Source organism: Oncorhynchus gorbuscha, linkage group LG04 (genome assembly GCF_021184085.1).
Source record: "Oncorhynchus gorbuscha isolate QuinsamMale2020 ecotype Even-year linkage group LG04, OgorEven_v1.0, whole genome shotgun sequence".
Taxonomy (NCBI): domain Eukaryota; kingdom Metazoa; phylum Chordata; class Actinopteri; order Salmoniformes; family Salmonidae; genus Oncorhynchus; species Oncorhynchus gorbuscha.
This window is the reverse complement of record NC_060176.1, coordinates 56,541,038-56,685,216: the sequence shown is the minus strand read 5'-3', so window position 1 is coordinate 56,685,216 and position 144,179 is coordinate 56,541,038. Positions and strand designations below refer to the sequence as shown.

The following is a 144,179-nucleotide window of genomic DNA, read 5'->3' as shown; positions in this document are numbered from 1 at the left end:
GGAGAACATACAGTACATTCTTATGAAATAATATGCTCAGTTAATTTCAGTCTGCATGAACTCCTGTTTCTAGGCAACAAGAAGGTAATATACAATTAATAATATGGGAATTTTCTATCCTAAATCCAATCACAGACTTAATTTGCCTGGGAATTGTCTTTGTCTCCAGATATTAAATATTGCAGATCCCAAACGTAGTGCGCATTGACACGTTTAAGCCCAGATCTAGTAAAGATGGGAGCCTGGTGAACAGTTGAGTCTTAAGTCCGGCTTCCTATAAACTGGGATTTTCAGCCCTCTGGTGACAAATGATGGGCTTCTAACAATCACTCCCTTGGCTCTGCTGTTATAATAGAACATTACATTCACCAAACCCCTTGTATCACATAGTCTAATGTGTAGTATTACCACCCCCAAGAAACTGACCATATCTCTTCCTAAACTCACAGCGAAATTGACTGTAAAGAAGGGACTTTAAAGGCAGAAAAATTGTAATAATTTTGATATTCGATTTTGATGTACAAGTAGTCCCAATGTTTACGTATTGTAGAGCCATCATATGACTAGACATTATTGGTTGCCATATACTTGTTGAAATACATGGCTTGTATTTCAAATAAAAAATAACACTCCATACAACTCCACAGTTTTATGATGTATAATGCATAGGCAGTTCAGCCATGTGATGTTGTTCTCCTAATCAGTGGTGTCTGCTCTACAGTCTCACTGGGCATGATGATCTCAGTGTCCGATAAGATCACTTAATGATGCATAATGATGGGGCACAGAAGGGAGCTAATGTGGTTGGTCAGCCTACTCAAGGCTGTTACTTGTCTTATTGTCCCCCCTTTCAACCCCCATCTTTCCCCTCAGTTTCCACATACAGTAGATGTTCACCCAGTCATTCCCTGCCATGCAGAAAGCTCAACAGTCGACACATTAGACAGTTGACATTGTGTGCTTCAAAGTCAGTATAGCCCTTGGAAAATAATTCAGACATGCCTCATCGTTCAATAATACAGCTGCACTACAGCTGCACCATTGAGAGCATCACCGCCTGGTATGGCAACTGCTCGGCATCTGACCGTGAGGCGCTACAGAGGGTAATGCGTACGGCCCTGTACATCACTGGGGCCAAGCTCCCTGACATCCAGGACCTACTGTATATACTAGGCGGTGTCAGAGGAAAGCCCAAAAAATGGTCAAAGACTACAGTCACCCTAGTCATAGACTGTTCTCTCTGCTACTGCACGGCAAACGGTACCGGAGTGCAAAGTCTAGGACCAAAAGGCTCCTTAATTAACAGCTTCTTCCCCCAAGACATAAGACTGCTGAACGACCCGGACAATTTAAATTTACCCCTCCCCCCTTTGTTTTTACACTGCTGCTACTCACTGTTTATTATCTATGCATAGCCACTTTATTATCTGCATAGTCACTTTACAAATGATTTCGACTAACCTGTACCCCCGCACGTTGACTCGGTTCCACCTGTATTTAGCCTTGTTATTGGTATGTCATTTTCTTGTGTTACTTTTTATTTTATTTTTTAACTTTAGTTTAATTAGGAAATATTTTCTTAACTCTATTTCTTGAACTGCAATGTTGCTTAAGGGGTTGTAAGTAAGCATTTCACGGTGAGGTTGTATTCCGTGCATGTGACAAATACGATTTGATTTGCCCAATTTAGTAGTTTACTTCTGTATACTGTACACCACTGGATAGACTACCACCACAATGGGGGAAATCCCGACCCGAGTTAAATGCACGTAAATGGAAAGTAATTCCCTTTTAATGTACTTTTCTCTCTATTATAATTCTGACCTTGAATTTAAGCATGAGAATAGTATGCTATTCACTCACTAATCGTTTGGGGTGGAGATGAAAGGCGTGGTGGAGGTGTGTCTACAGATACTCTGTATTCTGACCTTAATAATTCCACCACCTTTATGCGTGATGAAACAATGAAGGTCGAGCAATCTGTCGGTTTCAAGTGGAACAATATCGACTTTATTTTTTCTGATAGAAATAACATCATTCTCCATGCACTGTAATTTACAAATTGACAAGAGCTATTGATAAGAGCTAGGTAAATGAGTAATCAGTTTTGCACAAGGGGATTGTAAATTAAAATGACAATTGTTTTAGATCTATTTTACCTTATGAAAATTGGAGACAAATGTGAAACCAGTCATACGGCAGCCATCTGAAGCATTTCAACATATCACCTTTTCGACAGTAATGTTTATGAAATGCTGGCCTTATGACATGCAGAGATACAATTTGGAGACCCAAGCTACTGGTTTCTGTCAGCCTGGTCTCATAGACTAGACTTAACATAGTAATCATAAATCTGGGACATTCAAATTAGTATGCTATATTATGTTTGGTATGGTTATATAAGGCAGAAGGTTACTCAAGGCAAAAAAACGAAAGTATGGTGGTTGGAAAGTGTGGATGGGTAGGCGCATAATGCGAACGTCTAGCAACCTGAAGGTTGCGTGTTTGAATCTCATCACGGACAACTTTAGCATTTCAGCTAATTAGCAACTTTGCAACTACTTACTACTTTTTAGCTACTTTGCAACTCCTTAGCATGTTAGCTAACCCTTCCCTAATCCTAATCTTAACCCTTTAACCTAACATGAACCCTAACCCTAACCCCTTACCACAACAAATTGGAATAAGTTATGAATTGGAATTCGTAACGTATCATACTGTAAAAGACAAAAAGACTGAACGACTGGGTCGCGTCTCAAGCAACCGAACCGATAGAACGAACGACTTAAATCACCATGAAATTACTAGATATACAGTAACACATTGACAACAACTTCAAATGTCTGCCATTGATTGAACAATCTAGTAATTGAGCATCTATGATTAGTGACTGGCTATTTGATCAGCAGGCTTGGGTAGAAACCCTAGATTTATGTCGGGACTATATCTTGTGGAAGGATGAAATAGTATGAATAAATTCCTCAAAATAATGTTTTTAATTCAAATATGTCAATCATTACTTGAATATGTTGGTAACACGTTGCATAAAAGTGATTATGCACTCGAAGTCTACTTTGTCTTGGGCCTAACAACACCAGTGCCAGTATATCCTCCAAACACCGGCTTCTCAGCCATTATTACTTAATTAAACCTGGAGCTTGGAGCACGGTTCACAACGACTGGACCGTTGTCATCACAGTTCCATGATTAGTGAGGATTATTATGGTAAATGTCACCTTCCAATATTTCATGTATTGAACAATTTAATATGGCAACTTTCAGGATGAATCAAACAACTGCATTTTTATTCACCATTATATTTTGTGCATAAAGGCTCTCCAAACCAGTTTATTTTTTGTATAAATACTTTTCGAACCCTAAACAATATACATCAGAGTATTTTTTATCTAGTAATTGGTGCTGAAAAGGAGATGAATGAGTGTGTATTTACATGCTTTCTGTCATTGATCCCTAATATTTTGAACCGTTCTCTCCATAAATGCTAGTGAGTCTGTCGAGAAAATTCAAATTAAAAGGTACACCATATTTACAGGGAGGGTTTTAGATAAACGTACTGAAAACCTTATTGAATGAAAACTCCACGAGAAAATATGTTGACCAGCATTTGGGAAGGTTTTCAGAGTTTGAATTAAATGTATTCAGCGCACGCAAGGGAACCACACATGCAAAGCCCTTTACGCACCTGCACAAGGTAAGTCTGAATACCAACTACTGAGAAGTGCATAGCAAAGGCATGCATAGGAAAGGCCAGCATTTACTAAGTCTGAAAAGTCCTTTTTAAACTTGTGATTGCAGACCCTGTCTCTGTGTTCTCAATTCACTTTTACTTTATAAATTCACATCCCTAAATACAGTATGTTAGTTCAAGTGAGACTGTACCCTGTACACTCAAATGCCTTAAACGTTTTGATCACAACAACAATCAAATATTCCCCAGCAGTTACATGTTTTATCGTGATTCTCTGCAGTTTTCCTCCACTTTATGTTGTCATAGATATAATAACTAACTCCACAGATAATAGTGATCGCTTAATCAAAGCATTCTGAGCCAGTTTCCAAAGACTATTTTCATTCTGTTGCAGCCTGTGCTGCTGCGGGGTCAGACGGAGTGCCGTGGGATCCCACTGCATACCTGCATATATGGGCTTCTGCCTTCCGCCCAGTCCTCCTCCTGACCAGCTCTCTAGCTATCACCTCTCTCATTCAGAGAGGCCATGCTGAAGTGCAGCATGTCTCCCTGGCACCATGGCTGTCTCTCAGTAGGCTTCATGGGGTAAACACTGCAGTTGATACTAATACTTTCTTTTTTTAAAGGCCTTTCTGCTAAAAGAGCTTTGTTATTTGTGTAAGTTTTCAATCTATTTTGACAAAAAAGTGACTGCACTTGGAAACACCTCACAGGGGGTGTGTCCGGCTGTCTACTCCGCTCATGGGCACTCTGAGTGATTTGAGGAGAGATCGGGGTGGTTTGAGACTTCAATGAGCAGAGCTGCCAGTCTCTGCTCTGTTTGAAGTCTTGACAGCTTTGTCAGAAAACAATCCCAGCACATTAGAGTGAAGCCTGTTTGACGTTGAACCACTGCAAGAAATGTCAAAATAGATGCACTTGAGCGTTTTATTTATTTAATTCGCATTTAGGAAGGTTGAGATGAAAATATTTTATATTATCAAGGATTCACTGTCAGAAATGCTGTAGTTTAGACAAAGGAATTGTAATGAATGGTATGAATAATACCCTACTATGTAGAATATTTCAAGAAAGTTACTGCATTTTGTGTGGGATTGACTTAATAATTGTAACACTATAGTCAATAATAAGGGATAACAAAAAGGTTCATGGATAAGTGGTAACTCAAAGAGCAATGAAGCTGGAGCGCTCTATTGTTTCTGCATGTCATTTTTATGGAACATGGAGAGCACTGATTGGCTGATGTCTATGAGTTGGCCCAATGTGATCAGGGTAAGGTTTTCATTACTAGCCAGTTGTAGTAGCTGCCATTTCACATGAACACACAACATTCAGTGATCAAATTCAGTGGTGAGACTGGATCACCCGTCATTAATCCCCATATGATTCTGACTCCCTCCAAGACACTTCCTCTATGCAACACTCTGCTCTCTGTCCAAAGGAAATTAAATTAGGGAATTAATGCTCAACTGTGATATCATCAAATATGTCATCCGAAAGCACAGCACAGGAAAAACATGGAAGAAATATGAGAGATATGTGGATGCTAAGATTGCACATAATACACAGTTTGAGTATAGAACTTTGTCATAGATCGACTAGAATTGGCTGAATACTGGCAACACTATCTGCCTGTCTTTCCACTGGGATATCCTACCTGTGATGAGTATTGTAAGCCTACAATATAAACATGGCTAATGAGGATGATATTCCACACAGACAGACAGGAAAAGCAGGGAGAATCCCATCTCTCCCCTCCACCCTCGAGAATTATGTTCTCTGATGAGTGTCTGTCCTCTCTCCATGTGGTATGACACAGAGAGCATTTCTCATAGCCCATGAAATTAATTGATGTGATTTGATCATTTTACATTTCCAATGTGTTTACAATTTCATTGTAAATCTCGTTATTTTCTTTTAATCTATGACCGCCACTTGAAGTAACAAGGGACATGTACGGTAAAAGGTGAAGCAGATCTAGTCGTGAGGAACCATGGGAATCTGCTGTGCCGCCTGTGTGAAGGTTATGAAATGTGGGTCAGTGGATGGATAGAGAGCTGGTTGTTACACAAGTAGCTGAGGGGACTCTGCTCCTTGCACTGGGCACAGGAGGTGTGATACTGGGGAATCCCCATCTCTTTGGCTGCTCCTGTCTGAATGTGCCCCCGTGCCAGGGGTTTCACAAGCCGGGGCCAAGGGCAGGCGTGGGCACACAGGGCCTGCTGTCACTTTGCAGCCAGTTGGCAAAGCCTTGGTATGATACTCTTCAATGCCACTGAGTCCAGTCTGTCAGTTTAGAGGTGATACTGTAACAATGTTGTAGAGGAAACTGGAGTGGGCAATTCTGTGACAGACTATTCATTGGAATTTGAGTCCACAGTCCTTTCCACTTTCACAGAGACTTTCAACAGGAAAAGTGCTATTTTGTCCTGATTTTGTTTAACACAATGTACAGTGTAAAAAAGGATATTTTACCAACACTGCCATCAAACTGAATATGAATGGAAGAACACATTTAATTGATATAATGAATTTTGATAATGGCTTTTATCATCTTTTCTGCTCTGATGAAGGAGAGAGGCCAGCTCTAGTGGAGGAGTTCTGCAGGTAGTAACGTCACGTGGGAACAAGGGATTTTCTGGTCTTGGAGCTGCTGGATGGTGCATGATGGTCCTCATGCTGGCTCTTAGCGATCCTCTCTGTTCATACTGCCAACTCAGCACACTCCACAGTAATTGAAGCCATTTGCAACGTTGTAGTGTGCTAATGGGCAGATCTGTGTCTCCCACCCAACCACAGCCTTTGTCATTAATCAGAGTCCTACAGTCACGAGAGCCAGTTGCACCATGCCTGATCTGCGCTGGAGTCACAAATCATCACCTCTTTTCAGCTGTATTGAGCTTGAGCATGGTGGTGTCCACAGCAAGGTCCTTAACATAGCATGACATAGCATTTAGAGGCAATGCAGATGGCTCTGTGGGTAAAGAGTCGAGGCCAGTCAGAGGTGCATGTGGCTCGGGCAATGTATTGATGAGTAATCTCGTTAACAGCACAAACATCGCCTTTGATGTTCTTTATGTTAAATGTTGCACTTCCTATTCTCTGATGCAGGGTGCATCCTAGGTCATATGATTCAACACTTACTATGAGAGGTTAACAAGGTTAACACCCACACTGCTACCTCCCTCAAGCTCCCTCTGTGTGCCAGGCCAGCTCTTTGCCACCTCCCACCATCCGAATCAGCTCTGTACTTCCTGCATCACACAAACAAGAGGGCCAGAAAGAAATGGGAATGAGGGGGGACAGTGTAGTGTCGCCCACGGGTCCTATCTGTCTTTTCCAGTTGCAGGCAGATTGGGGAGGTGGAAAGATGTTGCTGCCCTGAAATGAGCAGAAACAGACACGAAACTATTTGAAGATCATATGTAAATCTGGGTGGTTAGCAGGAAGTCAACCCTGCCTGCATGACAACACAAGCTATTGTCATTTTTGTGAGTGTTTCATGTCTCTGCCCAATGAAAGACTGAGGCAGAGTAGTAGACAGGCCTGGCCTTATAAAAAGGTATGCTTCACAAGCCCTTCTTCAGAGAGAGACTGGGGTTGGTTGTTTCATAGTTTGGTTGTGACAGTGCTAATTTCCCTCGATCTAAATGGCCATGTGTAATCATTTTAAGATTCAAATGTGTGAATTCTTTGAAAGAACTCATCCACCTGATCAATTCATGTCAGCATAGCAAAATATTAAGGTGAAGGGAATTTGTGTTTTTCATAAGTGAAAGTAAAACAAATGTTTGGGTTATTTTTGTTGTAAATGTTTGAATTGTGGGGGTATCCATGAACAATTCTGTTTGTTGAAAAGAAGAAAGGGAGAGCTGTATTTCAAACCAATTTCTGAGTTCCTTGGTCAAGCCATGTGGTAACTAGCATCTTAATTAGCACACATGCATACACACACACATTTACTCAAAATGTAATAAATTATGTTATTCTCAAGGCATAACATGCTGAATTACTTTAGGAATATTGTTTGATTAAAGAAAGGCTTGGCTATTGTCTAAGACTCTGTTTGCTATATTTCTTCATTTCCTGTTATAAAAGGAATAAGTTGCTAGCAAACACTGTGATAACCAACCCCATACTGTGTGATATCTAACCCTGCCATGGGGCTGGTTGTCACAAGTGGACAGAGTGTGTTTGATGGCTTATAACTCCATTTTGCAATAAGATACAGGTATAAGGATAAAAAGGGTCCGCATTTCAACCCAAGACATCGGTCTTTCTCCTAATATTAAAAGAGTCTTGTAACATATACTGGTGCTGAGGAAAACATACAAAAGTATCCCCTACTGACAGACAGTGTTTCTCAAGTCTCACTTCAATATGATCTTAAAATAAGGAATCATTGCCTCACCACAGGGGAACATCCTCTGTTTAATTTAGAATCAAGTATGCTTTGTGCACAAAAACAAAGGCTATATTGTACTATTAGACTTTGCTAGTAAAGTGACTTTATTCACCCATCAAATCCATCATAGTTTATTAAACCAACATATATTTTTTATTGCATATTCACTTTTAAATATGTGGTTCTGTGGCTCTGCTGGCTGAGCAGCTCTGTCCGGTGTGCTGGTATGTAGTTCTGTGGGACTGGACACAGGTGAGCCAGGCCAGGGTCAGGATCTGCAGAGGCGGCACATTATCTCCGGTGGTGCTCAGGACGTAGGGGCCGCTGGGGTCATGTCATATCATAACTGCAGGTCACTAAACTCCTATTGCCCTCACTCAATTACAGAGGCCCTGTCCCCATGCAAAGAGTAGACCTGTAGAAACTCAGGGACTGGTCTCTCCAGGTCCATATTCTCCTCCAGTTATTATTCATCATCTCCACCAGCTGAGCTCAGAACCTGCCATGACCCAAAGGGCCTCAGACCCAATGTCAGGCTTTCTCACTCACTGTCCAGAGACATAAGTAAGAACCACAGCACCATACAGTAGATGGATCAAATCAAATCAAATTGTATTTGTCACATGTGCCGAACACAACAGGTGTAACCTTACAGTGAAATTACCCTTAACCAACAATGCTTTAAGAAGTGAAGAAGATAAATGTGTTAGTAAAAAATACATAAGTTAAAAAATATATATATAAATAAAAAAATAATTAAACAGTAGCAGTAAAATAACAATAGCAATAGTGAGGCTGTATACAGGGGGTACCAATACAGAGTGAATGTGCGGGGGCACCGGTTAGTTGAGGTAATTGAGGTAATATGTACATTTTGGTAGAGTTAAAGTGACCATGCGTAGATAATAAACAGTGAGTAGCAGCAGCGTAAAAGAGTGGTCTGGGTAGCCCTTTGATTAGTTGTTCAGGAGTCTTATAGCTTGGGGGTAGAAGCTGTTAGAAGCCTTTTGGACCTAGAATTGGCATTCCGGTACCGCTTGCAGTGCGGTAGCAGAGAGCACAGTCTTTGACTAGAGTGGCTGGAGTCTTTGACAATTTGTAGGGCCTTCCTCCGAATCATCAAATCAAATCAAATGTATTTATATAGCCCTTCGCACATCAGCTGATATCTCAAAATGCTGTACAGAAACCCAGCCTAAAACCCCAAACAGCAAGCAATGCAGGTGTAGAAGCACGGTGGCTAGGAAAAACTCCCTAGAAAGGACAAAACCTAGGAAGAAACCTAGAGAGGAACCAGGCTATGTGGGGTGGCCAGTCCTCTTCTGGCTGTGCCGGGTGGAGATTATAACAGAACATGGCCAAGATGTTCAAATGTTCATAAATGACCAGCATGGTCAAATAATAATAATCACAGGCAGAACGGTTGAAACTGGAGCAGCAGCACGGCCAGGTGGACTGGGGACAGCAAGGAGTCATCATGTCAGGTAGTCCTGAGGCATGGTCCCAGGGTTCAGGTCCTCCGAGAGAGAGAAAGAAAGAGAGAAAGAGAGAATTAGAGAGAGCATACTTAAATTCACACAGGACACCAGATAGGACAGGAGAAGTACCTCAGATATAACAAACTGACCCTAGCTCCCCGACACATAAACTACTGCAGCATAAATACTGGAGACTGAGACAGGAGGGGTCAGGAGACACTTTTGCCCCATCCGATGACACCCCCGGACAGGGCCAAACAGACAACCACCAAACTTCAACCACCAACTTACCATCCTGAGACAAGGCAGAGTATAGCCCACAAAGATCTCCGCCACGGCACAACCCAAGGGGGGTCGCCAACCCAGACAGGAAGATCACATCAGTGACTCAACCCACTCAAGTGATGCACCCCTCCTAGGGACGGTATGAAAGAGCCCTAGTAAGCCAGTGACTCAGCCCCTGTAATAGGGTTAGAGACAGAGAATCCCAGTGGAAAGAGGGGAACCGGCCAGGCAGAGACAGCAAGGGCGGTTCGTTGCTCCAGAGCCTTTCCGTTCACCTTCACACTCCTGGGTCAGACTACACTCAATCATATGACCCACTGAAGAGATGAGTCTTCAGTAAAGACTTAAAGGTTGAGACCGAGTTTGTGTCTCTCACATGGGTAGGCAGACCATTCCATAAAAATGGAGCTCTATAGGAGAAAGCCCTGTCTCCAGCTGTTTGCTTAGAAATTCTAGGGACAATTAGGAGGCCTGCGTCTTGTGACCGTAGCGTACGTGTAGGTATGTACGGCAGGACCAAATCAGAGAGATAGGTAGGAGCAAGCCCATGCAATGCTTTGTAGGTTAGCAGTAAAACCTTGAAATCAGCCCTTGCCTTGACAGGAAGCCAGTGTAGGGAGGCTAGCACTGGAGTAATATGATCAAATTAATTTGGTTCTAGTCAGTATTCACAGCATTCGGTACTTTAACCTGTAGACTTGATCATTGATAATAACAGTTACATGCTCCACTGGAGGTGTGTGTTGGCCTGATGGAGTAACCAGTCAGGAAGAGAGAAATTACAGTTCCAGTGTGATCCATCCAGACACAGTAAGACCCCTCAATGGGTAAAACTGCAAAAAGCTTTCTCTCAACAGATTGGGAGCATTTTAATATTTGGCTCTAATATCAAAAGAGTTATTTCCTTAGCAATATGATAGCAGCTGTTTAAGTCTTTATACCACAAAGTGAAATATCAGAACAGGGGAGAAAGTGATTCAGCTTAACGATGAGCTCAACTCCCTTTCATAGAATGAAAAGTAAGACGTTGTGGTTATTCTCAAGCTTTGTATAAACAATGCACATGCATCAAATGAAATGTTATTGATCGCATACACATATTTGGTTGCGTACGCATGCATACACACACACCGCTGCACACACACGTGCACACACACACACCGGCTCTTTCCAGGATGTGGTGAGCTATGCAACTTTGAAGCTGATGGGGTTTCCCTCCAAGTGAAAATGCAGAGTTGGCCATCTCTATTTATTTACTCACTAATTATCACATTATTTTTAGTTTCAGGCCTTATTTCTTAATGTTTCCTTCCTTTGTATCAAATATGACAGCCTACAATTATGGAGTTTGTGCTTTACCAGTGTTCATCAAGGCATTTACCCCTGCTTCAATTGCAATATACAGTACCAGTCAAAGGTTTTGACACACCTACACATTCAATGGTTTTTGATTATTTTTTACTATTTTCTACAATGTAGAAAAATAGTGAAGTAAGCAAAACTATGAAATTACACACATGGAATCATGTAGTAACCAAAAATGTATTTTATATTTGAGATTCTTCAAAGTAGCCACCCTTTGACTTAATGACAGCTTTGCACACTCTTCACGTTCTCTCAACCAGCTTCATGAGGTAGTCACCTGGAATGCCTTTCAATTAACAGGTGTGCCTTGTTAAAAGTTAATTTGTGGAATTGCTTTCCTTCTTAATGTGTTTGAGCCAATCAGTTGTGTTGTGACAAGATAGGAGTGGTATTCAGAAGATATTTGTTAAAGACCAAGTCCATATTATGGCAGGAACACCTCAAATGAGCAAAGAGAAATGACAGTCCATCATTACTTTAAGACATGAAGGTCAGTCAATACTAGAGGTCGACCGATTATAATTTTTCAACGCCGATATCAATACCTATTATTGGAGGACCAAAAAAAGCCGATACTGATTAAATTGGCCAATTTCTTTAGTCTTTTTGTAATAATGACAATTACAACAATGAATGAACACTTATTTTAACTTAATATAATAACATCACTAAAATCAATTTAGCCTCAAATAAATAATGAAATATGTTAAATTTGGTTTAAATAATGCAAAAACAAAGTGTTGAGAACATATGAAAGCTGGTGGTTCCTTTTAACATGAGTCTTCAATATTCCCAGGTAAGAAGTTTTAGGTTGTAGTTATTATAGGAATTATATGACTATTTCTCTCTATACGATTTGTATTTCATATACCTTTGACTATTGGATATTCTTAGAAGCACTTTAGTATTGCCAGTGTAACAGTGTAACTTCCGTCCCTCTCCTCGCTCCTACCTGGACTTGAACCAGGAACACATCGACAACATCCACCCTCGAAGCATCGTTACCCATCGCTCCACAAAAGCCGCAGCCCTTGCAGAGCAAGGGGAACAACTACTCTAAGTCTCAGAGCGAGTGACGTTTGAAACGCTATTAGCGCGCAACCCGCTAACTAGCTAGCCATTTCACATCGGTTACACCAGCCTAATCTCAGGAGTTGATAGGCTTGAAGTCATAAACAGCGCAATGCTTGAAGCATTGTGAAGAGCTGCTGGCAAAACGCACGAAATTGCTGTTTGAATGAATGCTTACGAGCCTGCTGGTGCCTACCATCGCTCAGTCAGACTGCTCTATCAAATCATAGACTTAATTAAAACATACTAACACACAGAAATACGAGCCTTAGGTTATTAATATGGTCGAATCCGGAAACTATCATGTCGAAAACAAAACATTTATTATTTCAGTGAAATATGGAACCATTCCGTATTTTATCTAACGGGTGGCATCCATAAGTCTAAATATTCCTGTTACATTGTACAACCTTCAATGGTATGTCATAATTACGTAAAATTTTGACAAATTAGTTCGCAATGAGCCAGGCGGCCCAAACTGTTACATATACCCTGACTCTGCGTGCAATGAACGCAAGAGAAGTGACACAATTTGTTTAATATTGTCACGAGTGGCGCTCGGCGGTCGTCGTCACCGGCCTATTAGCTGCCACTGATTGTCTTTCCTCCCCCTCCTTGTATGTTGATTGGTAGCACCTGTTTATATATGATTAGTTTGTCTTTATTAGACAGCCGGCCCGCCTGGTTGTTGTGCGGGATTATTTCAGTGTAACCTTCGGCTCTGTTGTAGAGGTACGTGTTAGTGCCTGGTCGTGATTTTTTCTGTGTTTGGGGCCGTTACTATTGTGAGCACCCTGTACAAGTTGGTGCTATTAAAGACGCACAGCATTGCACTCTCTGTCTCCTGTGTTTGACTCCACACCCACGACCCCCGCAGCATTACAAATATTGCCTGCTAACCTGGATTTCTTTTAGCTAAATATGCAGGTTTAAAAATATATACTTCTGTGTATTGATTTTAAGAAAGGCATTGATGTTTATGGTTAGGTACAGTCGTGCAACGATTGTGCTTTTGTTAAATCGTTTGGCGAAGTTGGCTGTCTTTATTAGGAAGAAATAGTCTTCACACAGTTTGCAATGAGCCAGGCGGCCCAATGTTGCAAGAGAAGTGACACCATTTTTCCTAGATAAAATAAATTCATGTTAACAGGCAATATTAACTAAATATGCAGGTTTAAAATATATACTTGTGTATTGATTTTAAGAAAGGCATTGATGTTTATGGTTAGGTACACGTTGGAGCAACATCAGTTCTTTTTCACGAATGGCACCGCATCGATTATATGCAACGCAGGACACGCTAGATAAACTAGTAATATCATCAAACATGTGTAGTTAACTAGTGTTTCTGATTGATTGATTGATTGTTTTTTTAAGATAAGTGAAATGCTAGCTAGCAACTTACATTGGCTTCTTACTGCATTCGTGTAACAGGCAGGCTCCTCGTGGAGTGCAATGTAATGAGGTGGTTAGAGCGTTGTACGAGTTAACCGTAAGGTTGCAAGATTGAATCCTCGAGCTCACAAGGTAAAAATATGTTGTTCTGCCCCTGAACAAGGCAGTTAACCCACCGTTCCTAGGCCGTCGTTGAAAATAAGAATATGTTCTTAACTGACTTGCCTAGTTAAATAAAGGTGTAAAAAAATATATATAATAATAAATCAGCCAAATCGGTGTCCAAAAATACAGATTTCCAATTGTTATGAAAGCTTGAAATCATCCCTAATTAATCGGCCATTCCGATTAATCGGTCAACCTCTAGTCAATACGGAACATTTCTAAAACTTTGAAAGTCTCTTCAAGTGCAGTCGCAAATAGCATTAAGTGCCATGATGACACTGGCTCTCAAGAGGACCACCACATGAAAGGAAGACCCAGAGTTACCTCTGCAGCAGAGGATAAGTTAATTAGAGTTACCAGCCTCAAAAATCAGCAATTAACTGCACCTCAGATTGCACCTCACAGAGTTCAAGAAACAGACAAATCTCAACATCAACTGTTCAGAGGAGACTGCGTGAATCAGGCCTTCACTGTCGAATTGCTGCAAAGAAACCACCACTAAAAGACACCAATAAGAAGAAGATAATTGCTTGGGCCAAGAAACACGAGCAATGGACATTAGACGGGTGGAAATCTGTCCTTTGGGCTGATTAGTCCAAATTTGAGATTTTTGGTTCCAACCTCCGTGTCTTTGTGAGACGTAGAGTAGGTGAACGGATGATCTCCGCATGTGTGGTTCCCACTGTGAAGCATGGACGAGGAGGTGTGATGGTGTGGGGGTGCTTTGCTGGTAACACTCTCAGTGATTTATTTAGAATTCAAGGCACACTTAACCAGCATGGCTACCACAGTATTCTGCAGCGATGCGCCATCCCAACTGGTTTGCACTTAGTGGCACTATCATTTGTTTTTCTACAGGACAATGACCCAACAGACCTCCAGGCTGTGTAAGGGCTCTATCATGGCTCAGGAGAAGACCCAGATGCAGACAGTTCGAAGTAACAAAAGTTTATTACAAAAACAGGGGACAGGAAAACAAAAGGTCAAAGGCAGGCAGAGGTCAGTATTCAAGAGCAGAGTCCAAAAGGTACAAAATGGCAGGTAGACTCAGGGAAGAGGTCAGTAATCCAGGGTAGTGTCACAAGGTACAGCACGGCAGACAGGCTCAGGGTCAGGGTTGGCAGAATGGTCAAATCTGGGAAAACTAGGAAGCAGTTAGTAGAGAAAAAACTTGAGTATGTTAAAAACGCTGGTAGGCTTGACGAGACAAGACAAACTGACAACAGACAAATAGAGAACACAGTTATAAATACACTGGGGATAATGGGGAAGATGGGTGATACCTGGAGGGGAGTGGAAACAATCACAAATACAGGTGAAACAGATCATTTGGCTATTTGACCAAGAAGTAGAGATGAATGGAGTGCTGCATCAGATGTCCTGGCCTCCACAGTCACCCAACCTCAACCCAATTGAGATTGTGTGGGATGAGTTGGACCGCAGAGTGAATGAAAAGCAGCCAACAAGTGCTCTGTGTATGTGGGAGCTCCTTCAAGACTGTTGGAAAAGCCTTCCAGGTGAAGCTGGTTGAACAAATGCCAAGGGTGTGCAAAGCTATCCATCAAGGCAAAGGGTGGCTACTCTAAAGAATCTCAAATATAAAATATATTTTGATTTGTTTAACACCTTTTTGGTTACTACATGAAACCATATGTTTTATTTTATAGTTTTGATGTCTTCACTAATATTATACAATGTAGAATATTGTAAAAATAAAGAAAAACCTTTCAATGAGTAGGTGTGTCCAAACTTTTGACTGGTACTGTACATATATTCAGTTAATTATTATACATATAGTACCCAGAGCTCTTATTACAATAGCTGTCAATACAATTCAACATTCCCCTCTCTTCGGCAAACCCCAAAGATTTGTTTGTAAGAAAGTTCACCCAAGACTGAAAGTAGAAACTGAGAGAAGTTTGTTCTCTTGGAATCCTTATTATTTCGTTTTTGTGGAGGGAGGGGCTGGTGGGAATGAGGTGGTTGTCAAAATCCATGAAGTGATATTGTCATACCAGCCGGACGGCCGTCTGGTGTTTGTTTAAAAGGGGAGAGAGAAAAACAGTCCAGGCGATTGAATCATATCTTCTTGCCAAAAAGTCCTTGCGTTCCCACCTCCAGCATTACAGCAACATGTTTTATTTTCAGCAGTGCTGTTCTCAGTGACTCACATCCCAGAGACACGTGCTGCACTGTTAGGCCTCATCTCCGCTCCAACAGGGAGAAAGTGGCCATTAAGGATACACATTCTTGGAAACTAATCAAGTCAAGCTTTCTCTCGCTCACTCAGTGAGCTAAATAAAGCTGTGTTTGGTTGAAAGTACAGTATGTTATACATAGGCTATCATTAATTACCATGTAATAACTTCACCTTAACTGCATTTACAGTGAATGCCATTGAGATTTCTTTGATGATTTGATCTTTTGTTGTGGAACACATCTGATATTAAAGTAATTCTTCTCCTATCATCTCTTGACCCAGGCAACCGGGACCATCCGGCTTTCATCTAATGATCTGGTCTGAGAAGGACTGTGTCTACTGTACAGTTCCTCACCCAAAACCACATGGACTAAAAACAACCTGACTTACATCTCCTTCAATCTCCATGATCCTGTCATGTCCTAATCTGTTTCACCTGTCCGTGTGCTTGTTTCCACCCCCCTCCAGGTGTTACCCATCTTCCCTATTATCCCTTGTGTATTTATACCTGTGTTCTCTGTCTGTTTTTTGACAGTTCGTCTTGTTCGTTCAAGCTAACTAGTGTTTTTTACTGTCAGCTCCTATTGTTTCCCAGCCTCTCTTTCCTCGTCCTCCTGGTTTTTGACCTTTGCCTGTCCTGACCCTGTACCTGCCCGCCTGACCTCTCTGCCTGAACCCTGAGCCTGCCTACCATCCTGTACCTTTGCCTTACCCTGGATTTTCGACCCCTGCCTGCCTTGACCTGTCTTTGCCTGCCCCTGTTGCCACAATAAACATTGTTACTTCGACAGTCTGCATCTGGGTCTGACCTTGATTCCTGATCCATAACGTGCATGTCGCATGAGAAGTGGACTGTGTTACTAGAATGATTTATCATGAATTGTCAGTTTTTTTGTGCCAAAATAATTGTAATTTGAAGGTACTACGCTATATACACTGACAAAATGTCATTTTATAGCATAAAGATGCCATACTCAATAAACATTGGAATAACTAAACAGTTCATTTGTCTTTTAATAGTGCAGAATATTACAGATCATTGATTCCTAGGTGCAGTAAATATAATATCAAATTGCCCTTAGTGTGTGTTGTACCACATAAGCAGATTTTGATGCAGTCTGATTTTTTGTCACTTGATGTGTGGTTGAAAATGGGGGAAATGGATGATCTGATTGGGGGTTTCATGTTAGTTTCCAAAAAACTTTTGAAAAGAGAGGGAAGACCGCCTGATATCAGGCCTGTGTGTGGAAAGAGAGATTCTGATAAAGGGGAGGAAATACGTCAGGGCGAAAAAAAGGAAGTGGGAGGTGAAACCGAGACCACAACACAGCCGGAAGCCACAATGGAACTTGAACCAAAATACTCTTCAGCACTATTGAGCCATGCTGCACTGACAGAGTGACAGGACAGTGGGAGAGGCTGCCGGGGGGGATTTCCTGTTGTTCTGTGGTTAATGGAAAATTGTGTTAGTTAATGTGTTAATCATATTTCCATTGACCACTTTTCACTGTGAAAGATGCTGAGGTAATAAACATCAATTACTGTAAGCACATTCAAAAAGAAAAGGTTCCTGGAGAATCCTTTAAGGGTTCTTCAAATTGAAATTGAAAGTGTAGGGGAATCCCTACAAGTTCTTCTTGAATTGATTGTTGAACCCCAGGAAGACTATATGAAGACCATGATGTGTTGATTTGTCCTTTAACACTGTAGAACAGTGAACCCATTTTGAACTTTGGACAGTTGCATGAGCTCCCACCTGGCATGTCTTTAGAGGATGGCATGGATAAACTTTTCAACCCTTTGACTACTGAGGTACACATTTCAGAAATCCACTGGTCTTTGTAGAGGTTGGGTCAGAGAACACCCATAAGGAATATTGGTTTCTAACCAGCACCTCTCCTCCAGGGAGGGGGTTGTTTCAATACCCCAGATGTCTGAATAAGTGTGGATTTACATGAGGGACTTTGATGTTCTGATGATCAAAGTTTCATTGGTGGTTTCATTGACCCTTTTTTAGTGTCTCATCAGTGGGCTAGGCTGGAGTAGGTAATGGAGATTTTTGTTGCTTTGGTGGTTAAGCCAGCCTTGGTAAAACTCTATGTGCCCTCTCAATGAACTCTGGGAGATCATTGATCAATTATCCTGTATTTACTTTGTTTGTATTTCAGACTTAGTAGTCAGAGCACTCCAGTCCACAAACAACAACCAAATCAATGCAAAATGCACAAACGCAGTGCAATTCATTCTAAACAATCTTGGTATACTATGATTAGTTGCAATCTCTTTTTTTTGCATTATCCATGTTCATAAATATATCTGTGTATTATCAATACAATATACACTGCTCAAAAAAATAAAGGGAACACTAAAATAACACATCCTAGATCTGAATGAATGAAATATTTTTATTAAATACTTTTTTCTTTCAATAGTTGAATGTGCTGACAACAAAATCACACAAAAAATTATCAATGGAAATCTAATTTATCAACCCATGGAAGTCTGGATTTGGAGTCACACTCAAAATTAAAGTGGAAAACCGCACTATAGGCTGATCCAACTTTGATGTAATGTCCTTAAAACAAGTCAAAATTAGGCTCAGTAGTGTATGTGGCCTCCACGTGCCTGTATGACCTCCCTATAATGTCTGGGCATGCTCCTGATGAGGTGGCGGATGGTCTCCTGAGGGATCTCCTCCCAGGCCTGGACTAAAGCATCCGCCAACTCCTGGACAGTCTGTGGTGCAGTCTGTTGGTGGAGGGAGCGATACATGATGTCCCAGATGTGCTCAATTGGATTCAGGTCTGGGGAACAGGCGGGCCAGTCCATAGCATCACTGCCTTCCTATTGCAGGAACTGCTGACACACTCCAGCCACATGAGGTCTAGCATTGTCTTGCATTCGGAGGAACCCAGGGCCAACCGCACCAGCATATGGTCTCACAAGGGGTCTGAGGATCTGATCTCGGTACCTAATGGCAGTCAGGCTACCTCTGGCGAGCACATGGAGGGCTGTGCGGCCCCCCAAAGAAATGCCACCCCACACCATGACTGACCCAGCGCCAAACCGGTCATGCTGGAGGATGTTGCAGGCAGCAGAATGTTCTCCACGGCGCCTCCAGACTGTCACATCTGTCACATGTGCTCAGTGTGAACCTGCTCTCATCTGTGAATAGCACAGGGCGACAGTGGTGAATTTGCCAATCTTGGTGTTCTCTGGCAAATGCCAAACGTCCTGCACGGTGTTGGGCTGTAAGCACAACCCCCACCTGTGGACGTCGGGGCCTCATACCACCCTCATGGAGTCTGTTTCTGACCGTTTGAGCAGACACATGCACATTTGTGGCCTGCTGGAGGTCATTTTGCAGGGCTCTGGCAGTGCTCCTCCTGCTCCTCTTTGCACAAAGGTGGAGGTAGCGGTCCTGCTGCTGAGTTGTTGCCCTCCTACGGCCTCCTCCACGTCTCCTGATGTACTGGCCTGTCTCCTGGTAGCGCCTCCATGCTCTGGACACTACGCTGACAGACACAGCAAACCTTCTTGCCACAGCTCGCATTGATGTTCCATCCTGGATGAGCTGCACTACCTGAGCCACTTGTGTGGGTTGTAGACTCCGTCTCAAGCTACAACTAGAGTAAAAGCACTGCCAGCATTCAAAAGTGACCAAAACATCAGCCAGGAAGCATAGGAACTGAGAAGTGGTCTGTAGTCACCACCTGCAGAACCACTCCTTTATTGAGGGTGTCTTGCTAATTGCCTATAATTTCCACCTGTTGTCTATTCCATTTGCACAACAGCATGTGAAATGTATTGTCAATCAGTGTTGCTTCCTAAGTGGACAGTTTGATTTCACAGAAGTGTGATTGACTTGGAGTTACATTATGTTGTTTAAGTGTTCCCTTTATTTTTTGAGCAGTGTAATTCACACAGGTCATAGGTTAAAGATTCCATGCACAGAGTTCTAACTTCTAACCATTATACTACCAGTCTAGTCCAGTGTAGTGTACAGTCTGATTACAAGGAACAGCCATTCCTTTTTTAAAGAATTGCCACAATCAGCTCACAACTAACACCTGGATTCTGACACTCAGCTTCACTGTATGCCAACAAATATGTTTATTCAACTCCAATTATCAGGAGAGTTAAGATATTATGATTAAGAAAAAGTGACAGCTGTAGTTCAGAATCAAGATGTGCAATATATTGCATTTTCAACAAAATAACAAGCTCTCAGATGCCTTGATAATATTGGAAAAGCATTTAATAACTCCTTAATTTATTCAAACTGTTAATTAAAAGGAATTTGTATAATGAATTCAATTGCCTAACCGTAGCAAGTGATCTAATATGCATAATGATTTGAATGAGTCTCACTTTCTCTCTTCTTTTGGTAGTGTGAGAACTGCAAAATATTTTTCATTTTGGATTGTACTCTAGTTCATTAGGCTACTTTATTACTTAGGAGGAGTGGTGAGATGCTGTGCCCTCGGTTTCATTCATGTCAACAGTCAACTCTACACACTGACATCTCCTCTTAGCAGGCTGGCCCAGCCCTCCAGCCCCATTGAACTATGAGAAGAGCAGCAGAGGCTTTTGTCTGTCTCTCCTCAGATGGATGGTTTGTGCTATCAACTTGGACATCTTCCGACTCATGTTCAGTCAGAAGGTGGGAGGAATTTACAGTGACACATACTGTAGCTTACATGCTGTCACCGGCCATTTCTGGGATAAGTTAAAAATATCATTATCATGTAGTCAAAAACATTAATATACTTTGTTGCTATGTGGGAAAAATATTATTTTGGACTCATCACAGAAACCCTGGGGCCATAGGTGCGTGCATTATTTGGAGTTTCCACTTTAGCGGCTAACTTGGCTCTCAAAGTCAGAGCAAGCCTGTGGATTCACGGAGAGCTTGCAATATTTACATGCGATTAACTCTGACAATTACTGTCTTTGTAAGTGAATGTTGTTGCATGAAAGGGGTTTTGAAGAGTAGAAGGACAATCAAATCCCTGTGCGTTATGTTGGGCAAACTATGTGTCATCATGCACAGTGTATGGATGAAATTTCTCTGACTTTATTTTTAAATAAAGGGGGGATAAGTTCAAGCAGGACTGCTGTACTGTATATAGGTCAATGTCAAGAAGCCAGTGTGGTGCAACATTAAGACAAGAGACACACACGTTGGGGACATTGAGCCCACTATAATCAAAAGTCTGAATTGTATTGTACGTCCCTAAAATCTTTATTTGCCTCCATACTGATATTGTAGGCTATAAAGACATTATTTAAATTTTACCATCATGTGTAATGATACAATACATGTGTATAACACCCTACATACATTTAAGATGTCAAAATAGTATTCATGACTTAAATCACGCTGAAACATTTCCAGATTTCAAGAGAAGAGCTGACATGCCGTCTCCAGACCTTTACGCACAGTTGTCTCCAGCGTCAGTATTGTGTATGGATTCAACTGGTTGGGTAGGTAAAGGCCCGAATATTTTACTTTTTTACCTCAGAAGGAATAATTGAGAGGATTTGGCAAAAGCAGCGTTATGTATGAATGATGATTCTAATGTAAATTTGACCAGCATGATTTTGACGCTTGGTCCAGTTGCGTCACCGGCCATTTATAGGGGTCAAAAATATTAATTTTTTTATCAGGTAGTCAAAAACACAAATTTGCTATGTGACACTCGCTCCTACTTTCTTGCCATGTGGAAAGAATATTATTTTTGACTCATCACAGAACCCCTGGGGCCGTAGGTGTGTGTATTTCAAGGCAAGGCATTTTCAACAGCTCTTAGACTGCATGCTGTGGTTACTGATCAAAACTATGAATAATGGAAGTTTACAATAAATGCATAGCCTTTGTCCTCATATATTATGCACTAGGAGGTTCTTGCGTCAAATCTAGCTATCCGTTTTCTTATCCTCATCATGGACTTCAAAATTAGATTAGACCCTATGATTGAAATGTTGATTCATAGTTTTGTATTGATGATACAAATGTATGAAAAACATCTTATTTTAGCAATATGAGCAATCTTAGCTAGCAAAACAATGTATAAATTCAGTTTTTAGAACCCATATGGTAAAATAAATATTGGTGTTGGGCAACTTTTATTGCTGCTTCATAACTTGTATAAATCATATTTGTCCTACTGTAAGGAATAAGTAGGCTACTGTTCATTGGATACAAGAATGAGGAACAGACATTTGAATTGGTCCCCCTAAAGATGGAAAAAAAAGTCAACTAATTTGATTATATATCCATAGTGCCTTTGTATATTTCCACACAGTATTAAAATTAACTGGGATAAGCCGGTGCTTCCACGGAATCCCTATATGCAAACCAGACAGGGAGCTCTGGTCCAGGTGATGTAACGCATTGCTACCACCATGCATGCTGCTTCCCGCACTGTGACACCTCATGTACCTGGACGTCTAGGAAATACAACAGGTAGCTATCATATTCCGGGGGGGGGGGGGGGGGGGGTCTGGTCTTCATGGTGTTCTAGTTCAAAGGGAATTCCCTCACTGGTTTGCATCCGTAAAATAACCATTGGCCATTTACTAGAGGGAGGTGCAATGACACTGCTTTGACACTGCTTTTCACCTGTGCTACTAGACACATACATCTTTGTGGGCCTCTGCTAAAGGGCTATAACCTATCAGCTGAGGGAGTCAAATAAATAACATATATTCCCATCCACATCTGGTTTAAAAACACTTTTATTTCCTTTTACATTTATTTTCAGACCAAGACTTCTTGTTCGGAGTTAAGGTCGCAGTTGTAAAGGAGAACTTGTTCTCAACTGGCCTACCTGGTTAAATAAAAGGTGAAATAAATCATGAATAAAAATAATAAAAATCAATGGAAATCCAATTGTATTTGTCACATGCACCGAATACAACAGGTGAATACTTTATCGTGAATGCTTACTTACGAGTCCTTTCCAAACAATGCAGAGTTAAAAGTAACACAAGATTGGCAAACGTGTTTTTTTAAAGGAAATTGTCACGTGTGCTCCCTCTCCGGCCTTTAGGTCACCAGGCTGCTCGTTATGGCGCACACCTGTCACCATCTTTACGCACATCAGCGCATTATGACACTCACCTGGACTCCTTCACCTCCTTGATTACCTGCCCTATATATATGTCACTCCTTTTGGTTCCTTCCCTAGGCATCATTGTTTCTGTTTCATGTCTGTGTGCTGTTCGAGTTTCTTGTTTTGTATTATGTTCCATATATTTATTAAAACACTCACTCCTTTTACTTCCTTCCCGACTTTCAGTGCACGTCGTTACAGAAATAGTAACACAATATAACAAAAATAACGAGGCTATATACCAGGAGTACCGGTACCGAGTCAATGTGCAGGGGTACAAGGTAGTTGAGGTATTTGAGGTAATATATACATGTAGGTAGGGATAAATGTGACTGGGCAATCAGGATAGATATCAAACAGATTAGCAGCAGCGTATGTGAAGAGTGTGAAAGTGTGTCTACAGTATGTGTGAGTGTGTGTGAAGAGTCCAGTGAGTGTGCATAGAGCCAGTGCATGAATGTCAGTAAAATAATAACAAATAAAACAAGGGGTCAATGCAAATTGTCCGGGTAGCCATTTAATTAAATGTTCAGCAGTCTTATGGCTTGGGGGTAATAGCTCTTAAGGAGCATTTTTGTCCCAGACTTGGCACACCTGTAGCGCTAGCCGTGTGGTAGCAGAGAGAACAGTCAATGACTTGGGTCTCTGGAGTCTTTCACAATTTGTAAGGCCTTCCCCTGATACCGCCTTGTATAGAGGTCCTGGATGGTAGGGAGCTTGGGTCCAGTGATGCACTACAGAGGGTAGTGCCTACGGCCCAGTACCTTCTGGTCAGATGCCAAACACTTTCCATATCAAGCAGGATGCAGCCAGTGAAGATGATCTTATTGGATGATATGTTGATGACCAGCTTTTCAAAAGCATTTCATGACTACCGCTGTGAGTGCTAAGGGGCGATAGTAATTTAGACAGGTTACCTTGGTCATTCTTGGGCACAGGGACTATGGTGGTCTGCTTGAAACATGTAGGTCAGGGAGTGGTTGAAAATGTCAGTGAAGACACTTGCCAGCTGGTCCACGCATGCTCTGAGTATATGTCCAGGTAATCTGTCCTGGTAATCAGCTACGGCGATCGTGATCACACAGTCGTCCTGGAACAGCTGGTGCTCTCATGCAGGGTTCAGTGTTGCTTGCTTCAATGAAACATATATATTTTTTATTTATTTAACTAGGCAAGTCAGTTAAGAACAAATTCTTATTTACAATGACGGCCGGGGAACAGTGGGTTAACTGCCTTATTCAGGAACAGAACGACAGATTTTTACCTTGTTAGCTCAGGGATTCAATCCAGCAACCTTTTGGTCACTGGCCCAACACTCTAACCACTAGGCTACCTGCCTCCCCGAGAGAAGATGTAATCCAGATAACTCAGATAACTCTTAATATCCCTGATCTGACTGTATTTATAGTGCAGTGGGGACACTAAAAATAATCCACAGATGACAATTTGTCACCCCATGGTTCACCTACTAACTGACTGTTCCACATAGCCTGTAGAGGGATGGGACACAGTTCTTCCCTGTGCATTCTGTTAGGGGCTTTTTACTAACACACTGAGCATGATTCAGACTTTCACCCACACACTCTATGTTCAGTTTATTAGGAGTGTCTGTGAGCTAATACAAGACTGTTTAATCTCTCATGCTTAAATAATCAAGCTCAGAAATGTCCACCACATTTTTTTTCAAACTAATTTGATTATATATACACACACCACTCAGCATTATTGAGTTTAGATTTATTTGAATATGAAAATAAGGATTTGAATATGTTGCCGTAGAGCAGTGGCCAGTTATGTTTGTCTGGCCATACTATTGTTATTGTTATCATTTTAGCGGCAGTAGCTTGTAGTATCTTAGTAATAGCCCAATAGTAGTCAGTGTCCTATAGAGGTGAATTCACAAGCCTACTAAGCCCACACTGTCATATGGACATTTTCAAACAGTTATATCAAGTAAAACAAACAAGGGATTGTATATTAATTAGGTAAGAAACACAACATTTCGTCTTTCAGGTTCCTCAAATTGGTGAATTATGACCCATGACGTTTTGTCGTCTGTGGTTCCTTTAATGTCTGTGGGTTCCGATCTATTTTCCACCTACCAGTGGCTTAACCGGAACTTTACTAACCAAATACAGACAAGGGGCGGTGCCGGATCAATGCCTTATTTGGAGTTTCCACTTTAGCGGCAACTTGGCTCTCAAAGTCAGAGCAAGCCTGTGGATTCACGGAGCGCTTGCAATATTTACACGCTATTAACTCGGACAATTACTGTATTTGTAAACCACTGTTGTTGCATGAAAGGGGTTTTAATGAGTAGAAGGACAATCAAACCCCTGTGCGTTATTTTGGGCAAAGTATGTGTCACCATGCACAGTATATGGATGAAATTTCTCAGATTTTTTTTTTTTAAATAAAGGGAGGACAAGTTCAAGCAGGACTGATGTACTGTATACAGATCAACATCAAGAAGCCAGTGTGGTGCAACATTAAGACAAGAGACACACACGTTGGGGACATTGAGCCCACTATAATCAAAAGTATGAATTGTATTGTACATCCCTAAAATCTTTGTCTCCATACTAATATTGTAGGCTATAAAGCGATTATTTGTATTTTACTATCATGTGTAATAATGAAATACATGTGTATAACACCCTACATACATTTAAGATGTGAAAATATTATTCATGACTTAAATCACGCTAAAACATTTCCAGGTTTCAAGTGAAGAGCTGACATGCCCTCTCCATACTTTTACGCACAGTTGTCTCTGGCACCAGTATTGTGTATGGATTCAAGTGGTTGAGTGGGTAAAGGCCGGAATATTTAACTTTTTATCTCAGAAGGAATAATTGCGATGATTCGGCAAAAGCAGCTTTACGCATGAATGATGATTCCAATGTCATTTTGACTAGCATGATTCTAACGCGTGGTCCAGTTGTGTGTTCTAATATGACAAAGGATAAAGGTGAAATATGTTCTCGAGGACAAGACGAATGCAATACCTCATATCAAACATTTTATATTAATGTGAATTCGTCAACAGGTAGCAAAGTAGCCGACTGCACAATGAAGAAATCATGATCCGCCTCATAGCAGACCCAACACAGGCTTCGCTCCACACAGCTCATCCTTCGCTTCAACACATCTTCCTGCAACGGACTATAATGCTGTGTTTTTAACCATGTGGGAAAGCGGTAATTTCCAGTTTCAAGTATAAAATACGAGTTCGATGCATTCACGTGCTTTGAACTCGTTTAGAAACGCTGATTAGCTAATGGCAAACCAGCTGAGTCAACCATAAATAGAAATAGGCTACAGCTATCATGCCCGCACACAAATTGTGTCCAAAAACCGGACTATTAGATTGCTATTTCTAAATATTTTTTTGAGGTCGCATTTAACTGCCGAAAATGCTGTTGTCGCGGTAATTTCCTTTATGGGTTATGTCAGAGTTCACCATGTGGGAAAAGTCGGAGGTCAGGGATGATAAACGAGTTCCTAATAGGCCTACTAGTTGGAGGTGTTTCAAGTGTTTTTTCATAGTCATATATGGTAAATACCACATTCCCCCTAGATTTTGAATGCAGCATAATGTTCCACTATGAGGTGCTTCCATTGGTGACGTGTTGTGTGCGGCCTGGCGTTGTGTATCCATAAATGGTCATCTACGTCACATAAATGTTCCGTCCCCCTATTTAATACCAGCAAGCGCTGGAGTTCCCTATCCGAGCTATACAGAGCAGCGCTACTCTTGTGAAACCACCACCACCGTTTCATTGATTCACAGACTTTAAACACACAACATGCAAACAAGAAGGTAATGACAGGTCTCATTGTAACTATATTAATAACAATTGCCTGTGACAGTTAAGATCTACTATATCTCAAAGGAGAGATATCAACGCTGTCTCTGAAGGGAACTTGGATACAACATCTAGGATCTTTTTTTCTCCACTCTCTAACACTTATAGATCATCATCTACTGTGTATTTTTCTATTCGGATACCTGCACGTTGCCATTTATGTCAGACTAAATAACTGCTATGACAGGGAAACTGGCGGACAAGCTCCCTCTTACCATGAGCAGTTTAATAAACACGATTCCTGACAGTCTTTACCCAGAAGAGGACATTCCGACGTCTATGAACATTTTCACCAATACGGATTCTATAAACCACTACTCGCAAATGAATACAGGTAAGCATAGTTTACTTTATTTGGGATGTGATTGGATTATGTTCTATCCAGGCTCTGTTGTAACTACAGCGCGTCTCAGCTGTGGAGATCATGCAGGCACCGCAACAGTTGTCTTGGAGCGCGCGCAACGACCATCATCCAGGCACCTGTTTGCGCTTCGTGATCGATCTCGATTGAATACTTTGTTTTTTAAAGCATTTTTCACAATGGTTGGCGACTATTATTTCGATTACATGTAAAACAAGTGCTGTAACTGTTAACCATATTATAAGAGGCAAGCTTTTATGCCAGAAATATGCGTAACAATGTCCAAGCCTATGAGTTTCCCTGGCTACTGTCACACTTTCACGACCTTAAATTTGCAAGTAAGGTCAAACAGTAATGTAAATAGGCCTAACATTAATTTATCTGCCCTGGTGAAAGCTTACCCAAAATGATTGGCATGTCTTTAAAGTGAAAGTAAAACTCACAAATTGGCGAAAATTCATAGATTAAAATGTAATCACCAAAACAAAAACATAAATTAATGTGGATAGGCCTACATATTTTTTGTTTACTTAAATTGTACCATGATAAAGCCACAGTTGTGTTGATAGTCCATAAATAAATGTGCCACTGTAACCAAAACAACATTGCACACATTGCCTGTGCATAAGACATTCATTATTTCTAGCTAACATTACATTAATTAATTCATCACTGTTTGTTTATTTATTGACAATTTAGAGATTATTTTTGGATTGGACTATGAGTGGCATGGCCATTCACTTTAAAGTGGGAGTTTGACCGACGTTTCAAACTTGCCCATGCCTATAGCCTAACGAGTAGGCTGTAGGCTTTACGACGATTAGGCTACATATAGCTACAAATCTATGAAGATAATTTATTTGTTTGCTCTCACTTGAATGCAAGTCTCCAGATGACAGCAACTTTCATTTTTAGAGATGTGTGTCATACAATTATAATTTATTATGTTTAAATTGAATGCAAGGGTTTGTCAATTTCAAAATGAAGTTTAGAAGAATCACTTTTATATAATCATTGAAACGATCCTTGATAGCAATAGCTGTACTTACATGTTTTCAGATCAATATGCTCCCGACACACCAACAGATTTTATTCAAATGTACAGCCGACAGTAGGCTATATACAGCTGTAGCACATTTCAATTGGACCTCTTGGACATCAATAGGTGAGGAATGACAATTGTATAGTAGCCTATTGAAATTAATATATTTGGCATTAAATAATTGTTGTTGGAGTTGTTAACGGCAAGATAAAGATAAAGGCCTATACAATCTTTAATAATTAAATATTGTACAGTAAAGTAGTCTAATTATTTCACTATACAGAAGTACAAAGCCAGCTGAAGTGTCATTACTCTTCAGAGGTTCATCAATGTATGGTTAAAATTGTCCTAATATGATCTATATTGATAATCGAATATCTATGGACATGTGTTATTTGTCAATATGTTAAGGCCTGTTAATTTGCAAAGTAAATGTAGATTAATAATTAGAAATTTTAAACAACCTTTCAAATGTCTGAAAACACAGCACCAACCACTTCTAATTATAATATGGATATAGCTATATTCTATCATTACACATCCCCGTGACTTAGTACAGTAGTGTTTGCCAATCCCTTAAAATTATATTTGCTCGGATATAAGTATCACCTCTCGATACTTCAGAGATAACAGCATGCTTTTTATAACTATTCAATACATTTCTAACAAAGGTCATGAAAGAGATGGAAACCCTTTACATGTCTCACAATTAGGTTAGCCAGGTGTTTACCAGGTGTTTACCAGGTGTTTACCAGTTCGTCATCAATGAATTATAATATGACATATTCATTACATATAATATCTGACTACACATTCTCATTTAAATCACATATATTGACTATGATGAGCAAAACTTTGAAGTACCTATTTGATACCTATAGAGTCAGGTGTTAGGTCCCATGTGCAAGTGATGTTCTCTCACAATATTCACCACCAAAGCAATAACACCAGCTCACTTGAGAGCAATATCTGTGACACTGCTTAAATGTTCAAGTGAAAATATTGAGGAAGATTACAGCAAGATATAATGGCTGCCTTGTATTCATATAGCCTAATGTCTAAAACACACACACCTAAGCATTTGCTATTTTTAGGCTTGTTTTCTTCAACTTCACCTCCAGAATAATTCAAACATATGCCAAAAGTTTTTTAAATTTACATCATGTGTTCAATAGATGTGTGAAACATATGTAGTTTTGGTTTTGTTTGTTTCATCATGCTTTGCCCTTAGCCAAATTCTGTTAAACAGACAGTAATTACTGGGACTGAATATATAAGCACCCCTGTGTATAATTTATTGCAACTTGAATGATGGGCTGATATAGGCTGTCTGATGATGTATGAATTCTTTCAAAATGTCTGCACAAAACCTGTTAAAATTTCTGCACGCAACTGTGCCATCTCAGAACTGCATTAATTTGGATATTTTCATTGCAGGTGTCTGGTATGACATGTAATAATTGTAATGCTGCCACATATACCTAAGATAGTGTGTTTTTTACTAGTGCTATAGTAGCCTGACAAAAGTGAAAGAAACAAGAAAGTTACTGTGAACATAACATTTAGCTAGAAGACCAAATGTGCATTTCTATGGCCGAATGTGCGTACACTGTAGCTGACCAAGTCATCTGAGTTGGAAGTACACTTTACAGTTCGATTTGCTCATTTTGTGTAGATTTCATGTTCTGCTAAAACCCATGCAGCTACAGTACAGTGGACATACATGTATCTGTGAGAGTGCTGGCAGTGGTGTCTGGCTTACGCCCTGTTGAGAATCAGATCTTGCCATTCACTGTGGCTGTCCTCCTGTGGGACATACAATGACTGGATCAAAGGGGGGTGTTTAGGTCTTGATTTATGAGAGCTTGTGGGATCTGAGAGAGAGAACATTGTCTCAGATGCACAAGTCAGTGGATAAACTTGCAGGTCTGACACCACCGCTCACTTTTTCCTAATGAACTGGATTGGACTGCTTTGTTTTAAGATTTCTTCTTGGCAGACTATTTGCAGAGATATGCAGAGAAGCTGAATTTCAGACTAATCGAGGACTCTGACTGAAATATCAAGCAGGTTCATATTTATCATAGTCTAGTAGCTTCTAGACTCAAACTTTTCTGTACAAGTAGTACTGCACACTTTCACGTATGTTTTTTTTCTAACAGGTTTCTAACATGTTATAACAACTGGGTGAACTACTCATTGACACTACTTCAATTTGTTTCCCTTTCATCCAGATAATATCATGGATCTGGGGATGGGAAGTGATAAGGGAAATGCAGAGATCCAGTACGGCTCTAGCTTCCAGTCCAGCCGCAGCGGGCAGCCGGTCACCTATTTGGGGAAGTTTGCCTTCGATACTCCTCCGTCGGGTGGAATGGGGGGCTCTGGCTGGTGTTCAGACAACAATATCATTAGTTTAGTAAGTGCTGGGATCTTGGGCGTCTCCCCGTCGCCTGGCACTATCACCACACAGACATCGTCCTCTGGAGCCAGCATGGGCGGCCAGTCCTCAGATATGGAGCAGGTCTATGGTCCGCCACTGCCTGCTTATTCCACCTGCAGCGAGCTCTACCAGGATCAGGTCTCCTTCCACCACAGTCCTGCTACCAGCACTACCCTCGGCTACCCCAGCAATGACTACCACACCACCTCCAAGCCCTCCATGGACGGGAGCCTTTTCTCTATGATCCCAGACTATAACCTCTTCCATCATCAGGGTGAGGTTGGCATGATGGAGCACAAGCCTTTCCAGTCCATGGACCCCATTCGTGTCAACCCCCCACCCATCACACCACTAGAGACCATTCGCGCATTCAAAGACAAGCAGATTCATCCAGGTTTCATGGGCGGGCAGCAGCATGCTCCTCAGCACCACCAGCCACCACAGACACTAACACTCAAACCAATCCGACCACGGAAGTACCCAAACCGGCCCAGCAAAACCCCTGTGCATGAGCGGCCACATGCCTGCCCAGCAGAAAACTGTGACAGACGCTTCTCCCGTTCAGATGAACTGACACGCCACCTCCGCATCCACACGGGTCACAAACCCTTTCAGTGCCGCATATGCATGCGCTCCTTCAGCCGAAGTGACCACCTGACTACCCACATCCGCACGCACACGGGCGAGAAGCCCTTCTCCTGTGAATTCTGTGGACGCAAGTTTGCCCGGAGTGATGAGCGCAAGAGACATGCCAAAGTTCACCTCAAGCAGAAGGACAAGAAGCCGGCCGACAAGGGGAGTGGAGCAGCTGGCAGCCACAGCTCACCCCCCAATTCTTGTGGTGGCAGTGGGGGGCCCAGCGGTGGCAACATCATGACTGTCACTACCTGTGCTTAGGATGGACCAACACCATGCCCTAACATAAGACTGGGGAGGGAGGGATCCTATCCACAATGAGACAAATAGGTGACTCTTTCTCTCTCTTTTTCTCTTACACTCCATCTCTTTAATTTTTTATTTCCATGTAATATTTCCCTCCTCTATTTGGAGATGTTATCTTGTAAGAGTATGGGAAGAAGAGGACATAGACAGGAGAGACAGCAACTGTGTGAATGTTTGCAAGCAGAGGCGCATCATGGCACCGGCTGTCCAAGAGGATATGGCATATCTTTGATAATGAAATTCAAGTTTCTGAAGTGATACTATATCATGTATTGTGTTTTCTGAGAAATTCACCAAAAATATTGGATGTGATGGGATTCCAAAAAATGATGATTTGGGTTTAGATTGAATTACAACTGGGCGTAGAATAAGGTGAGCTATGTTTGGGATGTATGCATTTATTTCATCTGGTTGTTTAAAAGTGCAATTGGTTGTATTTGTGTACTGTTGTTGATACCTTATTTGCTGCACTTTCCATTGCCTTGTCTTTTTGTTGTAAAATACTTTTTTACACATATTTTTTATTATTATTATTGTTTCTCAAAAGAATGTGCCAAACGTTTTGGGATAATACTGCTAAGTTTGTTTTCTTAATTGTGCCTGGGATTAACCAAACATTACAAATATATAAACTATGTTTCCGACATTGATTTAAGGCAGATTGTTAACATTAGCCCCAAAATACTAAAACTTGTTATTTTATTATAATTTGAGCAATTATAATTATCACAGTTACAACTCAGTTGGTCAAAATCCCTTTGCTATAAACTCAAAAACATCAGCATAAAAAAAATCCCATTAATATTGGTTTTGTCCATCCAAACCCGATCCTGTGTTCAATGGACCAGTCTTTGGTGGTAATCTATTGTCGTCTGATGCACACTAAATCAAATGGATTGCAACATTAATGTTAAATCTTCATGAACTGATGAAGAATGTAACATATTCACTACAAATTACACGAATCCATGACAGAAAGCTTATCAAGATACCCAAGATAAAACAAAAAACTATATTTTAAGTTTAGTGCTTATGTTTCTTTAAAAATATATATATTACCGTCTATCTTCCAAGGGTTCCCCTTGGTCACATTTATATGTGTATTTAAAGACACACTCGACCAAACTTGAAGTGAAATGCTAAGAGTGCAGAGAATAAGACTGAAACATTGAAATACCTGCATCTATACTACAAGTCAACATTTCTGAATAACAGCAGAGATGAAGAGGGCCTTTAATCTGTGCATTCACTGAGAGACCTGCCAGTTATATTCATGTAATTAGAGATATTGTAAAATAAAATGTTTTGCATATTGTTACAATGAGCAACATCTTTAAGAAATACTATAGAATCTACATGGTATTGCCATGTTTACACCTACTATTTTGAGAGATCCTGAATTTAAAATGGTTATTATTTTTTGTATAGTGAGAGATATACACAGGTACTTCAACTTTTATACTCAGACTGTCAAAGGCACCATATACTTCAGTATTAAATTGTGCATTTGTATGCATGTGTATGTAGAAGTACAATATATAAAAACAAATGTATACATACGCACATTTCTTATTGACTGAATGCTTGTGCAGAAGGGGTCTTAAAATGCTTATTGTAAAGTAATGATAATGCAGAAAGTTTTGTGAACACAAGTCATTGCACAAGACTTGAGCATTGACAGTGCCAAATGGGGTTCATTATCTTCCATTTCAAAACGATCTAATATTATTTGTACCTACTATAGGGTACTTAGCAGAAAGTGGTTTGAGGAAACACTAAATGTGTTCTTAAACTAAATAAACAAAAATCTGAACAAAAATCTTTGTATTTCAATTGCAAACAAGCCTGTAATGTATGGATTCCAAAGTTCAGACAAATATATTGAAAAAAAGAAGCCTAGTACACAGTATGCAACATTTTTCACTATCCACGTGGATTTTTAGATCAGTAAGGCAATATCAGTATGCAATATACAGTCTTACAAGTGGCAAGTCTGGCATTGACTGAAGGCTACGCTACTTGAATTACTTTAGATTCAGATAAATACATTTCTTACAATAATCTTGGGTCACACTGATTTAAAAAATGCACTCATATGTGTGTCAAATATATAAAATCATTAAACAAGTAGTCAAATAAGTCAAATTATATAAACTTATAATTTCATTAATGATAACAATGTATAGGTAATAATGTACTAAAATACATTTGAGGGATGTAAATCCAAACTGTTTGGGAATTTATCCACTACATTTGATTGTTCTCTTCACTGTGCTCAATGCTCTAGTCAGCTTTGGTCTTGGCGTTTCTCTGATTCCCCTGAAAGGGCAGTTATTTTACCCCTCCACTCCCATCTGGCCCTGTGTGCGATAATTAATGCACCATAGTCGAATGTGTTCTCTGTGTGTTTGATATGGATTACTTATTGTCATAGCAGCTGTGCCTGATAGCAAAAACTTTCACAAATCTTGATTGAAAATTTCAACAAAGGTCAAAAACAAGGATTTATAAATGCGTTGCTCACTAAATTACAGCATTCTCCAATGTGCTTCCAAGGCCACATTTCCTCTTTCCTGTGCAAACTGGTTTTCATTGCTAGGCTTCCTGGCAAGTGTCCACTTATTTTCCAATTAATTTGGCCCCAGAGTGTCTTTCTCCAGTTCATCTACTGTAAATGGGTAAATGAACAGACCCCTTGCATTGTCTGACAGACTTGGTGAGTTCACACATACAGTATCATCTAACTTATTATTTAAATCAATTGCTTTCTGAAGTGCATTTTAGGACAGTTGTATTCCTGGTGCCAATTATTAATATTTCCGGGACTTTGCTTGAGCTAGTTTGATGAATGGCAGGATTTTAAAAAGGATAGTTCACTGATCATGATTAGTTAGCAAGTGAATAGTAGTAAGTGAAAAAATAAACGATATAGAAGGGGAATGTAGATGATTACAGTCCATCTATAATGATACTCAAATAACACTGGTCTGTATTGATTCAAAACATGTATCATTTGAAGTGGGATTTGCCTTAAGCTAAGTGAAAGTGTATAAAACTGTATGTATGGCTTGGAATATTCAGTTATGGCCTCTAATGTTAAAAGTGTGTGCATAAGCAAGTGTATCCATCTTAACTTCTCTGGTTAATTGAAGGGATGAAATTCTCAACAGCTGAGATGGGATTGGCTCACAGGTGGAAAAGGCAAATACAATCTATACTGAACAAATATATAAATGCAATTTGCAACAATTTTACTGAGCTACAGTTCATAAAAGGAAATCAGCCAATTGAAATAAATTAATTAGGCCCGAATCTGTGGACTTTACATGACTGGGCAGGGGTGCAGCCAAGGGTGGGCCTGGGAGGACATAGGCTCACTCACTTAGGAGCCAGGCCCAGCCAATCAGAATTAGTTTTCCCCCACAAAAGGGCTTTATTACAGAAATAAATACTCCTCTGTTTCATCAGCTGTCCGGGTGGCTGGTTTCAGATGATCCCGCAAGTGAAGAAGCTGGATGTGGCAGTCCTGGGCTAGCGTGGTACACGTGGTCTGCGGTTGCGAGGCCGGTTGGACATACTGATAAATTCTCTAAAATGACATTGGAGGCGGCTTATGGTAGAGAAATGAACATGCAATTCCCTGGCAACAGCTCTAATGGACATTTCTGCAGTCAGCATGCCAATTGCATGCTCCCTCTAAACTTGAGAAATCTGTGGTATTGTGTTGTGTGACAAAACTGCACATTTTAGAGTGACCTTTTATTGTCCACAGCACAAGGTACACCTGTGTAATGATCATGCTGTTCAATCAGTTTTTTGATATACCACACCTGTCAGGTGGATGGGTTATCTTGGCAAAGGAGAAATGCTCAGTAATAGGGATGTAAACAAATTTGTGCACAAAATTGGAAAAAAAATATATTTTTGTGCTTATGGAACATTTCTGGGATCTTTTATTTCAGCTCATGAAACAAGGGACCAACATTTTACATGTTTCGTTTATATCTTTATTCAGTGGAACAAGAAATGTCTAAGGATTTGGTGTAGACATTATTTGCTGATTTGGGATATTGTTTCATCCTCTTCTGGTTTAGAATAATGATTTTGTTTTTAAGGGGACATCGATAATGAGCTAAATATCCTCAGACTTATTCTGTACCTTTTCATTCAGCAACAAAGCCTTGTAGTAAGAGTAGAATAACAAAGACAAAGAGAGTTTTCAGAGATCATATGGCAGCCCTGTGCATTTGATGCTTGTATGTGAGGGTTCAAATGTTAAGTTTATGGTGAGTGAGGTTTGGTTTTAAAGAATACTGTGTTTATCGAGCTCTCGGTGAGAAGAGTTGAAGTTTTGCTCGGAAGAGAGGAGAATACGCCAACATTATTTCCATCTGTCACCCAAAGACGTAATTACAAGGGGATGTTGTCATCTGTCATATTTCTGACTAATGCAAAGTTCACCGTGTAAAAGCATGGTCTATATTACATGTAACAACTGTACATTTTTATTTCACATTACTGTTAAATATAAAATCACTGTAACAAGGTCTGAAATCAAAAACTGTCCTCATGAATCATGATTCAATAGTGCTTTCTTTGTCCCATTTGATCTGAACACAGTACTATCAAGACTGTTTTCCTTTTTGTATTTGTCTTGAACTGGAATGATTTTAGAGGATTCATTAAGTGTGTAAGAGATTTAAATAAGAGATCTCCCTTCATATCTTCTCCTCATCATCCTGATAGTTCTCTGCTCAGTCCTGGACTCGAGCCAACCTTAACAGCCATGTTTGGGCCAAATTGGGATGCAAGGTTGGGTGATTAGGAACAATATGCGATGAGAACTCCACAAGAGTAACAAAATGTAAATGTGACCTCAGTCAGCTTACAGCTCAAGGCGTCCCTGTGCTGATGTCTGTGTTTACTCATTAATTTACTCCCTGTAAAAGCTGCCTTTGTGCAAGGTCATAAAAGACTGAAAGTAAACATTCCACACACAACCTCCATGACCACTTTTGTACCAGGATAAATGACTGGCAGCTCATCTCATAATAATAACCAAAAAAATTCAAAAAATGTAAAATTATGATAGATTTCTATCCTAAATGCTAATTTTGAGGATGGTACCAGACATTTTCAAGGTGGTCCATACTAGAGTAGGTTCATCTTTGGTAGATGGCACTGAAATGTTTTAGGGAAATGTTTCTTTGTTATCTCCTGTGTTTTCTTTTCATTATATCTTCTTGTTTGCATGTGCACGAAAATGTTCCAACCATGTTTAGAGCCACCTTCAGGTTCTAAAGGTGGTGCTAAATTATTTTATTATGCATGAAAATAATGATTACAACAAAAAAAATTAACTTAAGTAAAAGGGGACAGACAAACTTGCGGAGCTACAAATATGGACATTTTGGAAAACACTGGGATTTTTTTCTTTCTTCAGAAAACAAGAGGTCTTGTTGAAAATGTTGTGGATTGTCTTACTTCATGTTTTTCTATTACCTTATAATAAGGTCCTAATATAAATTTTGAATATTGTAATGAAATGTATTATCCTTTTGTGGTGGGGAGATGTACTCTCCTCATTGTTAACTTGGCACTTCAGTTTGTTGTAACGCAATTGTTTTTGTTATTTCTATGTAAAGTACTTGAATAAAGAAAATGAACATTTGTGTGTGTACCATTTGCACTATTATATATACCGTTGAAGTCGGAAATGTATATACACCTTAGCCAAATACATTTAAACTCAGTTTATCACAATTCCTGACATTTATTCCAAGTAAAAAATGCCCTGTCTTAGGTCAGTTAGGATCACCACTTTATTTTATGAATGTGAGACATCAGAATAATAGTAGAGAGTATGATTTATTTCAGCTTTTATTTCTTTCATCACATTCCCAGTGGGTCAGAAGTTTACAATACACTCAATTAGTATTTGGCAGCATTGCCTTTAAATTGTTTAACTTGGGTAAAGCATTTTGGGGAGCCTTCCACAAGCTTCCCACAATAAGTTGGGTGAATTTTGGCCTATTCCTCCTGACAGAGCTGGTGTAACTGAGTCAGGTTTGTAGGCCTCTTTGCTTGCACACGCTTTTTCAGTTCTGCCCACAAATGTTCTATGGGATTGAGGTCAAGGCTTGTGCTGGCCACTCCAATGCCTTGACGATGTTGTCCTTAAGCCATTTTGCCACAACTTTGGAAGTATGCTTGGGGTCATTGTCCACTTGGAAGACCCATTTGCTTCAATTTATCCACGTAATTCTCTATCCTCATGATGTCATCAAGTGCATCAGTCCCTTCTGCAGCAAAGCACCCCCACAACATGATGCTGCCACCCCCGTGCTTCACGGTTGGGATGGTGTTCTTCGGCTTGCAAGCCTCCCCCTTTTTCCTCCAAACATAACGATGGTTATTATGGCCAAACAGTTCTATTTTTGTTTCATCAGACAAGAGGATATTTCTCCAAAAAGTATGAACTTTGTCCCCATGTGCAGTTGCAAACCGTAGTCTGTCTTTTTTATGGCGGTTTTGGAGCAGTGGCTTCGTCCTTGCTGAGTGGCCTTTCAGGTTATGTCGATATTGGTCTTGTTTAACTGTGGATATAGATACTTTTGTACCCGTTTCCTCCAGCATCTTCACAAGGGCCTTTGCTGTTGTTCTGGGATTGATTTGCACTTTTCACACCAAAGTACGTTCATCTCTAGGAGACAGAACGTGTCTCCTTCCTGAGAGGTTTGACGGCTGCGTGGTCCCATGATGTTTATACTTGCGTACTATTGTTTGTACAGATGAACGTGGTACCTTCAGGCGTTGGGAAATTGCTGAACCAGATGAACCAGACTTGTGGAGGTTTACAATTGTTTTTCTGAGGTCTTGGGCTGATTTCCTTTGATTTTCCCATGATGTCAAGCAAAGAGGCACTGAGTTTGAAGGTAGGCCTTGAAATACATCCACAGGTACACCTCCAATTGACTCAAAATATGTCAATTAGCCTAGCAGAAGCTTCTAAAGCCATGACATAATTTTCTGTAATTTTCCAAACTGTTTAAAGGCACAGTCAACTTAGTTACATTTACATTTAAGTCATTTAGCAGACGCTCTTATCCAGAGAGACTTACAAATTAGTTAGCGTATGTAAACTTCTGACCCACTGGAATTGTGATATAGTGAATTATAAGTTAAGTAATCTGTGTGTAAACAATTGTTGGAAAATGACTTGTGTCATTCACAAAGTAGATGTCCTAACTGACTTGCCAAAACTATAGTTTGTTAACAAGAAATTTGTGGAGTGGTTGAACAACAAGTTTTAATGACTACTACCTAAGTGTATGTAAACTTCCGACTTCGACTGTATGTTTATACCATGGCGTTGTTGAATACTTGTTTCTGATTGGCTTAAAGGGCATTCTAGAGAATGCATCATTTCCCTTTATAAACTGGGTGGTTCGAGTCCTTAATGCTGATTGGCTGAAAAACCGTGGTATACAAAGGGTATGACAAAACATCTATTTTCACTGCTCTAATTATGTTGGTAACCAGTTTATAATAGCAATTACACAACGGGTGGGTCTAATCCTGAATGCTGATTGGTTAAAACCACATTACATGTCTATTCCACAAGTTACCACTGGCTAAATCAATGACTTTAAAATGCCCATTTCCTCTGCACAATCCACTGTCTCATCAGCCCAGCAAGACAATTTATAAACATGAGCTCTACTATAAAAAGCATCTATACATTATCTCATATTTCTTTTAAACTAACATTTAGTTGTCAACAACGGATATTTGTATAAACCTTGCTGTCTGGAACTCCGACATTTGCAGCATTGTTTCAATATTCAAATTCGATCTCCAGCTATCCCATAGTAAAAAACATGTCGGGAGTCGGGACAAGACAGACACGCAGCGTTTCTCAGCCAGTCGAAATCATTAAATCAGCTGGCATCATTTTTATGGATTGAAAAAAGGTAAAACGAAACAAAGTGCAGCTAGTTTGCAGTCTTTACAGCTTCAGTTTGAGGTGATTGCGTTAGCTGTGTAGTTGGCTAGCTCCTCTGAACACCAGTGCCCTGACGAGTAACACATTTTCCATGCCAGGCGAAATCGCACCTCATTAGTTCACTGTTATGTTATGGATATGTCTAAATAAATGTAACTAGAAAACAGCTTAAATAAATTAAAATGCATCTACTGTTGTTATTCTGGCTGCACTGTTTGACATGACTGTAAATTGGCCGTAGTTGGCTAGTTAGCAAGCAAGGGATATGAACGTTGCCAGCCAGTATGGCAATGGAAAATTTAGAACGAACAACTTGGTCTCTTCCATAGATACAGAACAAAAAGACTGAACGACTGGGTCGCGTCTCTGGCAACTGAACCGATAGAACAAACGACCAGCCAGCTTGGCTAGCAAACCTATAATTGTGTTGGGACTATATATTGTGGAAGGATGAAATAGTATGAATAAATTAAACAAAATAATGTTTTTAATGAAATATGTGAATCATTATTTGAATATGTTGGTAACCCGTTGTTTAAAAGTGATAATGCCTTCAAAGCACAACACCAGTGGCAATATATTCTCCAAACTCCGGCTTCTCGGACATTATCACTTAATTAAACCCTGGAGCCTGGCGCACAGTTCACGATGACTGGAGCGTTGTCATCACAGTTTCATGACTAGTGAGGATTATTCGGGTAGATTTATAGGACTACTGTTCAACCCCTATTGTACACTTTTCTCACCTTCCAATTTTTCATGTATTGAACAACTGAATATTGCAACTTTCAGGATGAATCAAACTGCATTTTTTATTCACCATTATATTTTGTGCATAAAGGCTCTCCAAAACCATTAAAAAAAATATCTGGCATAAATACTTTCCTAACCTGAAATAATATACAAGACCAGAGTATTTTTAAATATATTAATTGGTGCTGAAAAGGAGATGAATGAGTATTTACATACTTTCTGTCATTGAGCCTTGATATTCTGAACTGTTTTCTCCATAAATTCTAGTGAGTCTGTCAAGAAAATACAAATGAAAAAGGTACACCTTTTTGGCTTTAGATAAATGTACTGAAAACCCTATTGAATGAAATTCTCCATGAGAAAATCTGTTGAGAGGGTTTTCAGTGGTTGAATTAAATGTATTCAGCACGTGCAAGGAAACCATGCATGCAAAGCCTGTTACGCACCTGCACAAGGTAAGTCTGAATACCACCTACTGAGAAGTGCATAGCAAAGGCATGCATAGGAAAGGGATACCCAGCCATGGTATATTAGCCATATACCACAAATCCCTGAGGTGCCTTATTGAGTGATAAGCTCCTTGAAGCCGTTGTTTGGAGGTCTTAGTCTCGGGCCTAACAACACCCGTGCCAATATATCCTCCAAACATCGGCTTCTCTGGTATTATCACTTAATAAGGCACCTCGGGGGTTTGTGGTATATAGCCAATATACCACGGCTAAGGGCTGTATCCAGGCACACCGCATCGCGTCATGCTAACAACAGCCCTTAGCCGGGGTATATTGGCCATTTACAACACCCCCTCTGGCCTTATTGCTTAAATAATGCACGTTAGAATTCAATGCCTATAGTTCCTTCTAACATTTTATATTTTTGAGCTGCTTTTGAAAGGAAAAGTCGTTTTTTTTTTGTTGGCATTGTTGAATTCGATTTTCATAATGGCAAGGTAGGACTGAAGGTTTGGTTAGCTAAACTTGCAAGTCTTAGTTGTTTGGTTACCATGGCAACTACTGTAGCACTCTAGTAAACTTGCTAGCTACTTTAGTGGATTTCTACCAGCAAATCTGGTAAATTATAGCCATGGTATAAAAGGGATAATCAACTCTGAAAATAATAGTTCCACTCAGCTAGGGTGTCATGACACGCACCTTAATGTCGTTCATTATTTCCAATAGAACGAATACTGTGGCCCCTCATTGATTATCCCTTACATACTGATATATATATATACAGTATAGGTCAAGAGTTTGGACACCTACTCATTCAATTGTTTCTTTATTTTTACGATTTTCTGCATTGTAGAATAATAGTGAAGACATCAAAACTATGAAATAACATATATGGAATCATTTAGTAAGAATGTATTCATTTTTTAATCTAAATACAGTGCCTTGCGAAAGTATTCGGCCCCCTTGAACTTTGCGACCTTTTGCCACATTTCAGGCTTCAAACATAAAGATATAAAACTGTATTTTTTTGTGAAGAATCAACAACAAGTGGGACACAATCATGAAGTGGAACGACATTTATTGGATATTTGAAACTTTTTTAACAAATCAAAAACTGAAAAATTGGGCGTGCAAAATTATTCAGCCCCCTTAAGTTAATACATTGTAGCGCCACCTTTTGCTGCGATTACAGCTGTAAGTCGCTTGGGGTATGTCTCTATCAGTTTTGCACATCGAGAGACTGAAATTTTTCCCCATTCCTCCTTGCAAAACAGCTCGAGCTCAGTGAGGTTGGATGGAGAGCATTTGTGAACAGCAGTTTTCAGTTCTTTCCACAGATTCTCGATTGGATTCAGGTCTGGACTTTGACTTGGCCATTCTAACACCTGGATATGTTTATTTTGAACCATTCCATTGTAGATTTTGCTTTATGTTTTGGATCATTGTCTTGTTGGAAGACAAATCTCCATCCCAGTCTCAGGTCTTTTGCAGACTCCATCAGGTTTTCTTCCAGAATGGTCCTGTATTTGGCTCCATCCATCTTCCCATCAATTTTAACCATCTTCCCTGTCCCTGCTGAAGAAAAGCAGGCCCAAACCATGATGCTGCCACCACCATGTTTGACAGTGGGGATGGTGTGTTCAGGGTGATGAGCTGTGTTGCTTTTACGCCAAACATAACGTTTTGCATTGTTGCCAAAAAGTTCAATTTTGGTTTCATCTGACCAGAGCACTTTCTTCCACATGTTTGGTGTGTCTCCCAGGTGGCTTGTGGCAAAGTTTAAACGACACTTTTTATGGATATCTTTAAGAAATGGCTTTCTTCTTGCCACTCTTCCATAAAGGCCAGATTTATGCAATATATGACTGATTGTTGTCCTATGGACAGAGTCTCCCACCTCAGCTGTAGATCTCTGCAGTTCATCCAGAGTGATCATGGGCCTCTTGGCTGCATCTCTGATCAGTCTTCTCCTTGTATAAACTGAACGTTTAGAGGGGCGGCCAGGTCTTGGTAGATTTGCAGTGGTCTGATACTCCTTCCATTTCAATATTATCGCTTGCACAGTGCTCCTTGGGATGTTTAAAGCTTGGGAAATCTTTTTGTATCCAAATCCGTCTTTAAACTTCTTCACAACAGTATCTCGGACCTGCCTGGTGTGTTCATTGTTCTTCATGATTCTCTGCACTTTTATCGAACCTCTAAGACTATCACAGTGCAGGTGCATTTATACAGAGACTGGATTACACACAGGTGGATTGTATTTATCATCATTAGTCATTTAGGTCAACATTGGATCATTCAGAGAGCCTCACTGAACTTCTGGAGAGAGTTTGCTGCACTGAAAGTAAAGGGGCTGAATAATTTTGCACGCCCAATTTTTCAGTTTTTGATTTGTTAAAAAAGTTTTAAATATCCAATAAATGTCGTTCCACTTCATGATTGTGTCCCACTTGTTGTTGATTATTCACAAAAAAATACAGTTTTATATCTTTATGTTTGAAGCCTGAAATGTGGCAAAAGGTTGCAAAGTTCAAGGGGGCTGAATACTTTCGCAAGGCACTGTATATTTTAGATTCTTCAATGAAACCACCAATTTGCATAGATGACCGCTTTGCACACTCTTGGCATTCTCTCAACCAGTTTCACATGGAATGCTTTTCCAACAGTCTTGTTGGCTGCTTTTCCATCACTTTGCAGTCCAACTCATCCCAAACCATCTCAATTGGGCTGAGGTCAGGTGATTGTGGAGGCCAGGTCATCTGATGCAGCACTCCATCACTCTCCTTCTTGGTCAAGTAGCCCTTACACAGCCTGGAGGTGTGTTGGGTCATTGTCATGTTGAAAAACAAATGGTAGCCCCACTAAGCGCAAACCAGATGGGACAGATTTCGACTGGTCTAATGTCCATTGCTCGTGTTTTCTTGGCCCAAGCAAGTCTCTTCTTATTGGTGTCCTTGCAGCAATTCAACCATGAAGGCCTGATTCACGTAGCCTCCGATAAACAGTTGATGTTGAGATAACTGTTCCTTTAAATGCTTCACATAGTTTTTTGGGCTGCAATTTCTGAGGCTGGTAACTCTAATGTACTTATCCTCTATAGCAGAGGTAACACTGGGTCTTCCCTTCCTGTGGCGGTCCTCATGAGAGCCAGTTTCATCAAAGCTCTTGATGTTTTTTGCGAGTACATGCGAATACATTCGCAAAGTTCTTGAAATTGACTGACCTTCATGTCTTAAAGTATTGATGGACTCTCGTCTCTCTTTGCTTATTCTTGCCATAATATGGACTACCAAATAGGGCTATCTTCTGTATACCACCCCTACCTTGTCACAACACAACTGATTGGCTCAAACGCATTAAGAAAGAAAGAAATTCCACAAAATTAACATTTAACAAGGCACACCTGTTCATTGAAATGCATTCCAGGTGACTACCTCATGAAGGAAAAGCAGCCAACAAGTGCTCAGCATATGTGTGAACTCCTTCAAGACTGTTGGAAAAGCATTCCAGGTGAAGCTGGTTGAGATAATGTCAAGAGTGTGCAAAGCTGTCATCAAGTCAAAGGGTGGCCACTTTCAAGAAACTCAAATCTAAAATAAATTTAGATTTGTTTAACACTTTTTTGGTTACTACATGATTCCATATGTGTTATTTCATGTCTTCACTATTATTCTCCAGGTGCTAAGATGGTGCCGGAGAAGAAGGCTGATATTTACGTGTTCCTATCCAAATGTGTTTTTTGTTCATTTCTTTGCGCTGTTTGTAAGTTGTTGTTTAAAAAAAACTTATTTTGTACATAATGTTGCCGCTTCCACCTCTTATGACCGGAAATAACTTCTGGACATCAGAACTGAGATTACTCACCATAAACTGTCAGAATCCTTTTTTTCCAAGTCCGACGTGAATGACTTAGTGCTTTCAGGCCCAGATCCCTGTCATTTGCGTTAAGAGAAGGCGATGAAAAAGAGTACGGAGGGCGTGCTGCCTTCTGAGAATTCATAGGCGATCGAATAAACTCCCACTGCCTTCCATTCTGCTAGCAAACATACAATCTTTGGAAAATAAAATCGATAACCTACGCAGAAGATTAAACTACCAACGGGACATTCAAAACTGTAATATCTTATGCATCACGGAGTCATGGCTGAATGAAGATATTATCAACATACAGCTTGCTGGTTACACGCTGTATCGGCAAGATAGAACAGCGGCGTCTGGTAAGACAAGGGGCGGCGGACTATGTATTTTTGTAAATAACAGCTGGTGCACGATATCTAAGGAAGTCTCAAGGTTTTGCTCGCCTAAGGTAGAGTAGCTCATGATAAGCTGTACACCACACTATCTACCTATAGAGTTTTAATCTGTATTTTTCGTGGCTATCTACACACCACCACAAACTTAAGCTGGCAATAAGACTGCACTCAATGAGCTGTATTCTGCCATAAGCAAACAGGAAAACGCTCACCCAGAGGCGGCACTCCTAGTGGCTGGGGACTTTAATGCAGAGAAACTTAAATAAGTCTTACCAAATATCTATCAGCATGTTAAATGTGCAACCAGGGGTAAAAACAACTCTGGACTACATTTACTCCACACACAGAGACACATACAAAGCCCTCCCTCACCCTCCATTTGGAAAATCTGACCATAATTCTATCCTCCTGATTCCTGCTTACAAACAAAAATTAAAGCAGGAAGCACCAGTGACTCCATCATTAAAAAAGTGGTCAGATGAAGCAGATGCTAAGCTACGGGACTGTTTTGCTAGCACAGACAGGAATATGTTCTGGGATTCCTCTGAGGGCATTGAGGAGTGCACCACAACAGTCATTGGCTTCATCAATAAGTGCATCGATGACATCGTCCCCACAGTGATGGTACGTACATACCCCAACCAGAAGCCTTGGATTACAGGCAACATCTGCAATGAGCTAAAAGCTAGAGCTGCCACTATCAAGGAGCGGGACTCTTAACCTGGAAGTTTATAAGAAATCCTGCTATGCCCTCCAACGAACCATCAAACAGTAAAAGTGTCAATAGAGACTAAGATCAAATCGTACTACACCGGCTCTGATGTTCGTCGGAGGTGGCAGGGCTCGCAATCCATTACAGACTACAAAGGGAAGCACAGCCGAGAGCTGCCCAGTGACACGAGCCTACCAGATGAGCTAAACTACTTCTATGCTCGCTTTGAGGCAAAGAACACTGAAACATGCATGAGAGCACCGGCTGTTCCGGAAGACTGTGTGATCACGCTCTCCACAGCCGATGTGAGTAAGACCTTTAAACAGGTCAACATTCACAAGGCCGCAGGGCCAAACGGATTACCAGGACGTGTACTGCAAGCTTGCGCTGACCAACTGGCAAGTGACTTCACTGAAATTTTCAACCTCTCCCTATCCGAGTCTGTAATACCAATATAGTTTAAGCAAACCACCTGTGCCCAAGAATACTAAGGTAACTTGCCTAAATGACTACCAAACCGTAGCACTCACATCTGTAGCCATGAAGTGCTTTGAAAGGCTGGTCATGGCTCACATCAACACCATTATCCCAGAAACTCTAGACCCACTCCAATTTGCATACCGCCCTAACAGATCCAGAAATTATGCACTCTATTGCACTCCACACTTCCCCTTCTCACCTGTACAAAATGAACACCTATGTGAGAATGCTATTCATTGACTGCAGTTCAGTGTTCAATACCATAGTGTCCTCAAAGCTCATGAATAAGCTAAGGATCGTGGGACTAAACACCTCCCTCTGCAACTGGATCCTGGACTTCCTGACGGGCCGCCCCCAGGTGATAAGGGTAGGTAACAACACATCTGCCACGTTGATCCTCAAAACAGGGGCCCCTCAAGGGTGCGTGCTCAGTCCCCTCCTGTACTCCGTTCACTCATGACTGCACGGCCAGGCATGACTCCAACACCATCATTAAGTTTGCCCGATGACACAACAGTGGTAGGCCTGATCACCGACAACAACGAGACAGCCTATAGGGAGGAGGTCAGAGACCTGGCCGTGTGGTGCCAGGACAACAACATTTCCCTCCACGTGATCAAGACAAAGGAGATGATTGTGGACTACAGGACAGGGCTGTAGTGGAGCAGGGTAAGAGCTTCAAGTTCCTTGGTGTCCACATTTGCACGACAAAACCTATTCCCCCTCAGGAGACTGAAAAGATTTGGCATGGGTCCTCAGATCCTCAACATGTTCTACAGCTGCACCAACCTGACTGGTTGCGTCACTGCCTGGTATAGCAACTGCTCGGCCTCCGATCACAAGGCTCTACAGAGGTTAGTGCGTACGGCCCAGTACATCACTGGGGCAAAGCTTCCTGCCATCCAGGACCTCTATACCAGGCGGTGTCAGAGGAAGATGCTAAAAATTGTCAAAGACTCCAGCCACTATAGTCATAGGCTGTTTTCTCTGCTACCGCATGGCAAGTGGTACTGGAGCGCCAAGTCTAGGTCCAAGAGGCTTCTAAACAGCTTCTACCCTCAAGCCATAAGACTCCTGAACATCTAATCAAATAGCTACCCAGACTATTTACATTGCCCCCCCTTTTTACACAGCTACTACTCTCTGTTGTTATCATCTTTGCATATTCACTTTAATAACTCTACCTAAATGTACATATTACCTCGACTAACCAGTATCCCCGCACATTGACTCTGTACCGATACCCCCCTATATATAGTCCCGCTATTGTTATTTTACTGCTGCTCCTTATTTACTTGTTACTTTTATCTCTTATTCAAATGTTTTTATATATGATTTTTTTTTATTTTTAAACTGCATTGTTGGTTAGGGGCTTGCAAGTAAGAATTTCACTGTAAGGTCTACACTTGTTCTATTTGGCACGCGTGACTAATACAATTTTATTTTATTTGACAATATAGAAAATAGTACAAATAAAGAAAAACCCTTGAATGAGTATGTGTCCAAACTTTTGACTGGTACTGTATATAAGTATGTAAGGGATAATCAATGAGGGATTACAGTATATGTTCTATGGAAAAATAATGAACGACGTGGATGGTGTGTTCCCCAGCCTGATGCCTATACAGACTTCTCAAATTAGATTTGATAATTTGATGTAATAGAGGAATAGTCCTCAAACATTATGTTATGCTTATCAACAGGTGTATTATGTTATGAAATAGCATATAGTTAGACACACAGCTTTTAAAGAAGTTTGGAAAATGTGATCTGCCTACACACTTAATGGCATGGCATTCTACTCCATCCATACAATCTCCATGCTTCCACCTCTGGGCTGAAATCAAGAGATATCAGCATGAAATCCTGAATATCCAGGATCTCTTTTATTTCTGATCTTTCCTTGATGCGAGCTCATCTGTCAGTAACAATTTTCTAAGCTATAATATTACATTTCAAACTCCAAAAATGACATTGCTGAACAGACAAGCCCACATAAATAGTTGGATCTATACTTCGTCTCCCTCTCACTAATCCAGTGCGCCATGCAGGCCTTTCTGCTTTCCGTAGTTTAACCCCCCCCCCCCCAAAAAAAACCTACTACCAAATATGTTCTCATTTATCTGTGCTACTGCTGTGGCCACTTCCTGGTTACTTTATCTAGCTAGCAATTATTTTATGTGAAAGGGGATGAGGTTTTCTGAAGAGGGAAAAGCTTCCCATTGAAACTGGATGAGAAATTCAGACAAAATGAGCTGGTATGTATTTTGATAAGACAGCTAGACACATGCATCGTCTTCAACAAGCTAACGGTTTAACTCGACTAGTGAAATTGTGGGGTTAGCTAGCTAACTTAGCAGCTAGTCATTGGCTTAGCTTTCAGTAAGTTAACGGTGTCTAGAACTGGCCAAGCAGTTTAGAAATATTATACACATGTAATGTGTTAACAACTATAGCTTACAATATGGTGTCATTTGCCTTGCAAACTCGTCAACTAACTTTAAAAGGCTAGCATCCTGAGCGTAACTTGAGAGCTGTTTACATTGGCTAGATAGTTAGCACCCTAGCTAACATTAGCATAGTGACCATAAACAACAACTTATGACATGTTGGCTTGCTAGTTAACGCGTTAAAGTAGCAGCGCTAGCGAACTAACCAACTGTCTAGAAAAGAGAGCTAATAGTTACCTGGCACTAACCTTAGGATTTAACTTAAATGTTACGTTGTAGTGGAGTTAAATTCTTAGTTAGTTAGCCAGGTTGCCAATTTTAGCTAACTAACCTGCTTAGGTAGGAGTTAACCCACTCATAGAAGCTGCTGGAGTTTTGATAAGAGTCACTGGGAGGTTCAATTACTACACACCGTTATTGGGTTTGGGCCTGTTTTTTTCATCAATTACTAGGATACGGGCAGGGCTCGTATATGACTAAATTGATCAAGCATTTTGCAGCTGAGCCATTTGCTCTGCTGCGCAGTAGGCTAGCCTACAGTCTTAACCAACTAAGATCATAACATGGTGTCAGACGTGCTTCAACCATGTGAAATATACGACCAGAACATTGTCCGAGTCCACAGGACAGATTATTTCACAGAAAATAATACTGTTCCTGAGTTTAGAGTGACAACTTGTCTCGTCTTTGAGCAGCCCGAGGCGGAGCCATTGCTCTGGATACTCACACAGGCAGACTATTAACCTAACGTAGCAGTCGTTAAAGAAACACTTGAGCAGTGTCTCTTTCTGGTCCTGACGAGAGAAAAACAAACTATCAAGGAAGGTTCTCTTCTGCACTGTTCAATCACTCGAGTATATGTTGTGGCGGAGTTAAGATTGTGTGTTGCCTTGTTGACGTCCAAAAGCGGAAGTCGCATCCTGAAAACCCGACGCATCCTGTTTTTTTTACAGCCCGACTGAGGGTGACAGACTAGCAGCAGAGTGCATGCTGTGTGAGCACTGCAGGGTGGAGGACAGACAGAGACTAGCAGCTAATGGATGCTAATGATTGAAGTTATTTTTGCCTTTGGTCCGGGCCTTAAATTTGGCAGAAACAATCGGGGCATGGGTAGGGTTTGGGCTTAAAATGTATGCTCGTGCAGGGATCTACGCACAGCCAAGCACAGGGTCAAATGTGGGGTGCCTTAAATTTTGCAGAAGCAATCGGGCCTGTGTAGGGTAGGGCTTAATGATTACTGGTATGGGTAGGGCTCAGGCTTAAAATTCATGCCCGTGCAGGGCTCTACGCACAGCCAAGCACAAGGTCAAATGTGTGGTGCCTGTCCAGTGAAAGAGCCCTTTATCAACTATGCTGACCAACTCATTCCAGTCAGGCCCTCACTCTTGCTTCTGTGACGTGAGAGATTTGACTCAGGGGTCATCCGAACAATTGCACTCCTAATGTCCTCAACCAGCCCTCTGTACTCCAGGCAATAGCCCCAATTGAAGTGATATGTTATCCCCTTGCCAATGGCGCACACATTTATAGTTCCAACGTAGTCATTGGTTCTTCCTGTAGCCGCATCATTTCGGTATTTTTATCATGCAGAGCTAATGGCTATGCTGGTAAATAAGACTGTTGTTTCTCTGAGCATGCATACGTCTAGACTAGAGTAGAGTGACGTCCATAAGGAAACAGCTTATTTCTAAAGGTTTGGTCAAGGGGGAGAGCAGGGGTGTTAAAATGTTGGTTTTAACATGAGTCACTATGTTTTAGGGAATGTAAAACTGGGCACAGCAGTTTGCTGACAGCTAAAACAGTGAGCCTTAACTACATTACTTAGGCCTACACCAAGAGCCATATTGTTGTGTTGAACTCGGGGCGAATTAGGGTTTATGCCTTGCTCTCATTAGCTACATTTTTACAAGAAAAAAAAGGAGATCTGTGAACCTTACATGTAAATCGTACAGACATCTGTCAACTGTACATGTAAATCGTATAGAAATCTTGGTGTCATTATACTCCTTATAGTGTGCTCTAAAATATGGAGCAATTCTCTTGTTACTGAAATAAAACAATCTTATTGAACATTTTAATATCTTAAATTGTAAGACAGGCTTTTGTTTGGAACAATATACTCTAAGTACATTTTCCAGAATGGGCTCGTTGCTAATTACGGTGCCTTCAGAAAGTATTCACACCCCTTGACTTTTTCCACATTTTGTTGTGTGAATTTAAAATGGGCTACGTTTAGAATTTCACTGGCCTGCACACAATATCCCATAATGTCAAAAGTGGAATTATGTTTTTACAAATGTTATAAAATATTAAAGGCTGAAATGTCTTGTGACAAGTATTCAACCCTATTATGACAAGCCTAAATAATTTCAGGAGTAAATATTTGCTTAACAAGTCACATAATAAGTTGCATGGACTCACACTGTGTGCAATAATAGTGTTTGAATAGGTACCTCATCTCTGTACCCCACAAATACAATAATCTGTATGGTCCCTCAGTTAAGCAGTGAATTTCAAACAAAGATTCAACCACAAAGACCAAGAAGGTTTTCCAATGCCTCGTGAAGAAGGGCACCTATCGGTAGATGGGTAAAAATAGAAAAAGCAGACATGGAATATCCCTCTGAGTATGGTGAAGTTATTAATTACACCTTTTAATGGTGTATCAATACACCCAGTCACTAAAGATACAGGTGTCTCTCGTAACTCAGTTGCCGGAGAGGATGGAAACCTCAGGGATTTCACCATGAGGGCAATGTTGACTTTAAAACAGAGTTTAATGGCTGTGATAGGTGACAAGAGGATTGATCAACAACATTGTAATTATTCCACAATACCAACCTAATTGACAGAGTGAAAAGGAAGTCTGTACAGAATACAAATACTCCAAAAGATGAATCCAGTTTGCAACAAGGAACTAAATTCCTGCATGCTCTAGTCTTATCTTGATTTCTGTCCAGTCATATGGTCAAGTGCTGCAAAGAAAGACCTAGTTAAGCTGCAGCTGGCCGTGAACAGAGCATCACACTTTGCTCTTTATTGCAGTCAGAGTGCTAATATCAATACTATGCATGCTAGTCTCTCTTGGCTAAGAGTTGAGGAAAGACTGACGGAATCACTTCTTGTTTTTATAAGAAACATTTAATGTGTTGGAGATTCAAAATGGTTTGCATAGTCAGCTTACACACACACAGCATTGACAATCACACTTACCCCACCAGACATGCCACCAGGGGTCTTATCACATTCCCCTGGTCCAGAACAAATTCAAGGAAATGTACAGTATTTTACAAAGCCATGATTGCACAGAACTCCCATTTCATATAGGATAGCGCAAGTGAACAGCAAACCTGCATTCAAAAAACTAATAAAGCAATGCCTCTCCTATTGTTGTGTGTATGTACTAACATGTATGTGTACCTGATAGATGCACACTACAGTGCCTTGCAAAAGTATTCATCCCCCTTGGCATTTTTCCTATTTTGTTGCATTACAACCTGTAATATAAATATATTTTTATTTGGATTTCATGTAATGGACATACACAAAATAGTCCAAATTGGTCAAGTTAAATGAAAAAGCTAACTTGTTTCAAAAAATGTAATAAAAAAAATGGAAAAGTGGTTGGTTCATATGTATTCACCCCCTTTGCTATGAAGCCCCTAATAAGATCTGGTGCAACCCATTACCTTCAGAAGTCGCATAATTAGTTAAATAAAGTCTTAAGTATAACATGATCTGTCACATGATCTCAGTATATATACACCTGTTCTGAAAGGCCCCAGAGTCTGCAACACCACTAAGCAAGGGGTACCATGAAGACCAAGGAGCTCTCCAAACAGGTCAGGGACAAAGTTGTGGAGAAGTACAGATCAGGGTAGGGTTATAAAAAAATATCAGAAACTTTGAGCATCCCACAGAGCACCATTAAATCCATTATTAAAACATGGAAAGAATATGGCAACACAAACAACCTGCCAAGAGAGGGCCGCCCACCAAAACTCACAGACCAGGCAAGGAGGGCATTAATCAGAGGCAACAAAGAGACCAAAGATTACCCTGAAGGAGCTGCAAAGCTCCACAGCGGAGATTGGAGTATCTGTCCATAGGACCACTTTAAGCCGTACGCTCCACAGAGCTGGGCTTTACGGAAGAGTGTCCAGAAAAAAAGCCATTGCTTCAAGAAAAAATAAGCAAACACGTTTGGTGTCCGCCAAAAGGCATGTGGGAGACTACCCAACCATATGGAAGAAGGTACTCTGGTCAGATTAGCTTTTTGGCCATCAAGGAAAACACTGTCTGGCGCAAACCCAACGCCTCCCATTACCCCGAGAACACCATCTCCACAGTGAAGCATGGTGGTGGCAGCATCATGCTGTTGGGATGTTTTTCATCGACTGGGAAACTGGCCAGAATTGAAGGAATGATGGATGGCGCTAAGTACAGGGAAATTCTTGAGGGAAACCTGTTTGTCTTCCAGAGATTTGAGTCTGGGACAGAGGATCACCTTCCAGCAGGACAATGACCCTAAGCTTATTGCTAAAGCAACACTTGAGTGGTTTAAGGGGAAACATTTCTGGAATGGCCATGTCTTGGAATGGCCTAGTCAAAGCCCAGTCCTCAATCCAATTGAGAATCTGTGGTATGACTTAAAGATGCTGTACACCAGTGGAACCCATCCAACTTGAAGGAGCTGGAGCAGTTTTGTAAAAAATCTCAGTGGCTAGATGTGCCAAGCTTATAGAGACATATCCTAAGAGACTTGCAGCTGTAATTGCTACAAAAGGTGGCTCTACAAAGTATTGACTTTGGGGGGGTGAATACTTATGCACACTCAAGTTTTCTTGTTATTTCTTGTTTCTTTCACCCCAAAAAGTTTTTTGCTTCTTCAAAATGGTAGGCATGTTGTGTAAATGAAATGATACAACCCCCCCAAAAAATCCACTTTAATTACAGGTTGTTAGGCAGCAAAATAGTAAAAATGCCAAGGGGGTGAATACTTTCGCAAGCCACTATACATATTAATGATTTTAAAAGTATAGTACCAGTCAAAAGTTACTCATTCAAGGATTTTACTTTATTTGTACTATTTTCTATATTGTAGAATAGGAGTGAAGACATCAAACATGAAATAACACACATGGAATCATGTAGTAACAAAAAAGTGCTAAATCAAATCAACATATTTTAGATTCTTGAAACTAGCCACCCTTTGCCTTGACAGCTTTGCTGAAGACTTGTTGGCTGCTTTTCCTTCACTCTGTGGTCCATCTCGTACCAGTACATTTCAATTGGGTTGAGATTTGGTGATTGTGGAGGCCAGGTCATCTGATGCAGCACCATCACTCTCCTTACACAGCCTGGAGGTGTGTTGGGTCATTGTCCTGTTGAAAAACAAATGATAGTCCCACTAAGCACAAACTAGATGGGGTGGCGTGTTGCAGAAGAATGCTGTGGTAGCCATGCTGGTTGAGTGTGCCTTGAATTCTAAATAAATCACAGACAGGGTCACCAGCAAAGCACCCCCACACCACCTCCTCCATGCTTCACGGTGGGAACCACACATGCGGAGATCATTCGTTCACCTACTCGGCGTCTCATAAAAATATGGCGTTTGTCATACAAGTAAAAAGCATCTCGAGAGTCTTTCCTCCCAAGGAAGTTACTATGTGAGAATTGCCAGAACCATCTGAGATACCAAAAATGTTTCAGTCTACGCTGGCATGGAATTGCCCTGCCTTAAACAACAACACCATGCAATATAGCCTAATATACTATAATAATGCTTTTACTTTTAACATAATTCAGAATAGGTCCAGGATATATCAATGATATTGTCCTATAGGCTAAGTTAGGCTCTACAGTGAGACAATTTTACTCACATATGTGCTTAAATATTTTGCTGTGCGACTTGGAATTTGTATTTAGGAACATCACTGCGCCTAGAAAAATAAGGATTCCAGTGTTATTACCTAAAATATTTGGCATTGTGCTCCTAAGTTTCTTTGTGTGCGCCAACATTTTTCAACGTAGGTGCACACATGCTCCTTGTCAAAAATTGTCAGCTTTACTGTGAAATGCTTACTTACAAGCCCTTAAGCAACAATGCAGTTTAACAATTTAGCCTATGGAATTATCCATACTTATCCATACAGTCGATGAACCTGACATCTAACCTATTGTAGTTTGAGTACAATGTAGTGCTATTGTGCTTGGTTCACTGTAACCTCTGTGTAGTGTTCACTTTGACTAATAGCTTAAGTTGTAAGTCTGTCCATAGAAGAGAAGGTTGTGCTCTTTATTTACCAAATGTAATCATGCTCTGTGCACTCTGTCTTTCCTGCCCTTCTTTGAGTAGGTCATGGGATCAGGGCTTAGACTAACCAAAGTTTCTAAATGTACAGGCCTCTACTGAAATGCCACTGTGTGTGAAGAAACATAACAAACCATTCCCACAGCATAGACCATCCTCCTTCCTCTACCCCTCTAGCCTACCATTCTCTTTGGATCGCTTTGGGATTTGAGCAAATAAGGCAGTGTCCACAGGCTGTTAGCTAAGTACAGTGTATTCAAAAGTATTCAGACCCCTTGACCTTTTCCACATTTTGTTATGTTACAGCCTTATTATAAAATTGATACAATTATTTTATTTTCATCAATCTAAACCCAATACCCAATAATGACAAAGCAAAAACAGACATTTTTTGTGAATGTATTTAAAAAAAAACTGAGTCTTCTTGGATATGATGCTACAAGCTTGGCACACCTGTATTTGGGGAGTTTCTCCCATTCTTCTTTGCAGATCCTTTCAAGCTCTGTCAGGTTGGATGGGGAGAGTCGCTGGACGGCTATTTTCAGGTTTTTCCAGGGATGGCTGATCAGGTTCAAGTCCGGGCTCTGGCTGGGCCACTCAAAGATGTTCAGAGATTAGTCCCGAAGCCACTTCTCCGTTGTCTTGGCTGTGTGCTTAGGGTTGTTGTCATGTTGGAAGGTTATCCCTTGCCCCAGTCTGAGGTGCTGAGCGCTCTGGAGCAGGTTTTCATCAAGGATCTCTCCGTACTTTGCTCCGTTCATCTTTCCCTCAATCTGGACTAGTCTCCCAGTCACTACCTCTGGAAGAACATCCCCACAGCATGATGTTGCCACCACCATGCTTCACTGTAGGGTTGGTGCCGGGTTTCCTCCAGACGTGAAGCTTGGCATTCAGGCCAAATAGTTCGATCTTGTTTTCATCAGACCAGAGAATCTTGTTTCTCATGGTCTGAGAGTCCTTTTGGTGCCTTTTGGCAAACTCCAAGCGGGCTGTCATGTGCCTTTTTACTGAGGAGTGTCTTCTGTCTGGTCACTCTACCATAAAGGTCTCATTGGTGGAGTGCTGCAGAGCTGGTTGGCTTTCTGGAAGGTTCTCCCATCTCCACAGAGGAACTCTGGAGCTCTGTCAGAGTGACCATTGGGTTCTTGGTCGCCTCCCTGACCAAGGCCCTTCTCCCCGATTGCTCAGTTTGGCCAGGTGGCCAACTCAAGGAAGAGTCTTGGTGGTTCCAAACTTCTTCTTTAAGAATGATGGATGCCACTGTGTTCTTGGGGACCTTCAATGCTGCAGACATTTTTTGGTACCCTTCCCCGGATCTGTGCCTCAACACAATCCTGTCTCGGGAGCTCTATGTACAATTCCTTCAACCTCATGGCTTGTTTTTTTGCTCTGACATGCACTGTCAACTGTGGGACCTTATATAGACAGGTGTGTGCCTTTCCAAATCACGTCCAATCAATTGAATTTGCCACAGGTGGACTCCAATCAAGTTGTAGAAACATCTCAAGGATGATCAATGGAAACAGGATGCACCTGAGTTCAATTTCGAGTATCATAGCAAAGTGTCTGAATAATTATGCAAATAAGGTATTTCTCTTTTATTTTTAATACATTTGCAAAAATGTATAGTACCAGTCAAAAGTTTTGACCCACCTATTCATTCAAGGGTTTTGTTTATTGAACACATATGGAATCATGTAGTAATCAAAAAAGTGTCACTCAATATGTTTTGTATTTTAGATTCTTCGAAGTAGCCAACCTTGATGACAGCTTTGCACACCCTTGGCATTCTCTCAACCAGCTTCATCTGGAATGCTTTTCCAACAGTTTTGAAGGAGTTCCCACATATGTTGAGCACTTGTTGGCTGCTTTTCCTTCCCTCTGCGGTCCAATACATCCCAAACCATCGCAATTGGGTTGAGGTCGAGTGATTGTGGAGGCCAGGTCATCTGATGCAGCACTCCATCACTCTCCTTATTAGTCAAATAGCCCTTACACAGCCTGGAGGTGTGTTGGGTCATTGTCCTGTTGAAAAACAAATGATAGTCCTACTAAGCACAAACCAGATGGGATGGCATATCACTGCAGAATGCTGTGGCAGCCATACTGGTTCATTTTTTAAAGTAAATCACTGGCAGTGTCACCAGCATATTACCCCCACACCATCACACCACCTCCTCTGTGCTTCACAGTGGGATCCACACATGCAGAGATCATTTGTTCACCTTCTCTGCGTCTCACAAAGACACGTCGTTTGGAACCAGAAAACTCAAATTTGGACACATCGGCCCAAAGAACAGATTTCCACCGGTCTAATGTTCATTGCTTGTGTTTCGTGGCCCAAGCAAGTCTTCTTATTGGTGTCCTTTAGTAGTGGTTTCTTTGCAGCAATTCGACCATGAAGGCCTGATTCACGCAGTCTCATCTGAACAGTTGTTGAGATATGTCTGTTACTTGAACACTGTGAAGCATTTATTTGGGCTGCAATTTGAGGCTGGTAATACTATTGAACTTTTCCTCTGCACAAGAGGTAACTCTTGGTCTTCCTTTCCCGTGGCGGTCCCCATGAGAGCTAGTTTCATCATAGCGCTTGATGGTTTTTGCGACTGCACTTGAAGGAACATTCAAAGTTCTTTATAGTTTTCCGGATTGACTGACCTTCATGTCTTAAAGTAAAGATGGTCTGTCATTTCTCTACGCTTATTTGAGCTGTTCTTGCCATAATATGGACTTGATCTTTTACCAAATAGGACTATCTTCCGTATATACCACCGCAACCTTGTCACAACACAACTGATTGGCTCAAATGCATTGAGAATGAAAGAAATTCCACCTCATGATGCTGGTTGAGAGAATGCCAAGAGTGTGCAAAGCTGTCAGCAAGGCAAAGGGTGGCTGCCCTCAAGAATCTCAAATATAATTTGTTTGGTTTAACACTTTCTTAGTTACTACGTCATTCCATATGTGTTATTTCAAAGTTTGTCTTCAATATTATTCTACAATGTATGAAATAGTAAAAAGATAGAAAAACCCTTGAATGAGTAGGTGTGTCCAAACTTTGGACTGGTACTCTATACAAACCTGTTTTTGCTTTGTCATGGTGGGATAATGTGTGTAGGTTGATGAGGATTCTTTATTTAATCAATTTTAGAGGCTGTAACGTAACAAAACGTGGAAAAAGTAAAGGGGTCTGAATACCTTCTGAATGCACTGTTGACTTTGTGACTGTGGGGCTCGATTGTATGCTCTGCTGGGCCAAGATCTTTTGTATTGGGCCAAAGATATAGAGTCGTGGTGTTTTGCACGAATTCTAGCAGTCTTTGCCACCTTTATGATCTTACCTTCTTTCTTGGAAAGTTACTGCGTGTTTAACAAACCGTTGACATATCGTACAGTCCTTGCCAAGTCTTATGTGATCACTGCTCAGGTAGGTAGGCTAGGCTCAGTTACTGCCGTAGTGTTCTAGTGATGCGTTGCATGGGTAGTAAGATGATTCACCCCGTGGACCTCAGGAATTTCAGTGGGTGACGAAATGTAGTTTTCCATGATGGTGTTGGCTCACCAAAAGTATGACATGTGAAACTTTTCCTCCTGAATCAGCCATTTTGACCGTAGATCTTGATCTGATATGAGTCGAGTTGATATGATTTATGAATGGGATGCATCCATGTTGTTACAACACTGCTTATCTCTAGGAGTCAAAAGGGGAATCAAAGAACATTTTTCCCAGCGCTTCACCAGGGTTAGTTTGATAGGGACTTAATACTCCCTCCTGCCAGTGAAAGCATCCTTTCTGTTGTAATTCAGATTAAGCCCATTTTCCTGTTGCCTCTCTTGGCTGTGTTGGGTTTTCTGATTGAGTTGTTATCAAAGGGAACTGCCACACACACACATCAGTGGTGTTCCCTGGTTATACAACACGGCCCTGCCTCACACCCTAATTTTCCATCTCATTAGTTTACACACCTTTCTTTTGACGCAGCTGTTGTCTCACTGTGCCTGTCAACAGCAAACGTCCATCATGTTCCTTGGATGTTATTAGTGTCACGTCAATGTCAACCTACAGTCATGTGTAGTGGCAATAAAGTGTTTTTTTTCTCATGGATTCTCCATCACAACTTATGTAGCAAGACATGGTTTAGAAAGTTGGATTCAGGCAGATAAAAGACTGATGGCATTCAGAAAATAAGTTGTTACCTATCAAAACTATCATAAGATGTCACAAGTAGAAGCTCAAACAGGAAGTACCCTTGATGCGCTCCATTGAGAAATTGTCCTCTGTTTCCGATGCTATGCTACAAAACTGCTTTGCTTGCGCTGACTGGAATATGTCCCATGACTCTGCCAATAGCATCGACAAGCTAACCACCTCCGTCACCGGCTTCATTAGGAAATGCATCACAACGTCGTCCCTAAAGAGAAGGTTCGCTGCTTCCCCAATCAAAAGCCCAGGATTAACACAGAGGTTGGCTATAACCTAAAGAACAGGGCTCCCGCACACAGGGCTATCGCAGCCAACCCGGAGACTACGGCTGAAGACAAACAAGTGCATGAAGTCCCGCTACGACCTCCGCAGAGCCATCAAACAAGCAAAAGGGCAATATAGGAACAAGGTGGAATCCTATTACATAGGCTCCGATGCATTAAGAAGGGGCTACAGTCCATTACGAATTACAAAGGAAGACCCAGCTGTGGTCTGCCAACGATGCCTCTCTACTTGACGAACTCAATGTATTTTATGCACTATTTGACAAAAAAATAACACTGAGCCGGGAACGAGGGCCCCCGCTGACCCAGGGGACTGGTTGATGTCGCTATTCCGAGGCGTTCGTAAGGTTTTTAAAAAGGTAAACACGCTTAACGCTGCGAGGCCGGGTGGTATTCCAGGGTGTGTTCTCAGAGCATGCGGAGAACAGCTGGCAGGCATATTCACGGTCATTTTCAACCTTTCCTTGTCCCAGTCAGTAATTCCCACATCTCAAGCTGACCACCATCATTCCTGTTCCCAAGAACTTTAAGCCTACCTGCCACAATGACTAGCACACATCTGTAATCGTGCTTTGAAAGGTTATGGCACACATCAACTCCCATCATTCCAGAAACCCTAGACCCATTTCAATTTGCATACCGCTCCAACAGATCCATAGACGATGCAATCTCAATTGCACTCCACACTGCCCCCATCCACCTAGATAAGAGGAATGAACACCTATGTGAGAATGCTGTTCATTTACTACAGGTCAGCGTTCAACACCATAGTCCCCTCCAAGCTCGTCACCAAGCTTTGGACCCTAGGACTGAACACCGCCCTCTGCCGCTGGATCCTGGACTTCCTGATGGGCCAACCCCAGGTGTTGAGGGAAGGCAACATTTCCTCTGCCACGCTGACCCTCAACACGGGGGCCCTACAGGGGTGTGTGCTTAGTTCCCTCCTGTACCTCTTGTTCACCAACGACTACGTGGCCACGCAAAACTCGAACACCATTATCAAGTTTGCTGACAACATGACAGTGGTAGGCCTCATCTCGTTGACAATAAGACAGCCTACAACAGGGATCATCAACGAGATTCAACCACAGGACAATTTTTTTCTTTATTGATCGAGTGGCCTGATCATAATTACAAAAAAATTGTAGACTGCAAATTGACCACAAGAAGCCCAAACAGATACAATATTTGACTAAAACATAATAATTTCCTACCTTACATATCTATTATGTGTGGGATTACGTGGGGACATATATTTCCAAAATGTAAATCACTTGGAGCTGATTTCCTGGTTATTTAGTATTTCATGTCCAACAGTGAAATATATTTATACAGTTGAAGTCGGAAGTTTACATACACCTTACAAATAAATGTATACTATTTTTTTCCCCAATTTCCTGACATTTAATCCTAGTAAAATTCCCTGTCCTAGGTCAGTTAGGATCACCACTTTATTTTAAGAATGTGAAATGTCAGAATAATAGTAGAGTGATTTTATTTCAGCTTTTATTTCTTTCATCACATTCCCAGTTGGTCAGAAGTTTACCTAAACTCAATTAGTATTTGTTAGCATTGCCTTCAAATTGTTTAACTTGGGTCAAATATTTCGGGTAGCCTTCCACAAGCTTCCCACAATAAGTTGGGTGAATTTTGGCCCATTCCTCCTGACAGAGCTGGTGTAACGGAGTCCGGTGTGTAGGCCTCTTTGCTCACACACCCTTTTTCAGTTCTGCCCACAAATGTTCTATTGGATTGAGGTCAGGGTTTTGTGATGGCTGCTCCAATACCTTGACTTTGTTGTCCTTAAGCCATTTAAGCCAGTATGCTTGGGGTCATTGCCCATTTGGAAGACCCATTTGCGACCAAGCTTTAACTTCCTGACTGATGTCTTTAGATGTTGCTTCAATATATCCACATAATTCTTTTTCCTAATGAGACCATCTATTTTGTGAAGTGCACCAGTCCCTCCTGCAGCAAAGCACCCCTACAACATGATGCTAGCTTGGCTGGCTTGGCAACTTGGCTGGCTTGGCCACTCCAGGACCTGGATTGGCCACTCCAGGACCTTGAGATGCTTCTTACGGAGCCACTCCTTAGTTGCCCTGGCTGTGTGTTTCGGGTCGTTGTCATGCTGGAAGACTCAGCCATGACCCATCTTCAATGCTCTTACTGAGGGAAGGAGGTTGTTGGCCAAGTTCTCGCGATACATGGCCCCATCCATCCTCTCCTCAATACGGTGCAGTCGTCCTGTCCCCTTTGCAGAAAAGCATCCCCAAAGAATGATGTTTCCACCTCCATGCTTCACAATTGGGATGGTGTTCTTGGGGTTGTACATCCTTTTTTCCCCTCTAAACACGGCGAGTGGAGTTTAGACCAAAAAGCTCTATTTTTGTCTCATCAGACCACATGACCTCCTCCCATTCATTTACATTTACATTTAAGTCATTTAGCAGACGCTCTTATCCAGAGCGACTTACAAATTGGTGCATTCACCTTATGACATCCAGTGGAACAGTCACTTTACAATAGTGCATCTAAAACTTAAGGGGGGGGGGGTGAGAGGGATTACTTATCCTATCCTAGGTATTCCTTAAAGAGGTGGGGTTTCAGGTGTCTCCGGAAGGTGGTGATTGACTCCGCTGTCCTGGCGTCGTGAGGGAGTTTGTTCCACCATTGGGGGGCCAGGGCAGCGAACAGTTTTGACTGGGCTGAGCGGGAGCTGTACTTCCTCAGTGGTAGGGAGGCGAGCAGGCCAGAGGTGGATGAACGCAGTGCCCTTGTTTGGGTGTAGGGCCTGATCACAGCCTGGAGGTACTGAGGTGCCGTTCCCCTCACAGCTCCGTAGGCAAGCACCATGGTCTTGTAGCGGATGCGAGCTTCAACTGGAAGCCAGTGGAGAGAACGGAGGAGCGGGGTGACGTGAGAGAACTTGGGAAGGTTGAACACCAGACGGGCTGCGGCGTTCTGGATGAGTTGAAGGGGTTTAATGGCACAGGCAGGGAGCCCAGCCAACAGCGAGTTGCAGTAATCCAGACGGGAGATGACAAGTGCCTGGATTAGGACCTGCGCCGCTTCCTGTGTGAGGCAGGGTCGTACTCTGCGGATGTTGTAGAGCATGAACCTACAGGAACGGGCCACCGCCTTGATGTTGGTTGAGAACGACAGGGTGTTGTCCAGGATCACGCCAAGGTTCTTGGCGCTCTGGGAGGAGGACACAATGGAGTTGTCAACCGTGATGGCGAGATCATGGAACGGGCAGTCCTTCCCCGGGAGGAAGAGCAGCTCCGTCTTGCCGAGGTTCAGCTTGAGGTGGTGATCTGTCATCCACACTGATATGTCTGCCAGACATGCAGAGATGCGATTCGCCACCTGGTCATCAGAAGGGGGAAAGGAGAAGATTAATTGTGTGTCGTCTGCATAGCAATGATAAGAGAGACCATGTGAGGTTATGACAGAGCCAAGTGACTTGGTGTATAGCGAGAATAGGAGAGGGCCAAGAACAGAGCCCTGGGGGACACCAGTGGTGAGAGCGCGTGGTGAGGAGACAGATTCTCGCCACGCCACCTGGTAGGAGCGACCTGTCAGTTAGGACGCAATCCAAGCGTGGGCCGCGCCGGAGATGCCCAACTCGGAGAGGGTGGAGAGGAGGATCTGATGGTTCACAGTATCGAAGGCAGCCGATAGATCTAGAAGGATGAGAGCAGAGGAGAGAGAGTTAGCTTTAGCAGTGCGGAGCGCCTCCGTGATACAGAGGAGAGCAGTCTCAGTTGAATGACTAGTCTTGAAACCTGACTGATTTGGATCAAGAAGGTCATTCAGAGAGAGATAGCGGGAGAGCTGGCCAAGGACGGCACGTTCAAGAGTTTTGGAGAGAAAAGAAAGAAGGGATACTGGTCTGTAATTGTTGACATCGGAGGGATCGAGTGTAGGTTTTTTCAGAAGGGGTGCAACTCTCGCTCTCTTGAAGACGGAAGGGACGTAGCCAGCGGTCAGGGATGAGTTGATGAGCGAGGTGAGGTAAGGGAGAAGGTCTCCGGAAATGGTCTGGAGAAGAGAGGAGGGGATAGGGTCAAGCGGGCAGGTTGTTGGGCGGCCGGCCGTCACAAGACGCGAGATTTCATCTGGAGAGAGAGGGGCGAAAGAGGTCAGAGCACAGGGTAGGGCAGTGTGAGCAGAACCAGCGGTGTGGTTTGACTTAGCAAACGAGGATCGGATGTCGTCGACCTTCTTTTCAAAATGGTTGACGAAGTCATCTGCAGAGAGGGAGGAGGGGGGGGGGAGGGAGGATTCAGGAGGGAGGAGAAGGTGGCAAAGAGCTTCCTAGGGTTAGAGGCAGATGCTTGGAATTTAGCGTGGTAGAAAGTGGCTTTAGCAGCAGAGACAGAGGAGGAAAATGTAGAGAGGAGGGAGTGAAAGGATGCCAGGTCCGCAGGGAGGCGAGTTTTCCTCCATTTCCGCTCGGCTGCCCGGAGCTCTGTTCTGTGAGCTCGCAATGAGTCATCGAGCCACGGAGCGGGAGGGGAGGACCGAGCCGGCCTGGAGGATAGGGGACATAGAGAGTCAAGGGATGCAGAGAGGGAGGAGAGGAGGGTTGAGGAGGCAGAATCAGGAGATAGGTGGGAGAAGGTTTGAGCGGAGGGAAGAGATGATAGGATGGAAGAGGAGAGAGTAGCGGGGGAGAGAGAGCGAAGGTTGGGACGGCGCGATACCATCCGAGTAGGGGCAGTGTGGGAGGTGTTGGATGAGAGCGAGAGGGAAAAGGATACAAGGCAGTGGTCGGAGACTTGGAGGGGAGTTGCAATGAGGTTAGTGGAAGAACAGCATCTAGTAAAGATGAGGTCGAGCGTATTGCCTGCCTTGTGAGTAGGGGGGAAGGTGAGAGGGTGAGGTCAAAAGAGGAGAGGAGTGGAAAGAAGGAGGCAGAGAGGAAAGAGTCAAAGGTAGACGTGGGGAGGTTAAAGTCGCCCAGAACTGTGAGAGGTGAGCCGTCCTCAGGAAAGGAGCTTATCAAGGCATCAAGCTCATTGATGAACTCTCCGAGGGAACCTGGAGGGCGATAAATGATAAGGATGTTAAGCTTGAAAGGGCTAGTAACTGTGACAGCATGGAATTCAAAGGAGGCGATAGACAGATGGGTAAGGGGAGAAAGAGAGAATGACCACTTGGGAGAGATGAGGATCCCGGTGCCACCACCCCGCTGACCAGACGCTCTCGGGGTGTGCGAGAACACGTGGGCGGACGAAGAGAGAGCAGTAGGAGTAGCAGTGTTGTCTGTGGTGATCCATGTTTCCGTCAGTGCCAAGAAGTCGAGGGACTGGAGGGAGGCATAGGCTGAGATGAACTCTGCCTTGTTGACCGCAGATTGGCAGTTCCAGAGGCTACCGGAGACCTGGAACTCCACGTGGGTCGTGCGCGCTGGGACCACCAGAGTAGGGTGGCCGCGGCCACGCGGTGTGGAGCGTTTGTATGGTCTGTGCAGAGAGGAGAGAACAGGGATAAACAGACACATAGTTGACAGGCTACAGAAGAGGCTACGCTAATGCAAAGGAGATTGGAATGACAAGTGGACTACACATCTCGAATGTTCAGAAAGTTAAGCTACGTAGCAAGAATCTTATTGACTAAAATGATTAAAATGATACAGTACTGCTGAAGTAGGCTAGCTGGCAGTGGGTGCGTTGTTGACACTACACTAATCAAGTCGTTCCGTTGATCATGGATCATCCAGATGGTCATTGGCAAACTTCAGACAGGCCTGGACATGTGCTGGCTTGAGGAGGGGGACCTTGCATGCACTGCAGTATTTTAATCCATGACGGCGTAGTGTGTTTCCAATGGTTTTCTTTGAGACTGTGGACCCAGCTCTCTTCAGGTCATTGACCAGGTCCTGCCGTGTAGTTCTGGGCTGATCCCTCACCTTCCTCATGATCATTGATGCCCCACGAGGTGAGATCTTATTATTATTATATTATTATTAGATCTTGCATAGAGCCCCAGACCGAGGGTGATTGACCATCATCTTGAACGTCTTACATTTTCTAATAATTGCGCCAACAGTTGTTGCCTTCTCACCAAGCTGCTTGCCTATTGTCCTGTAGCCCATCCCAGCCTTGTGCAGGTCTACAATTTTATCCTTGATGTCCTTACACAGCTCTCTGGTCTTGGCCATTGTGGAGAGGTTGGAGTTTGTGGACAGGTGTATTTTATACAGGTAACGAGTTAAAACAGGTGCAGTTAATACAGGTAATAAGTGAAGAACAGGAGGGCTTCTTAAAGAAAAACTAACAGGTCTGTGAGAGATGGAATTCTTACTGGTTGGTAGGTGATCAAATACTTATGTCATGCAATAAAATGCTAATTAATTACTTAAAAATCATACAATATGATTTTCTGGATTTTTGTTTTCGATTCAGTCTCTCACAGTTGAAGTGTACCTGTGATAAAAATTATAGACCTCTACATGCTTTGTAAGTAGTAAAACCTGCAAAATTGACAGTGTATGAAATACCTATTCTCCCCACTGTGTATATATATTTATTACTTGGGTGGCCAAATAAAACCACCTACAGGCCAAATTCAGCTTACATGCCACCAGTTGGGGAACCCTTGTCTACAGGGAGGAGGTCAGTGACCTGGCAGTGTTGGTGCCAGGACAACTTCTCCCTCAACGTCAGTAAGACCAAGCAGCTGATCGTGAACTACATGAAACGGGTGGGCGAGCAAGCCCCATCCAGTGCAGCGGTTGAGAGCTTCAAGTTCCTTGGTGTCCAAATCACTAAAGACTTAAATTAGTCCACACACACTCAGTGCCTCTTTCCCCTCAGGATTTTGAAAAGATTTGGCATGGGCCCTCTTGACTGGCTAAATAACTGTTTGGTATGGCAACTGCACCGCCCTCGATTGCATGGCGCTACAGAGGGTGGTGTGGACAGCCCAGTACATCACAGCTCCCTGCCATCCAGGACCTCTTATATCACGCAGTGTGAGAATAAGGTCCGGAAAATGTGTTAAAGCCATAGACTATTCTCTCTGCTTCCGCACGGCAAGCGGTACCAGAGCAAGAAGTCTGACATCAGCAGGCACCAACACACAGTTCATTTGCTCACTCGCACATAACACACACACACATATTTATACTGACTTTACACACATACACATTTTTATATTGACTGTGTGCTTCGGGTCATTGTCCTGTTGGAAGGTGAACCTTCACCCTCAGTCTGAGGTCCTGAGTTCTCTGGAGCAGGTTTTCTTCAAGGATTTCTGTACTTTGTGCCGCTCCTCTTTCCCTTGATTCGGACTAGTCTCCCTGCTACTGAAAACATTCCCACAGCATGATGCTGCCACCACCATGCTTCATCATAGGGATGGTGCCAGGTTTCCTCCAGACATGGTGCTTGGCGTTCAGGCCAAAGAGTTCAATCTTGGTTTCATCAGACCAGAGAAACATGTTTCTCATGGTCTGAGACTCCTTTAGGTGGTTTTTTGGCAAACTCCAAGCGGGCTGTCCTGTGCCTTTTACTGAGGAATGGCTTCCGTCTGGCCACTCTACCATATAGGCCTGATTGGTGGAGTACTGCAGAGATGGTTGTCCTTCTGGAAGGTTATCCCATCTCCACAGTCGAACGTTAGAGCTCTTAGTCACCTCCCTGACTAAAGCCCTTCTCCGATTGCTCAGTTTGGCTGGGCAGCCAGCTCTAGGAAGAGTCTTGGTGGTTCCAAACTTTTTCCATTTAAGATGGAGGCCACTGTGCTCTTGGGAACCTTCAATGCTGCAGACATTTTTTGGTACCCTTCCCCGGATCTGTACCTCTCCGAGCTCTACGGACAATTCCCTCAACCTCATGGGTTAGTTTTTTGCTCTGACATGCACTGTCAACTGTGGGACCTTATATATACAGGTTTGTGCCTTTCCAAATCATGTCCAATCAATTGAATTTACCACAGGTGAACTCAAAGTTGTAGAAACATCTCAAGGATGATCAATGGAAACAGGATGCAATTTCAAGTATCATAGCAAAGGGTCTGAATACTTATGTAAATAAGGTATTTCTGTTTTTTATTTTGAATCAATGTGTAAAAATAAACTTTTCACTTTGTCATTATGGGGTTTTGTGTGTAGACTGAGGGGAAAAACAAACAATTTAATCAATTTTAGAGTAAGGCTGTAACGTAACAATGTGGAAAAAGTCACGGGCTCTGAATACTTTCCTGAATGCACTGTAGGCTTAGGGTGTAGGCAGACTGGATTCTGTAAGGGGTGCAGAGTGATGCATTGTGAACTACCATGCTGCAGTCTCCATTCACAGCAATCTGTCAGGCCATGGCCAGTACAACATGTGGGCCTGTGTTTGACTGGGGGGTTGCAGGAAAGCCACACAGTGCAGAGGGGACAGCCACTTCTAATTAGTGATATCCACCAGTAATGGAAGCCAGATGTGGTGTGTGATGACAGGAAGTCAATGCACAGGGCTCCTGAAACACACTCCAGAAGGCCAGGGGTTAACAGCATTTGGATTTGGCTAGCTGTGACTGAGCTAAAGGATTCACTTGTTCACTTGTACTCACCTCGCAACACATTATTACCTACCAGTCAGAGTACCTGTCTGCCAGCCCCTTAAAAATGCCTCATTTCAGTTAAATGCCTGTTTGGATGTGTTAGATTGTATTTGTGATGTGCGGAATGTGGTCTGTCCCACCAATTTATAATTTTGTCTACTTCTAGGATGCCCTTCAAGATTGGACAACCAAAAAACCAGATTGTTTCCAAAACGGTAAGTGTTCAGTCTTCTGTGTCAACCCCCCCAAAAAAAGACTGTGCCAACATAAGGTCTTCCATTATTTGTGTTGCAACACCTATGAAACTAGACAATACATAATTAAATGTCTAATTTCACTAGACATTCGCTACCAGGCTTTATTTAGTGTGTTGTTGTATGGTTGTTACACTACATGGCCAAAAATGTGGACAGATGCTCGTTGAACATCTCATTCCAAAATCATGGACATTAATATGGTGTTGGTCCCCCATTTGCTGCTATAACAGCCTCCACTCTTCTGTGAAGGCTTTCGACTAGATGTTGGAACATTGGTGTGGGGACATGCTTCCATTCAGCCACAAGTGCATTAGTGAGGGCGGGTACTGATGTTGGGCGATTAGGTGTTCCAATTCATCCCAAAGGTGTTTGATGGGGTTGAGGTCAGGGCTCTATGCAGGCCAGTCAAGTTTTTCCACACTAATCTCAACAAACCATTCCTGTATGAAGCTCGTTTTGTGCACGAGGACATTATCATGCTGAAACGGAAAAGGACCTTCCCCAAACTGTTTCCACAAAGTTGGAAGCAGAGAATTGTCTAGAATGTCATTGTATGTTGTAGCGCTAAGATTTCCCTTCACTGAAACTGAGGCCTAGCCCGAACCATGAAAAACAGCCCCAGACCATTATTCCTCCTCCACCAAACTTTACAGTTTGCACTATGCATTGGGGCAGGTAGCGTTCTCCTGGCATCGGCCAAATCGAGGTTTGTCTGTCGGACTGCCAGCTGGTGAAGCGTGATTCATCACTCCAGAGAACGCGTTTCTACTGCTCCAATGGCGGCAACTTTTACACAACTCCAGCCGACGCTTAGCATTGCACATGGTGATCTTAGTGTTGTGTGCGGCTGCTTGGCCATAGAAGCCCATTTCGTGAAGCTCCCAACGAACAGTTATTGTGCTGACATTGCTTCCAGAGGCAGATTGAAACTCGGTAGTGAGTGTTGCAAATGTGGAGAGAGAATTGTCACGCGCTAAGGCTTCAGCACTCGGTGGTCTACCACTTCGTGGCTGAGCCATTGTTGCTCCTAGACGTTTCCACTTCACAATAACAGCAATTAAAGTTGACCGGGGCAACTCTAGCAGGGCAGAAATTTGAGGAACTGACTTGTTGGAAAGGTGGCATCCTATTACTGTGCCATGTTGAAAGTCACTGAGCTCTTCAGTAAGGCCATTCTACTGCCAATGTTTGTCTATGGAGATTGCATGGCTGTGTGCTCGTTGTTATACACCGGTCAGCAACGGGTGTGGCTGAAATAGCCAATCCCACTAATTTGAAGAGGTGGCCAAACACTTTCGGTCATGTAGTGTATATGGAAGCATACTGGGATCTTACGACTCCTCACTTTGTTACAGATGAGTAAGAGACTTTCAGACTGCAGAAATGCAAGCAAGATATTTTTACCTCTTTTATAGGGGAAGGCTAGGCTAAGTCTGGCCCAACTAATAAAAATATTTGGTTGCATTTTGTTGTTCAAATTGTATGCTAAAAGATCAAAGCCCTGTGGTGGCTATGGAAGAGGACATTTGTCCTAACCTGTCAATATTTTCTCGGAAACCTTGGATTTAGACTTGGGGAGAGCAGAGCACCTCTGTCCACACACTGGACAGTGAAGGAGTTAATGCATGTCTGTTTGGCCTGTGGAGAGAATCACACATAAACCTCAATGTTCCAGGTCTCACAGCATGGTTGTTTTCAGAACTGAATGGACAGGAGTTATACAGCTTTTACATCCAATCATTGACCTCCAAATGAGCCTGTAATCAGAAATTCAGTTTAAAGATGAGAAGGAAACCCAAATGAGAAGTCCCTCATCCTAACCAACTGCATCTTTAACTTGTTTCTTTGGTTTTCTGAAATATCTTTATTGTATAAGACATACTAGTCTATTCACAAAATGAACATAGTGTACTAGAGGTAACCAACAGCAAATCGTCAGACAAGTGACTGCACTCTCATCAATGAGCATGGGCCTGTGGGGTGCCAATTTGTCCAAACCATGTGAGGGGGCAGAGGTGGCTGCCTTGAAGTGCCGGTGAGTGGGTGCCTTCCTTTGGGGAAAACCACTTCCACAGTAATCTGTCTGTCTCTGTGGTCCGGCAGTGGCAGACAGTCAGAACCGGCTCCCAGGCAACTTCCTGTGACATCCCAGGCCAGACCCAGGGATTGGGCTACAGTACAGGGAGCCCAGTGGACAACCCTGCCTCCACTGACAGACAGGCAGCTGCCTCCCTCACTGTTTATTTGTTTATCCAGAAGCCCACAGAACCACAAGACAGGAACCCCTGCTACCTCCATAACCAGTGCTGGCCTGTTCAATCAGTCCAGTCTGATCTGAGGAGGAGCAGGGAGGGGGTGGGTGGGGGCTGTCAACCAGACCTTTAGAACTAACAACATGAAGCAAATTAGGGGGAGCCAGGCTGTGCTCAGGATATGGCTTTATTGGCTCTCCAATAGTAGGGATATTCAGTATTCATCAAGCACATGTTAGGACCATAATCGAAGGTAACATCATTGAATGAACAAACTTGAACACAAAGATGATAATGTTGTATCTAACAATGAGTTTCAATGTGTTTTTACAGGTTGAAAGAGACGTTGAACGAGAATATAACAAGCTCCAAAAGTAGGTTTGTTGCCACTAATGTTAAAGGGTAACTCCTCTTTTCAAACTCATATTCATTATCTCCAGCACCAAACCAGTGTCTACATATGTGAAAACGCCACATTTCTACATTTTGTAGAAAAAAAACAACGTTAAGTTCTACCCGATGAACTGATCTTCAAATACTATGAGATTTGTGGGCAGCAAGAAAATACCCTTAAAAATAGCTATCTTTTAATCCTTCTATGTGTTTTTAAGACCTTTTTCTCACTTTTTAACCACATATCATAGAAATGTGCCATTTTTACATATGTAGACACTGTTATTGTGCTGGAGATGACTTTCATTTGTCATTTGTACTCCGTATGTATTGACTCTGCATCATTAGTGCAGCAAAAACCCTCATTGCAGATGAACCCGGAGTTGACAGACTAGAAAACATAACGAGTGCTATTTTAAGTTGAAGTTTTCCATTGATTTTTAGAGGTGAACACACATGCCTGTTCTCTCAACATTTAACCTTGAAATAATTATTTTCATGGGAAATACCATGTTAGAATCTTTCACCTCTCTCTTTTGACCCAATGCTGAAGTGAGTTAGGTTACACAATATACACTGAACTAAAATATAAACGCAACATGTGAGGTCCCTTGTTTCTATACACACAAAAAGCTTATTTCTCTCAAATGTTGTGCACAAATTTGTTTGCATCCCTGTTAGTGAGCATTTCAGCTTTGCCCAAATAATCTATCCACCTGACAGATGTAGCATATCAAGAAGTGGATTAAACACCGTGATCATTACACAGGTGCACCTTGTGCTGGGGACAAAAGGACACAATTACATGTGCAGTTTTGTCACAACGCAATGCCACAGATGTCTCAAGTTTCGAGGGAGCATGCAATTGGCATGCTGACTACAGGAATGTTTACCTGAGCTGTTGCCAGATAATTGATTAATTCTCTACCATAAGCTGCCAATGCTGTTTTACAGAATTTGTCAGTACGTTAAACTGGCTTCACAACCGCAGACCACGTGTAGCTACGCCAGCCCAGAATCTCCACATCGGGCTTATTCACCTGCGGGATCATCTGAGACCAGCCACCCAGACAGCTGATGAAACTGGGTTTGCCCACCCCCTAAAAACTTCTGCACAAACTGTCAGGGAAGCTCATCTGCGTGCTCGTCATCCTCGCCAGAGTCTTGACCTAACTGCAGTTCGTCGTCGTGACCGACTTCAGTGGAGGTGTGCTATTTACGGATTAATCCCGGTTTCAAATGTATTGTGCGGATGTCAATGTTGTGAACAGAGTGCCCCATGGTGGCGGTGGGGTTATGGTATGGGCAGGCATAAGCTACAGACAATGAACACAATTGCATTTTATCGATGGAAATGTGAATGCACAGAGATACAGAGACCAGATCCAGAAACCAATTGTGGTGGAATTCATCCGCTGCCATCACCTTCTGTTTCAGCATGATAATGCACGGCCCGATGTCGCAAGGATCAGTACACAACTTCTGGAAGCTGAAAATGTCCCAGTTCTTCCACGGCCTGCATACTCACCAGATATGTCACCCATTAAGCATGTTTGGGAGACTCTGGATCTACGTGTATGACAGCCTGTTCCAGTTCCCGCTAATATCCAGCAACTTCGCTCAGCCATTGAAGAGGAGTGGGACAACATTCCACAATCAACAGCCTAATTAACTCTATGTGAAGGAGAAATGTCATGCTACATGAGGCAAATAGTGGTCATATCAGATACTGACGGGCTTTCTGATCCATGCCCCTAGTTTTTATTTATTTTTTATTTTTAAAGTTGTGACCAACAGATGCATATCTGTATTCCCAGTCATGTGAAATCCATAGATTAGGGCCTAATGAATTTATTTAAATTAACTGATTTCCTTATATGAACTGTAGCTCAGTAAAATCTTTGACATTGTTGCATGTTGCATTTATCTTTTTCTTCAGTGTATATGGTTTGTGTGAGAAGCATTCTCTTGCCCAAGACCTTCTGTGAGCTAGCACATAGGAGGCCCTCCCCTGTTGTGTGTCAGAGGTTAAAGAGACTCCCCGAGGGGCCTGCAGACTGAGTGAGAGCACTTCACATTTAGGTTTTGTTGAGTAGGAGACATGGCACCACAATACACATTTCTTACACATGAGTAAGAGGAGCAGGCATGTACAGACGTCTTAGCACTCTCCTCTGTTACATATTGTTAACTCTTAGTGAACATAAATCTGCCATCTAGCTCTTTGAACTGTTGTTGAATTCAATAATCTATTAATTTGTGTGGAAATATACCTAGTGTCATTTGAAAGACAGGTCGGGTCAAATTTAGCAAATTATTGCATCATCCAATGCCTTCCACAGTAAGTTTAGCATCTATAATCCCATAGCAGTATTTGTCTACCTGAGATCAGCTTCTAAATCCATACTCCTACGACATTACCCGCAGCATCTGGGAGTGTAGAGAGGCTGGCTGTTGGCGGCAGTAAAGGGCAAACTGTTGGGGCACACAGGAGTGAGGAGTAGCAGCTGCTCCAGCAGGCCTCCATTAACACCTTGTAGAAACGGACTTCTGGCCCACATCCAGAAGAGCCCTCCTCAGCCCTCGCATTCTCCTGCTTCCCGTCAGTTCACACAGATTGGAGAATGAAGATGGAAATAGGAAAACTGTTGTTTTTTCAGTCCCCTTCTCCTCCCCCCCTCTTCTCCCCCCTCCCTTAATGAAACCCTGAAAACTGATGTGACAGCATTCTCCTGGGAGTTGCTAAACAGCCCCTCGTTTCCCTTAATTGATATAATGAACGGCACACGATTCAGCCTCCGTAGTCTCGTAATTGCCATTTTAACACCCATCATTTAAATGAATGCAGAGGGATGATTGAAGACATAAATGCTTTTATGCCAGAATTTAGTTGACGGTAACAAAAAGCAATCCTAGTATTTTTAATTAGCAAAAGGGGAAGTCATAATAATGTGTTTTATATTAAATCAATGCGTTTTTGTAATCCTATTGAATGTCCCAGTCCATAGTGACTTGTAGGTGTTTATTTGTAACATGCTGGCTGGACTGAGATATCCCATTAAGACTGTGTCAGTGAATGCTTTATAGAGATTAGAGGGGTTTGATCAGGATGGACACAGTCCACCCTTTTTCAGTACTCTCCCTCTCTCCCTACTCTAGCTGCTAAATGTAAAAACATGATCCTACTGTCAATTTGCTCTGTTGATGCCCAACTGTACTTGGACAGATGCTTACCAAATGTCATATGTTGTATTATTGTGATATCCAAGGTACACATGGAAAAAAAAAATCCCTTCCTTTACAGGTTGGAAGATCAGACAAAGAAGCTCCACAAAGACATGAAGAAAAGCTGATATAGGTTTGTTGTTGACCCAGTGTTGTATATTTTGGCCAAAAAATTGATTTCCCACTGATCATCTTTTCTTTTATGTCCAAATCTCCTTTGTCACTTGCTCTCATTCATCTAATCTCTTTCACACGCTAGGCATACATTTACTGACACCTTAATTGTTGTCCCTGTCAGGTTTTTCAGGGGCATGTCTGTTATGCAATTTTGGAAAAATTAATTTTTTGAATGTGAGGTTTTATTCAGTAGCCCTTAAAGATTAGCAACATTTCTCACATGCTTCCTACTCATAACTTGTGTATTTCTGCGCAGAAGAAATCTATATTTTTGGTTGGCTCTTTTGGAGATGGAAATGGGTATCTTTGGGAGGAGCAGTAGCAGAATGTGCCCCTGGTAGATAGCTACTCTGAGGGTGGAGAGGGGAAGGATGGGGGAGTGTGGGGCTTCATTTCCTCTGCTTTGTGCTCTGGAATATGGGATGATGCCTCATCAAAGTATCAGAGCTGTCAATGTCTCATTAGAATTAATGGATTCCATCTGTTGCACAGGTCCTTTATCCACCAACCGCAACCAAACAAAAAGTAGACCTGCCTGCACAATATGTTAGCACACAGTGTGCTCCACACGGCTTTTCATAACACAATCATTTGTCTAGTCTATTTAAAGTAAGACGATGAAATTGTGGGCTCTTCTGAGGCAAGTCCATATAAGCCTTTAGAGAGAAATCTTTACTGAGTCGGTATATCACTGGCAACGAGCCATTTTTTTCAATCTGTTTGACTGCAAGCAGAAAAGCTGAGTCAAGTTCTACATTGGCAACAAACGGTTTATTCATTACCTGATACAATGGAATTTAACAGTTAGACTTTCTGTAGCTTGTCAACCATGTTTAAGATCTTTGCTCACCAACTGCAGTACAATCTTTTTGTCCGAATTCAGAAAAAATACACAATCCGATTTTGACACGCTTGCCAATACGTTTTACCCTATACTTTTTCGAAAAAAATCGCATAACGCCACCAACAATGCCGCAGCCATTATCTGTGGCAATATATTGTTCAGCTTGGCTGCGATTCATTCAGTTAAAAGCAAAACTGGGAACTGTCGTCATTCCACGCACATAAACTGACCATGATGCTTGCTGCCAATAGTTTTCTTTCTATCTGATTAAAGAGGTGAAGTCCAGACAGGCTAGACCTATTTTAGGAAACTTCCTGAATGGACATGGATAATTAGTGAACTCATACACGCATACCCACCCACCTAAAAGGACCCGTCAATCAAAGCAGCCTGCAGCGCATCACACAGACGCATAAGCAAATCACAGTTCTCCTTTCCCCAAAACAAAACGTATTAAAAACATTGTCTTTAAATCCTTTCTGTAGGATATCAAAAACCACTCTACATTAAAGGATAATGCTAAATCAATGTAGCCTATCATATCATTTGATGAAAGTTGTAAGGGGAAGATATCGAGACAGCTGTGATATAAGCCTAGGCTATATCAGGATTAAATTGACAACCATTATAATATAGGAACACATGCACACAACCTGTCCATAGCCAAACAGCCGTTGATCAATTTGAGTGAAGCAACGGGTGGTTATGTTGACACTAGGCCTACATTTTATTTTGAGGGAGTGCTTTAACTAAATCTTCGCAAAAACTTCGCAAAGGGTGAATTCCAGCATATCTTTTTTGGTCTGTATTTTAGGGTTGTCTATATCACACTTTAGCAGGCCTATAATACATAGGCTTATATGAATGATTCGTTAATATATGAACTTCTAACTGATCTCCGTCTTCACTGTTCCCTTCTTGCGCAATTCACGTATCTCTGCTAGCAAAGCTACTGGCCTCTCTCTTTCCCCTCTAGGTCTCGAACGAGTCACTTATAGATCCTCTTGCTTGCTGAATGGCAATGAAATAGGTTACAGCGTTGGCAATGAACTGGCGGAGAAGTTTTAATGGCGAGAGTGACGTGTAGCTCTGGTGTGATGTGATCACGTTGGCTAAATTGATACATTGCATCTCTGATTAATTGTAAACGCAAAAAACAGGCAAATATAAATGAATTAATTCGCACGAAGAACACCGACCTGTCAGGGGTAGTGCGCGGCGTGTCAGTGGCAATATCCCAGATAACAATTTCTATTGGTAAACAGTTTATTTTCACTTGCGAAAAGACGCAAAAATCGAATATGGGCCAAAACTAAATAATTGACTGATTACGGCAGGATATTTCGCAATTAGTGTGAAAGGTGTCATAAACGAGACGTGCTGTATTTATTTTTTCCGTCTAAATTATTCGGACAAAAATAAAGGACTTGGTGAGAAAGGGCCTTTTAGTCAGTTTCATAACCACTAAATCAACGTGGCTTGTTTTACCTACATAGACATTATCATGTGAATGCCAGGTTAGGGCAGGCTCAACCTGTTATTACAAAACCAGAAACTCCACCTGCATATGTTTGATTGACAGTAAATGGGTCTTTACCTGATCCTAAGAGTGTTTGAATGAGTCCTAGTTGAATCTGATGTTTTTCTTTTTTTACTTCCTGCCTTATCAACTTCTTTTCTGTCCCCAGTGCAGCTCATTTATTTTGATTGTGATGCTGTGATTCAATATGCACTCTAGGTCTAAAGATAAAGTGTCAAGGGTGCAGATTAACAGTAATTGGCGCTGGCACTGTAGAAACATTTGCACAGATTCCCAGTGCTTTTGTGAATATTCATGAGAGCAGCCGAGCCCACCACACCCTCAACTCCTTCCAACTGATGCTGTGCTGCTCTATCTTACTTTTCCTTTTAGTTTATTACACGAAAAGCTCAAACTTTTGAACCCCTCCCGCTGTGTCAGTCTTGGCACAGTGCTAACCTCTGCTGTCAGTTAAGAACAAATTCTTATTTTCAATGACGGCCTAGGAACAGTGGGTTAACTGCCTGTTCAGGGGCAGAATGACAGATTTGAACCTTGTCAGCTTGGGGATTTGAACTTGCAACCTTCCGGTTACTAGCCCAACACTCTAACCACTAGGCTACCCTGCCGCCCCATGTCTGGGCCAAATAGTCAAACCAGGCCAACAATTAATAACACAGATTGTATGTTGGCATACTGATGTTTCTCCCGTTCCTCCATATCTATTTGGTTATGGCGTTTAAAAAATATTTAAAAATCCCTCCCTCCTTTCCCTTCTCAGGGTCAGTTTTAACATGGTAATAACAATATTCCTTGCGTGTTCTATATTTGTCTCTCAGCCATGTCCAAGGCAGCAGTGAAGATCTCAGGGGACTTGCTCAGTAACCCACTGTACAGGACCAGGCTTTTCTGGAGTCCATGACTGCTCTGGACACAGCCATGAGAGGATGGACTCCTTCAATCAGGAGAAGGTCAGGTACTGTCTGTGCTCTTCCTCAGCCTCACACCACAGCCGAGTCGTTCCCCTAGATTATTTTCCAGGTGGGGTGCAATTGCAAAAACCCCAGAGCAACATCTAGGTCAGGTCCTCTTGCATCGAAATTGTCTATTGAAACCAAAATATACAATATACTCTTCTAGGCAGGGGGCCAATAAACTGTATACTCTTTTAGGCAGGGGGCCTATACAATGGTAGAAGAAACCCTCCCCCAGCCTAGCTTTCACAGCTCTACCTATGAGCATTTGATTCAGAATTCTGACAGGTATGCCTCATACGCTCCCCTCTCTTCAAACACTCAAACGGCTGAAACCAAAAGGGTTTGGTTTTCCTAAGTGTATTTTCATCTTTGTCAATATCGTGTGAACGAGAAGAAAAAACTCACTCAGGATCTCTTTTCTTATCTTGTCTTCTTTTGAGAGCGTCTCCAGCAGCACACTGGTCTATTAGCTGCTCGTCTTTGTCGAATATCAGAGAGCTGTAGATGGGATGCATTTGTGACTCACTAGTGTTTAAAATAACTCGTACTATGGAATAGCTTCACTTGGAAATGTCACAGGCTGTTTTAATGGGATTTGTTCTCTGCATGATCTTCCACAGTATCTCTATTTGAGGAATGCTGCTTCTGTTCTCAGCTCCTTTATATTATTTGCTATGTGTACATCACATATTTGATTAAAATCATCGCTGCAGGTAATCATAGGGATGGCATTGCATGTGTGTTTCTTCAGGGCATTGCACTGTGAGAGACATCTCTGTTAAGAGAGAGAAGTCAACAGGGAATCACACTGATCATCAAGAATGCAGAAAAACAAATATGTACAAGACCTGATTCTACTACAATTTTAGAAGAGTGCTTTTTCCATGAGTGTGCTTTAGACTGGTTTTCCCAGCGTCCTTTTATGTGTCTTGTGGCCTTACCTTAACAAAGTAACAATGTCCCTCTCTGTACATATTCTGCAGATCTCTGTGAATTCATTTCAAGCACTCAACAAGGCATTCAGGCATTCTTCCAGCAAAGACTGGACGTAAAACACACAGTGTGCTCAGATCAAGTTTTACAGTAGCCATTTGGAATGACTGGACAAAGATGTGTGGTGACTGTGCTTGTGGTTCACAGCTTGTGACCTATGGTAGGTCTTTTCAAGAGTTTGGCTTGGTGGTCTGCCAAGACCAGTCTTACCATTTTGACTGTATTTAAGATTAAATGTCTTCTCATTCTTCTGAAGATTGGAAATGAGTAACATTTTTACATCAGAACAAGAGTTATTCTCCCCTTAAAATCTGGAACCCTTGCAAAAGATGAAGAGTAGTCAATATTCTCTACCCCATTTCTATGAAAATGTCCAAGGCAAATGTATTTGTGATTATCCATTTTCAGTCTGCTTTTCTCTTTCCTTCTCCACTTCCCTCTTAGTTAAACAGTGTGTCAGAATCCTGAAGTGTAGTTAACATCTCTTACTGTTCTCCTCTGAGTCCTCTTCCCTCTGGCTATGCTAATAACCCTCGTAACCTTCACCTCGGACAAATATGGGAGGCCAGCTCTGCACTACACAGCACTCATCTTGCTGGACTCTACTTGAGCTTTCGAAATCATCTCGAATCGGTTTTGAGCTGCTTTGAGTCATATGGTCAGGAACAGCAAGATGTCTATGTGGTATTGTATTTTTACATCACTGGCGTTTTGCAGGTCAGTAACAAAGGTGCAAGTTTTCTGTACAGTGCGTAGGATTGGAGGCGTTGGCTGGCTCCATAGGGTATAATTTCCCTGCTTGGCTCCATGGTCTACTGGACAGTTCTCCAGCCAGGCAGCATGGAGCCAAGTATACCTTCTTACTTATGGAAGTGAAGCAGTCATCATAAGTTAGAAAATACAAAAACCAAAATACATTATTCTCCATTATATTGAGCCTGGTAGTTAGGTAGCCTTCACAGTATTTTGACATGCAACCCTTCTGTTATCACAAGTTGGTGCTTGAGTTTTAGAGGCCTCCTGTTCAGACAGTCTCAGTCGATAAGATGTTTGACATGACCGTGTTCTGCTACAGTATGTCTCTGAGCCGCATAGCTTTCGGTTAACTGGTTGAGAGCTGACACACAAGCAAAGCGTTTCTAGGCCCTTGGTTGGTCAGTTGCTTCAATATTTTTTTGAATTTTGAATATCACCTCAGGAGTCCAGAGTTGTTAAAGCCCAGCGCAGCTCTCCAGAATCATACTCCACCAGCTCTCCCTCCAAGCTGGCTGTTCCTTCCTTCCTTCCTACCACCAACAACTCAACTGCTCAAGCAAAACAGACACAAAAGCAACCACCCTTTGCTCTCTTTGGTGTTAAGAGAAGATGTTCTGCCGCGGGGCTGTGAGTGAGAGAGCGAGCAGATAAAATGTGCAGGGATAATGAAGGCAGCAGTGGCCCAGGCCTGTGTGTTTATTTCTGGGGCTGAGGAGGGCGCACAGCCCCCCCGGCACACTGCTGCTGAAGCCGAGCCCCAGTGAAAATGGCGGCTGAGCAGTAGAGGATGCTCCGTTTGGAGGGATATTGATTTCCTCTGCGATCTGCGTGTATTTTTGGGAGGCCTGTGTGCCGGGATGGCCTCTGCCCCGTGACTCACTCATGGAGACTGCTGCTAGAGCGCTGGCCCCAGGCACTGCTGGGCCTCAGTGGAATAGTACTGCCCCCCCCCCCCTCTGTGAGAAGGGGCAGAGGGTAGAGGGCACCAGCATGCTTAAGCAAATGTGCTGTTGTTGTTCTCCCCGCTTACTGCATGCACTCACCTCAGCAGCAGCGCAGCTCCAGACTTTTCTCTCTCCCAGGGAGGGGGGGGATGGTGTGAATATGTAAAACAGAGGAAAATAACTTATTTGTTATTGGTTCTCTTGTTTTCCCTCAAACCAAATTCATTTGTGTTATGTACTTGTTTTAGCGAAGCAGTGTTGATGTGTGTGTGTCTTCTCAGAGATGGTCAGAGCATTCAGAAAGCTCTGCTGTTTTACAGTATTTGTTTCTTATATTCTGTGATTGACTATCCTTCCAATAACTAGTGAGCAAGTGATTACTTGTACTAGGCTCACTGTTCACATGGAGCTGTCACTTTATGGAGTTGTCTTGCCACTTTTACTTCTCATGAAATGTTCTTAGCGATGTTGTTCACTGGAGTTGTTTGCCAGGTTAACTTAGCGTTCTGTCAGAGATCTAGCATTCATTTTGACTATGCAATATAAATGACACTGGACATGTTGTTAATTGTGTGCCAACTTCTATTGATGGGACTTTGGCGTCAGGGCTGGAGGCCTCAAGATGAGATGTTAATTTACTTCCATTTAACAAATTCCCCCTCCCTCCCTTCCCCTGTCGGCTCTGGCAACGAGAAGGAGAATGCAGGAAAATATAAACTGTTATTGTTAAAATGTTTGTTTGCAAAGAACTTTCATCTTGTAAAGCAACCCACCCTCCGCAGGATTTGAAATCAGTGGGGCTTTGCTTTCATGTCCGTCCCCTGACAGTTGTATCCTTTTGTATTGTTGAGCTCAATGAATATTCAGGGATTTCTCCTCGGGGCTTGTGTACAATAAAACAGTCAACGTCACAAAAGTTTCTTTGCAACCCGCCTCACCTCCCTCCCCTCTGTCTTGAGTGCTCTGTTTGAAAATACACAATTGTTGATTGTTTGCGTGGAGGCAGGGACTTGGAGGAACTATTATGTTCAACTTGATGTAATCCACTTTGACAACAAATTTTAATTCATAAAGACATTCATATTAAGAGAAGTACTGTACTTAAAAAAAAAAATCGAACTTTGACCCATGTCTGTTAGTGCACAGGTGAACCAGAATTTCGAAGACCGTGATCGATCCTCTTAAAAAGTATGTGTCTATCTAGACCTGTACCTCTCCCATTGTCCACATGTTTTTAATACATCACAAGCCACAGCTGCTGTGTCTGTAGAGTGGGAAGGAGCGCACACAAGGGGAGTTGGTACGTAGCATTAGCTCCAGAAGGCGCTGTAATAAAGCATAGCAGATAGTAAAACTGAACTGGACAGGGGAGGGAATGGGGACACTGCTGTGTCTGGAAGAAAGTTTAAAGTTTAATTCCCTATCCTCGCCCCCGTCCGTCCGAGCACGCAGTGAGTGCTATTCCATTCCTGAAGCCACACACACACACACACACACACACACACACACACACACACACACACACACACACACACACACACACACACACACACACACACACACACACACACACACACACACACACACACACACACACACACACACACACACACACACACACACACACACACACAGAGTGCAGAGGCGGTAGAGGGAGTGGCCAGGCTTGGGAGCTGGGATCCCATCCGTCTTCCGTAGTGCTTGTTAAGGTCCTGCTTCCTCCTGCTGGCCCCTCCCCCAGAGGCTGCTTTTTGGAATGGGGTGTGTGTTTGAGAGAGAGAGACTCAATGTGTTTGTTGTCTGGTGAATTTGTGTGTGTTTTTAACTTTTTTGTTTATAACAAAAAATCTGTCTGAAATTCCTATTCTTGTCATGTCAAACCCCTGGGAAAATTAACTTTGATGGAACATATGAATGCACTAGTTAGTGATTGTGTGCATGCACTATTTGTCTCCTCGTGTGTTCTGGTAGCAGAGCTGTGACAGGATGGAATGGTTCTAATTTCCTCTTCCTGGTGGGTGGCAGGCGGACGTGTGGGCAGGCTCTGAATATGGCAGAGGGCCCAGCTTCCTGGGCCAGGGGCAGGGGATTGGCTGGAGAGCAGGACTGTCTCAGGACAGTACACAAACATACACCGCATTGGACGAACACATTGTGGGGAGAGACTGGTTGATCTCTTAGGCATTCCTAGTTTATCACCAAATGTTTATTTTTAAATGTTATTTTTTATTTTTTTTTTTTACTCCTTTTTCTCCCCAATTTTGTGACAGCTTTGCGTTCCTATTTTTTAAAATTAGTTTTGCACTGTTGGTGGTAGGCGCTCTTGATTCAGCAGCCCTAGCGCCGGGAAGGCAAAATGTTCCCATTTTTATCTGAAGGTAGAACTCTGCCTACCCGGCAGGCCCAGGGAGCAAATCAAGTGCACCTATAGGCCCACCGCTGACCAATCAGATAGCTCAGATCACTGAGTCTGCACAGTTTCTTCGAGCCATAGACTGGGGAAAAAAAGCCTAGAACACACAGCAAAGTTGATACTGTGATTTCAAAACTTTTAAAACCATGACTAGAGAGACTCAACGAATACAGCAAAGAGCTGCTGTTTTTGTGTATGTTCATGTTTAAATTGTTATTCAGCACTGTCAACATTTTTGTTCAACACCTTTCTTTATTAGCCATAAAATGCACGTTATCCCTAGTTCCACACGCTACAACCAGGACTGCAGCTGCAATGAATGAGTATAGCAAAGTGTTCCGATAAGCCCGCATTGTTATTATTTGCAGCCGGTGTGTCTTTTTTAATATCAAGGAATATTTCACTTTCTCTGGTCATAGGAGTAACAACATCCATCCATCCCTCTCCAACTGACCATCAGATGCAGGCCCATCTGTCCAGTAAAAAAAAGCAAATTATTAAGCACACTCAGCTGTGCCTCACAAGTATAACACAACAAATGATCCATTATCTGTGTGATCATATACAGTGGGGGGAAAAAGTATTTAGTCAGCCACCAATTGTGCAAGTTCTCCCACTTAAAAAGATGAGAGGCCTGTAATGTTCATTATAGGTACACTTCAACTATGACAGACAAAATGAGAAAAAAAAATCCAGAAATTCACCACATTGTAGGATTTTTTATGAATTTATTTGCAAATTATGGTGGAAAATAAGTATTTGGTCACCTACAAACAAGCAAGATTTCTGGCTCTCACAGACCTGTAACTTCTTCTTTAAGAGGCTCCTCTGTCCTCCACTCGTTACCTGTATTAATGGCACCTGTTTGAACTTGTTATCAGTATAAAAGACACCTGTCCACAACCTCAAACAGTCACACTCCAAACTCCACTATGGCCAATACCAAAGAGCTGTCAAAGGACACCAGAAACAAAATTGTAGACCTGCACCAGGCTGGGAAGACCGAATCTGCAATAGGTAAGCAGCTTGGTTTGAAGAAATCAACTGTGGGAGCAATTATTAGGAAATGGAAGACATACAAGACCACTGATAATCTCCCTCGATCTGGGGCTCCACGCAAGATCTCACCCCATGGGGTCAAAATTATCACAAGAACGGTGAGCAAAAATCCCAGAACCACACGGGGGGACCTAGTAAATGACCTGCAGAGAGCTGGGACCAAAGTAACAAAGCCTACCATCAGTAACACACTATGCCATCAGGGACTCAAATCCTGCAGTGCCAGACATGTCCCCCTGCTTAAGCCAGTACATGCCCAGGCCCGTCTGAAGTTTGCTAGAGAGCATTTTGATGATCCAGAAGAAGATTGGGAGAATGTCATATGATCAGATGAAACCAAAATATAACTTTTTGGTAAAAACTCAACTCGTCGTGTTTGGAGGACAAAGAATGCTGAGTTGCATCCAAAGAACACCATACCTACTGTGAAGCATAGGGGTGGAAACATCATGCTTTGGGGCTGTTTTTCTGCAAAGGGACCAGGACGACTGATCCGTGTAAAGGAAAGAATGAATGGGGCCATGTATCGTGAGATTTTGAGTGAAAACCTCCTTCCATCAGCAAGGGCATTGAAGATGAAACATGGCTGGGTCTTTTCAGCATGACAATGATCCCAAACACACCGCCCGGGCAACGAAGGAGTGGCTTCGTAAGAAGCATTTCAAGGTCCTGGAGTGGCCTAGCCAGTCTCCAGATCTCAACCCCATAGAAAATATTTGGAGGGAGTTGAAAGTCCGTGTTGCCCAGCAACAGCCCCAAAACATCACTGCTCTAGAGGAGATCTGCATGGAGGAATGGGCCAAAATACCAGCAACAGTGTGTGAAAACCTTATGAAGACTTACAGAAAACGTTTGACCTCTGTCATTGCCAACAAAGGGTATATAACAAAGTATTGAGAAACTTTTGTTACTTATTTTCCACCATAATTTGCAAATAAATTCATAAAAAATCCTACAATGTGATTTTCTGGATTTCTTTTCTGATATTGTCTGTCATAGTTTACGTGTACCTATGATGAAAATTACAGTGGGAGAACTTGCACAATTGGTGGCTGACTAAATACTTTTTTGCCCCACTGTACCTAATAAAAAAATATTTATATAATTTCAAAATGGTCTGCGAAGAACAACATTGGCAATTCAAGCATAGCCAATATGCAGTTTAATATTTTGGGCCTATAGCCTACTGCACAAACCTTATTTCTACAGAACTGTTACAGGCTTACATTTTGAAGATGTTTAAAAACATATATATATATTAAAATCTGAGCGGTAGATCTCGGCTTGCATTTTAACTCGGAAAGTGATCTTGACTCAAAAGGTTGGTGACCACTATTTTAGGACGAGGAAAACAAGCCATCAGTCCTGTTGCTGTATATGGCGTTGAAGCTCTGCATATTGTAATTAGACATCAAAGTAGAGGACTGCTCTATTAAACCACCATACATTAAGCTTCCATTAGAAATAAAATGCCATTAGTCCACCAGTAACAGAATGTTAATCATTGTTTCTGAAGTCTCAATAGTCTTGATGTTTTTGTGTCGATCTGTAAGAAAATGTGTGGAATCTTAAATAGAGCCGAGAATGGCCTGAGCCTGGACAGTGTTAATGGAGTTTTTTTAATTTGTCACTTCAATGGGTTGTGTACGTGCCAGAGTATGTGTATTCAAATTTAGGCTACACTTAGTTGGGTAATTAACACTCACTGTATTAGGACAAATATAAGCACCCACCAACATATCCAGGAAATGATGAGCACGAAAATATGCTCTCCCTTTCTCTGTCACTCCATCCCTCCATTCAATTTAAGGGCTTTATTGGCATAGGAAACATATGTTAACATTGCCAAAGCAAGTGAACTAGATAATAAACAATAAAAGATTAACAGTAAACATTACACTTACAAAAGTTCCAAAATAATAGACATTTCAAATATCATATGTCTACATACAGTGTTGTAATGATGTACAAGTAGTTAAAGTACAAAAGGGAAAATAAATAAACATTAAATATAGGTTTTATTTACAATGGTGTTTTGTTCTTCACTGGTTGCTCTTTTCTTGTGGCAACAGGTCACAAACGGATTGTTTTCTAATTCTTTTGTGGGTCTGTGTGTATCTGAGGGAAATATGTCTCTCTAATATGGTCATACATTTGGCACGAGGTTAGGAAGTGTAGCTCAGTTTCCACCTCATTTTGTGGGAAGTGTGCACATAGCCTGTCTTCTCTTGAGAGCGGGGGACTGCCTTTGGCGGCCTTTCTCAATAGCAGGTCTATGCTCAGTGAGTCTGTACATAGTAAAATATTTCCTTAATTTTGGGTCAGTCACATTGGTCAGGTATTCTGCCACTGTGTACTCTCTGTTTAGGGCCAAATAGAATTCAAGTTTGCTCAGTTGTTTTTGTTAATTCTTTCCAATGTGTCAAGTATCTTTTTTTTCTCATGATTTGGTTGGGTCGAATTATGTTGCTGTCCTGGCTCTCTGTGTGGTCTGTTTGTGAACATAGCCCCAGGACCAGCTTGCTTAAGGTGCTCTTCACCAGGTTAATTTCTCTGTAGGTGATGACTTTGTAATGGAAGGTTTGGGAATCGCTTCCTTTTAGGTGGTTGTAGAATTTAAAGTCTCTTTTCTGAATTTGGATAATTAGCTGATATTGGCCTAATTCTGCTCTGCATACATTATTTGGTGTTTTACTTTGTACACAGAGGATATTTATCAGAATTCTGCTTGCAGAGTCTCTATTTGGTGTTTGTCCCATTTTGTGAATTCTTGGATGGTGAGCGGACCCCAGACCTCACAACCATAAAGGACAATGGTTTCTATAACTGATTCAAGTATTTTTGGCCAGATCCTAATTTGTATGTGAATTTTATGTTTCTTTCGATGGTATAGAAGGCCCTTGCCTTGTCTATAAGATTGTTCACAGCTTTGTGGAAGTTACCTGTGGCGCTGATGTTTAGGCCGAGGTATATCATTTTTTTGTGCGCTCTAGTGCAATGGTGTCTAGATGGAATTTGTATTCGTGTTCCTGGCAACTGGACATTTTTTGGAACACCATTATTTTTGTCTTACTGATATTTACTGTCAGGGCCCAGGTCTGACAGAATCTGTGCAGAAGATCTAGGTGCTGCTGTAGGCCCTCCTTGGTTGGGGAGAGAAGCACTAGATCATCAGCAAACACTAGTCATTTGGCTTCAGATTCTAGTAGGGTGATGCCGGGTGTTGCAGACTGTTCTAGTGCCCTCACCAATTTGTTGATATATATGTTGAAGAGAGTGGAGCTTAAGCTGGTACCCTGTCTCACCACCAGGCCCCGGGAAAGAAATGTGTGTGTTTTTTGCCAATTGTAACCGCACACTTGCTGTTTGTGTACATGGATTTTATAATGTTGTATATTTCCCCCCAACACCACTTTCCATGAATTTGTATATCAGGTCCTCATGCCAAATTGAGTCGAAAGCTTTTTTGAAGACTTTGCCTATATTTTGGTTTGTTTGTCAATTAGGGTGTGCATGGTGAATACGTGGTCTGTCGTACAGTAATATAGTAAAAAGCCAATTTGACATTTGCTCAGTACATTGTTTTCGCTGAGGAAATGTACGAGTCTATCCCACGGTAGTTATTGGGGTCAAATTTGTCTCCACATTTGTGGATTGGGGTGATCAGTCCTTGGCTCCACATATTGGGGAATATACCAGAGCTGAGGATGATGTTTAAGTGTAGCCAATTGGAAGTTGTGGTCTGTATATTTTATAATTTCATTTAGGATACCATCAACACCACATGCCTTTTGGGGTTGGAGGGTTTGTAATTGTGTCCTGTTGTTTAATTACATTCAATGTAATTGGATAGTCCAGTGGGTTCTGGTAGTCTTTAATAGTTGATTCTAAGATTTGTATATGTTTTTGCTGTTTGTTCTTTGTTATAGAAGTGGTTTATCCATACATCTCCGTTTTGGATAGATAACTCTTCATGTTGTTGTTTGTTTAGAGGTTTCCAATTTTCCCAGAAGTGGTTCGATTATATGGATTCTTCAATTACATTGAGCTGATTTCTGACGTGCTGTTCCTTCTTTTTCCGAAGTGTATTTCTGTATTGTTTTTGTGATTCACCTTAGTGAAGGCATAGGCTCCGGTCTTATGGGTCTCTATGTTTTCCATTGGTTAGGTTTCTCAATTTCTTTCTGAGGTTTTTGCATTCTTCATCAAACCATTTGTCATTGTTGTTAATGTTCTTAGGTTGTCTGCTTGAAATGTTTAGATTTGATAGGGAAGCTGAGAGTTCAAATGTACTGTTTAGGTTTTTTTACTGCCAAGTTTACACCTTCACTATTACAGTGAAATGTTTTGTACAGGAAATTGTCTAGAATGGATTGAATTTGTTGCCTAATTGTTATTTGGTAGATTTCCACACTACTTTCCTTCCATTAATAGTATTTCTTAATAGTATTCCGTTCCTTTGGCTTTGATGCCTCATGATTGAGCAAAGCTCTGTTCAAGTAGACTGATTTGGCTGTGATCTGATAGGGGTGTCAGTGGGCTGACTGTGAATGCTCTACAAGACTGGGTTGAGGTCAGTAATAAAGTAGACTACATTACTACTTTAGCTATAGGTGTACCTACCATAGGAGTCCCCGCAACGCCTATCATTGACTATGTACATACCCAGGGTCCGACCGAGCTGCAGGAGTTGTGACCAGTTTTTGTTAGTTATGTTGTCGCAGTTGTGTCTAGTGGGGCATATGGCAGAGGGAATGCGGTCACCTCCCAGGTAGGTGTTTGTCCCACTGTGTGCTGAGGGTGTCAGGTTCTTGTCCAGTTCTGGCATTTAGGTTGCCACAGACTAGTACATGCTTCTCTGTTGAGATAATGTCCTTATTCATTTCTTGCCAAATGTTCCTGTTTTGACTCATTTAATAGAGTGGGTTAGGTCACCTATATACCAAATTAGCATACCCCCTGAGTCTCTTCCCTGTTTCACACCTGGTAGTTTGGTGGATGGGACTACGATCTCTCTCGCTCTCTCTCAGGGGGGACAGTGAATGACATCAGGGTATTTATATGTAGGGATGGGCATTTGACATTCTTTGACTGTTCAAGTACCCGCACTCTTTTTTTTCGAGTACTCGAATGGAAAAGCAAATCTATTTTTAGAACTCAAGGCCCGCACTGGAAAAGAAATATTGCACGTTTATCTATATGCCAACAGACCGCAACAATGCCTAATTTATCATAACCATTACAGATAACAAATCCTAATTGCTAAATTGCCCCATATATAATCTGTCATTAAAATGTACATTAATTTATTGAAACCGTAATATCAACTGTTTATATTACATTGTGGAACACAATCTTTAAAAAGGCAGTAACCTCAGCAGTGGTGCTTGCTTCAGAAAGCCTTGTTTATTTATTTAGCAGACAAGATGTTCTTATTTCTCGAGCCCTTATCATAGTCAAGACACACCTATTTCATTGTAAAGAAATTGAATATAACAGAATAAAATATAACATTATTTTTCCAAATGTAAAAAGTTGCCTTTGTGAAGTAATTCACATCTCGTGCCTGGAACAGTTCTTTTCAAAGAGTGATCATTTGAAACCTGGCTCAATTTGGCCAGTTGAAATATAACAAAATCTGAGTTACAAACCAAAATCTGTCTTCTTTTCGATATACAGATGTTCTATTTAGTTTATTCTGCCTGTTCTCTGGAATTTAAGTGGATGTACATTTCCACATTGAACATTGTATGGTGATGAATTACAGCCATGACATCAGTTTGGTGAGTAGGCCTATGCTCAATGATTCTGATGAATGTACGCTCTTTGTCTTTATCAAACCATTTTTGCATATTTTCAGTGTGGAACTTGTCAATGTTTAGGGGGGTTATAGCCTAGGGCCCTAGGCTAACCAATTCTAAATGGCACTAGCAGTTTGCAAAGTAGCATAAGCGAGAAATAGACGGGACGCAATTATTCCAAAACTGTAGCTCCTTGTTGGAACACATATTTTCCTACTTCAATCAAATAGTCCATTTTGAATTTGTGATAAAACTTGACAAGGAATATATATTGTGTATCCCATCATATTTGTTTTATAGACTTGTATTTCTGTAAGCCTAACATGGAACCCAAACCGGCTGCGCGTGTGCGCCATCGTGCATAAATGTATTTTGTCCCCCTACACCAAACGCGATCACGACACGCAGGTTAAAATATCAAAACAAACTCTGAACCAATGCAATTAATTAGGGGACAGGTCGAAAAGCATTAAACATGCAAATTTAGCTAGTTAGCTTGCACTTGCTAGCTAATTTGTCCTATTTAGCTAGCTTGCTGTTGCTAACTAATTTGTCCTGGGATATAAACATTCTGTTGTTATTTACCTGAAATGCACAAGGTCCTCTGACAATTAATCCACACATAAAACGGTCAACTGAATCGTTTCTAGTCATCACTCCTCCTTCCAGACTTTTTCATCTTTGAACTTTATATGGTGATTGGCATCTACACTTTCATAGTATTACCATGACGACCGGCAAAACAGTTCATCTTTCAATCAGCCATGTGGGTATAACCAATGAGATGGCACGTGGGTATCTGCTTCTATAAACCAATAAGGAGATGGGAGAGGCAGGGCTTGCAGCATGATCTGCGTCAGAAATAGGAATTACTTCTATTTTAGCCCTTGGCAACGCAGACGCACGTTGGCGCAATAATTGAATAACATATATTCCTACATTTATTTTGCAACGCTCGCACATGCAATGCGAGTGGTATAGTCCGGGTATAAGGAGCTTGTGTGCGCACTCAGAACGCGTGTGTGGAGGGAGGAGTCGGAATGCAATTGAGTGAATGAGATATGGAGGGGAAAGGGAATTTAAGGAGAACAGTGTGATGCTTGACTTGTTTTCTTTTTTGTTGTTCCTTGGAAAGGTGCATGTACAAATGGAACATTAGTCAAAGCCAATTATCTTTGTCTTCAAGACAAAATGTCACTTGCCCGTTCTGGCAGCCACAAAGCACATTCTACCAAATAGTTTTACAGTATTTAAAAAAAGTGATCTCTGGTTAAAGATCGAGCTTTGATGTCCGTTTGAGGACTCGATTACTCATACCTAAGGGGGAGTGAGTGGGTATGAGGCCTCCTATCCTAACCCTTTCTGCTTTGTTGCTCTTTTAGGTGAGACAGAATGCAGCCCTGTTGTAAGACCTGGGGTTAGGGAAGAAAGTGACTGCCCCTGACACTCTGGTTCATTTAGTCTACTTTGGGAGTTACTCAAGGTGCTGTTTTGTTTTCTGTCACTGTCAGATTGAAGCAATTAAATGTGTTTTACGGGGGTGTCTCAAAATTATGCAGCCTATAAGATAGCCTACATTTTAGTTCACAATCACAGATTTTTAGTTATTTTAGACATTTTTTTCTGCTCTTGCCTTATAGCTGACCCTGTAAAACAACACATTTCACCTATCTGGTGAATGTGACAATAAAACCATATATTTTTTATATCTGGTGTATCAGGTATCTATCTAGCTTGCGTGAGTCGTCCTCCCACTTTCGATCAACAGAGACAAAGCATCAGGCATGTTGCGGCAGAGCAAACCTTCCCTATCAAAACAGAGGTTCTGTTGGCACTCTAGCCTTCACGCAACACTTAGCCTCTCAGTGACTTTGTATTTTCATTACGCATAAATAATGCCTTATGTGATTGCGTAAACTTGGCTTTCATTGTGTTACTTCCTCATTTCATAGACAATGAGACATGGAAGGTGAACATGTTCTTAGAGAGGCCTTTTGTCATGTGACAGTGTTCAGTGGACCGGTCAGTCAACCTGCCAGACTACTGTCTCTGCTCCGGCAGGGCTGGTTGGTCCAGACTTGGGCTTGTCTGGCTGGCTGTCTGGTTGTGTCGGTCCGGCTGTGGATCAACATGTCATAAACAAGCTCTCGTCCAGCTGCTTTTTCCATCCAGCCAGCCACCACACCCTGACTGACCTGTCACACAGACAGTGGTGGTGCGCCCTTGGTCCAGCAGAGCTTAGGCCTAGACGAGGCCGGATTAAATATAGGCTGGTCTGGAGCCGACTTGTCAGTATGTGGAAGTCAGACCAGAGACATCTAGGGAAATGTCCAGCCCAGCCAGCGATCCCAAACTATCATTACGCTGTGTGTACAGTGACTTTCAAACACAGCCACTGTCAGCTGAGTCAGCCAGGCTCCCACAGAGCTACTCTTTAGATAGTCTGAGCACAACAGACACATTGGCATCCTCTAGGTATGACAGCATTAGAACAGTGACCTCCTAATATCGGCTCACACAGGTGTTCTCTCAGTCACATCATTAAGAGAAAGGAAGTGGTGGTCTTCCTGACTGTCGGAAACCTCCTACCTACAATGTGATCATGTGTGAGTGACCCAGATGTTATCATTACTACTCTATTGTGATGTAGTCTGAAGTGAGAGCATCTGATCACATGGCACCTCATGATGCCGTGCAGAGGTGGTGTGAAGTGAGGTGCTCTGGAGGAGGAGAATGCGGTCAGCCTTTATGTCTTTAATGAGTCAGTGTGGTGTGTATTGTTGTCATGGGCCAATGGAATCGTGTCGGAGTGCATTCATGCTTAGGGGGGCGGTTGTGTAATCCCCTGGCACTTGAAGTATGTGTACACTACACTGGAGCAAGAGACAGATCGTAAATTACTAGAGGAAGGCATCCACCCAGCCTGGCTGCCTGCCGTAAACTGGGCCAAAGTGTTGTTTTATAAATAGAGGGAGAGCGTGGGTCGTGGGGCTGGGCTCTGTGACGTCGCCAAAACGATACAGGGCCGCTCCCTTCTAAACTTCCTGTGGGAAACAATCTACAGCTTGTCTTAGGCTGAGCCCAGGTCACGTCACGCTGCCCAACTCCCCCCACCCCAGCTGGCCACCCCCTCACAGGGCTTATTCTACTCTTTGTTGAGGCAGACTGGATTTCGCAACCTCTTGTCAGGTCCATTGTGGATTCCCCTCACCTGTGGTATATTAAGAAGGGGACCAGGAGAATTGGCTCATTGTTTGAGGAAAAAATGAATCACTGGCACACTGTACACTAGTGAGAGTAGCAGACGTTCAAGGAACTAGGCTATAGCTAGCTGCAGCCTGTATGGAATCCTCCCAGATGAATCATAGAAAAACTAAGAATTGTCATCAGGTTATGAAACTTAGACCTGGGTAAACATGCATGATGAATGTGACACCTGACTTACTGTGCCTATATAGAATCATACAAAGTACATTAAAGTGCTCTCAAATGTGTGAAAATCCAGATGTCTAGTTAGACATCTCCACCATTGACTTAATGGTTAGTCTATAATGGTAAGATTTTCTGACTAAACAGGGTTGCAACCGTTTTATTTTTCTAGTTTGGAAAATGTAAATCTTTTGCAAATTAAGTGGTGTAGCTGCATTTCTGTACTGTATTTCCCATAAAAACAGAACGTACAGAAACAGTGTGTTGGAGCAAAGTAAGTCCCGGGATGAGGCACGGACTCCTGTTGCTAAGTTACAAATGTGTTTCCTATTTTTAGTACCTGAGACAAGGATTCTTTCGGAAAGATTGTGTTTTCATTTTGAATAAAATCATTGAAACCAATTGAATTATTTCATGTCCTTTGCGCTATAGTAGTTAAATAAAAATTGGAGTCGGTTTGACCGAAAATTGGCCTCCTTGGTTGTTTGAAAGTGACTCCAGTCTACACTAAGATGTCTCCTACTTGAGAACACTTTTCTGTGCTGCATGGTATCGATCCACAAGAACTCACATGAGTACTTCAACAAGTTGGTGGTTTAGAAAAAGCTTATTCTTTCTTGTCTAGTGTTGCAATACTTTTTTCAATGCACGTTTATTATTTTAAGACAACAACTTAGGTTCATTTTGCATGATTTGCATGATTTGTTTAGATTTATTGGTCTGTATTGCGGACACATTGCATTATGTAGGAAGTTTCATTCATATTGTCAATAGACAGCTGTTTCTCTGACAGGCTCTTGTCTGTATGTCCATGTACACAGAGCAATGTCATGTCTCGTTATGTCCACATCTCATGTACAAAGCAGTCACTTTGGCTCTTTGGTATCTATCGCTCTGTCTCTCAAGGTCTGCCTCTGTGTGTCAGTTCTGATTCACTGTGTCTTTGTCTGTGCGTCTCAGGTACAGCAGTGTGTTCCCCAGCCTCAACATGGCTGTGAAACGAAGGGAGCAGGCTCTACAGGACTACAAGAGGTTACAGTCCAAAGTAGAGAAGTATGAAGAGAAGGAGAAGACGGGGCCCCACCATGGTCAAACTGCACCAGGTACGCTGCTCTTTCAATGTAACGGAGCAGTGCTAACAGCTTCTGCTGGCACATGTTGCCACTTCATCTGTCACTCCATCTCTCTGTTGGGCAGCAGAAGTCCTAGTATGATGTTAGTGTGTTCAATACAATCAAGAAGTGAACAAGGTACAAATGTTGACTGGCTGTGAACAAAAATAGTTGAGCGCAATGCATACTGTACATGTGCTCTCTGTTCACCCACACAAGCTACCAGGCTCTCAAGTATAGCCTTTAGAAAAGACACTGCTGCACATATACAGGCACGTAATTGAGTATTGTAGACACACTCACATAGTCCTCTTCAGCAGCACACACACATTCACAGATATCAATGCAGTGCTGCCTGGGCTCACACCCTCACATGGCTGCCCACCCACACACATTGAAAAAAGCATTGTCAGGGGCACAAAGCCTAAACAGGCCCCCTATCTCCTTGGTCTTTGAATCTCACAGCTCTTAGAGAAATGATCTTGACAAAACACTACCACACCATTTTAACAGACTCACTAAGGACGGACACACAGAGTAGATTCTCAAGATAAACATGAGTGCTCACAGGTGATGCTGTTACCCCCCCCCCCCCCCCCCACGAACATACACACACATCATGCACTCTAAATTATACATATTCGTTTCTTTATGCTATATATCATTTCTTTATGCCCACCAATAGACTACGTACGAGTACATCACACATCATCCTGATCAGCGGTGGTGTGGTCTGCACACAGCCAAGTCTTCCCACATAACCCACTCCTCTTCACTTGTGGTCGTGATTAGTCTTTTTCTTTTTTTCTCTATTGTTCTGCGTCAGAACACATTTTCATTCTCCTATTGTTTTTCATGGTTATTGACAGATGACATTCCTGAGAACGTAGCTGGAATGTGATTGTTGAGACTCCATAGTAATGATGTGTGTTTTGTTGAAGTGTTGACCTGTCTTCTGTTTGCCCCCGGCCAGGCCAGGGAGGAGCTGAGTTCTACCACAGCCTCATCGACTACTTTCAGCCCAGCTTTGAGGCACTCATCCGGGCACAGGTGAGCTATAGTGAGCTGGGTGCACACATACCCAGTTTTACTCCCGTGAGCCATCTTTGCAATGCATATATACATGCACAGTTATGAATTATTAGACCTAGGTATGTATAAGCATTCAGTTGATACACAAAACTTGTTCACATCTGTCCAATCCCAGGCCGAAAAGTTTCCAATGGGTTTTATTTGCAATTTTAGCAGATTGTTGATCTGTAGTGTTGTATTGCCCCCAGCTGTCTGTTGACCAACAGCAGAGAGGGTGGTAGTGGAGTGGAGAGAGAGTGTAATCCTTCCTGTCTCCCTCCACATAGTCTTAATGTGATTAACCCCCCACGCCTCCCTGATTAGCCCGGGAGGCCCAGGTCTGTCTGTCTATCTGTCTGGCTCCAGCCCTTCTAACCTGCAAGCCCGTCTCGCTTTAACCAGACCAGCAGCTGAGCCGGGCACCCTCAACCGTCGCCCACACCTACCCCCGCGCACCCCACCTCAGCCATGTCATTTTGTTTTTGGGATAGAGACTGGCACACGCCTAATCAGATTGAGTACTGGCCACGTCACTAGGCCAGGCTGGCACCCCACCCCCAAACACGCTGACAGACCGAAAGCTGCCTATCAGACTCAAACAACATTTAGTCATTGATACAACCAGGCTAGCCCAGTGGGGGTTCAAAGGAAGTTGATATTTGCGCCCTTTGATCTATCCATAGTCCTGTCTTCCGTGACAGAGTTCTTTACTTTCTCTGTGTTTCTGTTAGATTACAACAAGGGGGTAGGCTTGTATGTGATGACTGTTACTGGAAGACTGGAAGTGAATGGAGCCCTCCTGGGCTGGCTGAGTAAAGACAGACTTGTGTAACAGCAGCGTAGCCTGATCTTCACAGCTCAGGAGATGGTGTCACTGGAGGCAGTCTGAATAAACTTGGCAGCTGCCATTAGGTCTCTGGTAATCTTGTTAATTGATCAGGATTATCTCCTCCATAGTAGCTCTGTAATGTAACACTGGACATCACCTCTCCCTAGAATGATGATTGTAGAAACATGGATCCAATGCCCTATAAGATAAGGATTTAATAAAGACAGGTTGTGGATATAAAACTATTGGGTGAAGATTTTGGTCCTTCCCACTGTTAGTGTCCCTTTTTCAGTGCTCCTTCCTCTATGGACATTGGAGCAGGTCTGTACTCAGTCATCTGCAAAGAATGACTTGAAACAGTAATGAGGGCCCTCTGAAGGCAATGCGCTGATGACTCAAATTCAAAAGCTCATCTCTAACTCCAGAACATTGTGAATGGAGGCGGGGGGTGCGCAGTTGGGCCAGAGGGACAGACTCCAGTGCTGGGCTGGTCTACACACCCACTCCTCCAACACAGCCGCTCCTGGGTGGTCAGTCAGCACAGCAGCCCATGCACGGTCTGGACTCCCACTCCCCCGGACCTGCTGCATGGCTCCCAGGGTGCCCTCACAATGCCTTCCTTTGTTCTGAGCTCTAGCACCACTAGCAGGAGTTTCATGAAATGGCTATGAATGGGACGCAATGCTCTGCTGTGATCGGATGTGTCTGTCCACCTGTACAGATGCTGGATAATTGAGACATTGTCTGAGTGTGGATTCCCTGTGGTTGTTCTTGGTTAGGGTGTTCTGTACTGCTTGTACTAGCAGAAAGAAATGTGTTCTTTTGACACGCTACTGTCATAATGATTTAGTTATATTGCACTTCTCCTGAGTTAATTGATAGACCAGGTTGATAGAGATGGGATCTTATTGGATGCCCAATTTTTTTTCTTCTCATGTACTGTATGTTTTTTAAATGTTGTTAGTGAAATAAAGAGTTGAGGTCAGATGAGTCGGTGTAGCTCTCTGTCTAAATACATATTTAGTCATCAGGGTGACAGGGGTTGTATTTGGTCATTTGTAAAAAATAAAAAATACATATATATATTTAAAAAAGGTAATATAAATAATTGTGAATTTGGCCATTGGCTCCTTTTCATAGGTGGTCCGTGGAGTTTATGGCACATGATTACTGGGCTAATTGTAGAGACTGGATGGCATAAAGGATGTTCACCCCAGACCGGACACAGTGATCTGGTGTACATTATAACTGACATGTATCCCATAGCTTTTTCACCAAGCCACTTTTTAAATGAAAAATATCCGCTTTGCCCCCACATACACTGGTAACCCAATACTCATGGCCCACTCATGTGGTCTAGGTGACAGAGTTCGGTATAAACACAGAGGCTTTTCAAACTGGGTTCCTCTTCCGGTTAGTCACTGGGTATACCAACTAGCTTCTGTTAATATAACTGGACTGAAGCTGGCACACGTCTTGTGGAATAGACATTTGGATAGTTAATCACAGTTCAAATGTAATTAGTTGAAAATGGCTACATGATCATTTCTCTACCAGCATGCATCCTGTGACAAATCTCTTACAGTTGCATGTGGTTACGTCTTCTCCCTACCCGAGAGAGAGAGCTTCATTTTCCTATCTGAAATGGCCTGTCTCTCTATTCTTCAATGCCTTGATCTGCCAGCAGCTCTTCTTTTATTCCAGCCTCTATGCAGAACACACGTGTGCATTTCCAAATAAGTCCGAAATGCCCCCTAAAGTGCACTGTAGCGTATGCATCGCTGCATGAATAAATATTGAAATGTGTGTGGGTTTCAAGGGGTTGTATTTCCCAGTACTTTCATTCTCGGCCCACTCTTCTGGAGTCTTGTAATGTGATTAAAGTCTATTAATCATCAAAGCATCTCTCCTGGGATCCTGACTCATGAACTGGGGGAAGAAGCAGGGGTGGGATGTGTCAAGAAAGCTTTCAGCGAACACTCTCTATCTCATGTTCAGATTGGGAGAGAAAAGGCAGGGTCACTACCCACTGAAGAGCTGGGGTTTGGGCTTTGTTTTAGTTGTTTTATTTCTACGGGCTCGCTCCTTTACTTCTGAATGGCTTCTCATTAGTGTAGGTGAAGGGCTATAGGACCGTGAGCCTCTGCATGTTGTAAGTAAACTGTAGCTAGATTGTGGGGGTGGACTGGGCAGGGTTCTGATTTGAACTTTAACTGCTCTCTTTCCGTAAGACCCTCATCGTCTTAAAGTTTTCCACCCCAGTAAATTCACCATTATCTTTCCTGCTCTCTTTCAGGTGGTGTACTTCACGGAGATGCACAATATTTTCAGTGAGTTGACGGATCAGATCGACCAGGCAGGGCTGAGTGGTGAGCAGAGGGAGAGGGAGAATGAAGCCAAGCTGAGTGAGCTGCGTGCTCTGTCCTTAGTCGCTGATGACTGAGAGAGAACACCAAGGAGAGGAAGGGCTCGCTCTATACATATGGACTTGACTCCTTTCCAACCTCAGTGAATGGATTGCTCTTCAGAATCCTTCTCACTGTGCAAATGGACATATCCTAATCTTCAACTGTTTCTTGCACTCATCTTCCCACCTCTCTCACATCTCTCATTTGACCCTTTCCTCACGTCTAAAGAAACACTGATAGCAACTCCAAGCATTTTACCTGCCATCAGCCAAGTGCTATTATCATAAGCCAATATGTATATATTTTTTTAAATGATGGAATGAAACCGTTCTAAGAACTCATTTGTGGGTCACACCATAGAATTACACATAGAACTATAGATGTGTAGGATATCTGTGGATCACAATTTCTTCTCAAAGCTGCATACTTGTTTTTGATCATTTGAGTTTTGTAATCTTTTCCAAATCAAGGTAAACACCAATATGGAATTTATTGTAACAAATTGGTGGTACTGTATTGAACACTCGTATTTAAATGTTATCGGACTAGAGGAAGTGTAGGTCAGAAAGCTACATTCATCTGAATCTCTGTATTTCTCCCTCCCTTAAGGTTTACAGTGATCTAGCCTGTGCATTGTGGCCCAGGAGCTTATTTGTTGGGGTAAAATATATATATATTGAAAGTAGTATTTAACACTAGCCACTCCAGCTTCCCGGCTATGGATATATGTCGAACTCTTTCAACTCCAGACCTCTGATGGTGACTGTATAAAAGGTGTCAAAATGTTTGTTTGTTCCCTAATCGTCCCCTACTAAATCTGACAGATAGTCCTTGTACCCTTCTCTCGTTCTTCTTCACGTACAGTAGGTTTACAAGTCGAGCTAGAGTACTTGCCTTCCAAAAGCAACTCTCTTGCTCCCTCTAGTGACACTTACTGTTCATTGTTCCCATAGCTTTCCTTCATTTGACCGTTATCGAAGTGGTTCTTTGTTCCATTGTTTGTCCTCAGATTCATTATTGATTTAAACTCTCCAGTAAATGTTCCTACTACATAACAGATCAAATAAAACTAGGAGAGGACTATGTCATGACTGTAAGTCGCTTTGGATAAAAGCGTCTGCTAAATGGCATTTATTATTATTATTATTATGTCTATCAGTTATCACTTAGTGGTCCTTCTGTAGCTCAGTTGGTAGAGCATGGCGCTTGTAACGCCAGGGTAGTGGGTTCGATCCCCGGGACCACCCATACGTAGAATGTATGCACACATGACTGTAAGTCGCTTTGGATAAAAGCGCCTGCTAAATGGCATATATTATTATTATTATATTAGTTATTGCCTAAGTGGAGGTCATGCATATGATTGAACTATTATACCCACATTTGTTGCATATTTATTAATGGAAAATGCTTCTGAGGATGAAATTGTTCCTTAGAATTCCCTCAACATGACAAATTGACTGTTTTTCTATGAACAATGCAATGAATGTTCATTTTCTTTGTGGACAGCTATGTACAAAATGCATTATTGACTAAATGTGGATTTAAACATTTTAAAAATCTTATCCAAAACATAGTTCTAGTTCAACTTAATTACCATTATTATTGAGTGAGAAACATGACTTGTAATCTGTTATGTTAATGGTCTTTATGAAGCTGTTTGTTATTTAGCTCTTACTTACAATCCTGTTTAGACATTGTTTTCAGTAAAGCTTTTTCCATTGTCATTTTCTATGAACAACCATGCAATAAATGGATGTAAGAAGTCTCCTTCAGAGATCATACACTTCAACTAAATGAAATTGACTGATGATAATCAGTTTCTTTATGAAGGATCATACAATAATATTTCTACATTGTTGGGAATTAGTAAAAATAGTGTCCAGTGAACATATTTCATCAATATTCAGTTTGTTCTTCCCATTTACAAATTCACTATTTAATGGCAACTGCATAAATTATATTAGAGATTCTCCAGTAAAAACCCACCTCCTGAAACCCCACCTCTTTAAGGAATACCTAGGATAGGTTAAGTAATCCCTCTCACCCCACCCCCCCCTAAGTTTTAGATGCACTATTGTTAAGTGACTGTCCCACTGGATGTCATAAGGTGAATGCACCAATTTGTAAGTCGCTCTGGATAAGAGCGTCTGCTAAATGACTTAAATGTAAATGTACTTTTGTATAATGTCTTGCCAGTAGTTTTAAAAATAGTCCCCTAAAATGTTATGCCATATGTGCACCACATTATTGTGTTTTCTCAGCCTCTACTGTGTATGCATCTTTCTAGCGGTCACCCAAATGGCGAGGGGCCGAAGCTCATTCACTGCATCTTGAATTGCTAGGGGCTGGCCCATGTGGGGAAAACGACACAGCACAATCCCTTTCAAACTAAGGATGTAATGGCTAATTGAGAAATGGTAATTCTGCTCGTAGTATGAACTACACTGACACACCCAGCCCAAAGCGGGAGGTTTAAAAATGTTCTGGAGCATGTCTTTAAGGGTAATGTTTCAGTTGAATCCCTTATATAACTTTGGAGAAAGGACAGTGGTCAGTAAATGGGAATGATTTATTGCAGATATCTTGTTCAAAGCTACTGTATCTCAGCCACAGCTTCACTGAGAACACTAAATAATCTCTAGAATCAGAGAATACACAAGGGAATATGAATTATTTTGCACTGTAAGAAACAGCTTTCCCGAGGTTTAGATGCTACGGATTGGTCAGAGGGATGGAAGTGTGGTCCAGGGGGGCAATATCAGGCTCACCTTAATGTCTACTTACCCACTCACTCTACCATTTTTTTTTAAAAAATGGCCAGGTTTTCTGCAAGGAAAATAGTTTGGTCCCATGTAATGTTGTTGTTCCTACTGTCTATGATATTTAAACATTGAAAATACATTTGACATGCTGATGTATGTCCAAAGATCTAAAAAGTATGGAATCCCCTGAAAACCATACCAATTGTGTTTGATAGTATTGAGCGGTGTACTGTAGCTATAACCTCTATTGGCATGGCTACATGCTCCGTTTTTAGTACTATAGTGAGATCCAACAAACTGCATATCTTTGTCCAGTTACAGAAAACACAGACAGTTCATGTACAGTTGAAGTCAGAGGTTTACATACACCTTAGCCAAATACATTTAAACTAATCCTAGTAAAAACAAATCCCTGTCTTAGGTCAGTTAGGGTCACCACTTTGTTTAAAGAATGTGAAATGTTAGAATAATCGTAGAGAGAATGATTTACTTCACATTCCCAGTGGGTCAGAAGTTTACATACACTCAATTAGTATTTGGTAGCATTGCCTTTAAATTGTTGAACTTGGGTCAAACGTTTCGGGTAGCCTTCCACAAGCTTTCCACAATAAGTTAGGTGAATTTTGGCCCATTGCTGCTGACAGAGCTGGTGTAACGGAGTCAGGTATGTAGGCCTCCTTGTTCACACACGCTTTTTCAGTTCTGCCCACACATTTTCTATGGGATTGAGGTCAGGGCTTTGATGGCCACTCCAATACCTTGACTTTGTTGTCCTTAAGCCATTTTGCCACAACTTTGGAAGTATGCTTGGGGTCATTGTCCATTTGTAAGACCCATTTGCGACCTAGCTTTAACTTCCTGACTGATGTCTTGAGATGTTGTTTCAATATATCCACGTAAATTTTCCTCCCTCATGATCCATCTACTTTGTGAAGTGTACCAGTCCCTCCTGCAGCAAAGCACCCCTGTGCTTCACGGTTTGGATGGTGTTCTTCAGCTTGCAAGCCTCCCCCTTTTTCCTCCAAACATAACGATGGTCATTATGGCCAAACAGTTCTATTTTTGTTTCATCAGACCAGAGGACATTTCTCCAGAAAAAGTACGATCTTTGTCCCCATATGCAGTTGCAAACCATAGTCTGGCTTTTTTATGGCAGTTTTGGAGCAGTAGCTGCTTCCTTCCTGAGTGGCCTTTCAGGTTCCGTCTATATAGGACTCGTTTTACTGTGGATATAGTTACTTTTGTAACTGTTTCCTCCAGCATCTTCACAGTGTCCTTTGCTGTTGTTCTGGGATTGATTTGCACTTTTCGAACCAAAGTACGCTCATCTTTAGTAGACAGAACGCGTCTCCTTCCTGAGCGGTATGACGGCTGCATGGTCCCATGGTGTTTATACTTGCGTACTATTGTTTGTACAGATGAACGTTGTACCTTCAGGTGTTTGGAAATTGCTCCCAAGGATGAACCAGACTTGTAGTTTGATTTTCCCATGTCAAGAGGCAGAGTTTGAAGGTAGGCCTTGAAATACATCCACAGGTACACCTCCAATTGACTCAGATGATGTAATTTACCCTATCAGAAGCTTCTAAAGCCATGACATAATTTTCTGGAATTTTCCAAGCTGTTTAAAGGCACAGTCAACTTAGTGTATGTAAACATCTGACCCACTGGAATTGTGAAAGTGAATTATAAGTGAAATAATTTGTCTGTAAACAATTGTTGGAAAAATTACTTAGATGCCCTAACCGACTTACCAAAACTATAATTTGTTAACAAGACATTTGTGGAGTGGTTGAAAAATGAGTTTTAATGACTCCAACCTAAGTGTATGTAAACTTCCCGACTTCAACTGTAAATGTCATTGGAGTGTGTGAGCATGTTAGTGGATAGAGGTCTTCTAGATGGCTGTTGTGCTATACATGTTTGTGATCTGTTCCTGGAAGACCCTGTGGATGTCCACTCGTCTGGTCTTCAGAGTGGGGGTGAGGAGACCGTTGCTCACACTGAACATCTCTGGATGCAGGTGCAGGTCCTTCACCTGACAGTGAGGAAAGAGATGGCGAAAGGATCAGACTCATGTTTTTATGTCGTATTCAGTTTCCTGTTACACCATTTGTTACAAATATGAAGTCAATGTATGCCTGTATTCATGTTGAAGATTCCTCACCTGCTCAAATGACTTCAGCCCAGCTTCCTTCCCCACGGCTGTCATGTCTTCTAACACTTCTTTCTTCACATCCTGTAGTGAGAGAAGATTTCAAATCAGTACCTTCAGAATTGATACAATCCAACAACAGCAAACATTGTAAAGGTGCAGATGGCCTATTGAGTGAACCAGGGTGACGTCACATACTGGATTCTGGCAGAGTTCCTCATAGGATCCAACGATTCCCCTCTTCTTAACCCAGTCAATGAACACTTCTGGGTCTGGCACAACAATACCGATCAGGTGAGACTGGAAAGAGGACATTCACACAGAAGAAACAAAACATAAAACAGTGTTAGAAAGAATGACTGATTCTTAGAAAAGGGACTATTCTGAGAGTGAATATAAGAGTACCAGAATATCACAAATACCTGTAGGCTGTCTCCGTGCACAAAGACCTGTAGCACAGGGACACAACGCATGTAGACATTCTCAATCTTCTCAGGGGCAATGTACTCTCCCTGGGACAGCTTGAAGATGTGCTTCTTCCTGTCGATGATGCGAAGTGTCCCATTCTAACAGGAAAACATACCGACACACATTCACATAACAATCTACATGACTTGACTGACTGGAGGATCTACTGATCATTGTCCTCGATTGTAACCCAGCTCACCGGTAGCCACTGGCCCACGTCTCCACTGTGCAGCCAGCCATCACGGTCCAGGGCCTCTGTTGTTTTCTCCTCATCTTTCAGGTATCCCCGGAACACACTGTGGCCACGGATACAGATCTAACTCAGCAGAAAGGTAGGAACAGTGTTAATATTGGAACAGCATATGATACACAACAGCTAGAGGGATACATTTTTGCTGGGTATGTTGTACAATAACACAATGATGCTGTGTTACCACCACACCTCTCCTTCTCCGTTCTTGGCATAATAGTTCATATCAGGAATGTCAATCAACTTCACCATGGCACAGGGCAATGGAGCACCAACATGGCCTGAGAAACACACACACACAGAGTACCAGAGTATAACCAACACGCAGCTACTGGGATCAGTGACTAGTTGTCTCCAGATATGAAGTACATAGTTTCCCATCGTCAGAGTCAGCCCTTACCTGCACTCCAGTCACCTGGCATGGAGAAGGTGCAGCCTGCTGTGCATTCAGTCTGACCGTAGCCCTCAAAGATCTGCACAGAGCAGCAGGCACATTCCACATCACTAAACCTCACACCCCCATCTGAAATAAACCCACATATTTAGTCTGAGCTCCAGGCAGATATTCTCACCAGACAGCCGAGGGTGGCCCTGAGGAAGGAGAGCACGGTGGGGGAGATGGGGGCCGAGGCGGTCAGGATGAACCTCAGATTACCTCCTAAATTAGCCTGAAACACAAAAGAAACAACGAGAATCCAATTACATCTAACAAATACAGTTCTGAAAAGGGAGATTTAACAGTGCATTAAGAAAGTATTCAGACCCCTTCCCTTTTTCCACATTTTGTTACCCTACAGCCTTATTCTAAAATGTATTAAATTGATTTTCCCTCAAATCTATACATAATAGCCCATAATAACAAAGCAAAAACAGGTCAGGCATGTTTGCAAATATATAAAATAAAACTGAAAAATAATATACATAAGTATTCAGACCCTTTACTCAGTACTTTTATTTATTTAACTAGGTAAGTCAGTTAAGAACAAATTCTTATTTTCAATGACGACCTAGGAACAGTGGGTTAACTACCTTGTTCAGGGGCAGAATGACAGATTTTTACCTTGTCAGCTCAGGGATTCGATCTTGCAACCTTTGGGTTACTAGTTCAACACTTTAACCTGCCGCCTCAACTATGTTGAGGCACCTTTGGCAGCGATTACAATATTGAGTCTTCATGGGTGTGGACTCTATAATCTTGGCATAACTTTATTTGGGGAATTTCTCCCATTCTTCTCTGCAGATCCTCTCAAGCTCACGTTGGATGGGGAGTGTCAGGGCACAGCTATTTTCAGGTCTCTCCAGAGATGTTAGATCGGGTTCAAGTCCGGGCTCTGGCTGGGCCACTCAAGGACATTCAGAAACCTGTCCTGAAGCCACTCCTGCATTGTCTTGCTTGTGTCCTTAGGGTCGTTGTCCTGTTGGAAGGTGAACCTTCACCCCAGTCTAAGGACCTAACACTCTGGAGCAGGTTTTCATCAAGACTCTCTGTACCCTGCTCCGTTCATCTTTTTCTTGATTCTGACTAGTCTCCCAGTCCCTGAAAAACAACCCTACAGCATGATGCTACCACTACCATAAAGACCTGATTGTTGGAGTGCTGCAGAGATGGTTGTCCTTCTGGAAGGTTCTTCCATCCCCACAGTGGTGGAGTGCTTCAGAGATGGTCGTCCTTCTGGAAGGTTCTTCCATCTCCACAGAGGAACTCTGCTCTGTCAGAGTGATCATAGGGTTCTTGATCACCTCCCTGACCAAGGCCCTTTTCCCCCGATTGCTAAATTTGGCCAGGTGGCCAGCTCTAGTAAGAGTATTGGTGGTTCCAAATGTACCTGAGCTCAAATTCTGAGTCTCATAGCAAAGGGTCTGAATACTTAAGGTATTAATTTTTAATAGATTTGCAAAAATTTCTAAAAACCTGATTTCACTCTGTCATTATGGGGTATTGTGTGTAAATTGATAAGAAAAAAAAACATATTTAATTAATTTTAGAATAAGGCTGTAACATACCAAAATGTGGAAAAAAGGAAGGGGTCTGAATACTTCAGAATGCACTGTGTGTTCAGTGGCGTACCTGAATCCTGTTGAACACCAGCCTGTCCCACAGACTGTTGTTACGTACCACCCCACTGCTGAGCTCAGCCTGCTTCCTCCTCACTGCATAGTGCAGCACTGCCCGGCGCAATGGGGACGTCACGGAGCCTAAGATCTACACAGACATGCATACACACAGAAGAGAGCATAGAAAAAATTAGAAGTAAGGCCACATAAACAAATACCAATTGTATGGTTGGTACAGTATCATAGGATTTGCACTCATCTGCTGACCTTGTCGTAGATGCGGTTGAGTAGGCGAGGCACCACTGGGAAGAAGGTGGGTTTCAGAGTCTTAATATCATCCATGAGCAGGGAGATATCCCCCTGGTAGAATCCTACCCTGGCCCCATGACATAGCATGGACACCTGAGGCAGACAGGAGCATTTAGAGCACTGTCTGACATGTATAGTCACCAAGACAGACATAGAAAAGTATTATTGTAATCATAAGAGGGTGAGCTACCTGAATCATCCTCTCAAACATGTGGGCAAGAGGCAGGTAAGATATTGACACGTCCTCTTGCTGAATTACAAATGACCCCTGTAATGGAGGGAAATAATTGGCGCATTTAAAAAAAAAAAAAAGTTACACAGCGGATAATAGAGATGACATACAACCAATTAAAATATGCAATCTAGATTTTACAACAGCAATGTATATTTTACAAGGACAATTATGGGTAAACTATTTCGCATTCACAAGGGCTATTAAACATCCCATTTATCATCTTTTAAAACACTACAGGGAGAAGAACAGAGAGAGAGATGGAACGAGGGATGGAGTGAGACAAATAGAGAGAAAATGTAGCTAGCCATGAAACTCCTTCTGAATTCAAGACGGAGGTGGGAGCCAGAACAGACCTCCAGGATCTTAATAACAGAGGAGGAATTGGAGGCGATGTTGCCGTGGGTGATCATGGCTCCCTTGGGCTTTCCTGGTCAAATAAACAGAACACAGTTTAGTTTGGAGGAGGGCATCACTGCACGGCTCTGTGTAACACCAGAATTTATCTCATAACTTAATGAGAGGTTGTCAGTGGGCCCCCATGGGCACATTCCTAGTAGCGTGGGTAAATGCTTAAGTATATGATTAACATGCAGGGTAGTGGGGGTACTTGAGGACTCACACAGAGATCTATAAAAACACATGGTACCTGTGGTTCCACTGGTGAAGCACACGACTGCCAGGTCCTGGGGTTGGGGTGGCTGCAACAAACAGACACGGATGAACGACAACAGGATCAAAAACAGTAGGGAAGCAGCAAAAACTGTAATTGTGACCCAATCGACATTTACCAGAGAAAAACTCACCGCAGGATCTTTGAGGTTCTGTCGTCCAAGTTCCTGCAATACACACACACACACACACACACACACACACACACACACACACACACACACACACACACACACACACACACACACACACACACACACACACACACACACACACACACACACACACACGGTCATGTCTGTGGTACTCAAGGTGACTTCTAACCCCAGCGACAGGGTGTGTGATGGGATCTTTTGTTTGTGATGTTGATCCAGTATCACAACCAAAGAAGCAGGCATCTATTCTATCAATTCATCCTCTACATTTGATACATCTACCCTCCTCCCACCATGAGCTGTGTGAGTTCAAGAATCTCCACTCCACAGTTCTTCCCCCTCTCCACTATGGCATCACTGCAGGGATTGAAGAGCACCAGACAGGAGAGAGTAGGAGTCACACCCTTCTCCTTATTCCCCAGAAGGGACTCTGCCTTCTCCTCCTTGTCACAGATCACCAGGGAGATCTCAGCTATGAGGTGAAACAGCCAAAATTAACATGAAGATTAAAAGGACAGTGGTATAGGAGTGAACCAATTAATAACTACACACACACACACACACACACACACACACACACAACCAACACACCCATACAGTTGAAGTCGGAAGTTTATATACACAATGTAGCCAAATACATTTAAACTCCGTTTATCACAATTCCTGACATTTAGTCATAGTAAAAATTCCCAGTCTTAGATCAGTTAGGATCACCACTTTATTTTAAGAATGTGAAATGTAAGAATAATAGTAGAGAGAATGATTTATTTCAGTTTTTATTTCTTTCATATTCCCAGTGGGTCAGAAGTTTACATTCACTCCATTAGTATTTGGTAGCATTGCCTTTAAATTGTTGAACTTGGGGTCAAACGTTTTGAGTAGCCTTCCACAAGCTTCCCACAATAAGTTGGGCAAATGTTGGCCCATTCCTCCTGACAGAGCTGGTGTAACTGAGTCAGGTTTGCAGGCCTCCTTGCTCACAAACACACTTTATAAGTTCTGCCAACAAATTTTCTATGGGATTGAGGTCAGGGCTTTGTGATGGCCACTCCAATACCTTGACTTTGTTGTCCTTAAGCAATTTTGCCACAACTTTGGAAGTAGGCTTGGGGTCATTGTCCATTTGGAAGACCCATTTGCGACCAAGCTTTAACTTCCTGACTGAGGTCTTGAGATGTTGCTTAAATTTATCCACGTAATTTTCCTCCTTCATGATGCCATCTATTTTGTGCACCAGTCCCTCCTGCAGCAAAGCACCCCCATGCGTCACGGTTGGGATGGTGTTCTTCGGCTTGCAAGCCTCCCCCTTTTTCCTCCAAACATAACGATGGTCATTATGGCCAAACAGTTCTATTTTTGTTTCATCAGACCAGAGGACATTTCTCCAAAAATGACAACCTTTCTCCCCATGTGCAGTTGCAAACTGTAGTCTGCCTTTTTAAATGGTGGTTTTGGAGCAGTGGCTTCTTCCTTCCTGAGGGGCCTTCAGATTCTGTCTATATAAGAATCGTTTTACTGTGGATATAGACACCTTTGTACCCGTTTCCTCCAGCATCTTCACAAGGTCCTTTGCTGTTGTTCTGGGAGTGATTTGCCCTGTTTGCACCAAAGTACGTTCATCTCTAAGAGACAGAATGCATCTCCTTCCTGAGCGGTATGACGGCTGCATGGTGTTTATACTTGCATACCACTGTTTGTACAGATGAACGTGGTACATTCAGGTTTTTGGAAATTGCTCTCAAGGATCAACCAGACTTATCTTGGCTGATTTATTTTAATTTTCCCATCATGTCAAGCAAAGAGGCACTGAGTTTGAAGGTAGGCCTTGTAATATATCCACAGGTACACCTCCAATTGACTGAAATGATGTCAATTAGCCCATCAGAAGCTTCTAAAGCCATGACATAATTTTCTGGAATTTTCCAAACTGTTTAAAGGCACAGTCAACTTAGTGTATGTAAACTTCTGACCCACTGGAATTGTGAAAGTGAATTATTCCAACAATTGTTGGAAAAATGACTTGTGTCATGCACAAAGTAGATGTCCTAACCAACTTGCAAAAACTACAGTTTGTTAACAATAAATTTGTGGAGTGGTTGAAAAACTAGTTTTAATGACTCCAACCTGGGTGTATGTAAACTTCCGACTTCAACTGTATATTATATACATAGTACTAGTCAAAAGTTTGGCCACACTTACTCATTCCAGGGATTTTGTTAACTTTTACTATTTTCTACATTGCAGAATAATAGTGAAGACATCAAAACTATTAAACACAAATGGAATGATGGAGTAACCAAAAAAGTGTTAAACAAATAAAAATATATTTTATATTTGAGATTCTTCAAAGTATCCACCCTTTGCCTTGATGCACACTCAGCATTCTCTCAACCAGCTTCACCTGGAATGCTTTTCCATGCTGAGCACTTGTGGCTGCTTTTCCTTCAATCTGCAGTCCTACTCATCCCAATGCATCTCAATTTAGTTGAGGTTTGGTGATTGTGGAGGCCAGGTCATCTGATGCAGCACTCCATCACTCTCCTTCTTGGTCAAATATCCCTTACACAGCCTTGAGATGTGTTGGGTTATTGTCCTGTTGAAAAACAAATGATAGATAGTGGGACTAAGTGCAAACCAGATGGGATGGCGTATTGCTGCAGAATGCTGTGGTAGCCATGCTGGTTAAATGTGCCTTGAATTCGAAATAAATCACAGACAGGATCAACAGCAAAGCACCACCACACCACCACCTCCATGCTTCATGAGGGGATCCACACATGCTGAGATCATCTGTTGACCTACTCTGCATCTCACAAAGACACGGCGGTTGCATCTGAAAATCTTAAATTTGGACATCAGACCAAAAGGAAAGATTTCCACCAGTCGAATGTCCATTGCTCGTGTTTCTTGGCCCAAGCAAGTCTTCTTCTTATTGGTGTCTTTAGTAGTGGTTGCTTTGCAGCAATTCAACCAGGAAAGCCTGATTCACACAGTCTCCTCTGAACAGTTGATGTTGAGATGTGTCTGTTACTTGAACTTTGTGAAACATTTTTTTCGGCTGCAATCTGAGGTGCAGTTAATTGCTGATTGCTGAGGCTGGTAACTCTAATCGTCTGCAGCAGAGGTAACGCTGGGTCTTCCTTTTTCTGTGGCGGTCCTCATCGTAGCGCTTGATGGTTTTTGCGACTGCACTTGAAGAAACTTTCAAAGTCCGTGACATTTTCCGGATTGACTGACCTTCATGGTGGATGATGAACTGTCATTTCTCTTTTCTTATCTGAGCTGTTCTTGCCATAATATGGACTTGGGTCTTTTACCAAATAGGGTTATCTTCTGTATACCACCCGTACCTTGTCACCACACAACTTATTGGCTCAAACACATTAAGGAAAGAAATTCCACAAATTAACTTTTAACAAGGAACACCTGTTACTTGAAATGCATTCCAGGTGACTACCACATGAAGCTGGTTGAGAGAATGCCAAGAGTGTGCAAAGTTGTCATCAAGGCAAAGGGTGGCTACTTTGAAGTCTCAAATATAAAACATATTTTGATTTGTATAACACTTTTTTTGGTTACTACATCCTTCTAGATGTGTTATTTAATAGCTTTGTTGTATTCACTATTAAAATAGTAAAAATAAAGAAAACCCCTGGAATGAGTAGGTCTGTCAACTTTTGACTGGTACTAATATATATATATATATATATATATATATATATATATATATATATATATATATATATATAACAGTATGTTGTAACAGAGTATTCCAGCATTACCCAGGTTGAGGATATGCACCATGGCCTCCTCTCCAAGTGTGTCATACAGGGGCACCACAGCCATTGAGAAGGTGTAGCAGGCCAGCTCTGAAATGATCCACTGCCACCAACAGAGGGAGACAGAGCATCACTATTAGAAAGACAGAGCCCAGACTCCTTCCCAACTGATGCTTGGTCACTACATTAGTGGGGTCTCTACAAGGACAGTGCTCTAACAGACAGGGACATCTTAGGATTAAACATCATGGCATCTCACTACGTAGAATAGCAGGGAAGGAATGTGTAGCCTTCTGTACCTCTGGCCTGTTCTGGGCAAATATTCCAACTAACTGCTCAGGGTTTGGTTGGCAGCCTTTGCCCAAAAGCCCAGAGCCCAGCACCTGTGCCTGTTCAGCCACCTAAAACAGGACAATCAGACAGCAACAATAATTCAAGTCAATGAATAGAGCTTGAGCATACCTTATAATGTAATTACCTGGTAATAATAATCAAAGACCAAAGATCCACAGACCTCAGTGTAGGATATCCACTGGTAAGGTTCCCCAGGTTTCCTAAAGCCAAGGCATGGGCCATCCCCTGTGCATCAACACAATCTAGTCAGGTACATTCTGGCATGTCTGGTAAGTTGTCAGTGCTCCTAACTAGCTCATTAGTCCACTGTGTCCGGCCAGCTCACCTGCCACTCTCAGTCCTCTCTGGAACATGTCATAGGCTGTCCTGGTGTCATCATAGTAGAACTCCAACAGAACATCATCCTTGAGCAAAGCTGAACGCCTCCAATTGGGCTCTCCCTGCAATACACAGACTCCATAAAACTCTCCCTCTTCAGCTCTTTAATGTAATCAACGTTAATGTAGTAGTATAACTACAAACCAAAATACAGCGATAAATACAACTACTATTACTCACACAAACATGACTGATCTGAATAAATATTACTCTTACTAACACTCATCTGCTCCTTGAAGCTTCCAGAACACAATACTCTCACCTGTACAGGGATAGACTGGGCATTCAGATCACAAGGGGGGCGCATGGGCCGAGGGCGAGTCACCAGCCAGTATGCAGTGAAGGAGGCCAGAGCCCCTATACCCAGCAGAGAGGACGGGGATAGAGAGAGGGAGGGGAAGGAGAAAGAGGACGACAAAGGGAGAGAGGGGACAAGGCTCCAGAAGTCTTTGTTTTCAGGTCCTCGAACCCCCCCACTGGTACGAAGTGATTGTAACCACTCCTGAAAATGCATAGCTGAGAGAGAGAGAGAGAGAGAGAGAATTTGCCTGAATGAGAGAGAAATATAATGAGAGAGTCAAAAGTGAAAGGGGAAGCAATTACATCCACGAATTCTCTACAAACTTGTGAAAAGACATCCAGGTGCTATTGTACTTTAGAAACAGAACATAAAGCATGTGCTGTATGCAAGCAAGAGGAGTTAATCTCCCTTATACAATAGTATTCCACAGTCGTGGCCAAAAGTTGAGAATGACAAATATTCAGTGTCTTTAGATATTTTTACAAGCATTTCAATAAGTGTCAAAGGCTTTCATTGACAATTACATGAAGTTGATACAAAGAGTCAATATTTGCAGTGTTGACCCTTCTTTTTCAATACTTCTGCAATCCGGCCTGGCATGCGGGTCAAATAACTTGAGCCACATCCTGACTGATGGCTGCCCATTCTCGCATAATCAATGCTTGGAATTTGTCAGAATTTGTGGGGTTTTGTTTGTCCACCCGCGTCTTGAGGATTGACCACAAGTTCTCAATGGGATTAAGGTCTGGGGAGTTTCCTGGCCATGGACCCAAAATATCGATGTTTTGTTCCCCGGTCCACTTAATTATCACTTTTTCCTTATGGCAAGGTGCTCCATCATGCTGGAAACGGCATTGTTTTTTCACCAAGCTGTTCCTGGATGGTTGGGAGAAGTTGCTCTCAGAGGATGGTGTTGGTACCATTCTTTATTCATGGCTGTGTTCTTAGGCAAAATCGTGAGTGAGCCCACTCCTTTGGGGGGGGGGTAAATGTTTATGGAACAATTAGGAATGAGACTGACAGATTGTATGCAGCCCAAAATTAATAAAGCAAAATTACAAACAAACTTGGTGACAAAAACGAAATAATGCAACATCCACTGTTTTTAAAAAGCCCAGCCGAATCACACTGGCCCTCCGGCTCAGCAGACAGACAAGGGGACTGAGGAGAGAATGAATGGGCTGGGGTGTATAGGGGCGAGGGACTCGGAAGTAATCATGATTGGCTAACCAGAAACATGTGCTTAGGTTACTCTTACTCAATTCTGTGTCTACCAACGTAGTTAGAGCTACAGGGAGGAGAGAATAAAAAGGGAGACAGTAGATGCATACAGTAACAGAGTTTGGTGGCGAGATGGGAGGGACAGCGTGATGGCCTGTAGGTCCACCCTCATGTTTCCCTGCCAGTCTAATTGCTCATAACCAAACCAGAGTACGAGAAAGAAACATGGACTCAATATGTTAACCAAAACAAATGTGAAACAAACGTACATCTACTAAAACATTTCATTCTCACACCCTCCTGTCTTTTAAATCTCATATGTCCTTCCAAACTAGGAGTTTGCCCACAGTTCCACTTTCTCTGCTTATGCACATGGAATTCACATCACCAAATAAATCCCCCTCCCCTATACCCCTCAACCTCTCACCCACTTTCTCCCCCCTTCTTTCAAAAGTGAAGGGGATAAAGGGTGGTCACCCCCCTCTCCTTCAGTCTTTAAACCAGGCCAACTATGTCCCAGTTCGCTCCCCCGGAGAACATAATTACCAAAGATCCATCATTCTTTTTCTCATTACTTTTGTCTTCAAGTTCCTTGAAAGTCCTAGGACCTCTCCAAATGCACAATATCTAGCCAGAATACATTGCCCTGAACTCAAATAAAATGGCATGATGGAGTGGTCACATAATTCATACTGTGCCCAGCATTCATAATAAGTACAATTATTTTAGCTGATAAAATAATACATATGGCTACAATTGTCTTAAGCGTTGCACTACAGTACGAGCCAACACCTGCTGCAAAGTGGCCGTCTGAGTTTGGAAGGTCCCCATGGCTCCTTTGACGTATACAAAGACAAAATAAATGCTCTTTCATATATGACACATAACAAATGGCTTGCTCAGAAGAATATCTCCCTATGTTCCCCTATTGCTCTCTTTATCTAGATTAGAATGTAGCATTATCGCCCTTCCTCCCCCAGTCCCATTCATTATGGCTATTGTCAGAGCCAGACAGGGACTATTGTGCTTCCCTGTCACTTACTCCCAAACAGAGATGAGACAAAGGGAATAATGGAGACATGTGAAACAGTTACTAAGCAAATGAAATATCTAAGAGGGATTATATACACCCATTGTAGGCCTCTAACATATATTTGCTGTGTTGTAACGTGTCGATTAAACGCAACAATCTGGAATGAATCACCTATACTGCTCAGTAAGACAGGCATTAAAGGGTGGCATAAAGCACCAGCTAAGAGTTTCAAAAGTGACACATATTTAACAAGACACCCAAGGGCAGTTTGCATGTCTGTGCATATTCACTCCTGCTGGCAGGCAGAAACAGAGATTAAAAAACAGAGCAATACTAAGACAAAAGCAGAAACCACATAATGTGTCATTCTCTCCCATGGAAAATAATGAGGATCAGGAGCAGTATTGCAGCCACTATCTGTATCCTCATTGTCTCTGTACTAAAATAACATGGGTACCTATGTCACTGCAGGCCTGGATCTATGTTCCACAGGAGAGAGGTGTATGGGGGAATGTGGTTCTGGATAAGAGCGTCTGCTAAATGACTTAAATGTTAAATGTTATGTTTAAATGTGGTTGACAAGGGATTTCGTCATCAAGCAGAGATTCAGTATTTTCCAGATTTCCAGTGATCAAAAGCCACCACACTACAAAAATCTCATTACGCGTGTGAGCAAATGGCATGTTGGCTTCGAAGACCATCCCTGATGACAGACAAATGGCGTGTTATTCTCTGACCCAGAAAACTACAGGTGGTGAGAGGAAGGACTGAGTGGCAGCATAGCCTAGCACTACACCAAACGCTTCTCTGAATGGAGATGGGAAGAGCACTGGGGACACGTGAGGTTAGTGAAGTGACAGAGTAAGTGGCAGAGCGAGGGGGAGAACGAGTGAAATGCACGGTTGTTTTTCGGCTGTGATTCCCAAATGAAGCGTGAAAAACAGAGACATAGTCACAATTAGGGTTTTGGGACGGGAAAGGCGGCGGAGAGGAAGAAAGATGGCACGGTATGAGTCACGGTGACGGCTGCTGGGAAGATTAACTGTCCAGGAGCAGACAGAGCAGCATTACTCGAGTCAACACACTCAGAGAACACAGGAGTTCTTTGCAGAAGTCCTACCACCATCATTAGACTCCCATGGTATTGATTAGGAGGGCCTGTCTTGAATGTGTGTTTGTGCACTAAAGCAGCACAGCCCACTATGCATAAATGGACACTCAAAACTTCAGCTGTCCAAGGTGTCACTTTTACCGAGTGTTACTATACCTCCACTATCTGACTGTACCAGCGACACAACAGTATGCCAACTCAGCCCTGCCCAGACTGCATTCCAACAACATGGACAACTTTTAAACACGTTGCCTGTGGTTTCCATAGACAGACATAGACTTCAATATTAATGCAAGGGCACAAAGCCCCTGCAAAAATGCAGACACATGGGTACATGCAGCCAGACATTATGTCTGTACAGCATGAATTGCAATTGGAGGAATTCCAAAGAACTCAAGCTATACATGTGTTTGGTCCAGCTGGGTTTCAAGCCATATAGCTACTACCTTTGTTTGGAGAAAAAGAAGGACCACATAATTCTGCAATGGGTGTTTTCACCTCATATGCTAGAATTAAAAGTATAAAGAACTATTTGAAATATATCCTTACTTGAAACTGATAACCTACTGTTATGGCAGCTGACAATTTCTTACCATGCATTGCAAAGTTTAGAATATCGAGCTCGAAAATCGTATTTCTGTCCCATTCATGACCAATACATAACTTAACATGCATCATCTTCAGAGAAGACACACGCCTCTCTCTTTCTCCGTTGACATAATTATGCAGGACAACTCAAAATCGTCAGAAATGTACTGTAACGTTACCTGTTTCAAAGCTTGTATCGAATGGAAATTGTAAACAGGTTAAGTGTATTGCACTTAATGCCCCACGATGAGTACACTCGCTTGTATCCAATAGTGTCACTACCAGTGTGTTACAATTACCTACTCTAGCTAATTTGTACCTAGTAGAGAACTTTCCCCACAGTTTAAATAAATAGTTTCGAGGCAACCGACTCTTACCTAAACGAAATCTAGGTCACCCAATTTTCCTCAAATTGTGTTCTTCTACTTCGGCAGGAGTAGCGAAATCACCAACCGACACCAAACACACCAAAGTGTAACCCTTAACCCCCCTCTTCTTGAGAGGGGTACAGCTGCAGACCTCATCCCTCAGGCCCCTCTTTATACCGCCACCTACTGGAGACCACATCTCTCAAGCTCGTCTCCATAATGCCACCTATTGGAGATCTCTCAGGCCCCTCATGTCTCAAACTCATCCTCAGGCACCTCTCATCTATCAGAGATTGTCATAGAACTGAACTCTACATGTCAGACAGGATTATCGTCATCATCCAACATAATTCACAATTCTTCAATAATACAAAATAGGGTTCAATTTGTTGTCTCCCAAATAGAATGAAATAAACACGTCAATGAAACAATTGGGATAGCGACATGAAAAGCATTCCAATAATAAAATACTTACAAATTAGCATATAAATCAGGAACAGTAGCCTGTCAAAAAATGGCTGCCACTGCGACCCGTAGAACGATAAAGTAGTCAGGAGCCAATAGAAAGATAAGCATCTGTAACGGATGTGAAATGGCTAGCTAGTTAGCGGTGGTGCGCGCTAAATAGCGTTTCAATCGGTGACGTCACTTGCTCTGAGACTTTGAAGTGGTGGTTCCCCTTGCTCTGCAAGGGCCGCGGCTTTTGTGGAGCGATGGGTAACGATGCTTCGAGGGTGACTGTTGTTGGTGTGTGCAGAGGGTCCCTGGTTTGCGCCCGGGTATGGGCGAGGGGACGGTCTAAAGTTATATTTTTACACATCCAACAGCCTTTTGAAAGAGGGGATTCATTTTTCCTGGGCAGTTCGTCACTGAGGGGCCTGAGCGATGAGAAGGACCTGAGAGAAGAGGTCTCCAATATGTGGCAGTATAGAGAGGGGCCTGAGAGATGAGGTCTCCAGTACGTGGCAGTATAGAGAGGGGCCTGAGAGATGAGGTCTCCAGTACGTGGCAGTATAGAGAGGGGCCTGAGAGATGAGGGGCCTGAGAGATAAGGTTTGCAGCTAGTCTATTGCTCTTGAAATAAATGATAATGAGAGAAAAAAAGCTATTGAATTCGTAAAGCACTTCATATCTCAACTCAACAAATCACAAAGGTGATTAAAAAAACAAAAACATTCAAGTGTTTTATAACACCCTATGATTTAACAACCAGTTATTTCCGGTTGTTTTTGTTTTCCAAAAATTCGAAAAACCTGTTTTTTCTTTGTCATGATGGGGTGTTGTGTGTAGATTGATGAAGAAAAAAAACAATATAATTATATATATGATTTAACAACCAGTTATTGAATACATTCACATGATAAAGCTCAGATTATTATTTGTTTGTTTATTTACTTACAAATATTCAGATGTTGACTCATATGTTTATAAATTGAAAATGCCTACATAACACTTTTGGTAAAACAATAATACCAAGTAAGAAATATCATAATACAGGAACAGCTAACAACATTCACTTCTTTGCTAGTTCACAAAATATGTCATTACAAAAAATTCTAACCCGTTGAAATAAAAGAACGCTGAACACAATTGCATTACATTGCTCTCTCTCTTCGGTTTAATTTATTTCCAGTACCAAAAACTATTTTCGTATCAGATCATGTGTAGGATTCAACCCAGATCAGCATTATATTGTTCAATCAGAAATCTATGTCCCAGTCTGAGTCCTCAACAGCTGGTGAGTCCTCAAGGATGTCAGTGAAGGGGTCCAATTTGCTGTCCTCCAAGTGACTGATGAACTGAAAAAATAATATGTTTAATGGTAAAATACAAGATGCAAGTATATATATAGTCAACATATGATTAAAGTTTGGACATACTTACTCATTCAAGGGTTTTTCATTCTTTTTACTATTTTTGACATTGTAGATTAATAGGGAAGACATCAAAACTGTGAAATAACACATATGGAATCAAAAATATTTTAGATTCTTCAAAGTAGCCACCCTTGATGACAGCTTTGCACACGCTTGGCATTCTCTCAACCAGCTTCACCTGGAATGCTTTTCCAGCAGTCTTGAGTTCCCACATATGCTGAGCACTTGTTGGCTGCTTTTCTTTCACTCTGTAGTCCAACTCATCTCAAACCATCTCAATTGGGTTGAGGTCGGGTGATTGTGGAGGCCAGGTCATCTGATGAAGCACTCCATCACTCTCCTTCTTGGTCACATAGCCCTTACACAGCCTGGAGGTGTGTTGGGTCATTGTCCTGTTGAAAAACAAATGATAGTGGGACTAAGTGCAAACCGGATGGGATGGTTTATTGCTGCAGATTGCTGTGGTAGCCATGCTGGTTAAGTGTGCCTTGAATTCAAAATAAATCACAGACAGTGTCACCAGCAAAGCACCCCCACACCATCACACCTCCTCCACCATGCTTCACAGTGGGAATCACACATGCAGAGATCATCCGTTCACCTACTCTGCGTCTCTGAAAGACACGGCGGTTGGAACCAAAAATCTCAAATATGTTCTCATCAGATCAAAGGACAGATTTCCACCGGTCTAATGTCCATTGCTCGTGTTTCTTGGCCCAAGCAAGTCTCTTCTTATTGTTGGTGTCCTTTAGTAGTGGTTCCTTGCAGCAATTAGACCACAAAGGCCTGATTCACGCAGTCTCCTCTGAACAGTTGATGTTGAGATGTGTCTGTAACTTAAATTCTGTGAAGCGTTTATTTGGCCATTTCTGAGGCTGGTAACTCTAATGAACTTATCCTCTGCAGCAGAGGTAACTCTGGGTCTTCCTTTCCTGTGGCGATCTTCATGAGAGCCAGGTTCATCATAGCGCTTGATGGTTTTTGCAACTGCACTTGAAGAAACTTTAAAAGTTCTTGACATTTTCCGGCTTGACTGACCTTCATGTCTTAAAGTAATGATGGACTGTCATTTCTATTTGCTTAATTGATCTGTTCTTACCATAATATGACCTTGGTATTTTACCAAATAGGGCTGTCTTCTGTATAACACCCCGAGCTTGTCACAACACAACTGATTGGCTCAAACTCATTAAGTAAAGAAATTCCACAAATTAACTTTTAACAAGGCACACCTGTTAATTGAAATGCATTCCAGGTGACTACCTCATGAAGCTGGTTGAGAAAATGCCAAGAGTGTGCAAAGCTGTCATCAAGGCAAAGGGTGGCTACATTGAAGAATCTCAAATATAAAATATTTTCATTTGTTTAACACTTTTTTGGTTACTACATGATTCCAGATGTGTTATTTCATAGTTTTGATGTCTTCACTATTATTCTACAATGTAAAAAATAGTAAAAATGATGAAAAACCTGGAATGAGTAAGTGTGTCCAAACTTTGGCTAGTACTATATAGAGTTGAAGTCAGAAGTTTACATATACCTTAGCCAAATACATTTAAACGTAGTTCTCAATTCCTGTCACGTCCTGACCTTAGTTCCTTTTTTATGTCTCTATTTTTGGTTTGGTCAGGGCGTGAGATGGGGTGGGCATTCTATGTTTTGTATTTCTGTGTCTGGCCTGGTATGGTTCCCAATCAGAGGCAGCTGTCTATCGTTGTCTCTGATTGAGAACCATACTTAGGTAGCCTGTTCCCACCTGTGTTTGTGGGTAGTTGTTTTCTGTTTTGTGTGTCCTCACCTTACAGAACTGTTTTGTTCACGCGCTCTGTCTTGTGTTCATTTATTAAAATTAACATGGACACTTACCACGCTGCGTTTTGGTCTGATCCTTCCTATTCCTCATCCGAGGAGGACAACGATCGTTACAATTCCTGACATTTAATCCTAGTAAAAATTCCTTGTCTTTAGGTCAGTTAGGATCACCACTTTATTTTAAGAATGTGAAATGTCAGAATAATAGTAGAGAGAATGATATATTTCAGTTTTTATTTCTTTCATATTCCCAGTGGGTCAGAAGTTTACATACACTCAATTAGTATTTGGTAGCATTGTCTTTAAATTGTTGAACTTGGGTCAAATGTTTTGGGTAGCCTTCCACAAGCTTCCCACAATAAGTTGGGTGAATTTTGGCCCATTCAACCTGACAGAGTTGGTGTAACTGAGTCAAGTTTGTAGGCCTCCTTGCTCGCACAGAGGTTTTCAGTTCTACCAACAAATCTTCTATGGAATTGAGGTCAGGGCTTGGTGATTGCCACTCCAATACCTTGATTTTGTTGTCCTTAAGCCATTTTGCCACAACTTTGGAAGTGTGCTTGGGGTCATTGTCCATTTGGAAGACCCATTTGTGACCAAGCATTACCTTTCTGACTGATGTCTTGAAATGTTGCTTCAATATAACCACAATTTCCATTCTCATGATGCCATCTATTTTGTGAAGTGCACCAGTCTCTCCTGCCCAAAGCACCCCCACACATGATGCTGCCACCCCCATGCTTCACGATTGGGATGGTGTTCTTCAGCTTGCAAGCCTCCCCCTTTTCCCTCCAAACATTACGATGGTCATTACGGAAAACAGTTCTATTTTTGCTTCATCAGACCAGAGGACAAAAAGTATGATCTTTGTCCCCATGTGCAGTTGCAAACCATAGTCTGGCATTTTCATGGCGGTTTTGGAACAGTGTTTTCTTCCTTGCTGAGTGGCCTTTCAGGTATGTCGATATAGGACTTGTTTTACTGTGGATATAGATACTTTTGTACCTGTTTCCTCCAGAATCTTCACAAGGTCCTTTGCTGTTGTTCTGGAATTGATTTGCACCTTTCGCACTTCACAAAATAGATGGCATCATGTGGGAGGAAAATTATGTGGATATATTGAAGCTATATCGCATCCCATTTGCGACCAAGTTACAGCTTCCAAAGTCCTGACCTCAACCCTATAGAACATTTGTGGGCAGAACTGAAAAAGTGTGTGCGAGCAAGGAGGCCTGCAAACCTGACTCAGTTACACAAGCTCTGTCAGGAGGAATGGGACAAAATTCACCCAACTTATTGTGGGAAGCTTGTGGAAGGCTACCCAAAACGTTTGACCCAAGTTAAACAATTTAAAGGCAATGCTACCAAATACTAATGAGTGTATGTAAACCTCTGACCCACTGGGAATGTGATGAAATAAATAAAAGCTGAAATAAATCACTCTCTACTATTATTCTGACATTTCACATTCTTAAAATAAAGTGGTGATCCTAACTGACCTAAGACAGGGAATTTTTACTAGGATTAAATGTCAGGAATTGTGAAAAACTGAGTTTAAATGTATTTGGCTAAGGTCTATGTAAACTTCCGACTTCAACTGTAGCTCTGCCAAGTACTTACTTTCGGTATGATTGGGGGAGACAAAGTGCCTTTGCGAAGTCCTTCCCAGTTGAAACCTTCAAACCACCTGAAAGAAAGAACAAGTTAACAGACTATACACTGCTGCTATATAGATGACAGTAACACAGTCTGATGTTTTCATCTCAGCCTTTCATCTTACTTGTGCTTCTGGATGTCCTTGGCCCCGTTTCTCTGGTTCCCCAGTCTCTCTGCAGGGTTGTTCCTGAGAGACCAGGACAGAGAGTCATCATGACACACAACTAATAGCTGAGGAAGTGTGATACAATGAATGTCTGTTTTCAGACATTTCTAAATGTGTCACACCTGCAGAGCTTCTTGATCAGGCTTGAGGCACTCTTACTGATGGTTTTTGGGAATTCAACCAGGTCAATCCCACGGATGGTGGCTGTGAAAGTCTTCATAGGATCAGGGCCACAGAATGGGAGACTGGAAAGGTAAAGATTGGGAAGAGACATCTATGAGAATGACTGACAGAGACAAGAACAAAAAACTGGAACTCTGGAGAGCAATGGACAGTCTTATAATCGCACCTTCCACTCAGCAGTTCAAACACGAAGACGCCTAGAGACCAGAGATCTGCAGACACACTGTGCCCCTTGTTCAGGATAATCTCAGGGGCCACATAGTCAGGTGTGCCACAGAACGTCCACGTTTTCTTACCCAAGACCACTCTTTTAGCACAACCAAACCCCACCTAGGAATAGTAGCACAGTCAAGTCATGAATATGGATGTTCAGTATCTCAATGGATCCATAACAAAGTGATATTTTCCATAGATTATTCAGACTCCTTGATTTCCCCCCCTCCCCATTTTGTTACGTTACAGCCTTATTCTAAAATGTATTATATTGTTTTTTTTCTTCATCAATCTACACACAACACCCCATCATGACAAAGAAAAAACAGGTTTTTCGAATTTTTGGAAAACAAAAAACAACCGGAAATATGACATTTACATAAGTATTTAGACCCTTTACTCAGTTCTTTGTTGAAGCAAATTTGGCAGTGATTACAGCCCTGTGTCATCTTGGGTATGACGCTACAAGCTTGGCACACCTGTATTTGGGAATTTTCTCCCATTATTCTCTGCAGATACTCTCAAGCTCCGTCAAGTCGGATGGGAAGTGTCGCTGCACAGCTATTTTCAGGTCTTTCCAGAGATGTTCGATCGAGTTCAAGCCCGGGCTCTGGCTGGGTCACTCAAGGACATTCAGAGACTTGTCCCGAAGCCACTCCTTTATTGTGGTGGCTGTGTGCTTAGGGTTGTTGTCCTGTTGGAAGGTGAAATTTTGCCCCAGTCTGAGGTCTTGAGCGCTATGGAGCAGGTTTTCATCAAGGATCTCTGTACTTTGCTCCGTTCATCTTTCCCTCGATCCTCACTAGTCTCCCAGTCCCTGCCACTGAAAAACATCCCCACCACATGATGCTGCCAACACCATGCTTCACCGTAGGGATGGTGCCAGGTTTTCTCCAGATGTGACGCTTGGCATTCAGGCCAAAGAGTTCAATCTTGGTTTCATCAGACCAGAGAATCTTGTTTCTCATGGTCTGAGAGTCTTTATGTGTCTTTTGGCTAACTCCAAATGGGCCACTCTACCATTAGGGCCTGATTGGTGGCGTGCTTCAGAGATGGTTGTCCTTCTGGAATGTTCTCCCATCTTCACAGATGAATTCTGGACCTCTGTCAGAGACACCATCAGGTTCTTGGTCACCTCCCTCATGGTAGAGTGGCCAGGTATTGTGTGTAGATTGATTAGGGGGGGAAACTACACTGCTCAAAAAAATAAAGGGAACACTTAAACAACACAATGTAACTCCTAGTCAATCACACTTCTGTGAAATCAAACTGTCCACTTAGGAAGCAACACTGATTGACCATAAATTTCACATGCTGTTGTGCAAATGAAATAGACAACAGGTGGAAATTATAGGCAATTAGCAAGACACCCCAATAAAGGAGTGGTTCTTCAGGTGGGGACTACAGACCACTTCTCAGTTCCTATGCTTCCTGGCTGATGTTTTGGTCACTTTTGAATGCTGGCGGTGCTTTCACTCTAGTGGTAGCATGAGACGGAGTCTACAACCCACACAAGTGGCTCAGGTAGTGCAGCTCATCCAGGATGGAACATCAATGCGAGATGTGGCAAGAAGGTTTGCTGTGTCTGTCAGCGTAGTGTCCAGAGCATGGAGGCACTACCAGGAGACAGGCCAGTACATCAGGAGACGTGGAGGAGGCCGTAGGAAGGCAACAACCCAGCAGCAGGACCGCTATCTCCGCCTTTGTGCAAGGAGGAGCAGGAGAAGCACTGCCAGAGCCCTGCAAAATTACCTCCAGCAGGCCACAAATGTGCATGTGTCTGCTCAAACGGTCAGAAACAGACTCCATGAGGGTGGTATGAGGGCCCGACGTCCACAGGTGGGGGTTGTGCTTACAGCCCAACACCGTGCAGGAAGTTTGGCATTTGTCAGAGAACACCAAGATTGGCAAATTCGCCACTGGCGCCATGTGCTCTTCACAGATGAAAGCAGGTTCACACTGAGCACGTGACAGATGTGACAGTCTAGAGACGCCGTGGAGAACGTTTGGCTGCCTGCAACATCCTCCAGCATGACCGGTTTGGCGCTGGGTCAGTCATGGTGTGGGGTGGCATTTCGTTGCGGGGCCGCACAGCCCTCCATGTGCTCGCCAGAGGTAGCCTGACTGCCATTAGGTACCGAGATGAGATCCTCAGATCCCTTGTGAGACCATATGCTGGTGTGGTTGGCCCTGGGTTCCTCCTAATGCAAGACAATGCTAGACCTCATGTGGCGGGAGTGTGTCAGCAGTTCCTGCAAGAGGAAGGTATTGATGCTATGGACTGGCCCGCCCGTTCCCCAGACCTGAATCCAATTGAGCACATCTGGGACATCATGTCATCATGTCCATCCACCAACGCCACGTTGCACCACAGACTGTCCAGGAGTTGGCGAAGGCTTTAGTCCAGGCCTGGGAGGAGATCCCTCAGGAGACCATCCGCCACCTCATCAGGAGCATGCCCAAGGGTTGTAGGGAGGTCATACAGGCACGTGGAGGCCACATACACACTACTGAGCCTAATTTTGACTTGTTTTAAGGACATTACATCGAAGTTGGATCAGCCTGTAGTGTGGTTTTCCACTTTAATTTTCAGTGTGACTCCAAATCCAGACCTCCATGGGTTGATAAATTTGATTTCCATTGATAATTTGTGTGATTTTGTTGTCAGCACATTCAACTATGTAAAGAAAAAAGTATTTAATAAGAATATTTCATTCATTCAGATCTAGGATGTGTTATTTTAGTGTTCCCTTTATTTTTTTGAGCAGTGTATTTAATACATTTTAGAATAAGGCTGTAACGTAACAAAATGTGGAAAAAGTCTAGGGGTCTGAATACTTTCCGAATGCACTGTAAATGTAACCTTTGAAAGTACTGTAATTTCTTTGTGTAACCTTGTGCAAAATCGACAATTACTATAATATATTCTAAGAATGTACCCCTCCATCTTGTGTGGGTTTGAAATGCAGTGAAATGAGCTCTAGTCATGTTACCACTTTGGCATATCCACGCTGGTCAAGAACTACATTCTCAGGCTTCAGATCCCTGTATGTGATATTGTTGTGGTGCAGGAAGATAAGGGCCTCAACAACACAGGCAGTGTAAAAACGTGTGCTACTGTCATCAAACGAGCCTCTGAAATGTAGGAGAAAGAGCACAATAGGGATTAGAAAGTGGGACATACTGATGTTGTGCCCTAAAAATAAGAATTCAAACGCTATCAATTCAGTTATAAAATCCATACTGTAAAATATAAAAAAGAACATGTAGTAGACAGTAGTGAAGTTAGCAGTACCTGTCTTTCAGTAGATTCCAGAGCTCACCACCTAAACAAGCTTCTGTCAGCATGTACAGGCACTTTGCATCTCGGAAGGTACGGTGTAACCTAGGAGTGGCAAAGAAGACACAGGTGTTATCCAGTTGATAAGCATATAGTGAGCCAACCAGTCTAAGATTAGTGCAAGGATTCAGTCTGATCACAGGTGATAGGCGTAGAGTTTAAAAAAAAAATTGAGCCGAAATATGCAGCGTTTATAAAGTGAATGGGATCACAGTGAACATGGGAACATTGCCTAAGTCGCAATGCCTATAACCCTCGATAGGATTGAATCCCGGCCTAGGTATATTTGGCTGGTGGTTGGGTGCACAGCACACCTGACGATGAATGGACTATGAGCTGCCATGAGGATGTGTCTTTCCCTCAGGATGCACTCCTGTTGAGCAGTGCTTAGGATCTGATGCTTCCGCAACACCCTCATGGTGAACGGGCAGTTGATGTTGGTCTTAAGCTGTACCTAGAAGGAATGCAAAAACATCAACATGTAGGTCAATCCATTAAAAGCAACATGGAAACCAGACAATAATGCACTGGGATTTACTGACACAGTTTCAAGCTTGACCCACTACTTACTCCCAACTTCGGCCAATTAGGCCACGTCGGTATTCCTACTCCCCGCCTACAAGCAGGAACTCAAGAGGGAGTCACCAACACAGAGAATAGTGAGGCGCTGGACAGAGGAGGCAGACTCAATGCTGCATGTTTTGAGAATAATGCTTGGAATATGTTCAAAGATTCATCCACCCAGGACTCATCCATCAACATTAATATACATTGTCAGTCACAGGTTTCATTAGGATATGTGTTGATGATGTTGTACCCACAATAATAATCCGGACATACCCCAACCAAAAACCATGGATGAACGGCGATATCCGTACAATTCTGAGAGCCCGTATTTCAGCATTCAATGTCAGCGGAACAAACCCCGATGACTCGGTTGTGCATAGCGCGTACAAGACAAGCAGGTACGAGCTCAATACCTTCGGGACGCAAAACGACAATACAGACTCAAACTTGAATTGATGGTCGACAACACAGACTCGTGTCACAATGGCAACTCTTGCTGTACGTTGCCCACCGAAGTCTCCCTCACAGACAAGCTTAACACATTCTATGCTCGCTTCGAGGCAGACAATACCCAACCGTTCGGGAATACTCTTACTGCTCCGGACGCCCAAGTGACGCCCACTCTCTTAACACAGGGCACCCCAGGTGTGTGTCTTCAGTCCTCTGCCGTACTCCCCGTTCACCCACAACTGCGTGGCTTTGCACGACACCAACTCTATCATCACGTTTGCTGACAACCAACAACGAGAAGTCACCCTATGGGGTGGAGGTAAGTGAACTGGCATTATGGTGACATGACAAAGACCTCAACGTCAGAAAAACAAAGGAGTTGATTGTTGACCTGATCCTCACCCACTGGACTGCAGGACGGTATCGGAGCATGAGGTCTGATACCAACAGGCTCAGAGACAGTTTCTATCTACAAGCCATCAGACTGCAGGACGGTATCGGAGCATGAGGTCTGATACCAACAGGCTCAGAGACAGTTTCTATCTACAAGCCATCAGACTGCAGGACGGTATCGGAGCATGAGGTCTGATACCAACAGGTTCAGAGACCGTTTCTATCTACAAGCCATCAGACTGCTGGACACTTGAATTGGACTGACCATCTGCTCTGACTCTCCGCACCTTAGCAAACATTCCCTCAGTCATGCACACACCCAGACAGACATACACACACGCATATACATTCATGCTACACACACACACACACACACACACACACACACACACACACACACACACACACACACACACACACACACACACACACACACACACACACACACACACACACACACACACACACACACACACACACACACACACACACACACACACACACACACACACACAAATGCTGCTAACAGACTCTTATTATATGGCTCAGTTTATACACTGTCCCCCTTCCCCAATACACGTGTAAATATTGGACTATAAATTGTGCCTTCCTGTATAATACTTATGCTAAAATGTTTATTCTTTTCTACTGCCATTTACTTTGTATTCTTATCTTTTATTATTTGTTATTGTTGTTGCATTGTCAAGAAGGAACCTGCAAGTAAGCATTTCCTTGGATGACGTATTCCATGCATATCCCGTACATACTACCGATACAACTTGAAACAACTCACCAGCTCTGAATGACCCGTTTCTCCCTCTCCTAGGTTACAGATGACCTGGAAATCTCTGAGAGAGGCGTTGGATAGGAGAGCTGCATCTTCCTCTGACCTGCACACATGGAAAAGAGGAATTAGCCAATGTTGCTTTACTTGTTCTAAATAAAGGTTAAATCCATAAAAATGGTTCATTTGGATCAAGGCTCATTAAAATATAAACAGAGAGCTAGAGAGACAAAACATGTAAGCCTTATGATAAGACATTATAAAGGTTTATACCATGCTTATAACAAGTACAAACGCAATATACCTGTTGGCTGGAAAGTGTTACCTATAGTTTCAGTTGCTACTTACTGGGCTTTGAGTTCGCTGCTCTTGTGCACATTATGACTGTCCTCTACCAAACCTATGATCTTTTTGAAAGACCTGATGAAAGATGATATGGTCTTAGGTCACTTAAAACATTTTAAACAATTTTCACATCATAACAAAGTGGCTTATGAAAACTATACTGGCACTGTGTGCTTGGGGGTCACTGTGGTGGGGCATCGTGTGCATGTTGGAGATCTGTACTACATAATTCTACAAATAAGATTGAAGCAGAATATCCAACATTCTCAAATAATCATGCCATAGTCTGAACAAATCACTTACTCTCTATCCACAACCAGGCATGTGACATCACCAGCAGCAATGACATTCACTGTCCGCACATCCTCTCTGGAAATCAAACAAAAGGTTTGTAATTGAAAGGTTATCAAAATGGCATTGCAATAAATGACAACAGCACTGACACCATGCAGACAGAAAATGTTATCGCTCAGAATATTCTCTTGAAATCTGTGAGACCCGTGTTGCTTTTATTACTATCATTTTCTCGAATCCATTGACCTCGATAGTTCCATTATGAATTTGCATGTTGTCACTAGCTCACACTGTCCTAATGATTGTAGTTGATTATGAGGAACAACATGATGAGCAAAATGCAATCACATAGGGAGAGTACGTCTCATTCCCCACATGATTCCGTCAATCAAACTTGGACAACGTTGGCTTAGTGATAGCTGAATTATACATATAGTATAATGGTATGTATGTTCTATTACTCTGTAACTACAACTGTCTAGTGGTTATTGAGATTTGTCATACGAGAGAGCTAGTATGTCAATGTATATCAAGCCATGTAATGTGTAGGAATGTAAGCTGCTGTATAACAGACATTTGGATAGAAGCACATGATGTATTACTGTTTCTCACCCCCTCAGTGCTTTCTCTCCAAACCAATGGCCCTCAGAGAGAGTTGACAGGAGTACTGCCTCTTCATCGGCTGACTTGTTCTCTGTCACCTTCACCTAGGTCGGGAGGCAGATAGAGGGGGTAGAGACTGCTTGTCTGTCTTGTCTCTTTCACGCCATCTTTGAAATGTGGCGACGCACGGATTAATTAGCACCATCTGTGCCAGTACAGTTGTTGTGTCAGACTAACCCCTGCAGATGCATATTTCTGTCCTCCACTAGTTGAAGCTTGTTTATTGAGTTCAAGGTAAGGTTCAGCCATCCTCATCCTTACCTGGCCACTACTGATGATGTAGAACGTGTCCCCTGTGGCACCCTGGCGAATAATATAATCACCTTCACTGTAGCGACTCTGTTGAGACAGACAGGTGAGAGATGGTGGATAGGTGGGAAAAAGAATGACGGGATTTAGAAATAGAAGTATGACGGCAGGGGGAGAAGGGTATGTAGCATGTGAGATGTTGAGAATCCTATCATGTGTACATCACCAACAATCAACACAGATATTTTGTCTCTGTGCCAACCTGATTAGGCCACCAATGCAATGCAAATACACCTGTAAACTGTCAACAGAGAATGCATAGCAGATGGGTAATAATTATTTGGAAGACATACGAAAATGATTAGCTAGCTAGATTCTGTTTGTGGAACATGGCTTTTCTACAGCATGTTGCGTTAGTGAATCTGAGGAGTGAATGTGTATAATAGATTCATGTTCTGTACCTCTTCCAGAATATCAGACACTTTCATGAGCACATCCTCTGGCAGCGAGCGCAGGAAGGGTACTCTGCAGCCAGACAAACACACAAACAGCAGGACGACTGACTCACAACATATTACATTTGAACGATTCTACTATAGTCGCGTAGATTGTAGATTAGTGTCAATTCTACACAAATATGCATTTTCAATTTTACACAGATATGTATTTTCCTTGTGTAGTGATGAGGGTGGTATTGACCTGCAGAGGAGCTCTCTGAACTCGGCCAGTCTGCTGAGGCCACTCTGCACCATGATGGTCTGAAAGCTCTGCCGGTCAATAACCCACAACATGCTGTGTTTTAGGGCTGCAGAGAAAGACAGGGAATGGTAAAGAAGATCTTCCAAATCACACAATGTCAAGAGCAGTGGTAGGAAGAAACAGAAATCTGGTTAGGGATGAATGTATTCTGTATTCTGTGAGTATACCGTATGTGTGTTGGGTGGACATTTTAATTCTTACCCTTACAGTTTATGTTAGTATTGTAGATAGTCCCCTCTGTTATATTACAATGTAAGGCTATGGGACTTAGCAAATGTCTTCTATTTCACATCATTTTCATCTGTATAAATAGATGTCAAGGCCGGGTTTGCAAACGAGGCTCTACAAACAATGTACTCCTAGAAACACAGTTACATAACACTACTATAAATGTTTCCTGTACTCTTAAAACGAATGTCTGAGTGTTTGTGTTCCTTTCTCTGAAAGTGTTGTGGATAAAAGAATAAAGAGGACAGATTCTAGATTACATTCCCCACGCAGCCTTCCTCTCTTCCTTTGTCTGTTCTGTGGGCAGACAGTAATGGAACTCTGATAGAGATGTTTTTAAATTAATAATGATCTAGATTAATTGATTCAGCAGGGCTTTGTGCGAACAGGAGGCTCCGTCCTGTACTGGCCATACAACTCCAATCCATCTAGTCCTTCCCCTCCCAATCATGCCATTATTTAAGTTGGTAATGAAAGCACGGTGGGAAATCAACATGCCATTGTTATCTTTATATGGTACGTATTGTAGCGAACGGCAGGGAAGTGAACCCGGGTCGCTGGCCTACGCATTGCGCCAGTAGGGTTATCCCACTTGGGAATTCTAACTTGGCTCATATAGCAAGGGTCACTACACTGCTGCCTTCGAACGGGAAGGCACGTCCCCGTGCTTCATCACTACCGCAGCCCCCTCACACGTCTGGTCATGTGTTCCGATGGTCTCGACAACTGCCATCCCACTTCTGACACCAATGTACCGAACGGCAGGGCAGACAGGCAGGGAAGCGACGTCACTGATGTGAAAAGGCAAACACCCTATCGTGCCAATAGGGTTAACCCACTTGGTGGGAATTGTAACGTGTATATTTGAGTCTAAAATTTGAATGTCAGTCTAACCCTTTTAAATGTCATACTCTTTGCCATTTTCTGGGAAGAACATCCTGTGTGACCATGAATGTCAAATCAGGGAACACATTTTTTCACCTAAACCTCTTACTGTTACAGTGATTTTAGACTACAGGATAGAAAGCTTTATTGATGTTCTTTGATGGCAACAAAGAGAAAAAGTAATTTCAGGTCAGCCAGGAGAACCAGGGAATGGGTTGGGAAGAGTGCATACAGAAGAGAAAAGGCCAGGAACATAAATGTATATGTTGCTGTGAGAACAGATAGGGAGAGGGAGATTGACTGAAAGATAAATGTACTATACAATTAAACAGGAAACCGGCAATGCCCTGAAAGAGAAAATGGACATGGTGGCACAGTGGAAAAGAGGACAGGAGGATGACAAAGGAAACACTATAAGAGGGGGAGAAATGAACAGATTTTTTTCATTTGCACTGATTCTGTCCATTCCATCAACCTATTTCTTTGTGAAAGCAGGTCAGATGTGAGCAGCAGTGGCTGCATTTCCCAGTGGGCTATGGGCACAGACAGTGTAGAGAGACGATAGCACACATTTAATGTTCCATTGAGAAAATCAACTGCAAGTCACTGAGCAATAATAGGTCTTGTTGAGAGGATATTTGGTCAGTCATGAGGAAAAATGCAGTGAAATCAATAAAGAGAAAATGTATAACCAAATAAAATGTGCTGTTTTGATATATCAGTATACATATGTGCGTATGTTAATTTCCATTTCCAAGTAAATGGTATAAATAGTAGGAGAGCTGAGAATGAATATGAGTTAGGCAGTCAGGTAATTTAAGATCTGTTTTCTTATTCCACACATCTCAGAGGAGAGGAGTGTTTGAAGCTGTGATGTAGTGTTTGAAAAAGTTATTTTGATTTGAAATTCTACAGAACTTCCCAATCTGACACCAAATCTACACAGCTGTGATGAATAGGCTGGTCTGTGATGGTGATGCTCTCTTGAACAAGAATTTTTTTAGGCCAATGAAAAATCAATCCAAGCACAGCAGAATTGTGAAAGGATTTCAAGACAACATGTTTTGCATTCACTTCAGCTGTTGTTACAAAAGAAATAGAACAACCACACTACACAGCACTCCATACACAACGCTCCAGTACCTGATATAGTGTAGGTGTAGGTGCAGCTGTACAGGAGTGCCAATTCTCCAAACACTTTTCCTGGTTCAATTGTGAGAAGCTTCTTGGCATCCTTGGTCATCTCCATCTTCCCCTCTGTTAAATGCCCATTTAAACACAAATACGCAATGCAGCAAATACAGAATATATTGTTATCAACAGATTACAAATGCTTCAAATCAAAGTGCACAAGGTGATGTTGCAGCAATATGTGGCATCCTTGTGTTTAAGAATGCATGTATGTGTTTACCTTTGTGCATGTTTATGTTTGCATGTGTGTGTTTATGGCATTGGCATGTGCGTGTTAGACTATGTGTGTGTATGACAGTGCAGTTGCTGTTTGATCTCCTTCAGAGGAGGGTGGTAAAGAATGGTGATGGCAGTCTGAGGCGTCCATACAAACAGCAGGGTGGCAGCTGAGGAGGTGTGACCACACGTTAGCTCAGCCCCCCTCACCCAGCTGCAGGTGCAGGGAGTGTGACTGACACAATCAGATGAACGCAGCTGTCTGAGATATGCCATGTGTCAGGTAGAGACACTTTCATCTACAACAGCACAGCAGAAACAGAAACAGTCTAGGGCTCAGGTAACAAGGAAAGCAAATTGGACAACCGTGCCCGATTGCCTGTCACATCAGATATGAGGGTAGCAGGAGAAATGCCTGAGCTCCAGCATCAACGAGCATTGCAAACCAGGGCCGATCATGAATGGGCCTCTTGCCCTGTCCCTGTCTGACATTAAACATTTTGTATGCCGCTTATCATGCACAACACCATCTCTCCCTCTCTCCTTCCAGAAACAGGTCATTCTAACATTCCCCGTCATTGCACCAGAAAGCAGTGCCGGCACTAACAGAGAAGCATACCAACTCAACTTGTGTACTTGAGTAACATTTACTGGGCATATCTCTGAGCAAACTTTTAAAAAACGAACAACCAACATACATTAAAGACCAAGAGCTGCCTGCTCTTAGATTGTGGAACCAAGTGCTCAAAGAATCATTCACCAAAACACCTTGAGCAATTACTATACCTTGGGAACTTTGGGTATACTTAAGTCCTCTTTTTGAGAGTGGGGCTATGCATGGAAATTCAAGAAGACAATGGGGTTTGGACCTTGAAGTGACTGTATTGTCAATCCACACTATACTCACCACTTTTAAATCACTATTGATTTAACTTGTTACCTTCTAGAACATAGGCAAGAGTTCCACTGTCTCCCTCTTGAATGACGCAGCAGCCTTGGTTGACCGTGGTGGGGTACATACAGTCCATTATAGCCAGGATTTGCCCACTTTCCAGGTTCTTTAGAAAGTCATTCTCCAAAAAGGAGGTCTGAATCAGCTCCTGTGACCTGAAGGAGTAAAGAGTGTGTGAGGCAATCAATAAGTAATTTCACTGTGGCTAGTGTTTGACAACAAAGGCTCTAAAGCCTTGAGCCAAGTTTCATACAGTGTGTATAAATCAATGAAAATCCTTATTGACGTTTGTGTCTGTGCAGGTACCACTTGATCAGCCTTAAGGGCCTTTAGGAGCACATTTCTCAAGTGGAACAGTTAAAAGGGAATGTTGCCAAGGCTAACAGTGTCTTTAGTGTGTTCTCTCACTGTTGGCTTTTGTTGTAGCTTTTCAAGGTGGCCAAAGCACGTTGCCTTGGATCCTGAGTGAGGGGCTTTGACAATATGGTCTTTCTTCTGGTTCTCTGGATCTCTTCACACTGTGCAGAATGCCCTGAAACAGGCAAATAAATATATTTCTCTGCTCACTTTCTTTGTGCAACATATAAGGAGCACAATTTAAGTCTAAAAACAACAAATAGCCAAATGTAGAGTATTTGCAGGTAGCCTAGTGGTAAAGCGTTGCTGGATCGAAATCCTGAGCTGGCAAGGTAAAAGTCTGTCGTTCTGCCCCTGAACAAGGCAGTTAACCCATTATTCCCCGACAGGCTGTCATTGTAAATAAGAATTTGTTCTTAACTGACTTGCCTAGTTAAATAAAGAAAAAAGAAAAAAATCATAATATTCAGACACTCAATACAATGTATCCTGTGTCGGCACATATAGAAATACAGCGTCTTCAGAAAGTATTCATACCCCTTGACTTATTTTCTCACCCATCTACACACACTACCCCATAATGACAACCTGAAATGTTTTTTGCAAATGTATCGAAAATGAAATATCTAATTTACATAAGAATTCACACCCCTGAGTCAATACATGCTAGAATCACTTTTGGCAGTGTCTTTCTGGGTAAGTCTTCAAGAGCTTTGCTCAGCTGGATTGTACAATATTTGCACATTATTATTTGTTTTATTCTTCAAGCTCTGTCAAGTTGGTTGTTCATCATTACTAGACATCCATTTAACGTCTTAGATTTTCCCAAAACATAGTGCTAATTTCTTTGTCAATTTTTTGTTTTGTTTTAGTTCTGTACAGACTTCCTTCTTTGGAGTAACTACAATGTTGTTGATCCATCCTCAGTTTTCTCCTATCACAGCCATTAAACTCTGTAACTGTTTTAAAGTCACCATTGGCCTCATGGTGAAATCCCTGATCGGTTTCCTTCTTCTCCGGCAACTGAGTTAAAAAGGACACCTGTATCTTTGTAGTGACTGGGTGTATTGATACCCATATTTATGTCATGAATAACTTCACCATGCTCAAAGGGAATGTCTGTTTTTTTTACACATCTACCAATAGGTGCCCTTCTTTGTTTATTATACCTTTATTTAACTAGGCAAGTCAATGACGGCCTAGGAACAGGAGGTTAACTGCCTGTTCAGGGGCAGAACGACAGATTTGAACCTTGTCAGCTCAGGGATTTGAAATTGCAACTTTCCAGTTACTAGTCCAACACTCTAACCGCTAGGCTATCCTGCCGCCCCAAGTGAGGCATCAGAAAACCTCCCAGGTCTTTGTGGTTGAATCTGTGTTTAAAATTCACTGCTCGACTAAGGGACCATACAGATAATTGTATGTGTGGAGATTAGGTAGTCATTCAAAAACCATGCTATTATTGCACACAGAGTGAGTCCATGTAACTTATGATGTGACTTGTTGAGCACAGTTCTACTCCTGAACTTATTTAGGCTTGCCATAACAAAGGGGTTGGTTACTTATTGACTCAAGACATTTCAGTTTTTCATTTTTAATTCATCTGTATGAGTAGGCCTGTGACACAAAATCTCAAATTCATCGATTTTAATTTCAGACTGTTACACAACAAAATGTGGAAAATGTAAAGGGGTGTGAATACTTTCTGAAGGCACTGTATGTGATAAATAAGATGTATAAGAGCATAAAATAAAAACATTGCCTGAAATGTGGATATACTTTTAGCATAATGTTTTACCTTCAATAGCTCCAGAAGACTCTGGGGGAGTGATGGTTGCCATGTAGCGGTCCAGTTCACCCTGCAGCCTCCGAATCAAATCATCCTTGGCATCCAACTCCAGCTCCAGCTCATCAATGAGTGTATCCCTCTGACGAAGCTCCTCAATCTTCAGTTGCAGGGCAAACTGCAAGTCTCGAAGTGTACCCATTGCCTCTGTAGAGTGGTACAGAGCTGATCGGCAAGGGAATTATGAGATACTTAGAGTGTGTGTTACATTGCAAATGTTTTATTTGTTGCATTTCCAGAACATTCTAATTACTCTGTCTGATTGAAAAGACAGCTCAAAAACGAATTTCTTACTAAGGCTGCAGTTGATGAAATAATAGGTATAGTTCGCAACAAAATATGTCAAATTGTTAAGAGTATACACGCATTCAGCTTTAACTTCACAGTAAAAAATAAATAAATCACAAAGTAAAATAACTTACCTTACCTGAAGGACATCAGCAAGAAAGTATGAGAATCGAATGCCTGCAGTTATAGTCTATCTTTTAGTTTTAAAGAATCGAATCACATCTGTCGCTGACTGTTTTCGATTCTGTTTTCGCTCGATTTAAAATTATGGACAGGTGCAGCACAGGCACTTGCAATACTGTCAGTGAAGATTGGATGTTTGTAGCTACAGAAAGACGATGGATTGATGACGCCCGAACGCTCTCCCCAGTAGGCTACTCTTGGCTCTCAGATTCCCTGTTCTCTCGCGTCGCGCAACATTGCTCTCGTACCTAATTGGGACACACTTCTTTCAGTGTTTTTCGTACCTAATTAGCCTGCATATGACTCGCTCAATAGTAAGGGGGTGTTTGTTAACCAAAGTTTATTGTAGGTAAAATCGTGGATGTCATGTCATCATATTACAAATTGGCATCTTGGTACACATAGCCCTATTGCAAAAAGGCTATATCTAAGGATGTTTTTCCTGAATTTGATGAGCAGGTTCAACATTTATAATAACCTAATGTTATAAATAAATACTATTACAGTTGTGTAATGCTCTCGATAACATAAATAAATACTATTACAGTTGTATAATGCTCTTGATAACAAAATTATCATGATGACATTTTTTAAAACAATTTTAATATCATCATGCACAAATGATCCTTGCACCAATAGTTCCATCTATGCATTTGAGAGTAACATTTCTCCAGCCCCATAAGTGACCGGTCGAACATACTCCACACAATAGGGGGCAGCACGCACATATTGAGTAGTAAAAGCAGTAGGGAAGTAACTAGAACATGGATTGTTGATAAGGTTCGGCCTGTTGGAAGAAACAACAAACCTGATATAATAACGTCGAATCGTTCTTAATTAAACAGTCAATACGATGATTTTAACTGTAAAACCACTTCAAGGAAAGGAGTGCAACGTACAGGTAAGCAGAGCGAAAGTCAGCCCAGAGCCGGTGGCTATGTTTGGCTAGCTTAGCTGCAAATGTTCTTTTCCTTGATCACGGGCTTCAGTACAGGTTACAGTTAGGAAACTAGCTAGTTAGCATTTTTAAAGAAATGTGTATTTTTTTGTAATGTAGCTATCTAACGTTAGCCACGGACTGTCTTGTTCACAACAGGGCTGTAACGTAATGAAATGATAGCTAGCTGGCTACAAATGTAGTGTCAGCTAGCTAACTCTTGACTGTAGCTTTCTTGTTCGTACTAGTAGTGAAGACAGCTAGCTAACGTTGTAGTTATGGTTCAGGGCGTTAGTGCGCGTTCAAGTCAGGAAGACTTGTTCAATTATAAAAATTGTGCAGTAGCTCATCAATATAGTCACGAATATTAAATGTCAGTTGTTTTAATCTGTCACAATTTCAGGTCACAGAAGATGACAAAGTATCCACTGTGAAAGAACTGGTGTCTGAACGTCTGAATATACCTGCAAATCAGCAGCGATTGCTTTACAAAGGGAAAGCCCTTGCAGGTACCTACACCAACTAGTTAACGGAAAAGTCCAGTTACCTAGACTCTGCCATATGACAATCATACACAGCTGGAGTGTTGTAGACAACTGTGTATGATGATGTCCAGTCACTGAATCTACCAAGCTACACATTGACCCGCTGCATGTTTGAATACTCTTTGTAACATCCATACCTGTACATACATTGAGTATACCAAACTTTAGGAACACCTTCCTAATATTGAGTTACATGCCCCACTTTTCCCCTCAGAGCAGCCTCAATTCGCCAGGTCCTGGACTTGACAAGGTGTCAAAAGCGTCCACAGGGATGCTGGCCCATGTTTACACCAATGCTTCCCACAGTTGTGTCAAATTGGATGGATGTCCTTTGGGTGGTGGACCATTCTTGGTACATACAGGAAACTGTTGTGTGAAAAATCCAGCAGCAAGCCCACCTTTGCCTTGATGACAACCAGTTCTTGACACAAACCGTCTGCACCATTACACCTACTAACAAACCCTGTTTAAAGGCACTAAAATAATTGGCCTTGTCCATTCACCCTCTGAATGCCACACATACACAATCCATATCTCAAGGCTTAAAAATTCTTTAACCTGTCTCCTCCCCTTCATCTACACTGATTTGAAGTGGATTTAATAAGGGCTCATAACATTCACCTGGTCAGTCTGTCATGGAAAGAGTAGGTGTTCTTAATGTTTGTATGCTCAATGTATATTACAAAGCTATACACATCTTTGGCAATTTTCCTTTCAGATGAACACCGATTGAGTGATTATTCCATTGGGCCAGAGGCCAAGTTAAATTTGGTGGTTCGTCCTGCGGGGGAGAGGAGTGGTGTGGCTGGGATGGCTAGCAGTAGCAGTGCTGTTGGTGGGGTGTGGCAGACTCTGTCCACTGTCCTGGCGAAGCATTTCAGCCCTGCAGATGCAGCTAAAGTGCAAGAACAACTTGTCAAGGTACAGTATTTCCATTAACAAGAGTAGGCAGTTGTTGGTCCATATCCATAGGGCTTATCATGCTCACCAACAAAAACCAAACACTCAGGAAATGCATTATTCTGATTTCGGAGTATTTCAGCTGCTTTTCATGCACCCCCAATGAATGCTGTTTCTACGCTACAATAATTACCAAGGAAGTGTTTAAAAAGATCCCTCTACTTTTGCTGAAGTACATAATTCACTGAATGTTTTCACCTGAAACTGTGTAGTTACAACTTTTGTACTGTATGAATTATTTTATACACTGCTCAAAAAAATAAAGGGAACACTAAAATAACACATCCTAGATCTCAATGAATGAAATATTCTTATTAAAAACTTTTTTCTTTACATAGTTGAATGTGCTGACAACAAAATCACACACAAATGATAAATGGAAATCAAATTTATCAACCCATGGAGGTCTGGATTTGGAGTCACACTCAAAATTAAAATGGAAAGCCGCACTATAGGCTGATCCAACGTTGATGTAATGTCCTTAAAACAAGTCTAAATGAGGCTCAGTAGTGTGTGTGGCCTCCACGTGCCTGTATGACCTCCCTACAACGCCTGTGCATGCTCCTGATGAGGTGGCAGATGGTCTCCTGAGGGATCTCCTCCCAGACCTGGACTAAAGCATCCGCCAACTCCTGGACAGTCTGTGGTGCAACGTGGCGTTGGTGGATGGTGCGAGACATGATGTCCCAGATGTGCTCAATTGGATTCAGGTCTGGGGAACAGGCGGGCCAGTCCATAGCATTGTCTTGCATTAGGAGGAACCCAGGGCCAACTGCACCAGCATATGGTCTCACAAGGGGTCTGAGGATCTCATCTCGGTACCTAATGGCAGTCAGGCTACCTCTGGCAACCACATGGAGGGCTGTGCAGCCCCCCAAAGAAATGCCACCCCACACCATGACTGACCCACCGCCAAACCGGTCATGCTGGAGGATGTTGCAGGCAGCAGAACGTTCTTCACGGCGTCTCCAGACTCTGTCACATGTGCTCAGTGTGAACCTGCTTTCATCTGTGAAGAGCACAGGGCGCCAGTGGCGAATTTGCTAATCATGGTGTTCTCTGGCAAATTAAAAACGTCCTGCACGGTGTTGGGCTGTAAGCTCAATCCCCACCTTTGGACGTCGGGTCCTCATACCACCCCCATGGAGTCTGTTTCTGACCGTTTTGAGCAGACACATGCACATTTGTGGCCTGCTGGAGGTCATTTTGCAGGGCTCTGGCAGTGCTCTTCCTTGCACAAAGGCGGAGGTAATGGTCCTGCTGCTGGGTTGTTGCCCTCCTACGGCCTCCTCCACGTCTCCTGATGTACTGGCCTGTCTCCTGGTAGCGCCTCCATGCTCTGGACACTACACTGACAGACACAGCAAACCTTCTTGCCACAGCCCGCATTGATGTGCCATCCTGGATGAGCTGCACTACCTGAGCCACTTGTGTGGGTTGTAGACTCTGTCTCATGCTACCACTAGAGTGAAAGCACCGCCAGAATTCAAAAGTGACTAAAACATCAGCCAGGAAGCATAGGAACTGAGAAGTGGTCTGTGGTCCCCACCTGCAGAACCACTCCTTTATTGGGGGTGTCTTGCTAATTGCCTATAATTTCCACCTGTTGTCTATTCCATTTGCACAACAGCATGTGAAATTTGTCAATCAGTGTTGCTTCCTAAGTGGACAGTTTGATTTCACAGAAGTGTGATTGACTTGGAGTTACATTTGTGTTGTTTAAGGGTTCCCTTTATTTTTTTGAGCAGTGTATTTCTCTAGCTATTGATTAACACTGCTTTCTCTTTAAGGATTATGAACGTTCACTTAGGCAACTCAGCATGGATGACATTGAACGCCTGGCTGGGCGACTGCTTCACCCAGACAGTGAGGGTATGGACACATCGTACATGGATTGAAGGCCTACCTATCTGACATGACAGTATTCTGGCGATTCCCAGAGGAGCGGTGGGTCAATTTTGACAGATTATGGCAGGGGAGCTGCAGTGTAAATTGACTTCATGCTGAGAATCCCCAGTGTCAGCCTGATAAAGGTTTAATTGTACAGGGATTAAATGAACTGTTGATTATAGTTTTATTGCAAAGCTTCCCGATTACAGCCTGGCTTAATTATTATTTTCTTTGTTTTCTTCAGTCATTCCAGTTCAATTAATAGGATATTTTCACTTGATCAAATCAAGACTGCAATGAGAGCCAATCCCTACAAGAGGACACTGAGTAATTATGGAAGTTCTTATTTATAAGCAATGTGTTTGAAATGAGTGATGGTATGTTTTCTGTAAACTATCTGTAAGGTGAGTGGTGCCTGTCTGTTCAGCCATTTGCAGCCATTGTATGATTTGTAAATATTGTGTTTATACAAGCATTAAAAAAGAAACTGTTTTCCCTAAATTCTAAAGTACAACTCAATAGGCCTAGCCCTAGTATGAAAGAAAGCACAATCTACCTCAAATAGTGCTGTCATAATTGCACTTTTTTATTCAACTTTATCAGGACGTTATTTAGCCATTTATATTAAATCTATAGGGGCATTTAACTTCTACTTACAACCTTATACATTTTGTATATAGACTTGATGAGGACCTGCATAACTATGCAGTGTTTGTGTATATATATATATACCCATGGATGGTTTAAAAAAATATCAAAACAAAGTCTGTGTGTGAGAGACGTTCTGCCTTATCTATGGTAGCAGGGTGCACATTGAACATTCTTAGCTGGGAAAAGCTATTTCAGCTCGCATCTAACAAGATGTCCGGTTTTGTATAATCAGTGTGACTTGATAACAGGAATTAGCCTCTGACTGCATTGTCCATATTAGAGAGATACAGCACAAATTGCTGATCATAATGGATTTCCTAGTGAGAGTTGTCTCCTCTCTCCCACCACCTACTGTCACACTTGAGTTCCATTTCTACACTCAAATCAGCAGCTCAGAACTGTCTTCCAATTCTTCTCTATTGTTCATGCAATTATGCTGTACGTAAGTATTAACCTCCTTTAATAGTAAATACAATAGTGCAGATAAGTGAGAATGACAATGTGACACCAAATTCTTTTAAAGAGGAAGAATGGTAGTTATGACTGCCATGACAAACACAGTGAGCTAGCACAGAAAACAACCAAAATGGAAGGCACGTTGATAAGGTAGAATCTGCATTGGATGTCTCCCTGACATAACATAGGTTATGGCATGACTGATGAATATCAAATACAAAACCAGTTGTCTTGGTGAAAAGACTGAAATTGATGTAACTGATGTTCATGTCACATGGGGAGAAAAAACTTAACTTCAAAGAGAAAAACAGGGAGATTTGCATTTTCATCTGATATCTCACGTATGAGAAGACAAAATGCTAGGAATGTACATGTTTGTAGTCCCACCCCCCTCAATCAAACATTGTGTATATTCATCCTTTTTCCTCCCTTCAACAGCTGTAGCCATCACTGGAGGAGGCTGGTGTGTCATCCCTCTGTCTCTACTTCTGATTCCTAGAAATGGAATGAAAAAAAGATTTGAATGCATGTTTATCTGTATCAATCAATTGTTTGAGTGTGAAAGTTGTCATTAGTTTAACATCTAAATTCAATCAGCATATTTAGGCAAATAGTCTGGAAGGCTTGATCAACATTGGCCTCCTTCGGACTTGTCTCGAAGGAGGTGTACTGATCTTACTTGTACACCATGCCTGGGCTTGATTGGTTATCACCTGGTCAATAATATAATATTTACAAATTACATTTCACACAGCAAACCAAAAACTGAGGTAACTATGCAACATGGCACAACTTCACATAATTCATACATCTTGGCAAATGCACAGACCTGGCTGTTCTCCCAAGTCAATTTTGTTGCCGAGCAGAACAAAAGGGAGGTTCTCTGGGTCACGAGGGCTGACTTGAATTAGGAACCCATCTTGCCAGCTTTCAAGAGTTTGAAGGTGTTGGGAGCGGTAATATTGTACACAAGGACACAACAGTTTGCGCCTTGATAGAAAGCAACTCCCAACGACTGGAATTTCTCCTGCTGTGCGGTGTCCCAGATCTAGTTTTAAAAAAAGGGTGAAATTCGCAACAACTGTAAACTCACCACTACATGCACCTCGAGACAACCAACGGGACCATGTTACATAATATAGAAAGGAATGCCTTATGCTGTTTACACAAACAGCCCAATTTGAACCTTTTGCCCAATTATTGTTCTTTGGACTTTTAGCAATAATTGGGCAAATGGAACAGAATTGGGCTGCCTGTGTAAGCATAGTCTAAAAGGTTTAGTTGTAGGGTTGTTCCATTTGAATTCAATCCCTTTTTAACCGCACCCCTTTGATTTGAATGACACTTTCCATACATGGTAGAAGTGGTCAGAATGTAACTTTTTGGATGCCAAAACATTTAGGGGAGAGAGGTGCTCAAAGTTTACCCGTTTTAGATACCCCACCAATGAGACATATATTCCTTCATCACTGGAAAATATACACTGTTGAGTTTGATTAAAATAATTTAAAAGCTTGCAATCAGGGTTGTCAAACTATTCTATAATTTCCCAGAAATGTGTTTAAAAACCTCAAACTAATTTCTGCATATATTTTAGGTTAAACCCTATTTTACATCATCTGAGGTGTTTGTGTTGTGTCTGCCATTGGTTGACACAGCATGTGGGTGTCATGTTTTGGCTGATAAATGTACTGAAATGGGAATAAAATTGAAAAGGTAGCGCAAACATGTTTGGAGGTCCACACATCAGAACATTTTGACTTGAATGGGAATATTAGTAGTTTTAAATTATACTGTCAATCTTACAAAGAACCTTTTGAAATAATACATCAAATATACATTCAAATTTGTGGGTTGACCAACAGCCATCGTTATGGTAG

General features: G+C 42.1%; 5 protein-coding genes across 12 annotated transcripts; 3 read left to right on the top strand and 2 right to left on the bottom strand.

Moving 5' to 3' along the window:
* The first annotated feature begins 26,936 nt into the window (after positions 1-26,936).
* On the top strand, positions 26,937-35,179 carry LOC124033316 (early growth response protein 3-like). The gene is made up of 2 exons (XM_046345308.1): positions 26,937-27,394; positions 30,698-35,179. The coding sequence occupies exons 1-2, from the start codon at positions 27,241-27,243 to the stop codon at positions 31,801-31,803; spliced, it is 1,260 nt and encodes a 419-aa protein (XP_046201264.1). The 5' UTR covers positions 26,937-27,240; the 3' UTR covers positions 31,804-35,179.
* A 13,428-nt stretch (positions 35,180-48,607) lies between these two features.
* LOC124034337 (bridging integrator 3-like) lies at positions 48,608-99,979 on the top strand. Of its 5 annotated transcripts, none has more exons than XM_046347400.1 (8): positions 48,608-48,758; positions 68,477-68,525; positions 71,153-71,193; positions 74,517-74,570; positions 77,817-77,948; positions 94,310-94,452; positions 95,435-95,511; positions 98,658-99,979. In XM_046347400.1, exons 5-8 carry the CDS (start codon positions 77,896-77,898, stop codon positions 98,802-98,804), a joined length of 420 nt encoding a protein of 139 aa, XP_046203356.1. In that variant the 5' UTR covers positions 48,608-48,758; positions 68,477-68,525; positions 71,153-71,193; positions 74,517-74,570; positions 77,817-77,895; the 3' UTR covers positions 98,805-99,979. The 5 variants fall into 5 exon arrangements, with proteins under 5 accessions (XP_046203356.1, XP_046203359.1, XP_046203357.1 ...); XM_046347403.1 differs by having other exon boundaries at positions 77,817-77,953; XM_046347401.1 differs by having other exon boundaries at positions 71,153-71,197.
* Positions 99,980-103,271: 3,292 nt separating this feature from the next.
* On the bottom strand, positions 103,272-117,109 carry LOC124033314 (long-chain-fatty-acid--CoA ligase 1-like). Of its 3 annotated transcripts, none has more exons than XM_046345305.1 (21): positions 116,973-117,109; positions 112,604-112,857; positions 112,289-112,403; positions 112,124-112,188; positions 111,909-112,010; positions 111,613-111,712; positions 108,124-108,302; positions 107,810-107,842; positions 107,653-107,704; positions 107,360-107,433; positions 106,962-107,039; positions 106,730-106,864; positions 106,476-106,610; positions 104,980-105,075; positions 104,808-104,880; positions 104,600-104,688; positions 104,357-104,473; positions 104,112-104,255; positions 103,888-103,989; positions 103,702-103,773; positions 103,272-103,572 (listed from the first exon to the last, which is right to left on the bottom strand). In XM_046345305.1, the coding sequence occupies exons 2-21, from the start codon at positions 112,853-112,855 to the stop codon at positions 103,432-103,434; spliced, it is 2,154 nt and encodes a 717-aa protein (XP_046201261.1). In that variant the 5' UTR covers positions 112,856-112,857; positions 116,973-117,109; the 3' UTR covers positions 103,272-103,431. The 3 variants fall into 3 exon arrangements, with proteins under 3 accessions (XP_046201261.1, XP_046201262.1, XP_046201263.1); XM_046345306.1 differs by having other exon boundaries at positions 112,604-112,889; positions 116,973-117,074; XM_046345307.1 differs by lacking the exon at positions 116,973-117,109 and adding an exon at positions 116,775-116,950.
* Positions 117,110-118,358: 1,249 nt separating this feature from the next.
* On the bottom strand, positions 118,359-137,107 carry LOC124033313 (cGMP-dependent protein kinase 1-like). Its single transcript, XM_046345304.1, has 20 exons — positions 136,812-137,107; positions 136,342-136,554; positions 134,595-134,718; positions 134,175-134,341; positions 132,971-133,084; positions 130,655-130,760; positions 130,417-130,480; positions 129,968-130,045; positions 129,656-129,750; positions 129,053-129,118; positions 128,753-128,824; positions 128,414-128,510; positions 126,525-126,664; positions 126,166-126,255; positions 125,864-126,005; positions 122,824-122,987; positions 122,597-122,719; positions 122,433-122,495; positions 122,273-122,339; positions 118,359-118,762 (listed from the first exon to the last, which is right to left on the bottom strand). Exons 2-20 carry the CDS (start codon positions 136,529-136,531, stop codon positions 118,664-118,666), a joined length of 2,061 nt encoding a protein of 686 aa, XP_046201260.1. The 5' UTR covers positions 136,532-136,554; positions 136,812-137,107; the 3' UTR covers positions 118,359-118,663.
* A 482-nt stretch (positions 137,108-137,589) lies between these two features.
* Positions 137,590-141,693, top strand: LOC124034336 (ubiquitin-like protein 4A-A). 2 transcript variants are annotated; one of them, XM_046347398.1, is made up of 5 exons: positions 137,590-137,761; positions 138,201-138,306; positions 139,061-139,263; positions 141,093-141,249; positions 141,437-141,693. In XM_046347398.1, exons 1-4 carry the CDS (start codon positions 137,714-137,716, stop codon positions 141,198-141,200), a joined length of 465 nt encoding a protein of 154 aa, XP_046203354.1. In that variant the 5' UTR covers positions 137,590-137,713; the 3' UTR covers positions 141,201-141,249; positions 141,437-141,693. The 2 variants fall into 2 exon arrangements, with proteins under 2 accessions (XP_046203354.1, XP_046203353.1); XM_046347397.1 differs by having other exon boundaries at positions 137,591-137,761; positions 141,093-141,693.
* Positions 141,694-144,179: the final 2,486 nt, after the last annotated feature.

What these genes read in the sequence shown, in the direction of transcription:
- LOC124033316 (XM_046345308.1), top strand. Translation starts at nt 27,241, where the DNA reads ATGACAGGGAAACTGGCGGACAAGCTCCCTCTTACCATGAGCAGTTTA. An exon ending in CTACTCGCAAATGAATACAG is followed by an intron (nt 27,395 to 30,697) that starts GTAAGCATAGTT and finishes CCTTTCATCCAG; the next exon opens with ATAATATCATGGATCTGGGG.
- LOC124034337 (XM_046347399.1), top strand. Translation starts at nt 48,733, where the DNA reads ATGAGAAATTCAGACAAAATGAGCTG. An exon ending in ACCAGATTGTTTCCAAAACG is followed by an intron (nt 68,526 to 71,152) that starts GTAAGTGTTCAG and finishes GTGTTTTTACAG; the next exon opens with GTTGAAAGAGACGTTGAACG. An exon ending in GAATATAACAAGCTCCAAAA is followed by an intron (nt 71,194 to 94,309) that starts GTAGGTTTGTTG and finishes TGTGCGTCTCAG; the next exon opens with GTACAGCAGTGTGTTCCCCA.
- LOC124033314 (XM_046345305.1), bottom strand. Translation starts at nt 112,855, where the DNA reads ATGCATTTTCAGGAGTGGTTACAATCACTTCGTACCAGTGGGGGGGTT. An exon ending in CTTCACCAGTGGAACCACAG is followed by an intron (nt 107,434 to 107,652) that starts GTACCATGTGTT and finishes TTATTTGACCAG; the next exon opens with GAAAGCCCAAGGGAGCCATG. An exon ending in GGGCCACCCTCGGCTGTCTG is followed by an intron (nt 104,881 to 104,979) that starts GTGAGAATATCT and finishes TGCTCTGTGCAG; the next exon opens with ATCTTTGAGGGCTACGGTCA.
- LOC124033313 (XM_046345304.1), bottom strand. Translation starts at nt 136,531, where the DNA reads ATGGGTACACTTCGAGACTTGCAGTTTGCCCTGCAACTGAAGATTGAG. An exon ending in TGTCTGATATTCTGGAAGAG is followed by an intron (nt 130,046 to 130,416) that starts GTACAGAACATG and finishes CTGTCTCAACAG; the next exon opens with AGTCGCTACAGTGAAGGTGA. An exon ending in TTTGAACTGCTGAGTGGAAG is followed by an intron (nt 122,720 to 122,823) that starts GTGCGATTATAA and finishes TTACCTTTCCAG; the next exon opens with TCTCCCATTCTGTGGCCCTG.
- LOC124034336 (XM_046347398.1), top strand. Translation starts at nt 137,714, where the DNA reads ATGATTTTAACTGTAAAACCACTTCAAGGAAAGGAGTGCAACGTACAG. An exon ending in GAAAGGAGTGCAACGTACAG is followed by an intron (nt 137,762 to 138,200) that starts GTAAGCAGAGCG and finishes TCACAATTTCAG; the next exon opens with GTCACAGAAGATGACAAAGT. An exon ending in CAAAGGGAAAGCCCTTGCAG is followed by an intron (nt 138,307 to 139,060) that starts GTACCTACACCA and finishes TTTTCCTTTCAG; the next exon opens with ATGAACACCGATTGAGTGAT.